The sequence below is a fragment of the Cupressus sempervirens genome, chromosome 2 (genome assembly GCF_028749045.1).
Source record: "Cupressus sempervirens isolate cs-2001-9-10 chromosome 2, ASM2874904v1, whole genome shotgun sequence".
Taxonomy (NCBI): Eukaryota; Viridiplantae; Streptophyta; class Pinopsida; order Cupressales; family Cupressaceae; genus Cupressus; species Cupressus sempervirens.
Window position 1 is genome coordinate 348,477,714 of NC_143119.1, and position 142,576 is coordinate 348,620,289.

General features: G+C 34.9%; 1 protein-coding gene across 1 annotated transcript; it reads right to left on the reverse strand.

The window, feature by feature from the left end:
- Positions 1 to 52,101: 52,101 nt before the first annotated feature.
- On the reverse strand, positions 52,102 to 121,374 carry LOC149572567 (lipoamide acyltransferase component of branched-chain alpha-keto acid dehydrogenase complex, mitochondrial-like). Its single transcript, XM_089813668.1, has 8 exons — positions 120,943 to 121,374; positions 117,083 to 117,235; positions 115,818 to 115,943; positions 93,410 to 93,828; positions 70,744 to 70,991; positions 69,749 to 69,837; positions 53,904 to 54,131; positions 52,102 to 52,725 (listed from the first exon to the last, which is right to left on the reverse strand). Exons 1-8 carry the CDS (start codon positions 121,138 to 121,140, stop codon positions 52,612 to 52,614), a joined length of 1,575 nt encoding a protein of 524 aa, XP_089669794.1. The 5' UTR covers positions 121,141 to 121,374; the 3' UTR covers positions 52,102 to 52,611.
- Between the last annotated feature and the right edge of the window lie 21,202 nt (positions 121,375 to 142,576).

Sequence of the window (142,576 nt, forward strand, 5' to 3'; positions counted from 1 at the left end):
ACCTAGAGATGCAAATCTGCTAAGAAGCCTGAGAACTAGGATGACAAGGAGGCTAAGAGTATCTTGACTAGATAGGAAGGAGTCCAAGGCGATAAGAGTGGTATTTTCCCTTCCCACCCTATTTGAGAGTCTCGAGTTAGTCTCAATGTTAATGCTCCTAATGAGCCTTTGAAGGATGGAGCAATTTTTGTGGCCATATATGTGGCAGAAGATAATGTGATACTTGAGAAGGAGAAGATTGCTAGAAGGCAGGAGATCCCCTATATGGAGAATTCAAGGACCTCTGAACTAGATCCCCTAAAGGAAGCTATCAGTAAAGAGCCTAATCAGGTAAGAAGTATTAGGACTTTGATGAATAGGGTTGTATCTAAAGACCTAGGGACTAAGATCATAGAGTTTATAAAGTGGATTGACAATTTTTCTCAAGATAGCAACAACGAATGGCATTTGGTTAAGAGAAAGAAGAAAAAATATGAACAACATCCTTTGTCACCAATGACAACTAGAAGAAGGGTTAAGGCTGATGTTGGGAGTTCAATCAAATCTCCAGGAAGGAAAAAAATGAACCAGTTACTGGAGGAAGAGGCTAGAAGGAACTTGGCAGATGGGAGCCAGAGAACCATCAAGGAATACTCTGGTAAGAAATGAAGATCATTTCTTGGAATATAAGGGGCCTAATTGGGGCTCACAAATAGGAGCTAGTTAGGAATATGATCAGAGACCAAAGACCTAACTTTTTATTGATTCAAGAAACTAAAATGAGAAAAGAAGTGGTAGGCAAGATTTCTTTCAACAAAAACATGAGTTACAAGGCCACAGACACAGAGGGAGCTGCAGGTGGGGTGTTGATCTTCTACAATAGCAAGGCTTATCAGGTTTCCATTATCTATAATGGCAGTAATGCCCTCCTATGTAAGATGTCTCACATACATAGTAATGAATCTTGGTTTTTTTAAAACCTGTACACTCTCAATTCCAAAAGGGAGAGAAAGGCTTTCTAGGATAAGCTCATAGAGGTTATCAACTCAAACAACATAAATGAAGGAATTATAATTGGGGATTTCAACTCCCCCCTAACTGATGATGACAAAAGAGGAGGGATTACCCTGAATTAGGAGAGTAAGTTAGACTTTTCAAACTTCGTTAACAATTTGGCCTTAATGGATGTTGATCTAATAGGGGTAAAATTCACTTGGTCCAATAGGAGAGTTGGGAGGGATTGTATCCAAGTCTATCTTGATAGAGCCCTTATTTACCCTGTTTGGCTACAAACTCACTCTTGCAGGATTTCTCTTCTCCCTAGATTGGGATCAGGACACTCCCCCATCTCTCTCTTAATTTGTCCCCTTTCTTTCAAATGGTCCTTTCCTTTCCATTTTTAGAAAATGTGGATTTCTCATCCGACACTAGAAGCCAAGATTTCTTCATGGTGGAACATTGAGGTGGAGGGTACTACAATGTTTAGGGTGGCCCAAAAATTGAAGAATGTGAAAAGAAACATTAAGATATGGAACAAAATGGACTTTGGCCACACTTTCCAAGAAAAATATGAGAGAACTGATCAACTTCGCACAATCCAGGAAGTGATATAGCAAGATGGATATAATGATCAAAACTAGTTGGAGAAAAGGACTATTCTCTTTGACCTTCATAACATCATTACCAGGGAAGAACACTTCTGGAAGCAAAGATCAAGAGTTAATTGGCTTAAAGAAGGAGATTAGAACACTAGGTTTTTCCACTTAACCACTTTAAAACATAGGGTTGTTAATAGCATTTCCAGTATTAGGAAAGGGTAAGCTTTGTTATCTAAACACAATGAGATAGCAAATGAAGAAGTGCATTTTTTCTCATCCCTCATTTCTAAGGATCACACTCTCTCGAGGCCCAATCAAGAGGATATTCTATCTACCATTCCTACTATTCTGTGATCCCACCATAACTCTATGCTAAAAGCTATTCCTACCCCTAAGGAAATTTTCCAAGTTGTCACTTCTCTACCGAGTGACAAGGTCCTTGGCCCAGATGGTTTCCCAACTTTTTTCTTTCAAGTTTACTAGGAAGTGGTCAAAGGGAACATTGTGAAGGTTGTGCAAAAAAATTTCAGGGCCAAAAACCTTTTGAAAGAACTCAATGTTGTGTTTTGGGTCCTCATTCTAAAATCCCCAGGGGAAAATTTGATGGACAAGTTTAGGCCCATCAGACTTTGTAACTCCTTCTACAAAGTCATTTCCAAGGTTCTAATTAATAGGCTCCTCAGAGTTCTTCACCTAATCATCTCTCCTCAAAAAATTGGTTTTGTTCCAGAGAATCAAATTTTAGATTCCATTATCACGGTGCACGAGGTGATTCACTCTCTTGAAGCTAGAAAGAGGGAAGGTTTCCTACTTAAGCTTGATATGTCTAAAGCTTATGACAAGGTGGATTGAAATTTCCTATTGGTGGTCCTTCAAGCTTTTGGTTTTGACTCCCAGGCTTGTAAACTCATCTCTTAGCTCATTACTTCCCCTTCCTTATCTGTTTTGGTTAATGGCTCCCCTTCAAAAAAAAATTTCCCTTCAAGAGGGTTGAGACAGGGTAATCATCTTTCCCCTATTCTCTTCATCATTTTGGCTAATTGTCTAGGAAGACTTATTTTAAGAAAAAGACAAGACCAAAGCTTGCAAGGTCTCAAGCCTTCGTCTGGTCATCTTTCTTTCACCCACCAAAAAATTTTGGATGATACTATTCTAGGGGACAAGGCCACTATCCAACAGGTTAGAGAGTTCAAGGGCTTGCTCAATACTTATACTAGGGGATCTAGCTAGGCTATTAACTGGGACAATAGTTTTGTTTACTTCATCAACACTTCGCTAGAGAGACAAAGGAAAATAGCTCATATATTAGAAAGTGGTATTGGCACCCTTCCTAAAAGTTATCTTGGCATGCCTCTAGATTCCAAACCCTTGGAATCTTTTTGGAATAGCATCATAGATAGATTCAATAAGAAACTTGCAAGTTGGAAAGGTGCATCTCTCAACTAGGTAGGAAAATGCACTTTGGTGAAATCTATTTTCCAAAACCTCCCCACTTATGCCTTAAGTCTCTTTGGGATCCTGACTAAGCATGCTGACAGAATGGAGAAGATTCAAAGGGACTTTCTCTAGACATGGGCCGAAGAGCATAAAAGATATCATTTAGTTATCTGGGACCATGTTTTCCTTCCCAAATGTTTTGGAGGCCTTGGTATTAGAAAAATCATACATCTCAACAATGCCCTTCTAGCCAAACAAATCTAGCACATTTTTTAGAGTATATGAGAATGGAAAGAAATCATGACTAAAAAGTATTTGAGTAGGAAATTGCTAAGCCTTTTGCTTCATGAGGTTGATATCCCTCACGGATCTTACATATGGAATGGGTTCCTAAAGGCTATGACTTTGGCTAAGTCCAAGGTGAAATGGAAAGTTGGAAAAGGTGAGACAATATTTTTTTGGCAAGACAACTGGACTAGCCAAGGACCTCTCATTGATCACCCTAATTATGGTAGATGGGCAGAGAAATGCTTAAGAAGATATGGTCTGAAAGTCAGTGATTACAGAATAGGTAATGGATGGTAGGACTTGTCTTTGATTTCCCTGAGTCTTAATTCCCTAATGATTACTCTAATGTTATTCCAATAAATAATAAGGAGGATGAAGTCATTTTGGGAGGTAACTCAAATGGCCATTACTCTGTCAGTTCTGGATACTTCTCTTTGTGGGATAGAGTGGAGAAACCCATCTGGGAAAACTCTTGGATCCCTGGTCTTACCCCTAAAATAAATATATTTTTTTGGCTTCTGCTCCAAGACAAGATCCTTACTCTAGAAAATCTTGCTAAGTGTGGTGAGATTATCCCCAATAGATGTAGTTTATGCAAGCAGGCTCTGGAAACGGTCAATCATTTATTTATCCATTGTTTCTATTCCTCTAAAGTTTGTAACCTCCTCGCGAGGAACTTTGGGATTAGCTGGTGTCCTCAGGCCAATATTCAATATTTCTTCAGCCAATGGAGGAGCTCACATAATGGTTTAATCTCTCATTTAATTGGCTCTTGGTCCCTTTCACATTTTTTGTTTGAGCATTTGGAAAGAGAGGAATAACTAAATCTTCAAAGACAAGGAAGCCTCTAAGTTTGTCATTGCCATGAAAATTGAAGTCTAATGGAGGAGAAATTCACCACCACCAAGGATGGTAACATTAAGGAAGGAGTGAATAGAAGATAGAGGAAAACGGATAGGGATAGGAAAATATAGGAGGCCACGTGGTCTTTTCCCCCTGAAAATTGGTTCACGGCCAATTTCAATGGGGCTGCTAAAGGGAACCTAGGACCTGTGGGCAGTAGAGGCATCATCAAGAATAGTCATGGGGGAGGAGTTGGGGCCATTTCCTACCCATTGGATGTCAGACAAATCATTTCACTGAAGCTAGTTCTGTTAGTCACATTGTCAAGTTGGCCCTGGCTTTTGGGATTGAGAACCTATGGCTAGAAGGGGACCCATTAAACATCATCAATTGTCTCAATGGTCATGCTAAGCCCTTGTGGACCATTGTGAATATAATTGAGAAATTAAAGTTTGACCTAAGCAAGTTCAATAAGACATATATCACTCATGTGTACATGGAGGCTAATTTGGCTTCTAACTGGTTTGCCAATTAAATGGTCACCAAAAATACGAAGAGGATGTGGCACATCCGCGACATCTTTCTGACGAAAATAAATAATTTCCTTTTGCAAGATCGCATCTAGGGAAGCACCAAAAATATTCAAAACAAATGATGGAAAGATTTACAAGATTGCACGTAGGAGGGGGAGTTATTAAAAATCATGCAAAACTCTTTTATCATAATACCATGTATGTATGGCACATTTTATGGGCAGTGTTGAATACTACCATTAATACTGGTATTTTCAAAAACATTTTAGAGTTTCACAATCTGAAGAAGGCTAAGGTCTGGAAGAAATCTGTGAGCAGGTGGGGGTTTTTAGTTGCAAACAAAACCATGGTGGGAGAGAGAAATAGAAGGGAGCCATCGAGAGAGGCAAGGAACTGCAAGGAGAAACTGAAAGTTTGGTGCAAACTGGAAAAGGGTGGGTTTTCTTGATTCTTGGAGAAGCTCCATGGTTTTGATGTAGGGATAACCAAGGTTATGGTCAATTCCTAGAAAAATGGGAGAGTCAAAATTGATGGGGTCTCCCATCAAGTCAATGTGGAGTTGATAGCCCAGGTTGTTGAAATTCCTCTGGAAGGGACCAATTTTTTCAGAGACAAGAATATGTCAACAAACACTATCAAATTTTTTGCAAAGGATGAAAAGGAGTTGAATAAGCTCATCAAGGTGGAGATGTACTATGATATGGAGTCAATAAAAAGGCTATGGAGGCATGTTCTCAGAATCATCATTGAGTATATTTTCGTGGACCCCAAATTTGATAGGATAAGAATGCATCATTTTGTCTTGCTTAATGACTTTAGGTATAAAATCAAAATTTATTTTCCCTTCTATCTTCTTAACTCCATGAGTAAGGGTATCGAGGGTTTTAAGAGTAAACCCACTGTTAATCCAGCCCTTCACGAGGGGATACTCCTCCTAGTTTATGAGCATCTGAAGGCTCAAACCAGGGGAAAATCCCTCTAGGACCTTGGACTTTGAGGAAGTGCAAAGCATAAAATCAGAGGAAGAGGAGTCCAAATCCAAAGAAGATAGGAAACACTCTGCCTGCATCCCCTGTAGAAAGAGCCCAAGAGGTTTACCCCTCATTCCCCCTAAGCTTGAGCCTTAAGAGGTGGAGGAGGATAGTGAGGAAGAAGAGGACATTGATTCAGAGGAAGAGGAGAAGGAAGAGGGTGATGAGGAGGAGGATTCTACCAACGTGTCGGGGGATCCTAAGAAAAGGAAAACTGAAGAGGCCTTTGACACTAAAGACCAGATTCTTGAGATTCTTGCAGGTCCTGGCCCCATTTCTTCCCTAACTGTAGACATTCTGGGAAAAGAGAGTGGGGAGGTGGTTATGAAAAATAGGAGGAGGTCTTGGAGGAATTTTAATTCAAATAAAGCCAAATTGGGGATTTTTAGGGAGCCTTTGAACATTTAAGTGATGGAGGATATTGATGGCAAAACCAATTATGAGGACCTCATTGATCCTAGTCTAGTTGTGATTTTAGACAACACTAGGGAAATTGGGCTTAAACTTTTGAACAACGCTAGGAACAACATGATAGACAATTTTTGGTCCATCAAGTGGTTGTTCCATGAAATTAAAGAACTCAAGGGGAGAAAAAGCCAAGAAGATGATCGAAATAGAGGCAGCAACTAGGGGAACACTGAATAGGATAGAAGCCAGGATGAAACTCAAATACATATCTACGTCTAGGATCATAGGGTTGACCAGGAGGACAAAATCACAAAGGTTGAAAAAAGAGTCCATAGGATGGAATTCTTCCACCACAACCTTGTGAATAAGGTGATTACCACCTTGACTACCTTGAATGAAAATATTAATAGCCTAGGTGAATCACTGATTAGTGATGGTTTTGGTGGGGAAATTCTAGAGAAGGACAACTAGGACAATGGGCAGGTTAAGGATTATCTGAAAGAGACCAGGGATCAGGTGGATGCTTAGAACCAAGATCAGGAGGACACAAACAATAGGAAGACTATTGAAGCTGCAGAATCCCTACACGTTGTTGACAAATAGAATTGATAGTTAGGTTGTTGTTCTTTCCTAGTGTTGATGGCTCTTTTTTTATCTAGTTTTTCTAGTTTTTTTTTACTGGCTATGAGCCAGTTTTATGGTTGTCTTTTGTTAAGTTGTTTCATTTTAGCTAGACTTTACTAAAAACTTTTATTTTTAATATGCTATAATACTTTCAGGTTTCAAGATCCCTGTGAAACTTGTTTTATTTAATCAAAAACATTGGATGATTCCAAAATCTCCAAATTCATCTCAAACTCATTTTTCTAGCTTCTAAAGTCATCTTTCACAATGAATCTATCTATCCAATCATATTGTCTTGTGATGTGACATGCAAGAAGTCAGTAAGAGCTAAAAAAGATTCTTGAATCTTCCTTGGGATAATGAGATGAAAACTTTTGTTGAATTTCTAAAATATCTAAACCATCCCTAATTTAGATGGAGTCCCTATATTTATGTCTAACCTTCTTATATACATATATTAGCTAATTCATTCACTCTTTAATTTCCCTCTAGATTTATGTGATTGATTGTAATCTTGTTAAAGGTCTGAGATAGTGAGAGGACTTTAGATAAAATTTAGTCCACTCTTCAATTAATGAGGTATCCTTTCCTCATAGAATTACTTATGATTGTAGAATCTCCATCAATCTCTACATCTTTTCAAACAAGAGTTTTACACAATTCTAGTCCTTCAACTAAAGCCATTAGTTATGCCCAATTATTAGTTTCTATTCCTATATATCTTGCTAAATTTTTTATCTCCATTCCTTTTGATTTATTGATACTACAACTAATCCTTGTTCTTCACAAATTCCCTCTTGAAACTTTGTTAAAATTGAGTTTAAAACATCCCTCCTTGGGTGGTTTCCATTGGCACATCTCTCATTTTATTTTTGAAGTTTTCCCTCCCTATTCCTATAAAGGGAGGCAATTTTAGACCTATCTATTTGTCTCTCATTTTCTCATCCCAATGGACATTATGGCCTCATTCTTTTTTTATTCAAAACCTAACTATTGGTAAGTTCAATGACATAAATCTCATTTTTAATTAGAATTTTTTTACACTCATCTTCTTTTCCTAAAAAATTCTTTGTTTATGTTCCTCTCATAATTCCCATAAAACTATGGAAGGTGTAGATATCCATAAAGATCTATAAATACTATCCTTTCAAAGGAGGGGCCAAGCATGTAGCATATCTATTATAGTTCTTGGAAATTTTAATGTCCACCCCAATTGTGAACAAAATCATTTCCATCATTGACTTGAATAAGGACAATGCAAAAAAAGGTAGTAAATAGATTCTTCCTCATTTTTACATAAAGGATGTATACTTGGACCTTGGTATACCATTTTCTTAAATCTTTCTGAGGCAAGGACCTTCCTATTTAAAATAAACCATGTGAAAAATAGTTCATTAGGAAGACAAGCTTTATTCCAACATAAAGTTGTAGGGAGGGAGTCTTTTGTGCTCATCTAGAGAAACTTGAGGAAGGTATACCCCTCCTTCGAGCTATATTCCCCACTCCTTCAATTCCATATCGATTTTTTCTTGCCAAAATTGAAAGTTACTTTTGTGACTCATAAGTTTATTTTATAGGTCTTTTTCTTCCTTAGGTGGGAGGTTTATATCCTTAAAATCTTTCTATTTCCAACCTTTTTCATTCATCCTTAAAGGTCACATAATCTATAACTCTTTTCCCCCATCTAGCTTCAAGTGTCAACCTTAATTTGGCTACTTTACCATCCTTTTTAAAGCAAGATATCCTCCCCAAGAGTCTTTCCATAAGAGATATTTTTCCCTCATCCCCAGCTTCCAAGTTAGTTTATCATTTATAGAGGATCTACAATCCATTATGAAGTTCCAAATTCTTGATCATCTAGGCATTGGTTTCTCCTTAAATATGTTGATCCTATCAGTATTACTCAAATATTTATTTATTAGGATCTTTTCATACTTGCGGTGGGGATTCATGTACATTCTCCATAATAGTTTAGCTCTTAAATATTTACCTTGGATTTTGATATACCTAATCCCTACACCTCCCTCTTCTTTTGGTCTACATACCTTGTCCCAAGCTAACATGATTTTTTTTTTCCTTTTCCCCTGTTCCCTGCCAAAAGAAATTCCTAGGGATTCTATTGATTTCATCCCTATTTTTTCTAAGGATATCAATACAAGTTAATTACTAAATAGACTGTGCTAAAAAGACAAATTGTATCCTCATTTATCTACCCCTAGAAGAGGGTCATTTTACTTTCCAAGAATCCATTTTTCTTTTGATATTTTATGTTATTTGATACCATAATTTTGTCAAATAGGTCCCTTTGTCTAAAGGGAGACCCAAGTATTTACAAGGTAAACTTGCTCTTTGAAATTCAAATTTGGCAAATTTTTCACTCTAGTTTAGGATGGGTATTAAAGAACAATATTTTTGACTTCTTTGGGTTAATCCCTTGACCTGATGTAGTGGTATATTGACTTAATATTATTTTATTTTATTATTTCTCCTCTATGGTACTTTTTCCATAAAGCATAGTGTCATGAAAAAAATATTAGTGGATTGTTGGATTCAGTTCACTAGTCATCATTATTCCTTTAGTAGTTTTCTCATAACCAGTGTTATTTATTAATCTTCCTAATGTTTTTTTCCATTAAGATGAAAAATATTGAATCCCCCTATATAAGTCCCTTGCTAATTCCAAAAAATCCTTTAGGTGATTCATTTATCAATATCGATAACTTAGGAAAGGATATGCATTCAAAGATCAAATTCACCTATTATTTTGTGAACCCAAAGGCTTTGAGGCATTTCCTCAAAAATCTCCAATCCACTCTATCAAATGCCATTTTAATATCTATCTTAATTAACATACTAGGATATTTGTTGTTTTGAACATATGTATAGCCTCTTGGGAAATAATTACTCTATTGAAGATAGATTTGCCATGTACAAATCCTATTTGTTCCTTATGAATCAAGTTTGGAGAAGTTTTTGGATTCTCATTACCATAGTCCTAGTAAATAATTTATAGAGAGTATTGCAAAGAGTTATGTGATGATAGTCATTAATGGTCTTTGATTTCTCTTATTTTAGGATAAGGTTGAAAAATGTATTATTCACCTCCCAGGGAAGTTTTCTTGAATTGTGTACTCCTTCTAAAGCCTTGGTTACCTCCATCCCTATGAAGTTTCAATATTTTTTAAATAATCATTCTAGAAGCCCATCCAGCCCTATAGATTTGTCAGGATTCATTTTCTTGAGGGTTGCACTTATTTCTTCAAAGGTAAATTTTCCCAGTAATATTTTATTTATTCTTTTGATATAAGCTTTAGGATATTTTTAATGATGCTTCCTTGTGCCAATAAGTTATGGTTACCATTATTATTGAATATTTATTCAAAGTACTTTATTTCCTCTTTTGCAATATCATATGGGTCTTCTAGTTTTTCCTAATGCTTATTTTTAATGGAAGTAATTATGTTAGGTATTTTATGTTGTTTTGTACAGTTGTGAAAGAATTTTGTGTTTTATCCCTTGCATGTAGTCATGTTTCTCTTGATTTTTTGTCTCTAAAATAGTTCCTCTTTGGTTAAGATGTCTTCATAATCTTTCTTTAGGAACTTCTCTATCTTTCATATAAGGCTAAATTCATCCCTTTCTCTATAACCTCCCTATTTAGATTGTCCAATTCTTCTTCCAAATCTTCCTTGTTTTCAAAGATATTTCCTAGGTGTTCAAAATTGCATACCATAAGCCTTTGCTTGATAATTTTTACTTTTTTAACAACTTGGTAAAGTTCAAACCTAGATAACACAACTTCATTCCACCATTTTCCTATCATCTTTAGAAAGTCCTCATCCTTAAACCATATTTACTCAAATTTGAAAGGATAGTTGTCTAATTTTTTATCCTTTATGATTCATAATTTAACTATGTGGTGATCTAAACCTAAGATGGGTTTCATTTTTGATCCTAGAGTAAAGGGTAGTTCTTCCATATCCTTACTTTAAAAGAAATTGGTCTAGTTTCTCCACAATAAATTTGAATCATTTTATCCTAGTATTCCAAGTGTAGCAATCTCTAGAAGTGGCTATATATAATAGTCCATTTTTGTTAATGCATTTATTAAAATACTTTGCTTCTTTAGAAATTTTCTAAGTTCCTCCCCATTTTTTGAATGCCTTAGTTATAGTATTGATATCCCATCCTATGATTGAAATGTAGGGCCCCTTCCCCAATACCCTATTATGAATCTTAATAGCCCAAGTATGTCATTAATGGCACTTCCCTTATCAAAGATGAACTAGAAATCTTATTAATACTGATATAGTTATTGTTGTGCTAGGTACCCTACTTGGAATTACACTAGGTTGATAAGCTGAGACCCTATGGAATAAAGGATCAAGAAGTCATAACTTAGAAACTACATCGATGGGTTCGTGATATTTTATGGCCTATTAGGATAATTAAATCAAATGGCTAGTATGGAGAGATGAATCAACACCCACTCTTGTGAATAATATTATTAGTTATAAGATGAAAATTGTTATCAAATTTGGATAAAGGTCTACATGGTAGAACTCGATATGATGTAATGTGATAAGTCAATTAGGTGGATATCTTGGTATTTACAAGGAAAGATTTTTTTGAGCCAATAAAATATAATCAATTTATTATATGTTGGATTCTGAAACTATGTGACATGGCTATGCAAACATCCTATTTACCTGACATAATTAAAAAACTTTATAAGTATCTCATAATGATAATGGGATATTGTTAGAAACCAAATTATTTTTAACTGAATCAAGGGATATTAGTTAAGGTGTTTACATCTTGATGATTTTGAACTAAAATATGTATTCGGAACTAATGCTCATGTGGGTTGATTTAATAATATAGGTTCAACATTTCATCAACATTATCATAAATGGATTATGATGTGGTTCAGAATGTTAGTTGGATCATATGACTAGATAGTAATATTGATATGTAGATTCTGATATTTTAATGTTTTAGATACTTTATATGAAAATGATTAGAAAATTAAGTTGATTATGATAATTGAGTATGTTAATGTGAATTATTCAATATGAAATTTGTCATGCACCTATATACATGCATTTTATTTGATTTTTCATTGGGCTACTGATGTTCGAGTTTAGTGTGCAGGCAATTGAACCATGGAATTTTATTGGGGAGATAAGGCCCAAACCTACATGGATATAGTATAGCCAAGGAAAATCTTTGGAAGATTCAAAGCCTCATTGTGACGTGTTTATTTTTGTAAATGTAAGTTGCATGTGTGTTGTAAATATATAATCATGAATGAATTAGGGACATGTCATTGTGATGTATAATGTGTTTTAATGTGTCACTTGATACTTTTAAATTGTCTATGTTTTGATGACATGTCACTTGGGGTTTGGTTATGGCAAAACTTAACCTTAAACTAAATGCTCTTCAAAAATATTTAATCAAACCCACTGGGAGAGAGAATAGGATGGGTCACCATCAAGGGGAATTTCGAATTCAAACTTGAGAAGGATTTTTGAGGGTCAATAGGTGGTCCCAAAGTTTTTTTTGTGAAAATAAGCTACCCATATGTTAGCATAACATGTTAGGGGCCTAAATTTGACCATTTTAGTGCTTAGCTAACCTAGGGGGCCCTTTAACCAATTCATTCTCCCACAAATTCGAAATTTGAGTTGTCACATGACTTTAACCTTTCCTCCGCATTTGGTCAAGGTCATATGTTTAGAAGAGACAATAGTGTAAGAGAAAGTGGGCTTCATGTTTTTCCAAAATGGAGATAGTGGGGTTGGAGGTCTTCTTAAGGGAGTTTGGGCAAACCAGTGGGTGTTCACCTACTCTCTAAGTTTAGAGACAATTAAGGTTTGGGGAGGAAGCTAAGGAAATAGGGAGCTCTTCAACAACTTCCATTGTCATTAGCTTGGACAAAGGTTGGTGCCCATTCCGTGATCCTAATTGCACTTGTTCATTGTTGTTCATATTGTGAATGGAAATATGTAATGTGTGTGGTGTTGTAATTGTTGTTATGTGTAAACATTGTGATGAATTTCTCCTACATTTTCTCTTGCTTTTGTGTATGAAATGGTTATGGGTGTGAAGGCTTCACTCACCTTGGGGAGGGAAGAGATGCCTTGGGTGAAGGGGTTAGTTGGGCTTAACATTGAAGTTGAGAGATTCTCCTCTTGGAGAGGGGTTTTTGTTCATGGAGTATGGGCTCCATTGAATCCATATGCCTTGTTTGATAGCCTTGAAGAGGAATTTGTATCATGGGAGGTATAAGTGTGATTATGTGATGAGGAGGATGCATTTTGATAGCCTAAAAGAGGCATTGTACAATTACAAATGTGTGTGTGTGTGTGTGTGTGGATATGGATTCTCCTCTTTGTAGGAGAGCCCACCTTCACCCAATATTTCATGATTCCAATGGTGAATCATTGTGTTAAATCTTGGATGGTTTGTAAATGTATGGTAAGATTGAGTTTTATATGCATTGTGAAATCTTTGAGTGTAACCTATTTGAGTCTTGTTTCCCCTACTTAGTGGGTGTCTTCTGAGAAGCCTAGGATGGGAGGTGAGCCTCCATGGTTCTTGTTGTTTTCTTTGGGATGTACTTGCAAGTTTTAAGCTCAAAGGAGTAATGGATAAGAAGAGCTTGGAATGGTCATTTTGTAGGTGTTGTTGAAGGAGAAGACTTGCCTTTATGCATGTTACATATATTAGAGAATCACTCTCCATTTTATCCATGTTATAGAAATTAATGATTGCATGGTAGCAAGGGAGGGACATGTCATTTTTTAATGTATTGGAAGGATGAAATCTTTCTTGATGTTAGTGTATATTGTATTGTTAAAGTCAATCCCTTATGTCCATTGAGCATTGTATTGTAAAGATGTTTTATTTTTACTTTTGAACATTTTTTGGTATGAATGATCCATGAAAGAAATGAAGAATTTTCATATCATCCTATGTGTTTTATTACAAAATGGATTGGAAACACTTAACCTTAAACTAAACATCTATTAGTTTTTTTAAGCTTGATCCAATATATTTAATATGTTAAGTATTTGTCAAGTAAAATAAAATACATCCATTAAATTGGATGTTTGCATTGTAGTAGTATAGTAATATTAAATCCCTACCAACCAATGTTCATAACTCCATCAATGAGTAGTGAAGAGAAAACTAATAGAAAATAGACTTGTGGATGCACATTTACCTCTCTGGATTTGTATGGAAGGGACCATTAAATATTCTCCCCATTACAATTCAATAAAATATTGTGTAGAGAATATTTCATAAGATCCTAACCCCTAAATAAGCTTATACCACTCATCATAAGTACCTAAAATAAGCAACATAATAACAACAATATTATAAGATAAGATATAAAACCTACACCTTTAGAGTCATGTGACCTTGTATGATGACTTTCGAAGGATAGTGAAAAAATAAATATATAAATATATTATTGTGTAGATAAAGTACTCAACCATCTCCCTAAAAGAATCGCACCCCACCCCCCTTACTTATCTCAAACCATGCACCTATGTGCATGGGAAAAGACCTTAACAAACAAATATAGATATATATAATAAACAAGCCAAATAAATGGAATAGAAACAAACTTTATGTGGGTACGAATCTCATGTCCTATTGGATGTTCAAGGAGATAGGAATCACACCCTACTTGAGGTAGAGTGGTCCCCACTAAAACCACCTTCTCACCTCCTTTGATCATGTGTAAGTATTGGGAGGTACTCAAGACATACACATTGGGAAGCATTTTGGTAAGTGACCAATAAAGGCCTCATTTCAAAGTCTTGTACACCCTCTTTTGTTGGGCTTATGTTATAGTTCGTTTGCTCACATTAAGTCATGGGTGGCCAATGAATGCAGGCTCAACTCCCTCATGCATCACACTTTTGTCACATCCAAACCCAAATGCATACACATGTGTCCCATCAAGACTGTTGTCTCCATTCTAATCGCACTACTCGGAGGAGTAGGTGAGGGTTTAGGGGCCACGTGAGCAACATAGGGGGAAACTCTTAGTAAGGGCATAGGGGATGTTGGGAGTAGCAGTAAAGGAGATTAGGAACATGTGGAAAAGGATGTAGGAAGGGGTCAGGGAAAGAGGTATGTGGATAGGAAGTGTTAAAAAAATTTAGAGATTTAATTTTATTAGGATGATATATGGATATCCCTTGTTTAAATTAAGGTCATGATGTATAGTCATAACTAGTATGTTGCTAGTTAGTAGATGAGTTATTTATTAAGCGAATAATAGTAATAGTGCAATATTGGGTGTTAGTGAGCAAATAAACAAATTAAGAAGTTAATAAGGGTTAGTAAATAGTTGGTGAAAAATCATTAAAAATTAATTAAACGATGCCTTGTAAAGGTATATGTCGTAACAAATTTGCTAGTATGGAATCAAGTGTTGAAAATGAACACCATGTAGTTAGTTATTAGATAAATGGTTAGTAAGTATCAATGGAGTAAGAATTTATTATTTAATATGGTGGAATAGTTAGGGGTTCATAGTAGTATAGTTTATCTAAGTGGTATAGTTATTAATAAAGGTGACCGCAAGAAGTTGGGTCGCAATTTCGTGGAAGTCAAATTCGTGGAATTGTACTTCTCAGAAATGGGTACCTGATTTTTAAAAAATCGGGTACCCATTTCTAAAATTAAGCCTTTGGGCACCCAAGCTGAAATTCAAGAATTGGGTACGCGATATTCAAAAGCAGATCGGGTGCCTGAGGCACTCAAATATCATGCGCCCGATTACTTTTAAATATTAGGTACTCGATTTCTTATAAATCAGGTACCCAATTTGAAAGACTTTATTTAACTCCTTTTTTTGGCATTTTTGAAGTCATTTTCATGACCTCAAAAATGAGAGCCCGATTTTCAGCCCTACCAACCACCCCCTTGCTGCTAGTTTTCAATATACCAGGTATTTTAATATGTTTTGTACTATTTTACTTTTTTTTTCAATTTTCAATTTTATATGTATATTAATTTATTGTTTTTTTCAGTTTTAATACACATAAAATTGTAAATTTACATTGTTAATGAGTAGATGTTTAAATTTTTGTATCTATTAATTAAAATATAGTTTCATAAATTTTTATTTAAAAAATTATTATTTTAGATGTTTTGATATGTATTTAATTTATGTATTTATTACAATTTTGAATTATTAGATTAGATGTAAATTCATTGTTTAAACATGTAATTTTACAAATAAATATAACCTCGACCTTGTTTAAACTATAACCTCGACCTAAATTCATTGTTTAAACTATAATCTCAACCTAACCATATAGTTATGTAAAATAAAATCCTAAACATATATAACTAAGTACTTAATCACATAAAAGCCTGCCAAGGAATCCAAACAAAAAAACTTAGTATTTAAAATGATTTTACTTAAATTGTATTGTACTTTGTTTCATGGATCGAAAATGGATGATGTAAACTATTTTATAAATGTATATTCTTTTAGCCTTTCATACCTTGTGACATGTATAGTGGATGATTGTGCATTCCAAATTAATTTGCCAAGTGGCATTCGGAACAAATGTATATATTATTTAAATGGATTGAACTGAAGTAGTTAATATTCTTTCATGTGGATGTGTTATTTATTTTACTTTTAGTACTTATAATTATTTAAAAATGAAATGTAAATATGCTCATTAAGGAATGCAATCTCTTTTTTTTTTTTATAAATGTAAATTATTGTATGTATGTTATTGTTTTCTTAGTAAAACTTTTGATTAGTTCTTTGGATCCCTTGGCTGGGCATCATTTAGGATTAACTATAATTTCAATTTGTCTTGAATTTAACTCTAATCATAACCCTTACTATCATCTTAACCTTAATCTTAATTTGCTAAAACCTACACTAGGTAACATATAAATAATTAAATAACTTTCCTATCTTACCTTGAGTACTAATTTTATAAATGTCAAACCCTAAAATTGTAACCTTATTTATGATAAACTAAATTATCCTAGAGGAGCATCATATCTACATCTACATGTCATGTACATGTGAATCTAAAAACATTTGTACATATCTAATTACATCATTTATTGCATGGGAAGGATTTAAAAGTTTCATTATATATATTATCCATGCATATCATATCAAAAGAATCATATAGAGATATGTCATTTACGACATGTCCATCATAGATAATCAAGAAGGGTACTTAGGTAAATTTATATATATAACACTATATATTATAAGAAAAGAAAAGCATCATATATAGGAGCATCTCATGTACATAAACTAAAAAAAATTACCATGACACATGTAATGAGATAAAATAATATTTGTAAGATTCATCGCATATAAGTTATCAATATATAGGGGTGATATAATCAAAAAATCAAAAAATGAGTGATATCAAAGCATTATATCTTAATATTTAACACTAAAATATACTAACCCTTGGGTAACCCTAAACCAAATTGAATATATCAAACTAGATTGAAAGGTAACCCTAGCCCTTAACTAATTAATATTATACTTATAAACCAAATTGAATTAAACCATGATCATAAACCTAATTATATATCTCAACTTAACAGTAGAAACCTTGAATTTAACCTTGAATCCTTTCCCCAACCATTAATCAAATTGAACCATTACCCTAAGATTGAACTAAGTTAAATGTTGACCTTAAGACTAAACCAAATCACCCTAAACACTTTAAAACAAAATTCAATAATATATTCAACACTTTAAAACAAAATTCAAAACTAACCTTTTTGAATTAATGTTGTTTTTTAATCTAAAAGCTCTAACTATAATTCCATATCTAAAACCAAATTTAGCACTTTAAAACTTAATTCAATTTATTAACGCTTGTCCAAATTGAAACCTAAGCATGTAAACCTAATCAAATAGTATAAACCAAATTGAACCCTAATCCTAAAACTAATTAAACATTGATATCAAGGTCTCAAAATGATACATCATAAAAAAAATTAAAAGAGACTTGAACAAATTAGGCATTTAATTAACCCTTCATCACCATCAAGAGGTGGAGGTGTCCACATTAGTGCGAGTAGGAGCCCGAACTACACCCTTGGATGCCTAAGAATATATCTAAAGAAGTGAATAACTTGTCTTTCCACTGGATGCCTAAACCTTTATATCCTAAGTGAGTATTCATCACGTAATATCTAATTAGGAGGGTATTGAAGCACTCTAACACCCCAATCCCTAACTAGATAATTATGTTAGGGTGGACTAATTTCTATTTATCTTGGGTTGGAAGTGCCTAAAAGTTATTTTTTGGAGACTGGAGATTCCCCTATTTGTTTCCTATTTTCCTGTATGGGTAGCCTAAATGTTTATTGCCTTTGCAAAATGGAAGGCCACATAAAAAAATATTGCCTTATTCTATAAAAACAAATACCCACCCCCTAGTGATATATCTAGTAAGATCTTTTTCCTAATTTTACTATCATTTTTTTTGGTTAGAAGAAGATGATAGTTCAAAATGGTTTAGAAGATAGGGATAAAATGAGAACCATCATTCCTAGAATTAAGATGCATTATTCCTTGATAAACCCATTTCTATCATAAATCAGCTCCTCCATCCAAAAAATTAGTAATGAGAAATCCCTATGTCAAGTACTCAATGGAGGGCTCATAAAATTGATCAAGTGATCAATGGAGGGCTCATAAAATCCCTAGGTCAAGTAATCAATGGAGGGCTCATAAATTTGATCCCCAAGGGGAGATAAGAATCTCATTAAAAATTTCAGACAGGACACTCCTAAATACATATCATACAAAATTCTTGCCAAGGTCTTAGCCTCTAGACTAGAAGACATCCTACCCAAGATCATTAACCCTACACAAAAGTGTTTTGTTCAGGATATTTATACATATTGGAGAACTTGATAACCTATTGGAATACTTTGGATTGGGAAACATTTCCAGGATAGAGTGTAGGCATGCTTAAGTTATTGATTATGAAAATGTCTACAAAAGGGTGGAATGGAGTTTCACTATGATGATGTTGCAAACCTACGATTCCATCCAATATTATGTCAAATGGTGTCCTCTCTTATGATTGGTGTCAGGGTTTTAGTAAAGAAATTAATGGGGTTAGATCATAATTTTTAGGACTCTCTAGATCAATTATGAAAGGGTGTCCTCTTGCATCCTCTTTATTTTTTATTGTTGTTGACTCGTTACATTATCTCCTTAGAGATAACCAGTTGTCTCTAAAAGTTAGAGGATCTACTCTTCAAATAATTAATAAGTATCTAACATATAGTTTGTTGATAATATTTGTATTCTTTTTAAGTTAGAAGAGTGCAACACGAGTCATTTAATGATCAAATTGGACCTCTTTTGTTTGTATCGGGTAGTAAGATTTATGTCTCTACATTTATCTTATTGGGCCTAAATATTGAGTCCCCTACCTTGTGTACTAAATATGGTATTGGATGGAGATGTCATAATTAAGTGGTTAGGTACCTAGGGATTCCATTTGTAGTAAACCCTAACATATAAATGAAATGTGTCTTTATATCAACAAGAAAATCTTTGGAAAACTCAACAACTGGAACTCCAATTATCTCACTATGGTTGGTAGAATTCAAGTATGTTAAAAGACTCTCTCCTCATATTGGGTTTACTTCTCTTCTTCCTACTTATTTTATTTAAATTAGTTTGGTCTTCTATATAAATCTATTAGGAACATTTTGTGGTCACATGGAAAAGGAAATATGAAGAATCGTGCTACCAGGAGTAGTTCACATAAAGAAAGGAGATTAGTAAGTTGGAATGAAAAATTTAAGAAAGTTCAAGGGATTACTCTGGAAATAAAATGGATAGCCAAAGCTTCATAAGGTAATGAATTATGGATTATGATTAGAATTAGGATTATTATATGGTTAGGGATAGGGTTCACATGTATTAGTTCATTACCTGACATGATCTACACTTATAGTTTGCATTAAAAAGCGGATAATATTTAGGATTCAAACTACAATCATAAATAATTTTTAATCAAATAATAATTCTATCTCTAAGCTTTCATTCTAATTGTAACCTTAACTCTCATCCTAACGCCATCTATTAAATATCCTATAAACAATAGGACCATAATAAATATCCGAAACCTAAATATAATTCTAACTAAAACCATAATCCTAGGTAAGTTCCCTAACATTAAAGGACCATAATCATTATAATAATCTTAAGCTTAGCCATCATGAAAACCATTAACATAACAAAATTTTAAACCATAACCTTGTCATAATCTTAACTTTGTTTCATCCTGAGATGAACATATAATCCATAATGTGTTCATACAATCCCTCAATGTCACAAAATAAGTGTACATGAAAGAAAAAATAGCTTGGTGGCTCCTATTTTAAGAAAAGAAACCTTGAACTAACCTAGATACAGTTTTTTGGAGTATTATTTTATGATTAGACTTAAAAATTTGGTATTTAATGTTTAATTAGACTTAAAAATTTGGTATTTAATGTTTAATTTGACTTAAGTGTTTAACTTTATTTATTTAATTGATATGATTTTAATAAAGATATGTGCATTTATATAGATCTAGTTGATGAATTTTAGATTTAAATTTTATTAAATAGTAATTTTGTCATGTTTTATGTTGTGATGTATTTTTTTCATGTTTTATGTTTTATGTTGTTTAAACATATATGCAGATTATATTTGATGGACCCACCGCCACACCCTCCCCCTCCCATACCCCCACCTCTACCCCCTCCATCTCCACCTCCACCTCCACCTCCACCTCCACCTCTACCTCCACCCACACCTCCACCACCCATCGCAAATGAGCTCTGCGAGACCATGAGGCGTAACCTCAACAACCTCATGCGTGATCTAGAGGTTATCCGACGTGAGAGGCACCCCCCCCCCCCCCCCCCCCCCCTTGCCTACTACATCTTGTAGATAGCATGCAAGGCGTGATTGACTCCATCCATCATTTTGATTTAGACATTGATTCATTTAGATTGTGGAGGGAAAGCATGCATGCCTTCTACTATGACGGTTTATCATACAGATAGGTTTATAACCTGCATATAGGTAAAGGAAATTTTAAACATTATTTTGTAAACCCTAAGACGGGTAAAGAAATTAATGATAAGAAGCCTCAAATTTCCATTAGGTGGTGTACACATCCACGTATAGCAGCACATTTTTGGGAGTGGTGGTGGATGGTATTTGACCATCCACCACACGCTAACCATGAGGTGCCCATGTACTTCCTTAGGAATTTATGGGCTGAGTTTGAGTTGGGTTTGAAACCCAACTATTTTGATATGAAAGCATTTCATGGGGTTGGTAGAGGGATGCCTTAGGATGGGCCTGGGGTAAAGTTGAGCGATAGAACAAGAAACTACAAGCGAGCTGAGCCCCTTGTACCTCTTCCTGCACCTATTATGCCTACTCCTCACCATCATCGAGCAATTTCATCTGCTTTTACCCATTTGAGTACCCTTTCAAGAAATTTAGTATAGTAGTGGATGCAGGTAGTACATGCTCCTCCACTTGGACATGTTTGTACTAGCTGTGGAGGCATATGCACAAGCCCCTAGAGTGATCTTGATGTAGCACACGATGGCCATTATGCTGAGGGTTCAAATTTTGATGATGATGTATATGCTACCCGTGGTGATGGTAGTGATGAGATAGACGTGTCATCATTTGTTAACCTCATGCAGTAGGGAGAGCTTGGAGAGAGTCAAGAGCAGTAGGTAAAATTTTAATTTTAATATAAATATAAAGTACACATAATTATTTACTTTCTACATACATGTGTAATTGTATTAACTATATTAATTTGTACTTTTGAAATAACAGAGGATGGATGATACTGTTCCTCCTAGGAGGTAGTATAGTCTTTTTTCGAGACCTACAAACGTTGGCATCCCTTATACGGTATGCACTTTGAATTACACAATAAAAATGTACATTCAAACTCAAATTTAATAACATGTGCTCATATGTTCTTTTAATATAATTTTGTAGGGATTGTCCGCATCTACATAGATTGATGTTAGTACAAGTCCTACTCCAGTTACTACTGAGGCACAGCCTCAAATACATGCGGTATGAACTTTTGACTAAAGACAAATAATTTGTATTATTTTTATGTATGTACATTATTATTAACTTATAATCTGAACAATTTTGACTCACATGTATATATTTTATGTGTTTTGATTTTACGAACAAGAGCCATATCATACTGATCCATACAAGCCTCGATATATTCTATTTTCGACTCCATCTTATAATTATCATGCTAACATACCTGTAGACACATCTGTGACATTGGCTACCACTCAGGTATGATATATATATATATATATATATATACATGTTAAATTTATAGTGTATAAAAAATGTAGTGTACAAATTATGTACTTTGTAATTATTCATGTATATTTAATTTTGACTAAATGTTTATGTATCCATAATTTTAGGACTACGTCACCACGAGTTTTGCTAAGAGCATAGGACTTAGCCAGATGGAGGTACCTACATCGTCATTTGAGGTCAGTATTGTGATTTATGTACATAATGTATAGTTCATTATGTTCTAAAATCAAATTTAAAAAATGTATGTATTGTAAATTACAGGACCTCACCACTGCTGCATTTGGTAGTTTTGACAATGCGCCTCCTCCCATTACTAAGGGACACCCATCTCATGTGGTATTTATTTTATTATGTAGTGAATATTTAATTTATTTTCAAGCTTGATTTTGAGACCCATTTTAATTAAGCATGTACATGATGAGACGTGCCTCATGTTACACAAGGTGATCCATCTACCTCACAGGGTGTTCGACATGATGAGACAGCTCATATTACACATGATGATCCATCTGAGTCCTCTGCGTGTGGAGTAAAGAGGACATTCGATCAGATAGATTAGGTCTTGTTGGCACCTATAGATTGTGTTTTTATGATGTATATTATTTATGATGTATACACTTTGTGTTAGGATAGTTAAAACTGTATGTTAGACCATGTATTTTTTCACTTCATAGATCATGTTATGATGTATGTTAGACCATGTACTATTTTTTTATGAGTTCTTATAATGCTTGTGTATGTAGTATATATTATTATGTTTCACCATGTTTTAAGTATATTCAAACTATTTTCTTTATTCTGACATATTTTATTCATGAACATATGACACATTTTGTAAGTATATATGCAAGATGAACAATAATTTTAACTATCTATAGAGCATTATTGGATAAATATCACATCAAATTTATGCATTGATATTCATACAAATAAAATTGACCTACTAGATTAAAAAAATGTATTGATAACGTACCTAACAATGTATCATAAGTGATCTTAATGTGTAGTTTGGTAATGTAAGACTCATTATCACCTAATAAGACCTATTATGTGCTAGTAAACATATTAAGACTTATTAAAATGTATAAAATTTATTATGGCCTATTAGGACTCCCATGTCCCCTTAAGACACACATGTATGGATAACGTACCTAAAAATGTATCATAAGTGATATTAATGTGTTGTTTGGTAATGTAAGAGTCATTATTACCTAATAAGACCTATTATGTGGTAGTAAACATATGAATACCTATCATAACCTATAATAGACATAATGACCTATTAGGACTCCTATGCCCCCTTAAGACACACATGTATGGATAATGTACCTAACAATGTATCATAAGTGATCTTAATGTGTTGTTTGGTAATGTAAGACTCATTATCACCTAATATACCTATTATGTGCTAGTAAACATATTAAAACTTATTAAAATGTATAGAAATTATTATGACCTATTAGGACTCCCATGTCCCCTTAAGACACACATGTATGGATAATGTACCTAACAATGTATCATAAGTGATCTTAATGTGTTGTTTGGTAATGTAAGACTCATTATCACCTAATAATACCTATTATGTGTTAGTAAACATATTAAGACTTATTAAAATGTATAGAAATTATTATGACCTATTAGGACTCCCATGTCCCCTTAAGACACACATGTATGGATAACCTACCTAAAAATGTATCATAAGTGATCTTAATGTGTTGTTTGGTAATGTAAGATATAATCAATACAATGAATACAATGAGTAATGATCTAACATATAATAAATACAATGAGTAATGATCTTTAAATTATCATGTACAAGTGACTTGTACTTAATATTACAATCAATAGTAATTTGAAACTTCAAACAAACATTAATTTAAACATGCTTGAATGTAAAAGTAATGGAACAAAATAGGAGGTCATTACTTAAATTGACAATTAATTTATAATTTATCAAATGCATACCTTTAACTTTCAAATAGAAGTAAACTCTCATTTTTTAATTAGTTTGTACAACATATTTCACAATATATGTAAGACAATGTCAATGATATATTTATAGTTCAGTGAACTCAAAATATAAAATTGGTTCAACACATCTCTTCAAATGAGGTCCTGTAAAATAAATTTTTAAAACAAAAACTCATGTTAATAAACACATAAATTAATATTCAAGGTATCTAAACTATGTAAATATATGTGTAATTTGTATGTACTTACTATGTGAAATTGCACAAGATGTTGATGTTTGATCCACTTTAACATTTAAATTTGCATAAATTGTAATTGGGACCTAAATAAGAGGTATATAAGTTCTCTAAATTGGTATTGACAACACAAACATACATGTAATTAAATTTTATATATATATATATATATATATATATATATATATATATATATATATATATATATATATATATATATATATATATATAAAATACAATAATGAAAAAACGTGCATGTGTTTGATTTAAATGTAGTCATCCCACTGTACTATCTGCATCCTCTCTCTTTTGCAATGCATCTATGATTGTTTTGTACTTGTCCATTGAAATTGTCCATAATACCTTATTGGCGAGTCTCCCTTTGTATCTTTCTAATTTGATATTTGTTGCCACAACCAAATGAGAATAGTGTAAAATCTTATTTTCAGTTTGGTAGTCTTCAAATGTTGGCAAACTATTTCTTCTTGTTAGGTATCTAAGTAGATAGGTGCCAGCTACAACGACAAACCCAATTGGATACTCAAAACCATCATCGTCTACTTGAGGACATGTCAATTTTTTCTTAGGTTCCACACATCTAGCTAGCCAATACTCAGTCTGTTCGTCATTATCACTAGGTGCAATAACAACATAAACATGTCCTGCAAGATAAGATAAAGTATAGAAACACTTTAATCACATGAGTATAAATATGAAAATTATATAAATTGAAGAATGAGATCACAAAAAAGTCTAATTAAATTGTGCATACCAAGTTCTATGAGGTCTGAAATATGATCATAGTCTTCTGATGCAAAAGTAACATTCAAGCCTTCATTTACTATATCATCTTCAAAATGTGTGTCAGTAGGTGCTAATAATCTTTGTTTCCAATCTTCAACCCATTCTATATTCTCACATTCTTCCCATTCACTTGCAAGACAAAATTGACAAAAACAAGCAAGCTCCCTAGTCCATATAGTCCAAGTGTTAGAATCTAAACTCCTAAATGAATGCCATTTAGCTTACCCTCTAATTGTATCACAGTCATATCTTGAAGGGATATTATTTTCTTCAACTAGGTAGAAGAAACGTTTGATTGTAGAGTTCTAACTTGATCCCATGTATAAATATTTGTCACACCATTCGACAATCTCATGTGCATTTTTGAATTTAGCTTTTTCTTCAAATTTTAATTACTCTCTACTAAGGGCTCTCTTCATGCATGCACCAGCACCATCGTGTTCTCCTTTCCCATGTCAAGCATCAAAAAAACTCCACACATGTTGGATGTTAGTTTTCCTATGTGTCCTACTCAACCAATAGAACATTCTAGCATTCTTGAATTGTCCTGTACAATTATCTAACCATATCCAATGTTGTGTCATTTGAATTTGTCTCTCTTTTAAATTATCATAAAAGACCTTGAAACAATATTGGACAAACTTAGATGAATGGATTTTATTTTCACTTATATAAAAATGGTACTCTCTCAATATTTGTCGATCCTCCTCTATACCATCAGGTGCATGCCTATAAATTATATGAACACAAATTGTTACTTGCATTGAATTGTAATATTGTGGTTGTACCTCTTCTTGCGGTGCAAGCGTGTAGTTCTCTGCAAAGTCAACAACTAAAATTATAGTACCAATTGGAAATGTATTCTTATATATGCGAAATTGTCCATCAAGCCATCTAGAATATTGAGAGTGTTTAACATATTTTGGTATGATGACACTCTTAAACTCATCCATAAATGCATGACAACTAACTTTATTTGTAACTAGGTCACGCCTTCTTCCAATCTTCCCATCCTTCAATGAATATTCAATAATTTTGAATCTTTTTACCTCAACTAATTGTTGTCCAAAAGTAGTCAAAGCATTTTCATGCAAACATTCATTTAACAAAGAAAGATTACCGCACATATCACATGTACTAGAAAGACATGCATTGAAAAGAAAGTATTGATTATTAGGTGGCTTACAAAATAAACCTTATATGAAATCTTTTATAGTTTGAGGTGGTATTTTTATACCACATTCTTGCAACATTTCTTTACTATGCATGGTACCACGTATAGATCGAAATACATCATAATGGTAATGAAATTGAATATGAGTTTTACAACAACATGTGATTCTTTCCTTGTTAATCCTTACATACCATGGTTTACACTTTTCAAAAGATATTTGACTAATGGTAATATTTAATACCTTATCATCTACAAATTTTTTAAACAATTCAGTTTGAGTCATGTTCAAAAGGTGTTTAAGATGTGAATCACGTATTTTTGACTCAATTCTCAATTTAAGAACATCTCTTGAATTAGGTGATACTCTTGTATTATCATTCCAAAAAATTTCAATCAAACTTTTGACTTCACTAGTAAGTTTCATATCACATCTTAGGAGTCTACCACTAGAAGTCCATAAAATATTTGTTGGATCATATTCAAAGTTAACCCTTCTCTTTACAGCTCTTTCTAAAGTCTTACGATTCACATTAAGATGTCCACTTATGTTGCTAATCAATCTTTTGTCAGATGTTGATTTGTTAACTAAAGTTGTTTTTATTGCTTGTCGTGCCGCATTCTTATCTTTAGACCGACTTCTCTTTCTGATAACATCAAAGGCACTAGCAATAGTGGATACAACTTGTTTTAAAGACTCATTTTTATTCTTGGTTTTTGCATACATTCCCAACCTTCTCATTACTTTTTGCATTTTAGACATTTTAATTAGTTGCAACATTAGCTGACATTGAAAAAAAAATGCCTATCCAATCTATTAGCATGTGTCATAATTTGTCTCCATGAAACCAATCCCTCAAGATTATCTAACACATCATTAGGAATATGAAAATTATGTTCAGACACTTTACTATCATCCTGACATGTTTGTTCAGTAGTTAGTGTTTCTATGTCTACATTCATGCAATTTTTATTTTCAGACACTTTACTATTTTCACTATTATTTGGGATTTGAATATCATTTTCAAATTTTCTTGGTATTTCTTTCGAGGCATGCATTTCAATTGGAGTGTTTTGTGCATGATCATTTGACAATTGCTTCTCATGAAGAAAATCTAAATTGTTTAAATCGTAACCTACTTCTAAAAAATCACCAATTTCATCACAAGAGAAAATTCGAGGGTTTGGAGACACACCTGTATTGAATGCATGATTAGAATGTGCACCTGAATTTTCTTGTATTGGGTTCTCTTCTTTGACCTCTTCATCCATCGTGGTATCCTCAATGTCTTTCTCCTTTGAAACATTGTTCTAGTCTCTAATTCTCTATCTTCTCTCTCGTTGACATCGTGCTTCATTCTCTTTATTTGTTGCAATCTCCTCATCTATCAGAACTTTTGCTTTCTTCTTTCTTCGTTGTTTTGATCCCATGTTTGCACCAATTTTGAATTTGAATCAATAGCTTGCAAATTGTATAAGAGGACAAAAAAACAGAATAAGCATGACAAAATTTGTTTTTGCAGATCAAAACTGTTATTCAATCATTTCAATCATTGAAACTCAATCTGTGGGATAGCTTTTGGGGCCCAACAGGTACATTAAAAATGGGTACCCAATTTCTTAAAAATCAAGCACCCAATTCTTTAAAAATCAAGTACCCGTTTATAAATTAGGTACTCGATTTCAAAAAGAATCGAGTACTTGATTTTTAAATAGTCGAGTACAATGGTTGAAAGCAATCTGGCACCCAATTTTTGAATTACAAATTGAGTGCTCAATTATTGAGACATGAGCGGGAATTTGGTATGGCTCCCAAATTTTGCATGGGATTTTTCCTTGGGGAAAGCCATGGCATAGGCTTGGTCCCACCAAGCCATGCCTTTATGATCCTTTTTTTTTCAAAGGCATTTAATCGACAATTTCTGGTAATGTCGTAATTTGTTTATAGTTGTTCCCATTGAATTTTTTGATGAGACAAAAATCCATTATAGGTCTTATTGCTTTGATTCCAAAAATGTAAATTTTATAGTGTTATTAGTTTATTTGCTATTTTTCCATTATTTATTAATCAAAACTATCTCCTAAATGTTAAAAAGTGACATTCACTAAAACTTTAATAACTTTTTTATTTTATAATTTTTCTTAAATTAATTTATATGTCATCAATCTACATACAATTCTTTTGATGTTTTAAAAAAAAAATTGAAAAAAGTGAGATTTTGATCAAATTATGTGGTCCGTACACAAGAGGTTTTAAAATTTACCTTTATAGCCAATTAATAATTAATAATAATAAATTAAGAAAAAATATTGTCATCAATCTTAGGTGTATTAGGTAACTTCCTTTAAAAGGATTTGTGAAAAATAATTTATTTGTGTCAAATTATGGTGTCCGTACATGAGCGTGGTATGGTCCTGAAAGAGCCATTTTGAAAAATTGGTTTTTAAAGATCCATACCAAAAAAAAAATCTATCATATGTGTACACAAATAAATTACATATTCAAAAACTTGATTATGAACACTAAAAATTTTATTTCTGAAGTTTTTTTATATTCAATCTCTAAATACCTCAAATTTTGACATCAATTGACAAAAAAATTCAAAAACAAGAAAAACACTTCCACTTTTTAGCCAAAAGTGAGACCCAACTTCTTGCACTGACCCATAATTACAAAAAGAAAAAAGGAACACATGAAATAAATAATTCTTAGTGTTAACATTGGATTATATAATATTATGTAATGTATGAAGTAATATCCTAGATGTGAATAAATAGATATACTATTAAAACTAGTGTACAATGAAAAAGTGATATAGAAATAAATGGTACTAAGATTTTCATGCATTACATGATATGCATCATAGTCTATGTATATTATCAATTTCATACAAGATTTTGATAGCTATGGGCTATGGTATTAAATGTTAATATGAGTCCCATTATATTTCATAGTTAAATAGTGAGTAGATGTAACTATTCTACATATATAGGTTGTGAACCCTACTATTGTTTATAGCTTAATCATTTTGGATGAACCTACTTCTTATCATTTCATAACCAATGAATAAGGAAGTGTGTCTTATAATTTGGATATAAATTGATTCAAGGAAGGGTACATTATTTTTGCAAATTTTCTATCAATATATTGTCCAAGTGAATCCTAAGGCTAGTAATTTCATCAATGCAAGCCTTGATGACATGTATCTCAAAAATTTTGAGATCAATCATGACTAGGACACATAAATATTCTTGTAGTAAGAAGTAGAATTGTGTTTTGGATTATAGCATATTAATTACTTAAGAAGTAATGCTACACATTCTAACTCAACCACTAGGCAGTTGCCCATGAGTTACATAATAACATTCAGGATGCATAGGAATCATAATAGTTCCTCGAGAACCTAGGGTAGGTGTGTCTTGAAACACATAACTAGTTGTTTCTGAAATGTAACTTGTTAATTTTCAGAGTGTCAGTAAGCTTAGTTTATTAAAAAAAGTTTTGTTTTTTCCCTTAAAATTTTGGGCATGACATGAAATCTCTCCTTTATAAACCATTAATTTTTACTCAATCACTTTCTAAACTTTGATTTTCTTCATATTTTGAATAGGGTCGTACACATTAAAAATCGTGAAGCTCAACTTCATTTGGGAGCTTCTTAGTAAGTTACAACCCCAATTTTGATGATCTTCTAAGGATGTTATAGTTACAAACCTCGGGTTTCATATGAAAGCTAAACCTTCTAAAGCTCCTCTAGCTAGAGATCCCAATATCTCCCTAAATCCTAACTTCTTTTTTTAAAACCTCCAGATCATTCTTATCCAGCTTCATTTCTTAAAATAAGATGATGTAGGAGCATCATGGGTTTTCTCAGTGACTACTTTGGGGGTCTTGGAGAAATGCTCGATAGTTTCTTTGGAGAGTACTTGGAGTGTCACTCAGTCAAAGAAGAGGTGCTCAATTTTTTAAGGCACTCGACATGCACTAGGGGCTCAATGATGCTTGGTTGTAGTGTTGACCTAGTAGATTGGTCAATGAAGGGACTCGATCACCAAGGGAGTAGAACTCATCATACATTGGGGAGCTCATCTTATACTACGTAGTTCAGTTATTGTGTTGATTGAGTAGCTCGATCAATGAAGGGGCTCGGTTATGCTTGGTGGAGTTGTTGATACTTAACAGTTATTTTCAATGCTTAGTCATGTCTTAGTTTTGGATTTTCTCAATTTGTCTATGGTTAGTCAACTTGGAATTTAATTTGATTATATGTAGTTAATTTATGCTGTAAGACAACTTGTGGCTTAAATGTGCACTTAATGCAAGGGTTTATTTAATTTGTAACATACTAGGATGACATGTGGCTTAGTTAGGTATAATTAGGGGGTCTTGTAGAGTCTTGAGTCATTATTGTGGGATCTAGCATAGAGAAGATGGAGTAGTTGAGTGAGTGAAGTTCTTTTAAGTGTGTGGACAAAGCATCAAATGTGAGGTAGTTTACACCTGGATCTTGGGTAAAGTTTGAGAAGGGCTAGTAGTTAAGGCTTGGGAAACAAGGAGATTTCTTGATGGGCTTGCAAGCACAAGTTTAGATCTTCCTTGGAGGTTTCTACTAGAGTGTGGATCTAGAATAGCTAGTGTATGGGTTGAAACTTGAGGGATCTTGCAAAACTCTATTCTAATTGCCATTGTATTTGGCAGTAATTGGAAAACCATTACAACCTAGCACATTGCATGTAATCAGTTATTTTATGAATAAAGATTTATTTTTGGTATCAAATCTTGTGTCTTTTATTGTGTTTCCATTGTGTGGTCTTTTTCTGGGGATAGGACATCTCCATTGGAGATTCTCCTACCTTGTACTACGTCAGATGGTATCAGAGCATACCTTCATTAGTGGTATTAGAGCATACCTTCATCAAGTGGTATTAGAGCATACCTTCATCAATGGTGTTAGAGCACATTTGTTCCTGAGTTTGTAGATAGATCATCAAAGTTGAGGTAGTTTGCACTAGGACCTTGGGTTGGGGAAAGTTTATTTGAGAAGATCTTAATCTGGTTAATATTTTGGTGGATTGTTCTTTCTGGATTCCTAGATATATTGGTTGTGAGGTGACAGATCATGGTTCTGACTTACAATTATAGAGGACTTATAGATGGATCAATGGATGCAAAGATGGAAAGTTGATCTTGTTGGAGAGTGATCATAGAGAGTTTTATAGATCTGTGTTCCTAGACTTGTCATTTATTTGTGGTTTTTCATGCAAGGTGGCAGGTTGTGGTATAACTTGCAAACAACTCAGGTTTTTCACAAGGTGCATGCGTTGGATTTGTTGTAGAGGGTTTGCAAAGATCTTGGAAGATGTCTCCAAGAATATTGGACCCTGGGATGATTGTGAATCTCCATAATGTGGTGGAGAAAAGGCTCAATTGAGTTAAGGAAGGAATGGTTGATTTTTGCAAACATTTATTGAGCTGGAGTCTACCAATCCAAAAGATATTTTTCTGGCTAGTTAGGAGACTTTCCCAAGAGAGAAGATGTCATGGAAAGGTCGAGGAAGAGTTTAGTTTTGTTGATCAGTTTGTGGAGTTTGATGTGAAACCTATAGAGCAACTTGTGGTTGTTTCTAAAAAGGTACCTAACCTTGTTGATGTTGGGTTGGAGATTCATTTTCATGATCAATTGGATGGATCTGATATGGAAATTGTAGAGCACTTGGTCATGGATGATCAAATTTTTGTGGGTGATGATTTACATTTTGCAAAGCATCTTGTTGTGAGAAATGAGATTGCCAGTGTTGGGAGTTTGACATTTGTTGGTGATGTTGTTGATGTGGATTTAGTTTTTGATCTACATGGTACTACGTATCTATATTTTCTTGATTTGATGATCATTGACATGGATGAGGCTTTACCTGTAAAGCACTATGTTCAGTTTGTTCCTAGGAGTGAGCATGCTGATTGGGTTGTTGAGATTCAAGAGATTCTGGTGTTTGAAAAAATGATGTAGATGTAGGTGATTTACAGATTGGTTTTCTTGTCCCTAGTGGAGTGGAAACCTTTAGTGAAGATGAAGATGGTTGTGGAACTTTCTTTGAGCATAAAAGTGTGGGACACACTTTTCTATTTGCTTGGGGAGTCTAATGTAGGAGCATCATGGGTTTGCTCCGTGACTACTTTGGAGGTCTTGGAGGAATGCTTGATAGTTTCTTTGTAGAGTACTAGGAGAGTCACTCGATCAAAGAAGAGGTTCTTGATGATCTTGAGGTTCTCAATTTTCGAAGGCACTTAGCATGCACTAGGAGCTCAATTATGCTTAGTTGTAATGTTGACCTAGTAGCTTGGTCAATGAAAGGACTCGATCACCAAAGGAGTAGAACTCAACATACATTGGGGAGCTCATCTTATACTATGTAGTTTAGTTGTTGTGTTGACTGAGCAGCTCGGTCAATAAAGGGACTCGATTATTCTTGGTGGAGTTTTTGATACTCAGCAATGGTTTCTGATGCTTAGTCATATCTTAGTTTTGTCTTTTCTTGAGTTATCTGTAGTCAGTTGACTTGGCATTTAATTTGGTTATATGTATTTAATTTCTTTTGTAAGCTGACTTGTGGCTTAAATGTGCATTTAATGAAAGGGTTTATTTAATTTGTAACATACTAGGATGACATATGGATTAGTTGGGTATAAGTAGGGGGTCTTGTAGAGTCTTGAGTCATTATTGAGTGCGGGATCCAACATAGAGAAGATGGAGTATTTGAGTGAGCAAATTTATCCTAAGTGTGTGGACAGAGCATTGAATGTGAGGTAGTTTACACCTAGATCTTGGATAAATTTTAAGAAGGGCTAGTAGCTAAGGCTTGGCAAACAAGGAGATTTCTTGGTTGGCTTATGAGCAAAAGTTTAGATCTTCCTTGGAGGTTTTCTACTAGAGTGTGGATCTAGACTAGCTAGTGTTTGGGTTGGATCTTGAGGGATCTTGCAGAATTGTTATTCTAATTGCCATTGTATTTGGTCATAACTAGGAAGGCCTTACATCGTGAAACATTGCATATAATCAGTTATTTTATGAATAAAGAGTTATTTTTGGTATTAGATCTTATGTCTCGTGTTGTATTTCTACTGTGTGGTTATTTGTTGGGGACTAGGAAATCTCCATTGGGGATTATCCTGCCTTGCAGTGCATCATAAAATGAATTTTGCTTCTTCTTTTTATATGCATCATTTTAAGATCCTCTATTTTTTAGGGGAGTTTAAACCCCTAACATTCCAAGTTAAGACATTCACGGTGACATGGGAAGGATCTTTCCCTTCCATACATTAAAGATATTGGTTAATTTGGATTGACCATAAGCACATCCATCCTTCATTCTTAGTTCTTGTAGGGATCTTCTTCCCCTCTTTTTATTTGGTTTTACACAATCAAGGTTATTCTTACTTCGTTGAGTCATGGCTATCCCCAATTGTTCCTGATCATTTAGTTCCCAATCTCCAAGTTCTACTAGTAGCTATTCCACTTCCACTTTCTCTATCGAATCATCACATTTCTTATTAAAATATAAAATATAAAATATATTTTTAACTTTTTAATTTTATATATATATATATCTTTTAATCAAATCAAGGACTATTTTTTTGTGTATATAAAAGTGTATCATTTTGTGTGTGTGTATTAAAGATAGTAGTCTCCATGCTACTCAACATGAATAGAAAACAAAATAGTTTTAAAATGGCATTCTTCTATATTTTTGAGATGTATATAAGATGTATATACTAAAATGTAATCGGTTACATGAGTGTCTTATTTTTAGCTTTTTGTGTTATTTTTATCTTCTTTTACATATTTTATTTTGTTAAAAAATATTAGAAAACCAAGAAAGATCTAATGTTTTATTTGGTTGTGAAAGGGATCCATTTTATTTTCCTCCAAGATGAGCTAATTTTTCTCCTCGCGATTGCACCTCTCATAAAATGGACATAAATATAGGAGATCCTAATGCTCTAAAACCATGTTAAAGCTAATTATTTTATACTCCAAAAGCTCATGAATCACTTGCAAGAAAATAATATATCGCATCTAAAGAGAAGAAGTCATGATTAATATTACACAATCTTGAGAGAGAATGGTCCAAAAAGGAATATGGTATTAGAATTAACCTATAAATATATTGCATAATTTATAATAAATTGTTGACTTTCTTTAATTGGGAAACTAAAATTAGGTGAAAGACAAAAGAGTACTCAACTAGGTGAATTGAAGCACCTCACAAAAGCCATGAGAGTTCGTCAAATTATGAAAATCTCTACATGCCTTATTGCATAATGGTTGGGATTGAAGGTGATTCAAACAGCATCTTGTATCCTTCTTGTAGCATAGTTGTGTAATAATTGTGGTGATGACACTCCACATGGGTATTCAGAACAAGCATCTCACATAAGCCATGGGAGTTTTCCAAACTTTGGATTGCTAGGCACCTTAATTGCAGAAAGGTTTGGTGAAGGTGATTTGAACAATATCATCAAATGATGTCTAAAGGGGCGAGAGTAGAGCTTCATGGACCATTGGAAATATCATAAAATCATCAACTCATATTAATCAAACTTTTCATAAATGTTTCATAACTCATGCTTATCATGAAGTTAACACTGTGCCAAATTATCTTAATAACCAAGGGGATACGTGCATAAAAGTTATGTTATATGAAATAAATCTATGTCTATCTCATTTTAAAAAATCCATAGAAATTAAGATTTGCACCAAAACTTTGTTGCAAGTATATTAACACTAGTAATATCTAGCTTACAAGGAATAAATATTTGTCTGTCTCATTTCTAAAAATTAATAAAGAATAAAAAATGAACCAAAACTTATGAAAAAAAAATTTAAGATTATTGTCAACATACTTTTAAGAATTTATAAATGTATCCTTCTTGAAATAAAGTTGTGTAATAATTGTGGCTTCAACACTCCCCATGGGTAGCTAGATGAAGCACCTCATATAAGTCATAAGAGTTTGCTGAATTTTGGAAATTGCTATGCACCTTAATTATAGAATGGCTTGGATTGAATGTGATTTGAACAACATCTCATATCCTTCCTATAATTTTTCTTTGTAATAATTGCAGCAAAAATACTCCATGTGCACAACTAGACAAAGCACCTCATTGAAGCCATAGGAGTTTGCCAAATTTTGGAAATTGCTAGGTGCCTCAATTACACAATGGTTTGTATTAAATTTTATTTGAATATCATCATAAAATGCCTCAAGGAGAAGAATAGAGATTTCTTGGACCAATAATAATATCATAAAACCCCCAAATCATATTATTCAAACTTTTGAGAAATGCTTCATATCTCATGCCTATCTGCAAGTTAACATTGATTGTCTTAATAACCTAGGGGATACATAAATAAAATCTATATAATATGGAATAAATCTTTGTCTATCTCATTATCTTACTTGGGACATTGGCCAAGGTCAGGATGCTCTATTTTGGGAAGATTCATGGGATGGGCTCCCTCCACTTGATAGCCTTAACCTACTAGCTAATATTAAAAATACTTTAATAAATCTATGGAGAAAACATGTAAGAGAATACAACCATATTATTAATGATGACCAGCATGGAGTTTGGAAGTGGAAATCCATTGAAGTGACAAATATTTCAACTTAGGAAAAATAAATTTATGATCATTTTCTAGAAAATAGACAAGTTAATCACAATAATAGGAGAGATGAATTAATTTGGGGTGCCTCAAAGAATGGGAATTGTAGTGTCAAAAGAGGATATGAAATGATAATTAACTCTCATCAATGAGAAGAGATAGATATTCTCCCCAACCTCTCTTGGGATGCGACAAGTCTTCCCATGACATAAATCTTTATTTGGCAAGCTTTGCTAAAGAGAATCCTAATGGCTAATAGGATTAATATAATGGACTTTGAAGAGCCTTCAAGATGTTCTTTATGTGAAAAAGAATCTAAGTCAATTGAGCACTTATTTTTCTAGTACCCCTTTACTAGAAAATGTGGGCAATGGTTATGTCACAAGCTTAATTGGTTAACAACATTTCCTAACAACTTGAGGAATTTTCTAAATAGTTGGCCAAAACATGGGTATTCTATGGTCTAAAGTAATTTATGGAAACTTTCTCCATCCATACTTCTATGGAAAATATGGAAAGAGAGAAAAAGAAGAATATTTGCTAACAAAAATTTGGATTCAACCTTGTTTCTCATTAAAGTGGAAGCATGCATTATAGAGGTGGAAAATAATAACCTCAAAAAAAATCATAAGGAAGAAGGTTCTTTCTCTAAGTGGGATGAAAAAATGCACAAAAACTAGTTTAATCTTAGTAACCCACCTTTGATCTTCTCAAAAGAAAATAAACAAGCTAGGGCGGATTGTTAATGGGAACCCCCTCCCATAGGATAGGCAAAACTTAATATTGTTGGGGCCTCAAGAGACAATCCAAGTCCTGTTGGATTAGGATGTATTATACATTTGAAAAAAGGTTCTTATATAATTAAATGAGCCAACCCTAGGGGTGCTCTCTGATAATCTAGCAGAATTAAAGGCCTTGATCGAAGATCTAAACCCTAGCTTAGAAATCGATATTAGAAAGTTAGTCATTAAAGGGGATTCACAAATTATTCTAAATGCCTTAAGGAAAAGAAGTACTCATAATTGGATATTAAATTCCAAACTTGAAAATTTGTTAAATATATTAGATAATTTTGAAGAAAGTACTATTAAACATATATATCAAGAAGGAAATAAAGAAGCAGATACATTATCCAACAAAGGAGAAGATGGTGTTTATCTCTCCTAAAGAATAATTAAATCATCCAACCCTAAACTTTTAACCTTAAAATAATACTCAAAGATCAATAATCTTATTACAATACAGTAATACAAAACAATGGGTCATATAAACATATGGGTTGGCATTCAATAGGATTATTCAAATTATCATTTTTAAGAGGATAGGAACTTGAAGGTCAATATTGTCCAATGTACGAATAATACATCAATAGCCAAAATGATGTTAAACATTAAATCAGTTCAATTCATCATAATGATAAAGGTGTAATTAATAATACCATGGGAATCAGGCATGATATAGTTGATAGTGAGATTGTCATGTATGATTGATTAAGCTATCAATAGGACAAACAATGCTAAGTATATTACATTTCAAATTAAATCTAAAATATATTAGCGTGAATGAAATACTTGAGTATAGAAATTCAATAAGAGTAATCATGAGAATCTCCAATTAATAGAACTAACTGGTGATTATATGTTATGTACTATACATGTATACAATGGGTTTATTCAATATAATGTAAATAATACAACTTGAATATGAGTGAAAGGTCAAGATCAAAATACTTAGTCATCATAATAGAAATATATAGGAAGAAAAGAGAACAAAAAACATGAATTCAAAGCAAGAAAAGTGCAGCTACTGAAAAGGAAATTATAGAGAGAAACATATAAAGGAAAAGCTCAAACTGCGTGAACTGAGGAATAATCCTTATAAACTTCATAAATTTTGTAAATATGGAAATGTCCCTATATTAATTTTTGTATCTTTAATGGACATAAGTCCTTGAGAAAGATTAGAGGTTTTCTTGACTTCTTTCTTTCCTACCAATGCTCGTTTGAATGAAGGAGCCATGTATAAACTTTATAGATTAATAATAAATAGTTTTGGCTTCAACATTTTACCGATAAAAAAAAAATTGTCAATCACATTTTTAAAAAATCAATAAAAAATATTAGATGCACCATAACTTTGGTACAAGTAGGTTGCAACAGTAATATCTAGCTTGTGGAAAATCTTCATAAGTTTTTGGATACATCAATAAAAGTTATATTATATGGAATAAATTTGTCTCTCATTTTTAAAAATAATTAAAACTAATAGATGCGCCAAAACTTATGAAAAATTTCTATAAGCTAGATATTTATGTTGTCAACCTACTTTTAAGAATTTATAATTATATCCTTCTTGAAACAAAATTGCGTAATAATTACGGTGGTGACCTCCCCATGGGTAGCCAAACGAAGCACCTCATAGAAGCCATGGGAGTTTTATGAATTTTGGAAATTTCTAGGCACCTTAAATGGCTTGAATTCAAGGTGATTTGAACATCTTGTATCCTTCCTATAAAAAAGTTGTGTAATAATTGCAGCAACACTCCCCATGGGTAGCTAGACAAAGTACCTCACCTAAGTCACAGAAGTTTGCCAATTTTTGGAAATTGTTAGGTACCCCAATTACAAAATGGTTTGGATTGAAGGTGATGTGAGCATCATCATCAAATGCCTCAAGAAAGAGAAAAGAGCTTCATGGAGCAAACAATATCATAAAAACCTCAACTCATATCATTCAAACTTTTGAGAAATGTTTCATATCTCACACCTACCTGCAAGTTAACATTGTGATGGATTGTCTATAACCTAGGGGTTAAATAAATAAAAGTTATATTATATTGAATAAATATATGTTTATCTCATTTTTAAAAATCAATAAAAATACTAGATGCACAAAACTTATGGAAATTTTCTATAAGCTAGATATTAGTATTGCTAATCTACTTTTAAGAATTTATAATTTTATCGTTCTTATAACAAAGTTATGTAAAGATTGCAATGGAAACACTCCTCATGGGTAGCCAAACAAAGCACCTCACTACTGAAGCCATGGGACTTTGTTGAATTTTAGAAATTGCAAGGCACATTAATTGCATAATGGTTTGGATTGAAGGTGATTTGAACAACATCATCTAATCACCTTCAAGCCAAACTCTTTCTTAAAAAAATATCATTTTGAATGAAACTTTAATTTCATTAATATATCTAGTTTTTAGTTAGCGTGGATTTTTTCACCTAACATCAATGTCTTTATAGAACATGTAAGAAAATGGTAAAATAGATTTAATGTTTTTAAAGACATGCACACTAGGTATTGATGTTGTTTCAACAACTATACCAAAATTGGATACATAACTAAAAGTTGTATTATTTGGAAAAAAAAATATGCATGTCTCATTTTAAAAAAATAATAAAAATAATAGATGCACCAAAAGTTATGAAAGAAATCTATAAGTTATATATTATAATTGTTAATCTACTTTTAAGAATTATAATTGTGTCCTTATAACAAAGTTGTGTAATAATTGTGGTGGCAACACTCCCCATGGGTAGCCAAACGAAGCACCTCACAAAAGCCATGGGAGTTTGTCAAATTTTGGAAATTGCTAGGCACCTTAAATATTGAGTGGTTTTGATTGAAGGTGATTCAAATAACATCATAGATACCTCAAGCGAGAGAATAGAGTGTTATGGACCATTGACAATATCATAGAATCCTCAACTCATATTATTCAAACTTTTGTTAAATGCTTCACATCTCATGGCTATTGAAAAGTCAACATTGTGGCATATTGTCTTAAAAACCTAGGGTAAGATCTATGAAAAAAATTGGTATATGGAGGATCAAAATGAAAAAAAAAATTAATTGACAAAATATTAAGAACCAAAGTAGAAAACCATAATGGGCTTTCATTCAAAGGTTCCTATGGATAATAATATCTAGAAATATTCATTCAAAAACACTTTTGTAAATTGAAATCTCTTGAAAAAAAATATGGCACAAGGCATTATTAGAATAGCTTTAATTCCAATCCCCTATCATCACCCTTGCTAAATCATCATTACTTACCTATTAGTGTTAATGGTTGTCACTATAATCTTGTGATCAATTTGCTCAACTACTTCTTTGTAAAGACTTGTCAATAAATTACAATTATTCACCTTTCATATAGGATCATGGCTTACTAATTGTTATTATTTTAAAGAGTTTATCATAATGGTAGTAAGAAATCTTTGCATAACACTAATTCAAAATTTAGAAATAATACAAGCCACTAAGAACCTCCAACCTCTTCAAATATCTTATAGGGACACATCCATCCAAAGCTGCTCCAAACTTAGAAGAACAATACCAAATTTCTCTTAGGCATGTCACGCCCTTTGTCCTGTCAAATGTAAATCTATAATATTATTTTTATTGATGAAAGGATGAAGCTAAAAAAATAATCTCATACACACATGCACACGAGATTAATGACTGGTGTTTGGTCACAATGGCGGTCTACATCCCCATACTGATGTCTCATCTTGAAGCATTAAGACCTCCTATAAAAAAGTCTCATGCAATTATCTCATAATATTTTTGGCTTCTTTATCACTTCATAGACTCCTATTCTCTCAAAACACCTCATCTCTCCATCTCCTTAGCTATGACTCCTTATACACTATAATTGCATATCTCTTGATGTTTCTTATACTACATCCTTATCTCTCTGAAGAAATTATCATACCCCCTACCATCATCCATTTTCTATTTTATCACTCCATCATAACCCTAATTTCTTGTCATGTCTCTCCAATTTTTTTATACCTCCATACCAACCTATTTCTCATATCAAATTCCCTTCTCTCTCTCTCTCTCTCTCTCTCTCTCTCTCTCTCTCTCTCTCTCTCTCTCTCTCTCTCTCTCTTCTTAATAGCCCCCTTCCTTGAGACTCCAAAGCCTTATTGCTCCATATTCCCCTTTGCATCTCCCCATCTTATCACTCCATACAACTCCTTATTTCTCTAAACAATTTCTTATATCTTTCTCCTTATCTCTCCAAGCATCTCCCTAATGTCTCCCATCCTCCATTTTCTATTTACCTTTTTATACTATCACAACCTCTTAACCTTCCCATCTAACTCATAATGACATTCAACCCCGTTTCCCAACAATTTCAATAAAGAGTAGTTCAAAACCAAACTCAAGGTCTTCACAAATCTAGGGCCAAAATCTAGCTCCATGGGATTCCTTGTCATCTTAACAAGACATAAGACTAAGGGAAACAAAGGAAGAGAACCAAACAATTATAGAAACAAAAAGACATCCAGCCTCAATAGAGGTAGGTTCCACCTTAGTAGGAGCCTTGTAGGGGAGAATCTATCAAAGAATAATACCAAACCACTAAAGAAAAGATAGTTCAAGCTCCTAATCACCAAACTACTACCTCCCCAATCATCACCTTTTCCACCCTTCCAATCACCATCCCTACTACCACTGCCTTTGTCTCCAATCATATTGTCATCCCTACCTCCACCTCCTCTAACGCTGCTACCAACAACTTCCACCCCAACCACCATCTAAACTCTCCAACCATTAGTGTCAACTACCTTCACCCCAATCACCACCTCTTCCTCTCTCCAATCACTATCTCTAGTTCTCTTATCTCATCATCCAACCACACCCACATCCATACCCTACACCTTCTCTAATACCACCTTGACCCCTACCACCATCCAAGCTATCATCTTTAGTTCCACAACCACCATCCATGCCCTCACTATGAGTAGCAATCTAAACCCAATAACCTGCATAGCCATAACCACCATCCCAACCATCCCCAAACACATAGTCCCCTCCTCTATTATCTCTTCCCCAACCATTGTCCCTATATCCACTATATCCTCTATCCCAAAACCTACTCTATCTCAACCACCATCCATGCTTCCACCACATCTTCCTCCACCTCACAGCCCAACCCTGCATACTTCACCTTTCATACAACTACCACATCAACCACCTCCCTTATCTTTGCTCCATCTAGTACACTAACCTTCCTAACTATCACCACCTTCATCTCCACCTCAGATGACAAGCACACATGACAAGTTCATAAATTATCACCAAGACTAACAAACAACTCAATAAATCTATAGAATTCTCATAAATAACATACCCCATTAACGCCTCAAAGCCAAAGGCACCAAAGAACTACCAGTCCATTATACCAATCTCATAACACAGGATGCTCCAAGCAACATAAGCTCCAAAAACCCACAAAAAAGAGAGGAAGACAATTTTTTTAGGGACAAAGACAACCACCAAAATGGTAAAAACCTTTGTAACTCAAAGTTGACAAATAAAGGAGGGAAGCCCCAATATAGCCAAACATCTTCAAACCACATCCTCACACAAACTGTTAAAAAACTAGGCATTGATGCCTTCATAACATAACCCTAACAAAAAAAGCCCAAAAAAGGGGCCACAAGGAGTCACCAATGAACAATTCAAAGCAAGCACCACAACTTCCTTCAAGTCATATGCTAGAGCATCAATGACCAACATTTGGGTGAGGAAATCCCCTATGCATACAAAACATGACTACAAACCATTCAAGGATTGTTCCCAATATGAAAATGGTAGCACTTTCCATTAGGGAAGAGAGTATAGCAAAATAAAAACATGCTTGTTGAAATGTCAATACCGATATCTTCCAAAAATGACCAACTAGAATAACAACATTTTTGCAATCACATTAACCCCTTGAGTTCTCCAATATCTACGACATCTTCCAAAGATGGGTGGCTAAAATGACAAAAGAATTGCAAACACATGGGTGCCCTAATACTCCTTAATAACTACAAAAAGAAGATACTCAACATGTTTGTTCACTAGATTGTGGCCAAGGAAACACCAGACCAACATATCTTTATTGACCACTGCCACATTTCAAATAGGAACACCCTTAACATCTACATGTTTAGCTTCTCCACAACACCAACAAACTCCCATCTCCCTCTTCTTCATTTTCTCCCCCTCCATCATAGGCATGCAACCTCTCACAATAGATATAGTGGGCATCCACAAAAAGCATCCCCAAAACTTTGCTTGAGGCACCATTGCCCACAACAATTGTTCTCCAAAGTCTCAACAAATGCCTAGCACAATGAACTAACAAACAAGAATTAATCTTATAGGGAAAAAAGTGGGTATTGAGAGAATGGGAGTTGAAGCCCACAACTCCATCTTTCCCACTAAAACCTTTATCTTCACCCTAAACTTTAGTATTTCCTACCTCCCACATGTTTCCTTGTTCGATAAGATGAGAGATAAAAAAGTCCAATCATAGTAGCTTCAAAAACTCATTGTGAGTCCTAATACAACCATCTATACCACGTCATTGTCATTGTCATTGTCTTCAACAAATTCTTCTCCTTCCTCAATCCTCAACCAATTTTCCATAGTACAATGTCCTAAAGCTGCCTACTAACTCAATCAAAGGGCCAAAACCATACCATTACCATTACCATCTTCCTCACTCTCATAATTAGAGGCTTCCTCTATACCTCCCCCTCTTCCTAAACCCCTCATCCAAGCATGCCCACTCCTATTCCAACCTCTCCTCATTTCAACTTTCTTTTTTATTAAATAAACATCTTGTTGATTTAGAAAGATTTTAATTTCAATATGTAGTTTTGAACTATTGAAACAATGACATTTCACATTTGTACATTTTGACTTCTTCTTTTTTTGAAATTAGCCATATGAAGTCCAAGGGGATTAGCATGATTAAAGCAATGAGTTCTCATTTTGGAGATACTGATTCAAATCCAAAGAGGGACATCTTTGTGGAATCCTATGTTGTCACTCTTGATCTTCCAATTGTTGTTTCTAGTGTGGTTCATAAGGAGCTTGAATAAGTTTATAAGTCTCGCGTCATTGCTTGAATGAGCACAAGGTTTATAAACAATCTTCAAGCTCCCTAGTGACTTTGGTAATGATAGAGATGCTATTGTTTGAGCAGAACAATGGAAATGATTAATTTAAATGCAACTCGAGTATCATGACATGAATGCATCTTTACTCAAGGTATAAATGAAGATTCATAAACTTAAAACTTAGCCATAAAATAAATAATCAAAATTTAAAAATTATTAATCAATAGGCTATTATAGGTGGAGATTTCAAATAAAACATGTTCGTTCATACCAATATCAACAATTATTTTAATCTTTATTCAAAACTGCCCAACCAATAATAAATGAATATCGGCCCAACCAATAATAAATGAATATCTTTTTGCAATCTCTTTTTGAGATTTGTGCAATCTTATTAATATCTCAACCAATCTTTTTAAGATTGATGAAATATGCACTTCGATTGTATTTGAGCAGCAATTTCCAATGAATTGAGTCAATGTCAGCTACAGGATATTGCCCCTACCCTCTATAAATGACCTCTGCCATATGAACTAATTTTTGAGAAGGCAGTGGTCCAATTTCATGGTTGGTTGCCTTGATATTTCTGTCTCTTTATGTTTGCAAGTCTTTGTTTACCTTAGATTGGAAGGCTGGTAAAGTTCGTAACCTGGGGGCTCACATCTAGTGTAGTGGTGGAAGAGAGCTTCAGCCCTGGCCGTCTCAACAAAAATGTCTTCTCTGACACATCTGTTAAGGTATTGACTGTGTATTTAATTGATTTTTATGTAATCTTTCTAAAGTTTTGTGTTTCTTTTTTCTAATTTGTGTTTTTCTTTTTCAGACTTGTACTATTTTTTCTCAAATTTGTGTTTGATGTTATGGTATTTTGGTAGACGATTGTCGAGCGAAGTGAAGATTTATGTGTACAATCTTCCCACAAAATATAATGAAAATTGGGTTGTGAATAGCCGCTACAGTAGCAATCTATTTTCCCTTGAAGTCGTTGTACATCGTACTTTGTCAGAGAGCTCTGTTTGGGTTTTCGATGCCAAAGAAGTTGATTTTTTATATGTCCTAGCCTATGTTTTGTTCAATTTAAATAGAAATAAATTAAACAATCAAAGACTGAGATAACAGAAGATACTTTAAAGAAGCAAAGAACAATTGTAAATGGGTCATACTAGGGCCATGGTATCAACTTAGTAGGCTCGGTGACCTCTATTACCAGGAACTAAATCTGACATTTGACAAAATTGAAGATGACACATTTGCATTAGGGATGCATTGCTTTGAACAGATGTACTTAATTGATAACTTCACTTATTTATGTAATGTGTCTCCAAGATTCAGTTATTGTTCATGCTCCCGAGTGTCGCAACAATAACTAGTGAATAATTTATATTTTCTAATTCAATTTGCAGTATTGTTCATTATAAATAACATGGGATTTGGTTTTTGTATCAACCATAGGTTGGACTGATTTTAAAGATAGGAAGAGAACATTTTTTCTGTCCTCCCCACCCCCATGTTTGATTACTCTTTTATTGAAACTTTCTTATATATTTCCTCGCTTCTCCCAAACAATTGAGTGCTTGAGTATATTTTAATTTTATAATAGAACAGTAAGAAACAGGGGAATTTCAATTTATTGACGGGAAGTATAGTGAAGACATATCACAGAAATCAGAGAATGGAGAATGAGAAAGGTAAACTCAAAATTGTCCACCATTTTAATGGCAGTCGGGCTAAGTTCAATGTTCAAATTAGTAGTCGTGGCATAAGATTTTTTCAGCTTGGGTTGTGTTGTCACAGAGGTTTGCACCCTTGTCCAAAGTTTTTACCTAAGGACAACCTTGTGAAACATGAAAACAACCTCCAAGCTGTGGGACTTGAACTATGAGGTTGAGTCTCCGGAGAAGGCCGGCTTTCTTTACTATCAGGGTGCACCTAACTACTCTTGGAGAGGAAAAGGGAGAAGAAATGCATGAAAAGCAAATCTACCTATTCTAATCTAAGCGGGTGATACACCAAAATACAGTGTTCAACCAATCCTTGCCCATATATGCACTATTGAACCATCATGACACTAAAGGATATACACATTCAGACTTGTTTTAACCTAGCAACCACATGCAGATCAGAAAACCTAGATGAATGACACAAGGAAGAGAAGACTCACTTATATATCATTCACAGGCCAAAAGAGATACAGTCATGCAGATTATAGATCTCTACAAAACACCAATGAGAGGCAAATAGTTCTTGCACTTTCACGTTAGTGGCTGAAAGAGATAAGGTAGAATTTCATACAGTTCAGAGGCAAAGGGAATTTACAGTGAAATTGCAGAGCAATAACAGAGAAGTTAGAGAAGAGTCGACCTTTACAAAATTTACAAAAATTGCCTTTATAGTTCAGGCATAACTGAGATATTTCTCAACTGAAATTACTCTACAACCACTGCTATTAAGTCCTATAGAGAATAATCATGGAGATCCAGATGCAAATCTGATCTGAGCACAAATCCAGATGTAATGATATCTAATCTCTTGTGGAAACAGGGCCCTGAGAAGACAAAAACGGTGCCATTAAACAGTCCTGGTCGGGTAGATGGATCGGATCAGAGGTGATAGAGTGTTCTCCTGGAATTAGCATTCATTCGAGGGTGGTTGGAATTCATCACAGGGATCAGATTGCTCGGGAAAACCTGATCTCTTGTGTTTTTGGCTTGTGAATCAACATGATTAGCAGGTCAACCTAACTCTAGCACTAGGATGAGTCACATGGGCCAATGATTTCTTTTCATTTCACCAACCCACAAAGTCTCCACGCGGTTGACCACGTCTTTTCAACTAACTGTGCCACCTCCTCAAACCCTGACTGTGGTGTTACATAACAGCCAGCCTCTAACTATACATGTCTAGCCGCAACGTATCCCCCCAGGCCCGCGAGGACATGTGGCGTTTAGGCGCTTCCCTACAATGTTTAATCTTCATGCACTTCCATATTGTGGGCAAGCACTGATCATCGATCTGCAGAAGATCAACGATCGGGAAAGATTCTCCGTATACTACGCCTGTCCATGAAAACCTGGGCCCACAAAAACACTCGGCATCCGACCTGGTCTAACTCGGCATTACCCTAGCATACAATTGATGCCACCTGGAATAAAATCGACCCCACAAGGACACGCGGCAGCAAGGCGCATGCCTGTATTCCTTAACATCCTTGCATCTTTATATTGCGGACAGGTGCCAGCCACTGATCAGATCGCATCGGATGGTGGAAGGTGGAACTGGGAACATGAGAGGTTGTGGGATAGGTGTCACTAGGGTGCATGCCCGCATTCCTTAATCTTCTTGCATCTTTATCTTGCGGGCATGCGCCAGTCGTTGATCTCGAGAAATCTAACAGTGCTCGTAACACGTGCGTTCTAAACCTCTGCGAATACCCACCGTGATGTCATCCAGACACATGTCATCAAAGCACTTCCCCACACTGTCAAAAGGTCTGACAAAGCTCAGAATGCTGGAAAGCGGACACCAATTGAATTGCCAGCTCAGCCAGCCACCTTGTATCCTGCGGCCCACAAGAAGAACAGGGACCCACAATCCACGCGTCGCCAAGGGGCTTCCCCGCAATGTTTAAAGATCGCTTGTTTTGATAATGCGAGAAAGTGCCCACCATAGATCTAGGCAAGATCTGACGGCACAAAAAATTGCGGGCCGACCGAAACAAACAAGGAAATACACTAAAATTTTAATCATTTAATTTTGTATTTCCTGGGTAATTAAATAATATTAAACATGGAAGTGACCGTTGGATGGGTCGATATTCAAAGTTCAAATTTTGGCGGGAAGCAAAATGGGTAACAGGTTGTGCCATTGGATACATTCAGGATTGAGTACTACTCCAAGATGGCATGGCATTTTATAGCTCTCTAACTGTGCAACCCAACACATGTCCACACCCCCTTTCTAAAGGGTTGTATCCACTTCAAATTCACCAAATCTCTTGCGCTTCTTTCTCTTTCACAGAGAAAAATTAGGGCTATGAAATTTGGGTTCATTTATAGCAAAATTGTTATTCCAAAACATTTACAGAATTTCAACTTAGTATAAAATTTCACTGCTTTATGATCAGGGATATGTCATCTCTCCAACAATGTTTTGAAGTATCTGTACTCTATGCGATAGATTTTCCTGCCTGCAATGATCCATCTCTTAAATAATGAATAAATGATTATATTTATATGATCATAATTTCCTGATCAAGTCTATTTCAAAAATGAAACATTTTTTGGTGAAACATTCTAACATCATATTTTGAGATATTGCAAGATTAAGAAATATGACATTTGCATTAAAAAAATTTGAAGGTTTTCTTTTTTAAAGACGACTATTCTCGGATTTAAAAAAAAAATAGGACTACCAAACAACCAAATTAATATAAACATCCAAAATCCATTATTGAAATCAAGATTCAAACGCTAAGAGGACTAGATTTTGCAAACCATACCGCAACCTACACTGATTTTCTAGAATAATCTTCCACCATTTGCAATAACTTGTTAGATCACAAAAAAAAGTTCAATGATAAGAATATATTTATTACACTGTCAGAAACTTTTTACTCTCACATCATTTTTTTCTCTGGAATGATTTTTCTTTCGATTCCAGAGATGCAAAATAAAATGTCATTCTAAAAGTTCGCATTCATAATCTAACTAAATAGTTGTGGTAGATTAATATTATTTCTTCTATAGCTATGAAGAATTTATAAAAGTAAATTGTTTATGACTCAAAGTTTTCAAAATAATTTTGATTAGTACTTTAATAAAAAAAAATTAAAAATCAATAATAATGTACACTATATTATAAACAAATATGAATTAGATTTTAAAATTAAAATTAAGATTTTCTAATGTGTGAAAAAAAAAACTTTTATAAACTACATTTTAAACGTAAATAATTGTTATATTCATAAAATTAATTTAGAGAACACTTAAATAATTTTTTGTATTTATAGATTTTTTTTTAATATTACATTTATTATTGTAAAAATAATGATAATTATGTTGTTTGAGGGAAAAAAAATAAATTAAATAGAATATTTAAAAGTGATCTAGAATATTCCTTTATTTTTATTATGGTTTGTATTTTACAAATTTAGCTCCAAACATTTTATGAATTATATTATATTAATTATATTTTCTATCCTATTACTTTTTTGATATTTTGGTATTCTAAGTTTGTAAAGATTCCATTCCTAAACAAGAGTAAAATACTTTAGCTTCTATTGTAAACATTTTGCTTTTCAAGAAAATCTAAATTCATTGTGAATTGGGATCTTGATGGTCTTTTCACTATATAATTTTTGCATTCCACTAAGTATCACTTCTACCTCTTGAACTCTAGAGAGTTCAATCTACCTTCTACTTCTTATAATATAGGCAAGGACTAAAGCTCTATCAAAGCTCTTGTTTTAAAAAAAAAAAATTAATATAAATGAAAAAAAATGGATTCCCATCCATATTATCTATGTACCCCCATCTTCAGACTCTTTGTGATTCTTGTCATGTTGTTGGATGGGATAAAGTGGCTCATTACAAGACTCCTTATCAATTGGGACCTGTTGTTGGTTACAGATGGAAGCACTCTTCTGATTGGCCTCCTGGAGGCACAGAGATGGATCGCCAGGAGCTTTCTTAAATTTTGGCCTCTATGGAGTGTTCCTCTTTGCTAGGACCAGATGTTTTGGCTTGGGGAGGTACCTTGTCTCGTAAATATCATGTCTTTATTGGGTATTAGGAGATAACTAGACAATTATTCGAGGATGTTGAGGTCCCTTGGTGGAAGCACGTTTGGAATAAAGTTTCTTGGCCTAAGTGCAATTTTTCATGTGGCTAGTGGCTCACAACCGTTGTCTTATGTGGGCTAATCTTTGTAAACATGGATTTCAAGGCCCCACTTATTATGTTTTGTGTGGTAATGAGGAGTAGTTTGTCTCCCATCTATTCTTCCACTACTCCTTTTCTACTCAATTATGGCACCTTTGGTGGAGTGCTTGGGGTTGCTCTTGTAGGCATGCTTCCTCTTTGCCTGCGTTCTGGGCCCGCTTGGGCAGTGCTCCCTCCAAGTGGTCTCCTCTCCATGCTACTTGGATTGCTAGCCCATTGTTCATTCTTTGGCATATCTAGCTGGAGAGGAATCATCGAATCTTCCAAGATGTTCGGATTGGTGTTATGCATCTTTGGTGGAAGATCTCACATTCTCTTCAGAAAACTATTCAAGTGGAGTGTGTGCTTGATGGGGTTATGGATCCAACTAATCTTGTTTTATGCAATCACCTCAATTTTCATCTTCGGGATGGGGTTGCAACTTAATGGTATCAAAGAGTGCCCAAAAAGCCTTGGCAATAGAGGAAAGGACGGGTCAATCGGGAGGGGCATTGGACTCCTCATGGAGTTCTAAAAATTTATACTAATGGTTCTTCCTAAGGGAATCCAAGCCTTGTTGGTATTGGGGGAGTGGCTCATTGTAGTTTTGGTGAAGTTAAATTCTTTCTTTCAATGCATAAGGGTGACTACACAAACAATCTCATGTAGGCTCAAGCCATTTTATATGCTACGGAACAGTGTTGTTTGTAGGGATGGCACAAGATTATCTGAGTCTGACTCCCAAGTGGTGGTGAACTTGCTTTCCTCACAGGAGTTTGAGGATGTTAGTTGGCAGCTGGCCACTGTTGTTAATCATACTCTTCTCTTTTGTACCTCTCTCGAGTTCATTAGGTTTACTTACATTCCTCGTGAATGGAACAAAATTGTTGATTGTTTGGCCAAATGGGCTTCTAGTCATGCTCTAGGCTGGAATATTATGGATAGGGGACAACGTCCCTTTGAATTGGTGCAAGAATTTAATGAACTTGTTGCTTGGAATAGAGCTCCTTATTAAGCTCTCATTGTTGTAATCATTTCTGTCTTAATAAATTTTTACCCCTCTTTTTCCTTATAGTAAAGAAATATTAAAAGAAGAATTGCACCAATATGATTTACACTTTCTTTTAATATTGTAATATGATACTAAGAAATATCAAACATCAAACTTGTAAAAAATGAGTTGAGCTTTTACAATAAACATTATAAAAAACATCTAACAAACTATATACTCTATTAGAGAAGGAAATGACAGAAAAAAAGATAAACATATTTATAATTTTCAGTTTTGGACCTGTTTATGAATCTTTATAAATATCTAAATAATAAACAATAGAATCTCTACATAGAAAGCACAGCTGGAAGAAAGATCACAAAAAAGATCTTTTCAAGAGGTGAATGCTTCGAAATAAGAGTCCTATTTTTTTTAATGTGAAACTCTTCAACATCATATTCACAACCTCTATCTATGAGATTTTGTGTATAAGTTTTCGAATCTCTCCCTTAGTACAAAATCATTATTCAAATTAGTAGAAGAAAATTGGATTGGTGTCAATGAGGTTTTATTCATTGACATAAGACATGACATTTTTGTTGCAATTATTACTTTTCAATAGTTTAGGCTAGTAGAAACTAAATATGCTATGTCAAAATAACATGAAAATTTACAAAGACAAACTAATGGTATAGGTACGAAAGAAAAATGAATTTAAGAATAAATCATGTATGCTACCCAACCATTTACTATTTAATTATATCAATTTAACTATGTTTATTTTGTTTTCTTCTTTTACATTTCCTTTCATATTATATCAAAACTAATATATGTGGACAACCGTCTTATATAGGTATGCACTTCTGTCACTATCGACGTACCCCTTGCTCCTCGAGGTTCAAGTGCTAGTGTATGATTCTTTCTTAAGGCTCATCTCTTGATCAAATCAGATCATATAGTGTAGGACATTTTATCACGGTGTGCAATTGTTCAATTTAGAAAAATAATCAAGCACATGAGAAACTAAACTAAATATGCAGCAAAATGTGCTCCGACAATATATTGAAATTATGTGTCGCAGCTACCTCGGACGGATACATATTAGATGTAACATGAAAATATATTGCAACCAGAGTCTACAGTCTTATGGAGTAACTAGAAATATCAATGATGCTGACTCCAGAAAGAGATGCCGATGACAGAACCGCATCACACTTGACACGTCATGATAAGTCTGTGCACAGGGCAATATAAGCTAAAAGGAAAATGGAGTTCTCAACTTAATGTCCATTTGAGACATCAACGACCATTTTATTTACGCTTCTAAAATGTTCCTTGAAAAACAAAATTATGGCTCTTACTGTTTAAAAGACCTCTATAAACATTTTTTGACACTACACCTTTCATTTGCTTAAAGCAATGCTGATTCCTTCTTGTTCTGCACAAAGATGCCTTTTTCGAACAAGTGCGTTATAATTTCTAATATATAGGAAATACAGTGTAAAAATATATCCTTTGCTGCCGATGACAAAATTGGGCAGACAAAGTGGCCCTGAAGATATAGAAGTAATCACAATAATCTAACATTGATATCCAAGGTTCTGAGGGGAAAACGTTTTCTAAACTGTCCAAAGAAAAAATACCTAGCTTCAATTATATGGTTTTAGAAAATTCATTCCGAATGCACAACTTATTTGGTCAAAAGAAAACAAATGACATTAAATAAACCACATATGTATAAACAAGAAGAAATCGTTAAAATCTTGGAGATAACCCCTCATCTCAAATGAAGCAGAAGATGATCTGGATTTTCAATCATAAGCTTCCACTTGTTACAAAATTTTGCCACGGCTGCACCATCTATGACTCTGTGATCAGCACCAACTATAACCTGCGGATGAAAAACACACGAGGCAAATATTCCTTTGAGAATTAGAAGAAGCTCATCATATACAAACGTGTATATAAAATACACCAATACGAGTGTGTATACGAAGTATCAAGTTCTAGAAAAGACTCATAAATTCACAATTAATCATATGACCTGTTGCATTTGCCATGTTCCAATACCTCCAAGGTCTTACTCGTATTTACGTATCTTTATTAGGCTTATTAAAAAACACATTAAATAATCATAATGAACACATATCGACTGAAAACACTTCAGTTGAAGTTTAGCATATTTTATATTCCTTTTCAAAGTTTTACTTTGACTAGTTTTATCAAATACTTTAGATGATAAATTGTAAGCCCTTTTCTTTTAACTCACAGCCTTAATAATGGCACAGGTAAGGCACAAAGAGCTGCCAATTACATGACAGATTGTCCTCCATGAGGGCACAGAGCAGCCTTTATTCTACATTAAGCTTCCTATGTAGAGAGTAAAATTCTTCTTTTTTTTAACTCTATTCATCTTTTGTTATGATTTATTTAATGTATCATTTCAATTTATTCTCTCTGCACAACATTTTACATGAAATAACAAAAGTACTGTTCTCTATTTTTAGGAATACTGCATTGATATTTTACTTCCTGAGTTTCTCCAGTTTGAACCCTAGTAACTGAATTACACTTAAGATGATAAATTGTAAGCCCTTTTCTTTTAAATCACACCCTTAATAAGGGTACAGGTAAGAAACACAGAGCTGCTGATTACATGGTAGCCTGTCCCCCATGAGAGCACAAGGCAGACTTTATTATACATTAAGATTCCTCTGCAAAAGTAAAATTCTTTTTAAACTCTATTCATCTTTTGTTATGATTTTTTAATATATCATTTCAAATTTTTCTCTCTGCACTGCATTTCACATGAAATAAGAAAACTAATGTTCTGCTTTTAAGACTACTGCATTGATATTTTACTTTCCGAATTTCTCCAATTCAAACCCTAGTGACTGAGTTACATAGTTCAGATTTTAATTATTACCACATCACAATGTCATGAATGGAAGAGTACTATATATATAGCTCATTTTCAGAAAATATCAACGCATTACAATGAGTAAATGGCTAAACATCAATAAATGAACAGACACACTTATGACAGATGGAGGGGAAAACAATACATACATTCATAAGTGAAGCGGGATAAACTGTCCCATCATTTGAAAACCGAGGAAGCTTTTGGATTCTGCCAATTGCTACTATAGAAACCTCAGGTAAGTTTAAAAGTGGAGACCCAAATTTACCACCAATGGCCCCAAAGTTGCTAACTGTTATTGTTCCACCAGAAACATCATCCGAAGACAGCCTGTTGTTTGAGGCTTTTTGAATAAGGCATTGAAGTTCCTTTGTAATCTATAGAGAAACAAACAGTGTCATTGCAAGCAATCCAAAGCAACCCCTTTTAGATTAATAATATAGATGAACATTACTCAACCATTAGTTCTTTAAAACAATAAAAGTAACTTCAGTTTGCACAAAAAGAAGACAAGCACACTTTCCAGATATCCTTTCATTCAAAATCTGCTCATCCTGCACATATTCATGGAGGTGAATCAGCAATTTCCTTGTATGTATCAAGGATTGTGATAGCCCTCCATGGAAACTGATTCACTCAATAAGCACGTTTGCTTCAACAAATAAAGATTGGATACTCTAATTTACAATCACAAGGTAGAAACATGGAATTTTAACTAGATAAATGTCTCATAATCGTAGATTTTTTCTGTAATTTTGAAGATTTATAATTCTGGAAACTGGAATAGAAAATGGAAGTGTCAATTATTGCGACAGTGGAAATATTGTAAGGACTACAGCAAATGAATAGAAAATTATGGAAATTGTCACCGAACATGTCTCCACAGGGTTTGTTTAGTAACTTTCAATGCCAAATAGAACAAAAGAAAAGCCATTACAACACATGAATTTCTAATACCGAAGGTAAGAGATGAGAAGCCCGTCAAGTCAACAATTGGTGCAAGAGCACCAAGAACCCTCTAAGACAACCATGACCCTATGTCATCTTTTGGGTCAATTCATGTAATTAGGCCATGATAAGGCCATTTGGTTTCTTTTGTGTTGAATAATGTCATTACAATTTAATAAGTTCAATTTGTACAGTAATTTGTGTCATTGAGGTCATGTAGGTCTATAAGGTCATTATTGGTCGATGTTTGTCAACTCCTCCAGAGGTGTCCATATGGAGTGAATTCATGTTTTGAAGCCATGTTTTCATGTATGCTATGTTCTAGCTGAGGATGGAGTTTATTATAGTTGAAAAGCAAGAAATTGCAAAATTGCAAAAGTTGCATGAGCAACTTCTAATACAATTTGTTCAAGTTTGTAAAACCAATAGTTAACTGATCCAATTTATGGTTGGAACATTGGGGGATGATTTAAAAGGTATAAACATGACTCTTTGGTCGAGACACAAGTAATGGTTGTAAGTTTGGAAAAGAGATTGAAATTTAAAAGTTCTGATTTCCATTGACTCCTTTTTGTCTCTGATTTCCTTCATTGCACCATTAGATCACCTTCTGTTATACACGGATAGTCGGAGGGATGTGTGTACTATCCATTGGTGAAGATTTGGCATACGCCATTGAGTTTGGGATGAGAAAACGTGGTTTTACTGAAGACAGCCCATGAACCCTCATTATTCAGGGGTTTTTGATTGTTATTTAATTGGCTTGTCCTTGTATGCAAACTTTTGGTAGCACACCTTATATGAATGGAAAGTAGGAGGAATATACTATTATTTGCAACCAATCTAAGCCTCTTCTGTGATATATAGAAGGATTTTGAAGAGTTTTAGTAAAAACTGTCTGAAAACCCTCGTTTATTGGGGTTCTGAATCCTGATAAAGATCTGCAAGTATCTCTCAAGTTCACCATGGAAAATTCATTCAAATGGGCGGATAGATAGTTAAGAGTATCGCTTGCAAGATCATGGAGGTCTTCGAACAGCATTTGGTGTTTGGAGTGAATGAATTGACGCCCTAGGCCTGCAAATGTCAAATTTCTCTTGACTGTGATTGTGTTTTGGATTCCATATTAAATTTGGGAGGTTTAGTCACTGATTAGGCCACCTTTTTGAAGGAAACCAATTCTTGGAATACAATCAAAACCTCCAAACTAACTTGGTTTGGTTAGGAGGTTTTGATTGTGGGTACTTCCTTTGAAAAGGTGGCCTAATTGAAGGCCTAAAACTGAGTACAGTCCATAGTTTGGGTATTTGGAACAAAACAAAAATGATTAATCTTTTGGTATGATGTTTAGCTATTTTGAAGGAGTTCATAAGCGCCTATGTCAGTGCCCAAGGTTTATGATGGAAGGGTTTTCTCCTCTAGTTAGGCTACTAGGCCTGGTTGGCATCAATAGAAAATTTTATGAATTGTTGTATTGGTTTGTGCAAGTGGTTTATGTTTTGATTAAGTAAAGTTAGGTTTTAAAGGACCCGAAACCTTCTACATAAGAACAAGATAACAAAAGCTGAAAAACCCAGAAGAACTGTGCATCAACACCTAAGAGCAGAACTAGCTAAAACAAGTAGCCAAAAAACAACCAGCAAGAAAAGATAGCAAAAAGACAGCACAAAACCAGCTACAGGGTCTTTAGTAAATCTGCTGCTTGGTCTGCAAGGATGATCATGTTTTCTATAAAGGCCTTCAGATCATCCATTTTTTTGGCTTTGACAACCTCTATCTTTTTTGAGTTGGCCCTGGTGCACTTGCTAGGTCCATGGTCATCTTTCACTTCCTTGGAGCCTTGACCTTTCCCTTGTTCGAATTTGTTCAGAAGAGTATTAATGTTGTCTGCACAATCTTCAAAATAGAACAATTCTGATCAGTTAGTTTCTTGACGTCTTCTCCATATTAACCACTTTGTTATCCAGACCATCCAACCTTTTCTGGAAATCTTTAATCATCTGATCCAAACCTCTGTTCTTGGCTTCCAGGGGTGGAACACATTTCATAAGATTCTTAACCCCTTCAGCATTACCAATCACCTTAGAAAGTCTATCAATATACTGTCCCAGAGTTCTCTCCCCTCTAGTAGTTTTCTTGAGCTGGTCAATTATCTCAAAATGTCCTGCATCTGCTGCTGCAGACTACTGATGTCCTTCTTCATAAGCCCCAGATTACCAAAGATCCTTTTCAAAAACCCCTGGTCATCATTAACCTTGTTATAAGTAAGGTCATCCTCATCCCTGCCCAAATTGTCTCTTTCATAATCAATCTCCTCAAGCCCTTTAACATCAACCTTCCCTTGAGAAAGCACCTTCTTCCCTTTTCGCTCCATCCTCTTAATCAAAGGTTCACCATCAAAAGGTATGCTTAAAACCCTGTCCACATTCTTCCCCTTGTTTCTAGAAACCCTACCAACAATGCCACTTTTGTGCAAGTGGTTTATGTTATTCGAAGCCTCCCATAAACAATATTTCTTCCCTTAGGAAGTAGATACACCAAATACAAGTGCAAGAATGCTTCCCACTGTGGATAGGAAGAAGGAAGGGAAAATGAAATATGATTTCTTTAAAGTATGCGCATGTGTTTCCATGTCCTGGGTTGATGAAGAAGCTACTAACCAATCAGGAACATACCCAATAGAAGGTGACAAGAAAGGAGTGAACGGTAATTGCTTGTGAACAAACCCCTAACACAAAGATGTCTCCTCAAAATATGAAGTAGGGGACCATGTTGAAAAACTAATGTATACTATGCTAAGTATGCTCACTGCTACAAGTTTGAAGAGGTATTAAAAAATGTAGTTGGGAATTCCAACATCAACTAGGACATAGAAGAAAAAAGATTTACTGAACTAGATTCCTCTGAACCAAGAGGCTTGGAATTTTTATAAATTGAGGGGATGATGTATTCTTTCCTCACAAATGAGATTCTGACAGTTGTTGGATGTTTGTGACAAACAGAATAAATAAGGAAAGTGTCCTTGTGAGCTGCAAGAATCTTGTCCTACTAGAAATAAGAGGTGAGTTGAAGACTATTTCGTATAGAAAATAGAAATAAGAGACTTGAAGTGGACTTCAATTTCCATTGTATAAAGAAATTATTATTTTGTTCTCCCGAGATTAAAAAAGACAGGAGGAATTCTACTCAACAATTTGTGTTTTGCGGATTTAGGTATATTGTTATCCATTTTCTCCTCTCCACCTTGTCCTATCTACCTTATTTTCTTTGTGCAGGTATTACAACAAAATAATTGTGGGAGTGGAGCAGAACAAAAATGTTCATTTTCTAAGGATTGATTGCAGATATAGTAGCACTGGCATGTATGTAGTATGTGTGTTCCAAATGCAAGATCCTCTTAGATTTATATATAGAAAGAATAGGCCATGAATAGACATGTCCTTTCATGGGACATGTCTATTCATTAATCAAATAATTAATAATAATATCAAATTTAGTTTCATATATATATATATATATATATTCTCATATAACAATGACCTCGTATCTATATATCTAAATTATATCTCATATAATTATATATAGGTTTATCCGATTGAAGCTATCAAACATCAACACTCCCTCTTGGCTTAGAAGGATAAACACATGAGAATGAAAATTACTTCATTGTAATATTACAAAAAACAATTTTAAGGATATCTCATTTGATATCGCATTCAATATCATGAGTATGGTCTCTCAAAATATCAATACATGATATTCACCAAATACCCAAATAAGGTTTGATATCACATCTACTATCAAAAGTATTGGCCTCCTAGAATATCAATGATATTCACCAAGTACCCAAATAAGGTTTGATATCACATCTGATATCAAGAGTATTAGCCTCCCAAAATATCAAAAATATTCACCAAGTACTCAAAAGGTTTTGATATCACATCTGATATCAAGAGTATTGGCCTCCCAAATAATCAATGATATTCACCAAGCACTCTTTGACTAATAGCCTTCTAGAATGTTGAGATGCAAGGCATTCACCATATACTCAATTTATTTGATCTCATAATACAAGTTATTGTAAGTGTTAATTGTATAGGATCATTTTTTGCAAATGTAATCAAATGTATATAAATATGTGTAGAGGAGACATGTCTCTATGGTTTATTAGTTAATAACCATTTAGACAATATTAACATTAATATAAATAACCATGTATATATATATATATATTACAAATATAATATAATTATATATATAATATAATATAATATAATTATATATATAATATAATATAATATATTATATATAAGAATATTTGTCTAAATAATGATTTACCATCAACAATGCATCTCATGATCAAATAAATTGAACTGAAGCTACAAACTTAACAATCCCTCTTAGCTAGGAAGGATTGTTATAGAACACATTATACTCTCAAGTATATGAAGAGATATCACCTCAGTATGATATTCTCAGAATGGCATATTTAAGGATATCAACATATATCCATTAACTTAGATGTTATCTTTCAATGTAATTCGAGGTATGATTCAACAAGAAATATCAATCATATGATATTCATCATACTTATATTCTTTTGGTATGTGCACTCGCATCAAAAACTCCTTGATGCCTACCAAAAGAATATGTTATATGCTAGCAGGATATGAGTTATCTGATTTCTGGCACTATGGGAAAACAACTTAATAAGAAATCACAATGTCATGGTCTCTATCATGACAAGTATCATGATCTTTGGCACGCCGGGACAACTTAATGAAGTCTGATCATTATACGTTCATTGTCATGTCTTCCAACACTCTAGGACAACAACTTAATGAAGATTGTCATGATAACATGTCTACCATTTATAAGATCGTCACCTTACAATGGTTACCTTCTGTTTATCTATGTCAATGAAAGATTCACCTTTCAATACATATCATATGCGAAATAGTAACCCCCATGAACCAAGTCAGAGGGTGGTATGGGCTTTCACCTCAATTCTCTCTCCCAGAGACAAATACATTACAATGAATTTCACTTAGAACTTCTCCCTCATAGAGAAAATATCATTCACAAAGGATTGTACCTCAAAAATTCTCCCTCTGAACAATGATCTTGGGAAATCAAGTCATGTAGTTACTCCCCTTGAGACTCTCTTCACCCAAGGATGCCTGTCGGACTCTCTCTAAATCTGATATTAATCTTTCAACCTTCAGGTGACAAGTTATTGCTTCCTCGTGATGTACACGAGTAGGTGCATCATAATCGCGTAGTCATACACATGTATGTTAGACTTCGTCTAAGTATCAATCTTCTAAGCTCCTTGTATAAGGTTGTCTCTGATGAAGTATTGAACTCCCTCTTGATATGAAAAGATACTCATAATCTCAATCATCAAAGATATTCACTTCTTGAGCCTCACTTTAACCAGCAAGATCATCAAATGAGTAATAAATTCAAGATCACAACTTCTTTCAAGTTACTACCATAAGATTGAGTCTGCAAAATATTTGGTATGATGTGTAAGGTGTTGGTGTTTTTTAGACTACCAAGCAAAAAAGGCCTGATACCAATATTCAAAGAATTTACCTCAGTCTAAGGGTTTAGCTACTTCCTATGTTTAACTAAGAAAACTTCAGATATGGTTCCAACTTAAATAGAATCACTAGGATTCTCTACTCTTCAAGCTCTGCAAAACTTAGGCGGTTGCACCTTAGGGATACATGGCTATATAAATGATTATTGGCAATTTTTCACAACTCATTCAACTGATACTTCTCTTCTCTAGATCTATCCCCTTAAAGCAAACAGTGGTCATATATCTTCTATGTTTTGTAATTAATCCTTGATAATAGTAGCTAACAATGACAATCAAGAGATTATTGAAATAAGTGTTTGAACAGCAATTTAATGATCTATACAATAAAAGTAAAAATGAATTTATTTTATATTTATGCCTAATGCAACCCTATGATTTCTTAAAACTATAATTGAATATATGATTAGTGCCCTATCCATTGGGATTCAGAGTCTACCCAACAAAACATTTTGAACTAATTAATTGCATTACAATTAATTTTATCAGCAATTGTCCCCAAACCCATCCTTACGAATATCCCTGTTGTATAACCAGAAACCCTATCAATTTATTGGAGCATTTACTTAATTCCTTGAATTAAAAGCAACAACAAATTGATATACAACCTATCCTAGTTGCATTAAATTGCATAAAACTTGTTTATAAAATCCCAAGATAACCATTACACAACAATGGAGATAGAATTCAAAGACAAAAATATAGCATAACTTGCTCTTTCGCATTAATTTTCATTGAAAATTGCAAGAATTCTAGTAAGATTGCAGAAACCTTCAAAACAAACAATAGATCTCTCAACATTCACTTGCATTCTCAGAATTAAAAGAGAATACATCATAAAACTTACAATAGACTCAATGGATCGATAACAATAGCATAATTCTCAAAATTACCAGAAAATCGGACTTCTACTCCACATCTTAGGAATCCTTTTATAGAAAGGATTGCAACAAGCTTCAGATGGGAGGACACTTGTCAAAATCTTAATCAAAAACATATACAAAGATATTCCCATTTTGTTATATGCAAAACATTCTTTGTACTTGGTCCCAAAACTAAGATGCAGTTACAAAACTGGCAGGTGGCATTTGTCAACAAATATCTTTTCAGCAAATCAAATTTGTCTTTCAGCTCCTGTCACCATCCATGCCTTTTCTTTACCTTTTCCTTCCCTGAACTACATCTCAACTGCATTTAATCACTATCACCGGCTGGCAGTGCCTTGCTATTTGCAATCAACTCCCAAATGGTGATGTTTGTATCAATATCAAGCCATGTGATATCTCTAATTGTGTCCAGCTCCTCTAGGCATTCGATCCACTTGGCATCAGTTATAGCTTTGATCTCAGAAGCGAGCTTAGACATCTCTGCTTCTAACTTATAAAGTATGTCTATCATATCATAGACAGCAATGGCACTTGTTTCATTGTTACAAAAAAACAAAAACCTAGGATGATCAAGGATATTATCAAAAGATGATGACCATTCAGTCCAGTCCCTTATTTTGCCTTCGCTATCCAAAATTGTAGGCACAAAATTTGGTGTCCCATCGGCAATTACTTTCATTTTATTTTGTACTAGTTGCATCTTCCCCCCAAAGAAACCATTCAAATCTCTTACCTTAAGAATTGCTTTTCTCATACTCACAATGGTTGCCTTTGGTAGGTCCTTTTGGGGAAGTATAATGATTATGCTGCCAAAAAATTGAATGTAAGGGCCCCATGTGCTGAACAATGGAGATAACAGAGCAATTGCTTCTGCACATTTGTATTCCACTCCTAAGGCAATATAACTGCCATGCACATTTTGTGAGACTGTCTTCAATGCAGTGATCTTATGGACTAATAAAATTTTCAAAGTTCTAATCTCCGCATCCTTATTGGCATCTAATTTTTCTTCATCAATGTCCATAGCCTAACCTGATATTTCCCCTATTTCGAATATCTGGCCCTCTGTCTGCACTTCTTTGTCATGAACCTCTGTAACAGTTCATGACATTTTGTTGTAAGACATAAGTCTTCTTCATTTCCTCTTCTGTCCCAATAAATTTCTCATAGGTTTTTTCAAGTTGAGCTTGAAGAGTGTCCATCTTATGCTTACCCATTAATGCTACCGAAGTATGCATTCCCAAAATCTGGTCACTAGATGTAGATTGCACATGCCATTATATAACATTTCCCTTGGGGACTCCTTTATTTCCATGAGAGTGGGCTTATCATCCTCTGGAGCTAAACTCCATATAGCCATTGTTTGGGCATCCACATTGAACCCTGATCCCATCATCTCCCCATATTGATTTTCATCTTCAAAGGAAACTGATCTCTCTTGTCTTCTTATTTGATCTAGTAAAAACGAAGAGCTCAGATCCCATCCTGGAAAGATAATCATTCCACTTCTCCTGACTAGATCTCTAGCCTCTTTAGCAGTGAGGGTATCACTGGCAAGGTCATACTCTTGCAACTTTTGTATCAACCCAACAACCTCTTCATCTGAATCTCCAAGCTTCATTTGCAATTTCAATTCATTTCTCTTTATTAAAGGAATTTTTTGAATTCATTTGACTTAATAAAATTGTCATCATCCATAAACTCCTTAGCCTCAATGATTCTATCATCAATCATTTGTGCCTCTAATTGCAATTTCTTTGTTCTTTGCTCATTCTTAGATGCCTAGGACATTAGGAATCTTCTTCTAACATCATCAAAGTATTCACTTCCCCTTGGTAGAACTGAAGAGCTTTTTGATGAGCCTTGTCTAGTATTTCTACAATCTTTTTCTCCTTATGCCTTTGTTTTGCCCATGTAGAACTCTCAGGAACATCTTGAACATCTTGTCCAGGCTAGTCATCTTCAGATTGATCCTCTTCATCAGATACCTCCACTGTATATTCATCATCAACATACTCTAGATCAATCTTCTTCCTGTTTGCCTCAGGGACTTTACCAACTCATCAAAATTGTCAACACACTTATCCACTCTAACCCAATATTCCTCATTTGGATAGAACCCTTTAAAATATGGGTCTTCCTTTCCCATTTCTCACTCATAGCTAACAATGTCTCTGCATTTGATCATTCTTTCCCTGCAAACATCATCACTCAACACATTAGCAATAATATCCTCTTCCCACATAGGCTTTGTAGGGGGGAGATTATATCCTCTCATGCTTTTCAAAGCATGCCTTACTACATTGCAGGGGTCATAGGTTCTAGCTGGCCCAATTGGCATCTTATAATTTTGCAGAAAGGAATTGGTTTGTTCAATAGCATTCTTGACAATCTCAAAATCCCCTACATTAGTACATCTGCATAAAAATGTTCCCTTCTTGACACCCTTTCCCAAATACTCCCTATTCAAAGAAATTAGCTGCCAAAAAATATCTACAAATCCTAACCTCTCAAGAACATACTTAGGCAAAATGTGGGGTGGCTAAGGACACCCAAAAACTCTTATAACAATATACTCTTCAAACAAGAAAACACTACCCCAATCATGAGTCAATTGTTTTCCAACATCAAAGAACCATTTAGGTCTAACAATTTTCCTAACATTTCTAGGAACTCTTTCAATTATACAAACTATCATTTTCAAAACTGGATAAACAAAGTCATTATAGAAAGAGATAACATTTGCATGTAGATAACACATTTTCCATACCCATGTCCACCTTTGCACTAGCAGCCTATCTCCCCATTCTTGTGTTGACTCAAAAAAGCTTTGATCAAATATGTCAACATTCTTTGACAAAATAAGGGGCATGAGCAGGGAGTAATGAGGGAACTTGAAATCCTTCCGTTCTCCTTGTTGTGCAGTAGAAATTTCTTAGTGAATACTCTCAATGATGTATTCTACAAAATCATAACCTATATAGTGATTTGGGTCTTGAATATTTAAAGCCATGACATAATATGCCCCTGAAGCATTCATGGTTCCATCTGTACCTAGGGCTTTATCAATCCCAAACACAGTATTCTGAAAATACCTCTGAAAGAAATCCAAGGGCATGACTTCGTCAATATATCTCCTCTTTGGAATTTCTCATACCTCCTTCTTCACCTTGGGAATGTGTCGGGTCATGTTTTTACCCATATAAAAGCTCTTATATTTCTTGAAATTCTCGTTCAAATCTTTAATATCAATGAGCAATGACATATATCCACCCAAATTAAATGCTTCTATGAACGTATCTTTATCCAATGTTAGAAAAACACTTCTATCCCTCCCATGAAATGACTTATTTACAGGATTATAACATTTGATTAATGTTTTGACCAAATCCACGTCCACAATTACTTCCAACATTATGAATTTTCCCAAATTTCTTATCCAAGGGTTACAAATTGGAACTTCTTTCACTCTATTCCTATAGAAAAACTAAAACAATTCATACCCGTTTCTGCCAGGGACAATTGCGTCTCTGCACATTACATATGGATCTTTGAAAATGAGGTCATTTGCATTTTGAGCATTTGTGGAACCAGGCAAGATGTGCATCCATTCTTCTACAAATGTGTTGGGAGCCCTCGAGGGAGTATCTAGTACTTCAATTATTCCCTGTGTGATCAATTCTCCTTCTCTTTGGGTCATTTATGCAAATGTTTTCACTGAGTTTGTATGCTATATTTGATGAAAATCACTCAGAGATCACTTTTGCACTTGAAATCACTCAAAAATTCAAACAATTTGAGAAAACAGTAATAACAACCTATTTCTTTCCAAGTTTTATCAACTTCTGTGATGAGAGCGTAGCTTTAATTGGCATTTAAGGGTGGCACACTTAAAAACCTATCAATCTTCATAAAACAAATTAAATCTATGCTTTTTTCAAATTTTTGTACATCTAGCTCGAATTTTGCCGTTGAAAAAGTCATTTTATGCTTTAAAACTTATAAGTGTGACCGCTACGAACAAGACCATTTCACCACTTCGCACCAAAATCTTTCTCTGTTACAGCATGACTTGTGACATTGCGAACCCTTTGTTTCTTATTCAATCGCAACTTCGTAGCTATATTTAATCACACCTCTATGACCATTGCGACCATGCGACAAGCCCATAACTTCTAACACTTCGCAACCTCGCCACAGCCTAGCCCTCAGAATACTTTATGCTTGCGACCTTGCAATGCTTCAAATTCCACTTTATCACTCCTTTGCAACTCCAAAACCAAGTATCCAACATAACCATGCGATAGTGTGCTCAACTAGCTTAACTTAACATTCCTCTTAGCTCACAACTTAGCAACTTCGAATACTGACATTCAACTAAACTCAGCAATGATGCGGCAACAATTTATATTGACTATTTTCCTTCATTTACACAATCACAACTACAAACGCCTTAAGCTGAAATAAGCATGTGAACATGCGCTCTCCTTTGCTTCACACAGTTGCAACTTAGCATATTTGAAACGTTCATGAAATATAATAGCAAAACTATTTCAAAACTTAGGATAAGGAATGTATGCATGGAAAATACATACACTTTTAAAAATCAAAATTATATTTCAAGAACTTCGAAATGATCAAACAAAAGAACTTGCCTGGGGTTTTTCTCAAGGGCTAACAAAAGCTTACAAACCCTAGCTTATTCTCAACACAATTCTTCCTGATTTTTTCAAGAATTTTACACAAACTAGGTGAGCGAAAAATCAGGCCATCATAAGGTACCAGCCTTCTTTTCTTGCAAGAACATCCTTACACATAAAGGAAAAGATCAAGGCAAATAACTCTTATAGAACGAATACAATTAAGAGAGAATATAGTAAGTAGATAAATGTAATACTCAAAGCTATTGAATACTTATCTATGCATCCTTGATACAAATTACTTTGATGAAGGTCCATATCCGTCAAGTTAGAAAATGTCTCCATATAAGCATTTGTCAAACAATGGGAATGGAAAATTGACATGGTTACGGGGAGACTCATCTCCCCCCTAAAAGACATGTCTCGAAGACGGAGACGTATCTCGGAGACTATTTGCATCTCCTAAGACTTCAAAAAAGGTTGGAGAATTCATGACGAAGTCTCCCAATCTCCTACTCCAAAAAGTGAAGTCTCCTGATTAAAAATAAATGTAAAATATAATACTAAAACATTTTATGTATTTTGGCCCTAATTTTAATGTTTTTTAATGCAAAAATTAAGACCAATGACAATTTCAATGATTTTTTGAAGAGCATGATATCTGAGATCTTGAAATAGATGATCAAAACCTTGTGGAGTATATGATAGTACCATCAACATACTAGTCCTAGATAGATTTCTGGTTTTCTTTTACTGTACTAAGTTTGTTCGTTTTGGTTTAAAATTTAAATATCGGCAATTTAGCATCAAACTATACTTTTTTGAATTTGAAATTTCAATATGTAGTGATAATCTCAGCAGTTATCAATCTGATACGATGATGTTCATATGCAATATTCGGAAAACAAGTATGACTATGACATATAGTATTGTGATTATGTGAATTTTGATATATTTGACTCTATAGTAATGTGACATTACTATTATTATTTACTTTACTCTTTTAGATTTACAGTATTACTATTTTGTATTTAGTATTATACTCTTTAAACTATTTTAAAAAATTGCCGTCTCCAAGTACCCCCGTCTCCTATTTTTGAAAACTTGGCGTACGAGTACCAGTACCAATATCGGAGATCTCCAAGTCTCCCTATCTCCCAATGACCTTGAAAATTGATTATTATTCCCCCCCACAATGTAAAAATCCCTCTTATATTGTTTGAACAATTTCGCATCACATCAATTATGACAAACTTCTTTCTATTTAATAGATCCCAGAACCTTGGTCTATTTGTACTATGGGAGGATGCAATAGAATGATCAAGCCCAACTTTCAACTCTGGTCAACAAACACATCAGTTTTATAATCGGAGTCAGCTATTACATCATTACAAGCTTTTACAGAAATTTGTCCCACTCTAAATCCAGTATTCTATTGTATTTGACATACACATGTCTTAGAACATCTTATTGTAATCCATTTCTGATGATCTTGCATCAAATTCATGCCAAGATGCTCTTGAGATGGTCATAATGTTGTTGTCGTGCTTGGTGTGGAGAACATGAGTGTCATTTTCTTATTTCTTCCTCTTTGGTAGATGATTCATCTGAGTGCCACTACAAGTTGTTCTCCACAAAATTTATCAGCATGCGTGACTTCCTCACATGATTAAAAAAACATCTTCTCCCTAAAATCCTTATACAATATATCATCATCCAATTAGTCGGCTCAATGCACCTCTCACACATTTCCGATTTTAATCAACCACTACGTATTTATATAGTGCAACCGGTCATGCCTTTTGACAAAGAGACATGTCCAAATATAATCGCGACAAAGAGACATGTCCAAATATAATCGTGACAAAGAGACATGTCCAAATATAATCGCACCTTTAAATTATTATTTTTTTTTTAATGTAATCACAACTTTTTATTTGAAATGACTTTAATTGATTTCATTCAATATGTCATGTTTTCCTCACCACTTTTATTGTGTTCAACTTTTTTCATAAGAATCCTCCCGTCATTTAAATATAAATATTTTCACAGGTGGTAGTCTCAAATATAGCTGCTTCTCTAATATATGCTAACATGGCTATGTAGTTTCTTATTTTCTTCATAACTAGACAAATACATTTGTTTTTTCACCTCACTACTGTTGATTTATATCACTTCTTGGTAAACACATCTCCCATATTTGGCCATGGACCTCTGTAGGTAGATTTGCATTGTTCTTCTTCGATCTATATATAACGGTGTGGTCTAGCTATTATACAATCTTTGTGCAATGAGCATCTCCACTTTCAATTGCCGACCAAACCAAACACTTCCCTATAGCCTTGTGTTCATTGTATGAATGAACCGAAATAAGATATCAAAACAGAATGAAGGGCATAATAAACAAATGTCTTATCTGCTTTCCATATGCCAAGTTAGTTTGGTCTCCTTTGATTTGTTTGCAGATCATTGTTTCAAATGATATGTTCGTTGTGTTATCCACTTATATTGGGGCAGATAAGCTTTCAGAATAAAACAACAAACGAACACTACTTACTTAATTGCTTCGTCTCCATTTCAATTTAAGACTTTGAATACATGATGGTACAAGAAATTAGAGTTCTTTTCCTCATAATATGTTGAATGTCACGACTCAAAGCTCACCCACTCCGTGTTGTTAAGTTGTTCAACTGCAGAAGCCACAAAAATTCCATTGAATCAAACCAGAAGCAGACACGCCCTCTGGTTCTCTTATAATATTGAAGGTGTCGCTAAAGAGCTTCAAGGTGAGGACATCGACTGAAATCCAATGTTGCTTTTTATTCAATGTGTTAGCAGCCAGGAATGCATTCGCAGATTTTATTTTTTATTGACATGGGCACATGCTTCAAGTGCACTTATTTCATTATGAAAGTATTGAACCGTAGCTCCAATACCATGTTGGTTTTCTAAGGATCGATTGCAGATATAGTAGCACTGCCATGTATGTGGTATGTATGTTCCAAATTCAACATCCTCCTAGATTTATATATATAGAGAATAGGCCATGAATACATTGATCAGATAATTAATAATAATAACAAATTTAGTCTCATCTATATATTTATTTATTTATTTATTCTCATATAACAATGACCTCATATCTCTATATATCTAAATTATATCTCATATATTATTATATATAGGTTTATCCAACTGAAGCTATCAAACATCAACAAAAAAATTATTCTGCATCAATATCAGATTCAACATCTGAAATTTGGTCATTTACAAGAGAAGAAAAGAAAAAAAGAAATGGTAGTTCCTGGAGAAGTTGGTTATCATAACCATCAGATAACATCATGTCAATCTCAGAAGAGGAAAGCACTTTAAAAAATCAGGAAACATCTCTCTGATTCAGGCTCAGAGGAACCTGACCTCCTTTAATGTCCTGTTATGCTAATACATTCCTGGAACTCAAAGTCAAGTGACCTGAGAGCTGCAATGTAGCAGGATTTTTAATTTAAGATTGTCTTGTTTGCAGTAAATAAGTTAAAGGCACTTACAGATTCATATGAATGGAAAAACTAGTGTCCAAAATTTTGGTTCCCTCTACATATCCCATCCAAAAATCAATTCTATAATTTAGGTTGATATTGGCATTAAATAAATCTATGTTTAGTGTAATCTCTCTAAGAATTATCTTTAAAATGTTTAATAAGGTATGCACAGTTAGTGATTTCTAGTGAAGGTGTTTCCAAACAAAAGAAAGCTTAACCTAATCTTAGGATTTCATTAGCTAGACTTAGAAACAATAATTCAGTTTGTCTTAAAATCTTTTGAGACATTTAAAAAAGTTAAAACCAATATATGCAGTCAATTATTAAAATGTGCAATGTTAAAATTTCACAAAGAGCATTGGCAAGGATACAAACCTCTAATATGGAAAGTGATTGAACATTCTTGATGTTAGGAACAACCAAACCATAAGGCGTAGCCATGGCAACTCCTATATTATGTGAGCCTGCATGAAAACATTGTTAAGAAGCCATAGAGGAACCAAAACCAACAAATGTGAACCATAGAGATATGCAATAAATGTTAGAGGTCCAAATTCAGTAATAAATAAATTAACATTTTAAAAATATTGTTGATCACAAGTTACAACAGGTTTGTCTTTCTAATACATGCTCAACTCACATTTTAATGATATCTGCATAGTTAAAGGATATTCATTGTCAGGGACTTCCAGAGAATATTTCTCACCTCACACATAAAGGAAACTGATTATGTTGTCAATAAGCTGTGCCCCATTGATATAAGCAGTACTAACAATGGCTTCAGAATAATATTGAATAATGAAGACTAACAAACATTACAACCTGAAACCTGATGTACAGCATTTTGAAACAAGTATGATATACTTTCAGACATGTCACTATTTGAAATCCCTAAGATGTCGCCATATAGTTCCGAGTTTGCTTTCAGTCAATATTCCAATTACATTTGATAAGAAAAGATTTTGAATTGGACTGCTTCTATTGTTCTCACCATATGCTCCATAATCTTGCAAGTTTGTGCCTCTACAATTTTTGGTCAGCATGAAAGAGTTGCCAAAAGAAACAATTAGCAGTGACACAAAGTTCAAACACTAAAATGGATTATCTCTAAGAAGTGGGAACGCTCCTTGTATTGGCACTTGTAAACAAATAACAGAAACAAATTATTTGAAAATATTTTAAATCAAATAAGAAAGGCCTAGGCCTAGTGCTATGTTCAAAGTAATCAACCTCGGTTTAAGTACCTGTAGGAAGCTTAGCTGTAAATATGTCAATAAATCCTAGCTTGAACTATATAATAAATATCTAGCAAACATACATATTTGAGTTTAAATCCAATGTCTTACAATTTCAACTTTTGGTGAACATACCTTTATTAATGAGTTCACATGCTTCTTCATTGAAAATACTGTTCATTGATGGGTGATCGATCAGAGAAAATGATAAAGACTTAATCAGAAATGGCATGTATGTATGCTTCACACCTTGGTCAGCTGTTACTCTTTGAAAAGAATCCTTCAACTTAACAAGGGAGTCCACATTAATCTCTTCCAGATAATGGAAGTGCGGCACTTTGGCAGCCATGTTCATAGTTTTGACCATGGCACGCTGAAATCCCCTGAAATACAGCATCAACCATTAGTCCTCACAGATGCATGCCCTTAGCCTTTAATTCATAGAACATTTCTATGTAAGGACATGTGGATATATTCAACAAGATCCCTTCTCATTAATACGATTCTCACTGCATAATTTTCAAAACAGTTAATATACATCAAGGAATTTAAAATGGAATGACATACTTCGCCATGTTTGTTGCCTTATCCAGTACGTATTTTCTCTGAAATTTTTTAAAAAGATTAAAAAACTATGTTACACCAAGTTTGCAGGACATGGATGCTAGAGGAAAAGGGAAAGCATTTTTACAAAAGATTTTTGGAGGAGAGTGGATAGCAAAGAATGACTGTTAAAAAAATTAGGAAAAGATTAAAAAAAAAGTAAATTTCAAATATTCATATCAGAACATTGATAAGGAATTCATCATATCTATTATATACCATAGAACCTTAATACATTACATTAGAGATGAATTGAGATCTCATATGAGAGTCAACATGCAAAATGCCCAAAGCTGCAAATTTCAGCTATAAAATGAAAAAAACATAGAATATCTGCTACTACCACTAATCAGCTTTTGCTAATGTTGCATCAAAATTGAACTCTTGAACCATTGCCACTATGAGGAACTATCTTTGTCTTATGGAACCTCAAAAAATCCCTCACATGCCTCCTCATTAGCCTATTGTCATTTATAGGATCAACATCCCAACATGCCACTAAAGTCTACTAATACCCAGGAATCCCATCGTGCTACATACTTTAATCAGCTATGTCCATAATGTTTTTCTACAGTTCATTAAACAGCTTAGGTAGGTTATTGTTGATGTACATCTCCACCACAATTAAGGATCATGAGATACAATAGAAAAGTTGCACTTGAACTGAGTTTTCTTTTAAATAACTTTAAAGATCTTATTTACATAAATTCCCCACGATGAATTTGAAATATAATTGTTTCTCTTAATAATACGACTTAATTAATTTTAGATACTTTAGTTTAATGATATAGTTATGCCAACCATAGAGAAACTCCTTGTTATTTTCTTGAATCTTCTTTACTAGTTTTGTACAATAAATAAACAAGCACGGAATCTTACAACACTATGCACTAATGTATGTTTCCATTACAAATCCAAACCAATCCTTCATTCATAAAATCAACGTATAAATCAAATTGAGACAATTCCTAAGAAAGTCCCTACCTCTCAACTTTTTTCTAATTCATGATTTTCTTGGCAATCAGCAATATAGTAGTTACTACTGCAAAGAAAATTATCAGCAATTTTATCTTCCTTAATCTTGGAGATGAACATTAAGATCCCCTCCAAAACAAATAAGTTCAACCTTGATACATCCAACCAACAAATCTAGAAATGAATCCTCAACTGATCACACACAAAAGAGGTCAAAAAATCTGAGTGAATGTATGGCAATTAAAGAAATCTATAAGAATGAAGAGAAGTTCCCAAAGGAGGGGAAAGTCTCCATGGGTAAAAGAGAAGAAGCTGAAAAATCAGACCTGTGAGGAACGGAGGCAGGTACAGAGATGCAAGTGAACTCAACAATTACATAGGGAGGTGTCTCAAAGTTTGTAGGAAAGGATAAGGTGGGAGAAAAGAAGTTAATAAGGAGAAAGAGGGGAACAAGACTTCATTGAAAGGAAAAGATGTAGAGACAGGAAGTGTTGATGTGAGTTTTGTTCCACTACAACATGCAGAATCAAACACTCAAATGTTTTGAAGTGAAACATCAAATACTCAACTCTCTCTTGATATAAGGTCAATTCTTATGCGAAAACTGCAAAGTAAGATCATAAATTGACTTCAAGATTCTTCCAACTATTGATACTCTCTCAATGAAATAATGTGATTTGTTGGTAATCACTTAGGAAACTTGCACTATTCATTCAATGGGTATCAACTACTTGCACTTCTAAACATTTAGATTCACAATGTGCAATGAAAATATGGTTTGATTTTCCAACGTTTATGCTTCTGCTTAAACTAAAACATAACTTTTACATATACTTTTACTTCTAAGTATGAATGGAATGAAACATTGATGACTTGGACTCTACCTGATGTAGCTTTATCAACGACTCCACCCACCTATTGCAAGCTTCTAAGGATATACTCAAATGGTTTTGAAATCAATATCTACCCTCCTTAATCCTATGAATAAATGCAAACTAAAGATTGGATATCAATTGAAGTTAAGTACTTTCACTCGCTCACCAGCGAGGCACTCCGACCAAGCAAGAGGCTACTGGCCTATTTTATATTTGAGTCAAGCAAGTAAACATCCACAATTTTTTTACCCAACTAAACTACTTCCAAACAACATGAAATGAAATCTAAGCTAAGTGAGGAAACATCATCGTGCAATAATGCAAACTTGATCACAACAATTCACCATGCAAAACACAACAATGAATAGTAGAGCAAATTTGTCATTACATCAGGGCCCATTCGCCAACAAGTCCTTTACAAATGAGAGGGGTGGGGTTTATATAGGAGCCCCAGTTACAATGAATGGTCAAGTTTAATTTGAAATCAATGGCCCAAATTAAGGCAACCAAAAGTAGCCAATAGAAAATGGAGCACAACAAAATAAGATAATGAGAAAATTCAAAGGCTTGAGGGCTAATAAGAAACAAGGAAAGCCACCTAGTCATCATAGAAATCATCATCCGAGATATATACTTCCTTTCTTCCTCTCCTTTTTAGCAAAACCAATGAACTAAATAAAAATTTCACTAAGTTCCTTCATGTCAATACTAGGAAGGTTGTTATGTTGCAAGTCTACGAGCTCTAACTTCTCCATGCAATCCTTATCTTAATTCCACCTCTTTATGCTTAGGAATTATTTATCATTCTTGGACTTCTTTCTTTTGGGAGGTCCAACTTTACAATGCTTCAACCCTTGGTATTTCCACCTTCATCATTTGGAATTCATTTTTGTCTTCTTTATCTTGGGATTTGATCCTTGGAGCAATCTTCTTGATCACAATAACTTCTTCCTTAGCATAGAAAATCTTCCTCAATCGATTTCCTTATATGACACAATCATCATTAGGATCACTCCCTTGACAGGAATCTTGTCCTTGAATTCTTTCTCGCCTTGTTCCTATTCTAACCTTGGTGTTTGAATCATCTTCGAACATTCTGTGGTGTACTTGTGTTTGAATCATCTTCAAATAATGAAATTAAAATATAATACGTACCTCAAAGGATTTTAAATGATCTTTCACCATATTATTATAATATATATGTACGTACATATAGATATAAAAATTAAGCGTCACCATTATATTATAATAAAATAATAAAATGATGTCACCTCACTAATATATTTACATGTACATATATTGATATAAATTATAACAATAATTGAATTATAACTTTCCAACTCTTCTTCCATCCTTTTTATTTTTCTTCTTGTTGAAACCAATTGGACACTTGGCGACTTTAATTGACAAATAATCTTTAAGTTCCAAAAGCCAAAGAGTCTTTTTAGGACCTTTTTATATCTTGAGTCAGGTGAGACAAAAGACACAAGAAATCTCATTCCCAAATTCCTTTTTAATCACAATCTTTCCTTGCTTATTGCAGCTCCATTCCTAATTGATACTCTACAACACATCTGTCGAATATCTGCGAGATCATTGAAACCCTTTTCGCATTTCATAGCAGCACCATTCCAATACTCTATCGTATATGTTTTGTTCATGCTGAGGATATAAGTTTTTATGCACTTTGGTTACGTCTACAACAGCGGAAGAAGAGCATTTTACCATTCGATTTGCAAGACTTCAGACAGTTCCAAATTTATATCAGGTCAATATGATAATCATTCCAATTATTGTTATTCCAATGTTGTTGCAGCTGTAGTTTATCCTCATTTATAACTAAGGAGTTGCTTACCAATAGGCATAGTGAAGTGTCTACAGTATGGAATCATAAATTATTCTCGCCAATAGACCTTGAAATCGAATGATAATTGTTTCTACAAATTTCTTTTCTTTAAAATATAATCATGTAATTCCACATTGTGAAATGCTGAAAGTTTATAATATTCATGAATCCTTTTAGAATTTATGCATAGAGCAGATTGCTCATAATTTCCAAACACCTGGGATTCACCGACTGCATAGCCATGTAAAGGTGAAGAGGTGGAATGAATTTGCAAAAACGCAAAAGTGGAATTAGATATGATTAAATAAATTAATTAACCATACTTAATAGTTCATGCTCATCCCTATAAATATTTCCTGTTGTCAAGTCAAGCAGTGGTGATCAGGTCGTTGAACCCATCAAAAATCCTTAGCCAAAGTAGTTTAAAGACATGTTTTCCATCTAATGATCACTTGATGTCAATGGTGCCAGTTATTCAGACATGTCGGTTTCATAACTGTGCAGACATTCTAAACACCAAGATGCTCAGGTGGTTGGACTAAGAACATCTCAAGCCCAATCCCAAAGTAGGGAGGGTCTTTCTAATTCAATAGATTGTGTGGGGATAAGTAAGGTTCGAGGTTGGGAGGTTAAGCCTATGTCAATGCTTCTCCTCTTACCAAAAGCCGCGGCTTGCACAACTAGCTAAAGACCCTCCGAATAATTCTTGTATGTTTCTTATCTTCTTTTCTTGATAAGCATTTACTTGTATATAGAAAAGATAGTTAATCAATAAATTAGTTATTTCAGTTAATTTTAGTTGATCATTAATACAGTTATTTTCAGTTAGTCATTAATCTAGTTATTTTAGTTGATCATTAATTTTCAGTTAATCGTTAATCTAGTTATTTCAGTTGATCATAAATACAGTTACGTTCAATTAATCATAAATCTAGTTATTTCAGATGATCATGGATATAGATATTTTCAGGTAATCGTCAAACTAGTTATTTTCAGATGATCATTGATATCGTTATGGTTATTTTAGTTAAATGTTAAAACAGTTAATGTCATATGAAAAAGATTTCAGTTATCTATTTCAATGAATGTTGGAAAATCTTTATATAAATTGTCTTTGTTTTTTATATGAAAAACCGTTTGTTACATTTTCCTTCATGAGACATGTCTATTCGATAATCAGATAATTAATATTAATTATAGTTATATTATATATATATATATATATGGTTATATTACAATGAACTTAATACCTCATATAAGATCAACAAACAAATATAAAAGATAAATACATCCGAATTGACTAAAACTTTAACACTCCCTCTTAGTCAAGAAGGATAAATACATTTTGATAATCAAAGGTGAAGGACGATCAGTATTTTGAATAGCCCAAAGATAATCAACATTTGTCATCTAAGCTCTTAGTTATTAAAATACCTAGTACGCATTCATACAAAAAACCCAAAGATAATCAACATGATGACATCTAAGCTCTTAGTTGTTAGACTCACAAAATGCATACTTGCCTCATACCCAATATGCATCTATAAAGACAACTCAAAGATAGTCAATTTGATGACATCTAGGCACTCAGTAATAAGTGTCACAAGATGCATATTCTCATGATTTAAGTACAACACTTACTATATTAAGATCGTTTACATATCGGGTGCTCCTTAAGAGCAACAATTACAACTTATTCAAGCTCCTTTCGAGTAATCACACTAGAAACAACAATTGGAAGACCAAGAGTCACAACTTAGAATCCACTTTTTACAAATGAGACATATACAACAAATAGAAGACCAAGAGTCACAATTTAGAACTCCACAAAGATGTCCCTCTTGGGATTTGAACCAAGGTGTCCATAATGAGAACTCATTTCTTCAACCAACTAAGCTAAACCCTTTGGACTTAAGTACAACACTTACTCAAAATGTATAGCATAGAATTTAGTCAATTGAGGCTACCACACATCAACACTCCCTCTTAGCTAGGAAGGCTAAACACAAGACATGTATTACGCCAATGGTAATATTAGGAATGACAAGTTTTAAGGACCCCTTTGATCAGAAGATATCCATCATTTTGATATCACATGTGATATCAGAAGTAGTGGTCTTCTAGAATATCAGCATATGATATTCACCAATTACTCAAATAGGATTTTGATATCACATCTGATATCAAGAGTATTGGTCTCTCGAAATATCGACATCTAATATTCACCAAGTACTCAACTAAGGTGTGATATCACATAATACAAGTTATGTAAGATCATCAACTTATTGTAACTTCCGCGAATACAAGTGACATCATTTCAAAGTCGTCATTTCCTTATGATGTACACAAGGGATAGGCCCATTAAATCACACCGTCACTAGATATATTCATGAATTACAGTCCTCTTGACTGCTCCAATTTATTGATCACTGGGAGAATCCATCTCATGATGCTTTACTCCCTCTGAATCAATATGATCAAAGATCACAGAAGGTTGATTGAATCATATCCTCTATCTGCTCCTTTAGGCAATTGTGTCAGCCTCCCTCTCAGATCAATCTTCTGAGCTCCTTTACCTTGCCTCTAAAGAAGTGGAAGACTTCCTCTAAATCCGATATCAATTTCCTTTTCTTGCAAGAACATTCTCGGACAAAAAGATCAAGACACAACTCTTATAAAACATAAAAATAAGAGAGATAATACAATAACACTCAATATAAGATCTTTCCAATAATACAGATAAAAATATAATTTAAATATATATATCGAACATATATATATTCAATCTACTAGATATATATCTTTAATCTATGTTTTCACTTTATATATATAATATATATATTAAATGTAAATCAATATATATAGTGAGTATATATATATAATCACTATATGTGTGTACATTTATATTTAATATTATTCTATTAAATATCAAAGGAAATAATTCTTAACATAAACATACCTTATAATTACCTTTAATGTGGGTCTCACTTTGTTGTTCACTCAAGAGAGTTCGATATTTATTTAATTTATGTAAACCTCACAAATAAGCAAACAATTTGTTGATCATACTCTTGATGATGCAAATTGATATCAAGGAGTGATTCAAGCTTATGTCCAAGATATGAAATATGTTGGATACCCACTTCTTAGGACAACTTTACCTATAGAAATTATTACCAACATAGGTTATTAAATTCAATTCTAATGATTAATGTCTAGGAATGTAACTATGTCTACACATCCTTAAGGTGTTCTTCAAGTGGACTTCCTAACCCTCTGGGAGGATCCTCTGTGTCCTTAGGAACGGTCCTCGATTATTCAACCTTTCTCCTTGAAACTACCTTTCAAGTTGGGCTTCATAATTCCCTTTGTTCCTCAGAGCGATCCTTGAGCAATTAATCATCTTATTGAAGATACTCTTAAGGCCTACAAGATTTGATAAACAAATCTACTACATTTCTTTTCAATAAATTCATATAAAATATTAAATGTAAATCAATACTCTTCTTACATTTAGAAAGATTTACATTTATTATTATGTTTATTCATCTCTATTATGAGTCCTAATCATAGACTTAAATGTTCTTATATTTATATTAAATAAAATAAACTAAACAATAATACTATTCCTTCCCAATGCATATAACAACCCTTGTTCCTATTATTTTCTATAAACTAGACATTCCTATATTACTCCAACCATGTGCAAATACCTCTTTACCTCTATGTGACGTGGCTCCTAATTTGGTGGGCTCAATGAAGTTGATATTCTCCCTTTACCAATTTCTTTCACAGAATACATTGTGATCCTTCTTTGTCCTCGGTCCTACCACCATGCATGGAGACGTGTGCGAATGAGGTGCAATCTACATGGCTTCTTGTGGGATCGATCCCTTCGAAAATTTGGTACTCAACTTGATTTTCCTTTCCTATTTGCTCAACCTTATGAGAGATTCCCTTTGATCTCTCCTCGAATATTGTGCAGAGCTTGAAATTTATATCCTCTTCAATCTTTCTTCCTCCATATTATATAGCTAGTTATAATTAAGATCCTCATTGTGTGTCTTCCACCAAAAATATTACCTTTGATATTTCGTCCTTTGTCGCATTTAATAAATAAAAGTTTTAATATTTTAATTTGTTACAATAGTTTCGGCTCCCGAGAAGTGGCTACAATGGCATCCACCAAATCTTATGCTATGGCGCTTATGCAAGGTACGTTGCTCCATTATTCCTCCTGCATTAATGAGTCCATCCAATGATTGTTCACCATTTTAATTTCTTCTCCTTAAAGCTCCACCGTCAATGTTAAAGCTTCATCGCAATGTTGTTTGTTAATATGTTGTTCGCTACAAAGTCAATATCATTCTATATTCTTTACTACCGATGTCCTTTCAACTAAAAGGCACATAAGGGCTGGAGATAATAACTCTCCCCTAGAACAAATACATATGTGGACTTCGATCAATGGAGGAAATGGCAAAAAAAGGTCCATCTGCAAGAAGTATCCAGTATGATAGAAAGTCCTTCCACATAGGACAAGGCGGTATTGCCTAACGAGAGAGTACCACCCAACCAAGACAAGACCAACAAAGGTGACATGGGCGTCAAAATAGGGCATTGGTATAGTTCTTCAACTGACAGTCATGTACCTTTGAACAAAGTCATCCCAACCCAAAGCTAGGAACGAGCAAGAAAGTTTCAAATTTGTTTTTGTCCAATGTGCTTAGTCCTTTCTACCCATGTCACTTGGATGTCAGATGTACTTTTCTATACACCATGCAACTTTAGATCTTATCTTCGTATTCCTTTGGCTGAGACAAGATCTTCCTATGGTCACTATATGTAACGTTATGTGACCATGCGATAGGCTCCTTAATCTGGTGTTGATCTCCCTCCAAAGGTTCTTTGTCTGTGCTTGGTGTGAATGATAGCTTCTCAAAATTGAATTGCAATCTCTCCTTAAGAATGACGATAGGAGTAAGGTTGCTTCAGCCTTCGATGGATTTGTTGTTGGTGTTGACTTAGACCCACAGAAAAGGCAATACCTTTTCTATGTCTGTTTCTTAGGCCAATGATTGTATCCTATTTGTTGTATAAATAAGCGCTCTCCAAAGGCGCTCCAATCTACAGTTGTTGTTCTTTGCACTTAAACTCCACGCAACCTCCCCAATACTTCCAAACGCAAGCCGCAAAAATCTAGTCTTGTCCAACAAGGGTCCAATCTTTGCCATTTAACATGTGGACCATAAGACTTCAAGAAATTATTATATATATTTCTCCTGCATCTTTTATTTCTTACATTTGCAACACGGCTCTGATAACATATTGGTTTTTTCGAGGACCGTTGTAAATGTACTAAGCACTACCATATATTTGGTATGTGTATTTCAAATGTAACATCCTCTCACATTTATATTGAGCATAGAAAAAGAATAGAAATGTTCCTTCATGGGACATGTCTATTCGATAATTAGACAATTAATATTAATTATAGTTATATTATGTACATATACATAGTTTTATATATATATAATTATATATGTTACAAGGAACTTAATATCTCATATAAGATCAATATACAAATATAAAAGATAAATACATCCGAATTGACTAAAACTTTAACAATGTCCCTTCATGGGACATGTCTATTCAATATTATTTAATTAATACAACAATTGATTATTCAACTATATATATACATATATATATATATATGGTTGGAGAAGTTGGATCACTACTTCCAAATACTAACCTATTTTGGGCTCTCCAACTGTATAGCTAGGGTGAGGCATCCATCACCGACAGTCGTACCCTATGCAAAACCTTGTGGCTCCTTTCTAGTCCTTTACGTGGCCTTAAATCTTTTTTTCTTGATGTTTGTGTGACTTTTGTGGTGTCCTTAACATCATTTCTTTTTCATCCTTGTGTGTGTTCAAATCTTTTCGGTGCCCTAAGTGCTAGGTAGGGTTTCTGATAACATGCCTACAGAGCCAAGTCTTCTCGGCTTCTAGTCTAGTTCACCCATATGCAACTCGGGAGGTTTTAAGGATAATGATCACTCTGAATCGAGGATGGAGATTGATAAAGGTAGTCTAAAAAATTGTTGCAATGACAGGCATGTTAAGGCAATATCAGTTAATGATAAAGGAGATACTAGGCCCTCGTATAAGGGAGAGTTGTCTGAACAATCTAGGCCTGAATGTGCACCATTGGCATCTTTTAATGGAGTTTTTTTGCAAGAAAGAAGGTGTTTTGAGAGGACCCACAACTGATGGAGGTAGATTGGGTGGGGGAGTATCCAAAGGAGCAACGGTCGAAAATAGTCGATATGGTAAGCCCTCTCCCCGTGACTTTAAAACTCTCTCCCTCTCTCTTAACAAAGATATGGTTTTGGCCATTAGGAAAGAGCAGTTGAGGTTCAAAGACATTGCTATCTTCTTTATTTGTTTAGATAAAGATTCCTTAACTTCTTGAAAGTTTTTTGATGACTAGATTGCTAACAATTGGGGAAGAAAATTAGGAATTCAAATAAGTTTTTGTAAAATGATCCAAAAGGGTTATTTGTGGTTTTCCTCAAACTCATGGTATAGAGTTTTGAAAAGGAATTATTGGAATGTGGGTAGATCTTTGTTTAGAGGCTTTCAATGGTCGGCCAACGGTAAAGCTGAATAGGTTGTGGCTCGCTCCACCTCACATTGGATTGAAATTAAAAATCTCGAACTAGAGTGTTCTTGTGAGGTTTTCATACCATCGCCCCAAAAATTTTGGGGACCCCCTTTTTTCTGGATTGCCTTGGCAAAACTTCTTGAACTTGTCCAAAAATTGCCGATCTTAGAAAATTTTACGTCTTGGACACCTTCAAGCCAGGAGGGAGGAGGTTAGATTTGTTTTTCACCCGATTTTCGCTTGATTTTTTGGAGCTTGTAATTTTATCCTTAGGCTGAACATAATTTCAAAGAACAACACTTGGCAAGATAAAATAGTGAATTTTGTACTTAGACGATTTTTTTTTTAAATTAGATATAATTGTATAAACTTGAGTTATTTTCAAAAAATGAATTTTGTTAGATATGGGTTTTTTGGAAAATCTTGAATTTTTTTTCAATGAAAAAAATAATTTTGTGATGGTGAAATTAAATGGGAAAATCAATTTTAGACTCTAGAGAAATGATTTTGTTTTTGTTAAAAAACTAAAATTGCATAGCAAAATCGATTTAGATTAATTTGCAAAAATTGGCACTAAATGGATTAAATTTGCCTTGAAGATTCTAAAGTCTTTAAAGAAATTAGTAATTTAAAATTGAAAAAAATCAATTTTGGCTTGCCAAATCAAATTTTTAATGATATATTAATTATTAAATGGTCATTAAATGAAAAAATGTTTAGCATCTCCAAGGCTTTATTTATTTTATTTTTGCAATTTTAGTCTAATAGGGAAATTAAAAAATGCAAATTTCATTGTGGCAAAATTAAATTTTGGCTTGTTATTTAATTGGGACCTGATTTGTGCACTAATTAATGTTTTTTTTTCCCTCCTAGGTGCAAGTTGGCCAGCTAGGGAAGGAGTGTGGAGTTGAGTATAAAGGGGTTTCCCCTTTCTTTCTTCTCTCATTCCATCAAGCAGCTTCTTCCACTCTTGGCGATTTTGGCAAAGGGCAGTCTTCTCTTGTCCTTGGCAAATTATATCTTGGAGCAGTTCTTTCCTTGCTTGCCAATTTTTGGGAGCTACCTCCTATCTAGCGATTTTGGGGCAGATTTGTGTGTTTGAATTCTGATTTTTCTATGCTTGGGTGAATTTTGAGGAAGGCAGTGATTTTTCTTTTGGCGATTTTTTCCAAATTTTGGCATTCTTGCAAAGGTGGATTTCCATTGTTGGCAATCTGATTTTCTTCCATGAAGGCTGCAATTCTGCCCTAGGCGACTTCTTGTGCCAAATCAAAAAAATTTGTCCTAGGCCGATTCTTGTTGAGGTCTGATTTTCTCGAGGAGTTGCGATTTTGCATCAGATTTGGACAGTATTATTTGGCAAAGAAAATAGGTGATTAAAGTCTGATTTTTTGGCACATACATGGGCAATTTCAAGTGGACAGAATTCTGATTTCTTCAGCTAGGGCATCAATATTTGCAAGGGGTTTGAAATTCTTAGGTTTGATCCGAAATTCAAAAGAAAACCTGGCCATTGGTAAAGGTAAATTCAATTCATTTAGAGTTGAAAGTGGTCCTTAAGCGGATTTCGCTCTTTTGTTCTTATCTAGTTTTGCTTCTCTTGGTTCTTCTTACATTCATCATCCACCACTTCATCATCCCATCCTAGGTTGAAGATTGGAGATTGATAAGTGTGAAATCCATGATAGGACATTTGAAGAGGCAGAAATAAGCTAGACCACCCTAGTAATGAAGTTGAGAGATATAAGTGTAGTCCATCCTAAAGCAACGACAAGGCAAAAATAAGTAGTAGTCCCACCCCTAGGTTGAAGATTGGAGAGTGATAAGTGTAGTGATAAGACTTGGCAAGGCAAAAATAAGTGTAAAATCCATCGATAGAAAGAAGGTTGGAGATCGACAAGGGTAGTCCATATCACTTAGAACGAAGAGGCAGAAATAAGTGTTTAGGATGGTAGATGTTAGTACAAGCAAGAACCCTAAGGGAACAAATACTAAAAAAGACAAAGGATATGATGCCCAAAACAACTTTTAGGGAACAAATACTAAAAAAGACAGAGGATATGATGCCCAAAACAACTTTCTTCTTGAAAATGAGCCAAATAACCGATACCAATGTCGATACAGTAAATATGATACAAGTAAAAGACAAACTAAAGGAAGGACAATTCACCATGGCAAAGATCTACAAAAGCAAAATTGGCTGCACGAAGGAAAGAAAGGAGTCACTAGATCATCGAGGCTCATAGTGGCACACTTCAAATCATAATATGGAGACCTCATTGTGCTCCTCAGCCGAATCATGGGCCCGGCTCAAGGTATGCAATTCGAAAACTAGATGTACTTCTATATTGATGAAATTACAAATGGAAAGGGCAAATTTGATTAGGCTAGAATTATAAGTGAAAATCTAGAATTACAACTTAGGGCAGTGCAAAACTAGAAGCAATTCCACATGAAGTCCTAGCCCTTCTATTTGATTGCAAGCCGACAAAGGTTGAAGTGCGAGCTTTGGTGAAGAATGAATTCGGGTGAAGGGCGAATTTGATTGAAGATTGAGATTCAAGAAGCCCCGCAATTTCAAGAAAGAGTGGATTAGTAGAAGAGATTTGAAAATATTTGACACTGGGCAAGGCTTGGCCATTCGTGCAAGCTAACTTGGTTGGATTCGAATGGGAAGGTTAAGGAACGCAAGGATAATGAGTGAGGTTAAGTTCGATTTCAAGGTAATGGCCAAGAGCAAGGCTCTCAAGTTGCAAAGAAGTTCACATCCAGGGAAGCCATCGAGGCCAAGGCAAGATTGCCCCAAGTGCATGAAGACCTCATCCTTTCAGGGTCAGGACATCAAGTACAAGCAAGTTCAAGTGGTGATGAGAAAGTTTCTAAGGACAAGCTCAAACATCCAAGGCTTCACCTTATCTCAAGGATTGAATAAACTTATAAGATAGGTTGATGAGGTGGCACTTTCATGTGCATGCAATCAAATCATGCCGAGTGTCCTATGTTCTCATTGGTTGACAAATTATTGTAATTTTCTCATTGGCCCACAAAGTTGGTGCCCTCATGTAATTGGTTGAATAATGGTAACCCTAATTAGGGTTTGTAAGATATAATCTCGGCCCTTGATTTTGCCTCTTAATCTCAGCCATTCATTGTAATTTGGAACCTCTATATAAGGCCATTTTGCTCTCATTTGTGAGGGAGTTATGTCGGAGGAGGGTTTTGCACCATTACTAGCAAGGTGATTTATCATTAGCGAGAGAGAGAATTGCAGCTACAATTTCTTCAAGTGTTATATGCATTTCAAGTTTCCAAGCTTTATGATTTGAGATCTTCTTTGGGATAAGCTTGAAGTATTACTCTAAAATAGGTTTATTATTCTCATTGAATTCTAAGGTAAAGAGATCCTTAGAGAATCTGAAGAAGGCATCCTTAATACAATTAGGGTCATTAGGAACATCACCACTAATCTATATATTCTCAATCATTTCTCTTTTATGTTTGGCTTTAATGATATTAAATAAATACTTGGTCCCTCTACCACCATCCTTCACCCAGATCATCGTAGTTCTAGTCTTCTGACCTTTTATTTTGTATTGCTGATACTTCCTTAATTGACATTTAATCTCTATTACCTTCTCTTCTAACTGAGAGTCACAACCCTTAAATTGCAGTTCTTTTTCAGTGGAGTTCAGGATACTTTGTAGCAATTGTTCCTTCTTTTTCTATCAATAGCTTGTTTCTTGCCAATGATTCGATATAGCTTCCTCCGAGATTCCACTAAAACATTCCACATGGATTGCAAAGTTCACAAAGACTAGTCATCATTTTAATGACCTCGTCATTATGCTCATCTTTGAGCAAGGAAGTATTGAGTTTGAAATTTGTATTTTATTCTTCTTACTATCAGAAAAATTGTCCATAAAGACCCTAGCATAGATTGGGTGGTGATCAGACATAGTAGAGGGAGAGTCACACACAAGGGCATGTCCATCTTGCTTCTCAACATAAATTATATGTTCTATATAAATTCTATCCAATCTACAGTAAACTCTTTGATGTCCAGATTGGTTACTACACAATGTAAACCAGATATCAGAAAAATGCTTTTTCTTAAGAGCCAAAGGGTCAACAATTCTAAACTTCCTCTTGAAATTAGACCAAAAAAAATGCTCATTTCCTTTCCAACAGTGTGTATTTCTCCCACTTTTATCCTCTTTTTTTTCCACCATAATGAAATCTTCAACAAAGATCTAATGTGCTTTGGGTACATTATTAGATAACCATTCCCACAATGCAGGATGGTCCCTATAATCATTAGGGGCATATATATTACAGACCCCAATTGAGACTTCATTATGTAGAAAGGTGACCCACAAGGCTTTGTTACAAGGGGAGGAACTATTTGACGTGATCTTGTCAACCCATTGTGGTCCAACCATAATAGCAGTTCCACCTTTGCCTCTAAGATGGTTAGAATAAAAACCAATAGATTGGTCCCAAATTTTTTTTTAAAATGGTATAAGCTTGGAAACCCACAATCTTAATTACTTGCAAGCAAATAATGTCTTTAAGATTTTTACACCATTTTCTAATCATATGTTTCCTATCCAACATCTCGAAACCTATCACATTCCAATTGTGTATATGCATCATTTAGATTGTAGAGATTTGTTGTTATTATATAATCTATTAAAACAATTTGGAATATCTTTACTAGATTTCCTATTATCATTAGAGGAAGAGAGTGTCTTTCTACCATTTCCTTCTTTCTCTTAGCATTTTTATTGGTAACTTCAGTAAATGGTTCCCCATTCATGGATTCACTTGTATTATCATTGTTCTTATGAACCACTATAGATTTTAGTGCTTCTCTTAGAATCTTATCTCTATTTAGAGGTTCAATGGTAGCTTTCCTAATACTCTCAGCTCTTTCATTAATGATATTAAGAGCAAGTTGCTCAACATTAAGCTTGGGTGGGAGTGAACAGGGGATACCAATGCTTGGGGCTGGCATCACTTCAAAATCATCTTCAAAGAAAGGATTATTCAATCTAATATACTTGCCACTATCAATAGTCTCCTCAACTGTATTGTTAGACAAGCCTCCATTATGATTCTCAAAAGAATCCTTATTCACATCTAGAACCTCATTCGAAGATGGGTTATCCAACTTAGATTCACTAACCCTAGATTTGTGCACATTAGAATCGTTCGTATTAGACTGGCCCAATTTTTTACCTTTTTAGGGTTAGCTTTAATATTACTGTCAAATTTAGGGTTTTGCAGGCTACTAAGAGCCAAACACTCCTTTTTGGCGTGCCCATTCTTTTTACAATGGAAACATGACCCTAAATTCCCCATTAGAGAATCTTCCCAAACAATTTTTTCTTCTTCCAAGTCCATCAAAACGAACTTGGGAAAATCAATATTGGGTGCTAGGGCAAGTAGAATCCTAGCATTAAGTGCGGTAATGTATATCTAGCATCTTCAACTTGTAACACAGAACCAAAAGGGTAGACAATTTGGACAATGAAAGGCCAACACTTGTTGATGTTAGTTTTGTACCACTACATAACATATTAGCAATTGAATATCTAATATGGAGAATCAAACACACAATTCCCCTCTTGAAAAGTTAATACTCATGGGACATGAGAATAACTCCAATGTTCCTTACACCTGTGGATACTAACTCGGTATATCGATGTGATTTGTTGGTAATCACGTAGGCGGCTTTACTCTATTTGTTTGAGGACGATTTGGACTTCAGTGGAATGATGATGGTGGTGATTCAGTGAGAATGCTAGATGATGTTGATAGAGAAGGTGATGGTGATGGAGGGTGAATGGTCTTATGACTTGTGTCTTTGTAACTCTCTTCTTCGAAATTCCGACTCCTAAACTACTTGCTATTCTACTCCTACTCCTATGGATGGAAAGATTAGGAAATGGACGGGGATCGAATCTAATGAAAGTTTACCGGCTGCTCCACCTCCATAGATGCAATGATTAAAAGGAAAATGAACTAGTTTACCACACAAGGCTTCCCAACAAGCCACTAGGATGCTAGTGGTCTAGTTATTAATCCCTATCAAACATCCACTAATGCTACCATGCAACTATCCATCTACTTTACTCTTACTTAGCAACTTGAAATGAAATCTTTTCTAACAACTTCAAAATGAAATCTAGCTCTAACTATTTGGAAGTAGAAACCATGCAACAATACCAAAGGCTCTTAATCACCATGCAAGTCACAGCAATGAGAAAGAAAAGCAATTTTTTGGCATTATCTTTGCAACCTTTCTACATAATGAAGTCTCAATTGGTGTCTATAATATATATGCCCCTAATGATTATAGGGACCATCCTGCATTGTGGGAATGGTTATCTAATAATGTACCCAAAGCACATTAGATCTTTGTTGAAGATTTCATTATGGTGGAAAAAAAAGAGGATAAAAGTGGGAGAAATACACACTGTTGGAAAGGAAATGAGCAGTTTTTTTGGTCTAATTTCAACAGGAAGTTTAGAATTGTTGACCCTTTGGCTCTTAAGAAAAAGTATTTTTCTGATATCTGGTTTACATGGTGTAGTAACCAATTTGGACATCAAAGAGTTTACTGTAGATTGGATAGAGTTTATATAGAACATATAATTTATGTTGAGAAGCAAGATGGACATGCCCTTGTGTGTGACTCTCCCTCTACTATGTCTGATCACCACCCAATCTATGCTAGGGTCTTTATGGACAATTTTTCTGATAGTAAGAAGAATAAAATACAAATTTCAAACTCAATACTTCCTTGCTCAAAGATGAGCATAATGACGAAGTCATTAAAATGATGACTAGTCTTTGTGAACTTTGCAATCCATGTGGAATGTTTTAGTGGAATCTCGGAGGAAGCTATATCAAATCATTGGCAAGAAACAAGCTATTGATAGAAAAAGGAGGAACAATTGCTACAAAGTATCCTGAACTCCACTGAAAAAGAACTGCAATTTAAGGGTTGTGACTCTCAATTAGAAGAGAAGGTAGTAGAGATTAAATGTCAATTAAGGAAGTATCAGCAATACAAAATAAAAGGTCAGAAGACTAGAACTACAATGAACTGGGTGAAGGATGGTGGTAGAGGGACCAAGTATTTATTTAATATCATTAAAGCCAAACATAAAAGAGAAATGATTGAGAATATACAGATTAGTGGTGATGTTCCTAATGACCCTAATTGTATTAAGGATGCCTTCTTCAGATTCTCTAAGGATCTCTTTACCTTAGAATTCAATGAGAATAATAAACCTATTTTAGAGCAATACTTCAAGCTTATCCCAAAGAAGATCTCAAATCATAAAGCTCGAAACTTGAAATGCATATAACACTTGAAGAAATTGTAGCTCCAATTCTCTCTCTCGCTAATGATAAATCACCTTGCCATTAATGGTGCAAAACCCTCCTCCATAGCCTGCCTCTCCAAATCATATATGTCATCCTTTGTAAACAATGGAGGTTGCTACGATATTGTCCAATCACCATAAGGATCTATGCCATCCAGATCAAGTGGCTCAACTAGTGATGACTCTACCTTTCTTATGTGCAATTTAGGGTTATATTGCACAAAGACAAGGTCATCTACGTGTTTCTGCACCAACTTGTTCATCTTCTTTGTGTAAATGGCTTCGAATAAGCTCCAATTATGCTCACAACTAGATGAGCTACATGGCTGAGATAAGATGCGAAGGGAAGGTACTGATTTCTTACAGCCTCTTTGCCCCTATCCATGGCCTCATAAAGGAACCCCATTGGGGTTCGTTCCACATCTACCAAGTGGAGAACTTTAACCGAGGGCTTTGCCACCTACAATTAAAACGTAGAAAATGATTATTAATGAAAGACTAGGATTATAAATTAATAATGAAATGCTTGATTACTAAATACAAAAAAAATTAAATTTTCAACTTTTAAAGTTGTCTTCCTTGCATCCTCTACAACCAGTTTCACCCAATCCATTTTCCCTTATCCTCCAAAAGAAGGTCAATAACATGCATTGCACATGGAGACCAAAAGAGTGTGATATTCTTTTCTTGTAAGTGTTGGAATCACTACTGCCATTACACCAAGAGCTCGAGCTATCAATGAATGTCACAATAGCCAGAGACAAGGATCCACGAGAGATGGTTAAGCACATGTCACAAATCAATCAATCTATGTTGAATGGTACCTTCACCTAGAGGGGATGGAGGCACCAACCTTCCACTAGTAAGATCCTATCCGCTGCCACATTTTCTGCCCCAACCTCCACTACAACGTTCTCTAGCATTAGAGCCAAAGTTTCAGCCATCTTTACCTTGTCTGAGGCATCCAAGGATTTAAGAAAGACAATTTGGTCCTTGCAAGAAACCAAAAAGTTGATAATGGTATGGCTTCTTCCATTTGTCCTTCCATCTAAAAGTATGGTGCAGCCATTCTATTTCAATTGTAATTTTTGTTCATCAACCACATCTTTAGATCTAGAAACAACATCTTTGAGCAATCTACAAGCACAAAATAAAAAATGACATTAAGTACACAACTTTGATTTTTTTTTTTAAAAATTCAACAAAAATAAGTAAATTGTAAAACTGTAAAAGTATTAAAAATTGAAACAAGTTAACTAACCTCCCACTCAATTCTACAGGACTAAGTGGCATTTAGCCCTTTCCTATTACCATACAACCAGTTACAAAATTCAAAAAATATGGACTTGCTGCAACATTGAAGGCGATGTTTAAAAACCAAAAATTGGCACATTGAATGTCAACTTGCCGATGCACATCATTGTTCCATCTAGTGCCCTCCAGTGATGGTTGTGCTCTAGGTGTGTTTCTATAAACAAAATAACCATCAAGAGAAGATTTTTGTCATCTACTAGAACCAATGGAAGCAAAAGATGAGTGGATGGTAGCTGTGCAGATCCATGCACCACGAAGAGAGTCCACTATGCTCTCAATTGTTGCTTCTTCTTCATCAAGGTTGCCTAGGATACTTAGTCACAACCCACATCATTTCATTATGATCATTGGTTTAGCTCAAACCGAAGTCCAAACTAATAAAGATGATTAGAAAATAATAAATACTTCTTAATGGAGACATACCTTGCAATTTGAGAATGGTTGACCTCGTGGCCAATTTAGCCCTTTCCCTTATCAACTTTTTCCCTTCTTGGGCACCAAGCGAAAGGCAAGCATCTCTCTTTTTATTTCCTTAGTGGTCATATCAAAAACCCTTGTGTCACAGTTTTTTACCAGCAAGGTGGTACTTCAAACAAGATGTGCCTCCACAAATTTGTCTTTCGCATTTTGTGCATATCACACTAATAACTCGCTCCCTTCGAAGTCATATTTGCATGCCTCGTTTCCAGCCCCTTTAGGGTGAGTCCCTAGAAATCCAAATGGACATGCACCTATGGGGCCACTGGCAGATGCTACAGCTGAGCCAGTTATAGAAGAATCCATATTTGTCATTTAATGTAAAATCAAACTATACATAAAAAACACAAATTAAAGCAGCAAATTTAAAAATTTAATAAACATATTTAGGAACAAACTAAATTAGATTAAAATTTTAAATAAGTTTTAACACAAGCTGAAACTTGGACGAAAAAGACCAAAAATGTGTTAGGTTATGAAATTATTGAGAAAACTATGAATTTTTTCAGAAAAACGCAAAAATATGGCATTAGATCTGAGTCATTACACTCTAAAACGTGTTAGAGAACATTGAAAATGGTATTCAAGAGATTCAATAAAATTACATGCAACTAAAGAAAGACAAAATGATTATTAACTCAAAAGAAAATGAATTTAGAAAACTTACTTGTGAATTAGGATTCATTTAATAAGAGCTTTGAATCCGCTTTAAATCCACTTGCAATTGATCTACAAGCTTCCAAACACTATTTCTCTCCTCCACAACCCTTCTCTTTTCCAAGCACTCTAGAATGAAAAAAAAAAAATGAAATGAACAACGTTGTTGGGTGTCCCATTTTGATAGTTGCCACATACGAGAAAACAGTTAGTTATCGCACAAAGTTGGTGACTTCTCGGCAAGAAGTTTGAAACTTCTCAACCGAGATTTTGGCATGAAAACTACGAGTTTTCTCGCCAAGCGGTACTTCTTGTGAGAAGTTGGTATATCTACTACTTCTCAGCGAGAATTTGAACTACGAGTGAAACTATTAGGAATAATACAGGAGAGATTACTAGATTCAGATCTAACACTGCCAGCTCTAACTCTAATGATGTGGTTGAAGTGGAAGATTCTGTCATGGGTTGTCAAAATAGCATATAAGCCAGCACATCTTAGCTAAAGGATATTCTGAAATTGCAAAGGAAGATATGGAGATTGTAATGTTTACTGATACGGAGATTGTAATGTTTACTGATTGGAAGTAGCAAACACTTCTAGACAATGCACTCTCCTTCATGTCAAAGACGAAGTGGGAATAAGCCAGGCAGATTGTCTTGCAAACCTCAGTTTAAAACCTTACTCTTGGTAAAATTTTGGGTGACATCAATATTATCATAATATTTCCTTACCTTTCACCAAATTGTGGAGGGTAAGATTCTTGTTTGAGCAGGTTTGTTGCTTTCCTTGGTTGCAAGGAAACTCCCTCAATTTTTCCCTGGAATATTGATTGCAATAAGGCATCTTTTTCTCCTTCGATTTGATTTGTGAGCAAGCATGCTGATTTTCTTGTCACCAGAATAGGAAGAATGTGTGCCCCACCTTGATTTCTAAAAACACTCAACAGCTCTTGCCTAAGAAACTAGTGAAAAGGGCTTAGGTCAACCTTATTGTTTATCCATGGAACATTTGCGTATCACTTTAAAGAATGATAGGGAAAAATCTAGATGTTTACATGTTGAGAGAGAATTTCAGATTTCTGTGACTTCAACTCAGGTTTCTAATATTCTTGTCTGCTTTTTAGAGTTGTCCTCTCTCCCATAAATACAGCCCTGCAAAGATTCCTCCTTTATTCTCAAACCATCAGTTGTGATTCTACATCACTCCATTCTGGCCTCTGGGCAATCTACATGGATGTCAAAATTAATGTCTCGGAAATAGGCTAGTTTTCAGATTACACCTTGCATCTCATAATCTAGGCTTCCTAACATAAATATAAAAATTTAACTGTATCAAAAAATGATATTAAAATATTAAACCAATCTAATAAATGACTACATATATATTAATTAAGTACATCTAATCATTAATTTACCATATATTGTATATAATATATTCAAAATATTTAAATAAGTTTATTTATTGAATGTTTATTTGCGTATATTTAAAAATCCATATTTTTTAATTTATTTACAACTAATTTATATTGTTAGTATGGGTATTTTTATAAATTTTAATGTTATAAATACATATATCATAGCCAAACCCATCTGTACTAAACCTGTGGTGGAAACGGCAATCCACCATACCTAAACCAGCAACATGGGATATATAAGTTGAAAAGGAAAATAGCTGTAGGAGCTTAGATTCTTTAATTGATCAAAATACAAATTTGCATCACCCATGAAATCAAGTGATCCCACTACCTCAAGGATCTTAGGGGAAAAGGCTCAAAAGTTCATTTTATGTAGTCAACCTATATTCAAATTAAGATGGCAAATCAATTCCTGAACACGAACATAAGGTTACTCATCTTCCAAAAAATCAAGCTATTGACTACGCTCAGAGCAACCATTGCCAACTTTTTTATAATAGTTTCATAATAATATCAGCTCTTAGCTCATGAAATACATAGAATGAATTGGAAAAAAAAGCGTAAGAATTAGTGTACCTGAGGGGAATAGTCTTGTCTTCATGAACTTGATGAATTGTTACATCCTGATTAGATGACTCTTTTTCTGGTGTTAAATTCATAACTTTGACCTCTACATTTTGACTAGGATGAAAAATATGAGGAAGATTGTTCAAAACACTCTCCTGCTTCGTTACGTATTTTAAGACATCCTCTTTCAATACCCTGCCATCTTTACCAGTACCAGGAATATCCTCTAAATTAATGCCATACTCCTTTGCCATATGACGAACTGCAGGAGTAGACAATACCTTTTCCCTATTTTCTATGCTATTTGGAGAATCTCTAGATTGCAAATCAGCTTCCTGGAACTCTGTGGAGGATGTCTGTATTTGTTCTGAACTTGCCATAGTTTCATGTTTCTCATCTACAACTAAATCCACCAATGTTTCTCCAACCTGATATATAAAGCAAGCACATTTATAAAGCAGTTCCTTATGAAACAATCCTTTCTGAATTTTACGAGGCCCACAAAATATAAAGGAACAAGAAAATAATAAAAATTGTAATTTACAGAGCAACATTACAAAAGTTAATTTTGTAAGAACAAAATACACTTCATTTCATTAAAACATCTTTGAGATTCTTGCATTGACAAGAAAATTTGTCAATTTTGCAAGTGCTGGTTATGCAAAAGCATCCATTAATAAATAGAATCATTACGAAGTGAACTGCATATGGTCTACAGGGCAAATTATTAACCGCATTGACATCAAAAGGATATTGCACCTAAATTTACATAAGAAAGCGTCCTTTCTTCTTTGACAATATTTTACAACTTTAAAAAATCATCATCTGGATCAGTTTTAAATGCAGGCTCATTTTTGTTACACAGAGAGTTGTAGGATTCAGTATATTTAAGATGAGCCTTTAACATGCAAGTTGATATGAGAAACAAATTTTAAGTTAATGAATAATTTGGCGCGCCTTGTAATTATCATGTTATGTAAATACAAGAACTACTTTATGTAAATGTTATTGGTAAGATTTCCCCAGCAATCCAAGAAATGGTAGTTGAACACTTAATGTTTGAGATCTTGATAGCTTGGTAAAAGGGATTAAAATTTGTAATTTGAACTTTTCAGTATTGTATAGTAATGGATAAACAAAAACAATACAAATTGTCCAGCAGGATTGTTCCTCAAAACTGATTTAGAAATCATCGTAACTCAAAAAAACCAAAAAACAGAGCTTTAACAAATATACAGGGACATAAAGCAGAGATGTTTTTGGTCTATCTTATACTTCCAGAATGAACTGTTAGCATAAACACAGCTTGTGTAATAATTTTATTTCGATAATTTTTTCTAATTTGTATTCAGGACATGTGCACATTGAATAGGCATGTGCATCTATCATTTACAAAGTTAAATCAACATCTTATACCAATTGGTAGATGAACTGCCTACCTTTGCATCTCCACAACCACCTGCATTCGATAAAGCGCATATCTTCAAGTTCTTTATAAACAAGATGATCATAGCCATCTGTTGAAAGCTACATTACTCGGGGATGCATCCCCACCCAAAAACACAGTTTCAGATTGTCAGACTCCAGAATATAGACAGACTCCAGCTTTATGGGGGGATGTTCATCCCGAGGATGTGGCCCAAATAGATGATGATGAGACAGCACCAGTAATGGATGGGGTTCCATTATCCCATTGACTGAGACTACGCTTCCTGTAGAGCTAGAGCATGATAGTGAGGATGACGACTCTGAATTTGATGCCATGGTGGCAGAAGCAAAATAGGAGCAGCAGTCTGCTTCATTTTTCTATATTTTATTTTTTTATGTTGAACATGATGATGAAACTTTATGGCAGCCCTCTAGCCTTTGGGCATATTTAGATTTTCAGTTTCTATGATATTGTTCACTGCTAAACTTATATTTTTGTTCACATATTGATATGCATATTTGCAATTGAAACTGTTTTATGAATGCATAATAGACTAGAGTTAAGTTTTAAATTTTAATACATATTGAGTACTGAATCAGTTATTATTTCCTTAATGGCATTCAAATGGTGTATGTTAAGGTTCTATAATATTTAACTGACATGCTTTGTCCTTAGTTTCAATTGAATGACATGTATATTTGCAAATTTCAGTGTATATTTTAATTTTTTTCCTATATTTATATAGTCGTCCCCATTTTCCGCCCCCCCCCCCCCCCCCCCCCACCCTCCGGTCCCCAAAATCAGTAAATCTGTTTTCCGTCCCAGAAACCCATCTTGCTGTCCTCTGCCGTCCCCATCCTGGAAACCCATCCCGCTGTCCCCTGTCGTCACCGTCCCAAAAGCTCGGGGTAACAAGGGTTGAAAGAGAAAGACAAGGTAGAAAGGATGTAGTCTTCAAAGGAAGCTTGTATTTCCCATACAGCGTCTCTACTTCTATTTTGTTTGTAGAATACATTCTTTCATAAATGAATATTTGTAGTACTTTTGTTGGAGCTGATTCTCAAAGTTGTCAAGCATTGCATGTGTAAATAGCCTTTTAAACTCTAATGTGGTATCAAATCATTAACAAGCTATCTCTCCAGTGTTCTACAATATTTTGTTGTTGTTGTAGAGGTGATCGCTTAGACCTACAGTCATATAAGCTTTATGGATCAAATTCACGTCCAGTATTGCATCCAAATGGATCCAAAACCTCAAAAGTCTCTACAATTTCACTAGATCTTAAGGAGTTATAGCAACTCAAAAGAAGCACCGAAGGTTAATTCTGGATCTTAAGGGCTTTTTGTAACTAATATCTTTAAATTATTATTTCTACAAAGAATATCAGGAATAAAAAGTTCAAATATTTCAGATGATGCTTTTAAAAACTTGTTTTTATGGCAGGAGGGTGGGAGGATTTACTACTTTCTTTTTTTGAAGAGATATTGTAAAAAAATTGCTCAAGGGTAGTTCTTTGAAAAATTGGGGGACAAGTCAGGGTGGGGGGTTGTTTATTAAATTTATGCAAACAAATATTAAAAATTGAACAACCAAACACAAGCAATATTCTGCTTGGTCATAGCCCAGTCTTCCTCCTGCTTTCCTAGACCCCTTCCATTTATGATGCACTACTTTCTCAATAATATAACAAACTCTAGTGCCTTATTTCTCACTTTTTTCATCTTTGCACAAATACCAAGAGTAGCTGTCCTTTTGGGCTCATTGTAATAAACTCCACTTCTCCTAAACTGAAAGATCATGTGCATGATTGGTATTTTGCACAATGATGACATTAACTGGTAGTTCTAAAGTTTAGCTATCTTTTTTTGACAATAATTAAGACTTGCTAGTCCAAGGTTGGTTATACCTTTGTGTAACATGGATGGATGTGCCCAAGATCGGTTGGTTATACCTTTCTGTAACATGGATGGATGTGCCCAAGATCAATGCGCCATGGCAGTTAGTTATGCTCGTCATGAGCATCATTCAAGATTCCTATCACCAATTCTATGTTGGATCTTTGAAAGATGATTGCCCAAATATTGACTCTAGTAGTCTCCAGCAAGCTTTTTGCACAAGTTGTTATGAGTCACATTTGTGCAATCAAAATTGATTGATAGGTTGGCATTTCATCTTCTTCACCATATTGCTAACACCTCTGGCAATAAAATACAATGTTATTCCAGCTTTGACATTGGAAATAAATAATAATCCACTTTCCCTGCCTTAGCATCACTGATCATCAAATCTCATCTGTTTCTCATATAGAGACTTTTATTCAATCAAATCTACAATAAACCAACTACACTTCCTTTCAACAGAAATGTTACTTTTTGAAAGTGTTATGGTAACATTATTATGGTTGCTGACTAGGGTTGCTAATTCACAAAGCCTTTGATCTAGATTATCAACATAAATTTCAGGTTTCTTATCACTTCTCATAATTTTGGATATTTGAGAGTTTTATTCGTCTCCCCCCTTTTCAGTTTTCTTTGGATGCCCCTGCTCATCTTCTCCCTTCTCGGCAGGAGTTGAATGAGCATGTTCGTCTTGATATTTATAGACGTTACATTACTGCTACCTGGTTAACCCTCCTAGTGGGTTACACCCACGGATGTCGTTTTATGCGACACACTTTTTGGAGATCTCAAATGGGATTATTGCCCGGCCTAGCTATCTCTCATGGCATTGGTCTCATGTTCTGCGGATCTCTTTAGGTTCTTTCAGAGTCGGTTCCCACCGTATTCGGGCTCAGACGGATCATCATATTGATAGGGAGGAGTGGACCTGTTTGTTCTATTCTTTAGGGGAGGTGGAGGATGAGGCTCACTTTCTTTTTCAATGCCCTATTTATTATGAGATCAGAGGGAGGTTCTTTTGTTTGTTCAGAGAGTGCTTCTCTCTCTATGATTTCTTCAGCTATTATGATCAGAGATGCCTTGCACTGTATCTACGTGAGGCCACTATGCTCCGTGATAGCATGATTCAGACTCTACTTCCACACCAGCACTCATCTACTCAGCTCATTACTGCCTTTTTTACACCTTTATCCCCCTTGCGTGGTGTGAAAAGGCCCTCTAGCTCTATTCGTCATAGTGAGCTTTCTAGATGCGTCAGATCCCATTCTGCTTATAGGCACTAGCAACACTCTTCTGGGACAAGTCGAAGACAGTGTAGTACCTTTACGCATCGACACGTGTATCATTCTATAACTGATTTCTTTTCGCCAAAGAAAGCCTCCTAGTGCTTTCTATTGCTTGTATTTGATTGTTGTTGTTGCTTTTCTTTGAACACCTTTGTGTGCTCCTGCTGGCTTCACCCCTGCTTTGTTGTAATCTTTCGGTCCCATAGACCTCTTTTTGGTCTTTTGTTGGACATTAATATCTTTATCTTATCTTATCTTATCTTATATGTGCTAGTTCTCTAGTCCTGCATGAACGTTCTTTGTCTGAATAGTGATTCCAAATCAGTCACACAGTTCATTGAGCTCACCGGTTTTACTGGTGCTCCTCAACTTTGTGGCATCATCAGCTTCAACAACTATGAACCATTCCAATGGGATATTATTCGTGTTCTCTTATTTCAAAATGCCTTAATTTGGTTTAGCTAACATCATTTCTACTTGAAGCACTTTATGATGCCTTCCCAATTTTGCACAATTGTTATTAGGCTCAACGCTGTCATTTTCTTAATATTCTGATTTCTTCCTAACTAAGCAGATCTTTTCAAATCCTTGTTCTGATGTCCCCTTCCTAATTTACCCTCAAATCACTATTGCAACAAATTAGGGTTAACACCTCGCCAATTAAATATATGTGTGATAATGCACCCTAAGACTTGAATCCTGCAATAAAAAACAATAAATACAAAGATTCACATATACATACATACATGTATATACACATACATACATACATACATAAGTATATATCTATATATACAAACATTTTAGGGTTTGCAAGGAGAGACATGATAAGTCTGTCCAAAGCCATTTCTACACCAAGTCCAAGAGGAGTGTCTACCACAGCCCCTTCACTTGGTGTTTTTTACCTACTTTCCCCATCCTACCTCATCTCCCAAAAGACGCATACCATCCTGTGGAGTCAAACGAAGGTTGTAAGTGGTTTCTTGGCTCTCTTACGTAAAGGCCCTCCAGTCCATTCTAGGATGGCCTACTTATGTAACCTTCGCAATCCCATTCGTTACACCTCAAGCCCATCCTTTCAAGGTGGGATACAAACAGTCAAAACACTTCACATAGTTATCATGATAAGCAATTTAGTCATTAACAATGACAATCAACAATTTTTTTAGCATTATTCATTATGTGTGTGTTTATGTCTGTGTATACACACACACACACAGGCAACACATTTAGCATATGTTTATCTAACAGTCATGATAGTGGTTGAAAATAGATATACCGATAAATATAAGTTAGAAGATGTATTGAGTTCTATGATTTTCTATTGTATGGCCTCCTTGCTAAACACAATGGATCTGCTGTAAACTCAATCTACAGATGGTCTCTTGTCTATCGATATGCAATGGTAGTTCTGTATCAATTAAACAGCCGGATGATAAAAGAATATCAATTGACTTCTATTCTCCTTGATACTACTGTATACTCCCAGATCACTGTAAATATAACTATTATTTGTATTTTCGTTTCTTGCCTTATTCAATGCTTTTCACTACAGATTTAAAAATTGCTGGCTGTGTGGAACTTGTTGGTCTTAGCATTATTCTCCTATTCCAAACTCTACAGATTCTGCTGGCCGCTCCTCACTGGTTTATTTGTATTTCCTATTCTCAGTTCATGGGGCTACTATTCCTCAGAGATTACAACAAGAACATCAATCTTTTATTTATATAAAATTTAATGACATTCAGTGCCAGGCTCCCCCATCATTATTTGTTAATAATTTAATTATTACTTATTTTACCCATAACCACCAATTGGCATTGCTTAACTACCATTAGTAATATTTAATTGCTTCTCTTGTTAATCATTGTCTTTGATATAAATTGCTATGAATTAATTAATTGCTGCTTAATGTAGTAGTTGATTAATGTCTTTTCCTTATCCCTGCCGCTGTTTATCATTAGTCCTGTTGCTGCTATTATCAATCCATCCATTGTCTAATTATAATATTTTCAGGTCGTTCTTCCTGGAAAAAGGTTGCATGCAATCTAAGGCTTCAATCTCCTATTTTGGCAGGAGAGGCCCTAGCTCCAACCTCAAGCTCAATCGCATGATCCACATATCTCCTTGGGAACAGCTCTTCGATCACATCTTGAACTACACTCGGATCTGAGAGTGCAGAGACATCCTCTTCATCCCATCCTCCATGAATAAAAGCCAAGAAGAGATCACAACCTGCTTTCCTTGCAATCTTCTTTAAGCTTATACTGCTCAAAACCTGACTTGCATCCTTTGAGCTCAACATAGGAATCATGCATGGCCTTATAGGGTCTAAAACCAAAATACATCCTAAATAGGGTGCAATCACCACAAAAGCCTTTCTTACAAAATCTTGACCGTGTATCATTTTAATTTCACTCATCTTGATGGCAACAAGATTGGTTGGCCCTGGCAGCCTTCATGAACCTGATGAATAGTATTTTCCAAGACTGTTTGGATAAGTTTGTATTGATCTTTATGGATGATATTCTGATCTACTCAAAAAGACAAGAAAGAACATCAAGAACATCTAGAAAAAGTTATACAGAGGTTGAGAGATCATAAGCTATATGGGAAGTTGTCTAAGTGTGCCTTTTATCAAAAGGAGATCCAGTATCTAGGACATATTATATCAGCTAAAGGGATAGCTGTAGATCCTTCAAAAATCAAAGCAATCAAGGAATGGCCCATACATAAGAATGTGATAGAAGTCAAACGCTTCATGGGGTTAGCAGGATTCTATAGAAAGTTTGTTAGAGATTTTTCCAAGATGGTTTACTCGATCACTTCACTGCAGAAGAAGGGGAAGAAGTTTATTTGGACCGAGAAATGTCAGACAACCTTTGAGTACCTAAAGGTGAAGTTAACTGCTACACCTATACTAAGAGTACCAGACCTCCAAAAGGAGTTTGTGGTTATGACCGATGCATCCGAGGAGGGATTAGGAGGTGTACTGATGCAAGAAGAACAAGTTGTTGCATATGAGTCGAGGAAGTTAAAGAACTACGAACAAAACTGTGCTCCTCATGATCTAGAACTAGCCACCATTGTGCATGCCCTCTAGATATGGAGGCACTACTTGATAGGGAAGCCTTTTGAACTTTGATCAAATCACCACGGCCTAAAGTACATCTTTACTCAACCCAATCTTAATGCAAGGCAAAGGAGATGGTTAGAATTTCTAGCAAATTACGACTTTGACATTAGTTACATTAAATATAAAGAGAATAAGGTAGTAGATGCCTTGAGCTGATGGAGACATATTTCCACTATGGCAGTCATAAATATTAGATTAAGGGATCAAGTATTACAGCATTTAAAGCCATATGAATTCTATGTAGAGATCAGTCACGCACTTCTCAGGGATCCACAGGGCCCTAGATACAAGGACTTCAGAATGGAAGATGGATTATTAAGGTATGGTGGTAGTATGTACATTCCCAAAGCACCAAAAATCCGAAGAATGATTTTAGAAGAATTCTACACAGCTCCCTATTCAGGACACCCCAGAGTGACCAAAATGATGGCAAATATAAAACCAATATATTTTTGGAAAGGGATGAAAAGAGAAATAACGGATTATGTGGCAGGATGTCTAGAATGCTAGAGAGTCAAGGCAGAACACCGCTACCCAACTGGCCTCCTATACCCAAACGAAGTACCAAAGTGGAAGTGGCAGATAATTACCATGGATTTCATACAAGAACTACCCATGACTTGAAGCAAACACAACACCATTCTAGTAGTGATAGACAAACTAACCAAGGTGGCTCACTTCATACCTAGTAACTTAACCAATAGAGCACCAGAAATTGCTCACAAATTCATTAGAGAGATTTTCAGACATCATGGAGTCCCGGAGAAGATTATCTCGAACAAGGATGCCAGAATAACCTCCAAATTTTGGCAAACACTATTCTTGGCTTTAGGGACTAAGTTCAATATTAGCTCGGCTTATCATCTCGAGACTGATGGCCAAACAAAGAGGGTAAACCAAGATTTGGAAGATCTTCTAAGAGTTTATTGTATGGATCGGCAATACCAGCGGGAAGTGTATCTACCCTTGATGGAATTTGCTTATAATAATTCCTATCAATCCACCATTAAGATGGCACCCTTTGAGGTCCTATATGGTCGCAAATGTAGAACCCCTGTAAGTGGGAACCGTGTCGAGGACAAGAATTTCATTGGACCAAAAACGCTGAAAGAAATGGAAGAACAAGTGACTCAAATCCGTCAAAGATTGAAAGAAGCAAATGATAGACAGAAAAGTTATGCAGATGCAAAAAGGATGCCTAGGGAATTCTCAGCAAGAGAAAAGGTGTTGTTAAAAGTAAAACCCCAAAAGAGTACCATCAAGTTAGGTAAGAATGCCAAGTTGGCCCCAAGATATGTGGGACCCTTTGAGGTGTTGGAAGTCGTGAACCCAGTAGCTTACAAAATTGCACTACCTCCAACACTTTCCAGGATGCATGACGTCTTTCATGTGTTATATCTTAAGAAATGCATCATTCATCATTAGCATACAATTAATTGGAACCTATTACAGGTACGAGACCCAAGGGTGGTGGAAATAGAACCACTCAGAATACTCGAGGGGCGTAAGCTTTGCTTACGAAATCGAGACATAACACAATGCAAGATCCAATGGAACCAATGTGCAGAAGACAATGCTACTTGGGAGGATTATGATGACATCTTTTGGAAACACCCTCATCTTTTCTCTAGGACCAGAGCCTGATCCTTTTCTTTTGCTTTTCTCTCTTTTAACGATGATAAAAACATTCTGTATTTCCATAAATGTTGCTTTTAAATTTTTTTTGTGAATTTCATCGAGGACGATGAAAAAATAAGCGGAGGGTATGTTACATCCCAAAATTTTGACTTAATTAGAATAAGTTATAGTCGTTGAGATGATTAGTTAAAACTATCACTTTCTTGATCATGTGAAAAGGGAAGTTATAATTAACCGTTTATTTCATGTGGAAGTGGTTGTTATAATGGAATTGGTTATTAGTTATCATGCTTACTTGTTTATGGAAAATGGTAGTTAACCATTGCTACAATTATTTTGTGAAATGTTCTAATATTGATTTAAATGGGAGAACTTGTTATTATTGTGGAAATGTTGCACTGGTGGTTGCAAGAGCAGACGAAGGGGAAAAAGCATTGCTAAACGGAATTTAAGGAATGGGGCACTATTCTAGTCCATTTGTTCGATCGCCAAGTATGACCTCTAATTACCCTGGTAAGGATCTAGCGACTTCACAATACTTCACAATAGGGTACACACATGAGCTACTTGGACAAACATATAAAATATATATATATATATAGATATATATATATATATATATATATATCTTAATCATAATCAAAATTCATGTTCAAAACCATTACCTTTGTTGTTTTGTGATGTCATTTCCATTTTTCTTTTATCATCACCTATATATATGTGCATACATATATATATCTATAGATATATAGATATATATATATTTGATACCTCCAGGATATTAAAGTAATATCTATAGTTCGTACTTATTAATATGTGTATATATATATATATACACATGCATACTAAAGAGGATATGATGTTATAGTAAACCATATTCTCCAAACTACGCATGTATATAGTTACACGTATTTTAATGAGTACAACTTTAGATACAATAATAGCATGATGGAATCATTTTAAAATTTTATATATATATATATATATATGTTTTTCAATGGAGCTCTTTAATAAATCAATTTTAAAATCGATGGCCTTGTAACTGATGGTCTTGGTTGAAACTGCCACCTTGAGCCGCAAGTCGCTTGAGCCCAAGGGAGATTATATACATCTCACATCTTACTGCAGATGACATTCTATTCTCTCTCTTCTCCTTTTATTTCTCTGCTCTGTACACAACACCTCTTGATACAAGCGCAGGTCTTTCCACAACAGATTTCGCATTTCATTCACAGTCAAGTCAGCTTCAGCCGTATGGTGGAGGCATCATTTGAATCCCACAAAGGGTTTTGTTCAGGTTATGTTCAGTAATTACACACTCCATTCTTTATAAACTTGAAACAATGCAACAGATTTAGGTACCCATGCATTCGAATCATTATGTTTCTAAATCGATGCAACAATTTTTAGATGGATTATCTATGCATCTGATCTTTATAATGTATGCATCAGTTGTAGGATCAATGTCTATATACTCGGCCTATGTTCTGTCGACCTTTCTATTTAAGATCACCGAAAACTGTTTATATCAAAAGGGGGGCCATTGAAAACTGTTTATATCAAAAAGGGGCCAATATACAATATGAGAAGATTATCACCGAGATCAAGTTCTTTCCTCATTGTGTTTTACGTTTATGATCCTATCTTTTACTTTGCCATGTGTAGTAGTAAAATACAATAGCAGCATGTTGGCAAAATTGAATTACATCTTGCACAAGTTTGTTAATTGTGGTGTACCTACCAATGGATAGGAATCCATGAGTAATCATGATGATCCCTACCAAAATAAGAAATCACTCTCTCCAAGGACTCACCCTGGATGGAATAGCCAATGAAAGGGGGTGAAGAGGAAAAGAACTCCATACAAGGGAAGGAAAAGAAATCAAAACTTCCATATATGAATTCATGATAAATTTTATACTAAATTCCAACAGAATATCCAAGTAAGCTCTTGTTTGTCCAAAATGTACCCTACTGTCAAGTCGAGCAGTGGTAATCGGGTATAGAAACCCATTTAAATCCTTGACCAAGGTCATTTATAGGCATGCTTGCCTTTTATTTGATCAAATGATGTCAGCGGTGCTAGTTAATCAAGCATGCCCGCCTATTACTGGGTGGACATTCTAAACACCGATATGCTCAAGTGGTTGGACTATGGTGCCCCAAGCCTAACCCCGAGGTAGGGAGGGTCTTTTTTGTTAAAAGATTGTGTGGGGATTGATAAGGTCCGTGGTTCGGAGGTTAAGCCCATGTCAATACTTCTCCTCTTACCAGAAAGCCAAGGCTTGTACAATGTCTTCAGATACCTCAGCTCTAGATTTTGTATGTTTCTTTCTGGATTCTATCTTGCAAGTTTATTTCTTGTAATTATTATATAATTCACTGAATATATGGAAATGATTTAGTTTCTCTTGAATTGTTATAGAAATCAATTAGTTAGTTATTTAGTTAGTTATTTCAGTTTGAAAGATTAATTTAGCTATTTTCACATGAAATGGATTGTAAGGTGAAATGGTTCTGTGTTTTACTTTTCCTAACTGTTTTACATTCTTTTTGTTATATGGTTCTAGTTACAAATTTCAGAATTAAGCATCCATTTTTCAGTCTAAAAAATTTGATATGTTACACTAAGCACCTCCAAATCCTTTAGTAGAACCCCCTTATAGTCAAGCAACCCATTGGCAGCAGCAACAGCATTGGCAAGTGTTTGAACTCTTTGACGACAAAACTCTTCAACGGCATAGATATGAAGGTTTTCCATGAAGAGATAATGCTTTTCAAAATCATTTAGCTTCGTGCACTATAAGTCCAAGACCTGGAAAGCACAAATGTAATCTCTAATCTTACTCAAGTGTTTAAGCTCATCAAATCAAGCCTATATTACCCAATCTGAATTGCTAGGTCAAAACTGATCCTACAAGGAAACTTTCAATTCAATCCACGATTTGATAGATTTAACTGACTTTCCAACTCGTTTATCCACAAGATACGTGCGCCAAAAAAGTTTTGCACTCCACGTAAAGCATTCAACAAGTTTCTTTACTTGGGATTCATCGAACTACTCGAGTGCATTAGACAAGAAATCCTTGACATCCCAAAAGAAATTGTCAAGTACCTTGTCGTCACGATCGCCATTGTATAACCCAATTTGAACTAAAGACATAAGACCTTGTGAGCCACCTTGTAGAAGAGAATGGTGCAGAGACTACTGATCTCACAATAACTTTGTTTCCTCATGCGAAGCCTTGAGAGCTTCTTGGATCTTTCCAAGATCCTCTTGAATATTGATGTAACCTACTTCCAAATTTATGTCTTCATCATCTGGCTTAGGAGCCTCCAAGAAGGGCATATTTTGTGATTTCAATGTGTTTTCTCATGGAAGATCCAAAAGGGCATATCAAATAACATGCTATCAACAATACTAGTGAGTAAACTGGTCATGCCTCTACAACGAATCAGCCCTATACACAAGATTAGCTCCAATATCATAAAAGAAGATTGAATGTGTTAGAGGCTCCTAAGCTAGACAACAGAGTCGTACATTTGGAAGTAGGTTACAGTGATATTCAAGAGGATCTTGGAAAGATCCACAAAGCTCTCAAGGCTCTTCGTGAGGAAACAAAATTCTAACAAGATGGTCAGTCCTTGCACCATTCTCTGGTGATTATACCCCATCTAGGATACATCTTGGTTCAAGACCCTGCAAGGCCATACCTTATTCTTGTGGTGAGCTCAAAGGATGCAAGTCATGTTTTGGGTGCTATAAGCTTAAAGAAGATTGCAGTAGAAGTAGGCAATGAACTCTTCTTGGCTACTATTCTTGGATGATGGAACATAGAGGATGTCTTTGCATTCTCAAATTGGAGTGTAGTTCAAGATGTGATCAAAGCTTTCAAGGATGCAAAGCCCAACTCATTGTCAAGTGAGCTTCCACCAAGGACATATGTGGTTCATGTGATCAAGCTCTAGGTTGGAGCTAGGGCCCTAGCACAGGCTCCCTACCAACTTTTTGAGCCAGATATAGCTGAGTCAAAGAAGTAGTTGGGAGAGCTCGTCAATGTGGGGTTCTTGCATCCATCTCACTCATCGTATATAGCTCCTATTCCTTTTTAGAGGAAGAAAGATGGGATTCTAAGACTGTGTGTGGACTACCGTGCTTTCAATAAGCACACTATCAAAAACAAGTAATAGTTGCCCCTAACTGTGGATAGTTTTAATTGTCTAGTAAAGGCAAGATACTTCACCAAGTTAGGTCTATGACAAGGTAACTGTCAAATCCACATTGCTCATGGAGATGTGTTGAACACTGCAATCACTACAAGGTATTGATCTTTTGAGTTCTTGGTTATGCCATTCAGCCTAACTTACACCCCTACTACCTTCAATATGCTTATGAATGTGTTAGTGAACAGATTGTCCTCTAAAGAAATAAATACAAAATAACCCCAAAAGCCCAAGTAAGAAGACTGAATATGCACTAACAATTGGGTCACTGTGCTATTGAAAAGCGTAAGCGCCCTCTGAATTTATCCAAGTACAGCTCCCTGTGTATGGTTTACAATAAATTCACAAAAATAGAAATGTGGATGCTTTTAACCAAAAAGCACAAAAGGTTTACAAACATCTATCCATAAACACGAAATAGATGCAAAAAAACTAATCTAATTAAAAGGAAATAAACAGTAAATGACACACAGTTCATCTACCCGAATGCCGCATTACCAAAAGAATGAAAACCTGAGAAAGAGAAGAATCAAAGCTTCAAAGACATCTTGAAATTAAACGTGTTCAAAAAACAGTGATGCTAAGATGCGTTTAGAGAAAACTGAAAGTTATACAAAGATAACAATCAGTGGAAACAAAACTGCCCAGACTCAAAGTTTTCGCATGCAATTATCTCCCAAATCTCCCTTCTCTAAAATGTAAAAGATAACACAGACCTCATTACGTGTTGCATTAGAATCACTATTTGGAAGAAACAAAAAGAAATTCCCTCCTTTACATTTCGTTTAAAAATCAAGACTTCACCCCCTTTTCCTAACACACAGTTTAGAAAAAAGACAAGAGCTTCGCTCTTCCTACAGTCCCAAAGTCTGCCTTTCCTCCCACAAAGAACTGGAAAATTTGAGAAAAACTGGAACCATTAAAAATTGGAAACCCCTGTTTCATTTGCTAAGGCATATTTAATATCTATCGTGCTCTTGACATTTTGGTTATTAGCATAACCGTTTCTTGATAAGGTCTTATATCTCCTTTTAACTTTTCACTCCTTTCGGGCGATTATGTTCCTCAGACCTAATTACTTTCCAAATGTTAAAATGGAAAGGAATTAAAACATGTTCCCTTGGTCAAGTTCATCACATATCATTTTGTGAACTTACGCCTCTAAAGTATAAGTTATTGCAAACTGTATTTTTTTGAGATTCGGATTTCATTTAATCACAATTACAAACTACCAGGTCATTTTGTCAAATTGACCCTAAGAGTTAATTCGCAGAACTTGGACTACTCTTGACACCTGTCTTTATACACCTCTTGATAACTTTTAAATGGTGATGGTGCACACGGGCATTTGTCAAACATTTAATTAGGGTTCTACATGGTCATATGTGCGGCACAAACTCCTACAGAAAGGATTGGCAGAAACCCGATGCCTCTCCCTAAGTGACCTGAGCTCCATGAAGTGGAGACTTGAAACTCACCAAGACAATGATGTCACATAACAGGCATTATGTCAAATAGTTTGTGATTGATTTCTGCACTAAATGAAGATTCTTTGTCTTTGAAATCCAATGTCTTCCAGTAAATGCTATTTCTTTCAACTCTGCATCACGTGCTCATATGTGATAAAATCATCACTACCACCATTCACTTCTCTTCTAATCAATTCTGCAATACAATTGTGACAACATAATATGGGCTTGGAGATGTCGGGCCCCAGTGCATATGGACACCGTGTGGATTGGCTTTGGACTAAGGGACTTTGACATTTCCCAATGTCATCTTGATACAACATCACTATTGAAAATACATGAAGCCATTCTCAATCCGCGGTTGTCATGAAATATTGAGATTGTGATGGCAGCATCATCGTTGGATTTGTAACCTGATATCATTGAATAAAATTGTCATCATTCTATCACTTTTTTATCCAAATGCTATGGATTTCAAGTCTTATCCAAGATTATCATCACAAACTGGAATTGAATCACCGATTGTATTTGAGGTCTTGGACTGCATGAGAGCTACTCGGGTGGACAATCGGGATCATGGAAACATGTCTATGAAGCTTGTGCCTCACTTCCAATCTGCACTTTGTCCAAGAATCATGAGCATTCTCTGTGATTACTACATCCTCTATCAACTACATTACAAATATGGACCACAGGGCGCTTAACCATCTAGATCAAGCACGAGTCATTGTGGCTTGATGTGGTGCCATATGCTTAAAATACCTATCTTCATTCCTCATCGAAACTCAAGAGTCATCTTTTGTGGTCTCTTCAACTCCTTTCTAGAAAAACCCAAGTTCTTTCACTTGAGTCATTCTGTCAAACCATTCACGCATATGCAGTGTATATAAGTTCAAACCGCTAACTACGATATGAAATAGATTCAATAGGATGAATTTTAGATGTAATACCCCAAATCATCCCTGAGTGTCTAAATCAACATGTGATTTTGAACGAAACCTTGAACCTGAATGTGGAATGAAATCACTAGAAATTTTACAATATAAACTATTGCACTAAACTTGAATTATGAACCGAGATTTAATCCGAGTATTAAACTGAACATGGATTCTCAACTTTTCTGAATCGAAAAAACTGCATTTTGAACCACTTCAAACCATTGAACTGCTTTGAACTTTAGTTCAAAGAGGTTTGAAACCACAAATTAAAAATTAAAAATACTGAGTCCATATAGGGCACCAACAAGGGCTCTAACTGCGGGACTATTTTTGATGCAAAAATAGAGGACTCCAGCAATCTCTGGCAAAAGACAAGCGCCTTATCTATTGGGCAAAGAGAGTCACTAGGAAGAGAAAATCGGGAGCTTCTTGCAGAGAGGGCGGAGTGGAGCGGGGCAAAGCCAACAAACCAAAACACCTAAACTACCAACAAGCCTGAAGCTTGCACATTATTCAAACTAACACTACGCACACCAAAAACATATTTACAAGGTATATACAAAGGTAGGAGGAGAACCTACCACAAGAAATACAAGAAAGAAAAAGAATCACGTGAATTCATTTACCGGCTGGGAGAAGTAGGAACCTTTCCGTATCAGCAAACCACACCTCAATGGAGCAGCTCCACACCATTGCCGGCAAGCAACTTCTTCAATGCCAAACCTCAAACTAAAAGCACACATGCATATGTTGACCCAGCACTCCTTTCCAAACAGCCATAACTCATCATAACACTCTTTTTCATCCAAGAAATGATCCTCAACATGCATCTGGCCAGGTTTCACTTCAACCTGAAAATTTTGAAAAGAAGAAACCTTTTCAAAAAAGATGCACAATATCCGGAAATGTTGTCACAAAGACTCACCGTTTGTATATGGCATTGACATCATGATCAACTTGCAAACAAAGAGATGCTTCATCCAACATAGGGTCAATTCTAGGGTACATGTTCTCTTCATCCTTTTCAAGAATCAAACTGCCATCAAGCATGCAATGTATGTTGTCATTTCTCTTTCCCAAAGTGTCATTACTCCCACAATCCAAATCAGCAAAGCCACACATAGATGAATGAGAAGAAAAGTTATCAATGAACGCTTCATTGTCAATCTGATTTGAATGAATACCTAAGTCATCATGGAAGAGATAATCTGGCTTGAGTGATGATAGAAATTCATATATAATTTCTTCTTCTTCATTAAGAAGAGTGTCTTTGAGCATTCTGGCCGAATCACCAAGTTTTTCAATAAGAATTTCCTCATGAGAAGCTCCAGCCAAAGGCATCTTTACCTCATCACAAACATCGCTTTCATTTTCAGATTGACAAGACTTTTCAATGGGCTGACCACCGTTTTCACAATATCACATCATTGGCAGTTTTTGCACAAATAGGAACTTTCACAGCAAGATGATCATCATTAATTTCAAACACAAAGCTTTCTAAAACCAGAGAGGAAAAGAATCCAAGATCACCTTCATAAAAGTTTCCCCGAGTGTCATCATGAGCAGCAAGAACGGAATGGTTGTGAGAAGTGAAGTAAAATGATGTTACCAGAGATTCTTCCCCCTTAACGGACAACTCATCTTTACCTTCATTATCATTGCTGCCATGGTTTTCACTTTCAACTTGAGATTTTTCATCCACCCCTGTCTGATCTTCTTGTGTCTGTAATATTTCTTGAATTAAGAAGGCCACTTGCTCCGATTTTGTTTCTAGATTCAGCCCTTTGGCCAAATATTCAGTCACAACATAATCTCTTTCAAGACAAATTTCAGCATCATTTTTAAAATCAACATTAACAATAATATCTACTGCTGCATTATTTCCAAAGTGAAAGGATTCCAGAATGGGGCCTTTTTCAGCATTCACATACAAAGAGTCACTATTCTCACAATCTTTCGTGACTTTTAAAGATTCATCTTCTGATAGGGCATTGCTAGAAAGCATTCCAACAGAATTTTCAAGAAAAAGACGATCATCATGATCCTCAACTGTAAAACTTTCTACAAGAGTTGAAAAAGGAACTTGAGGCAAGATTTCATTATTAGTGCTTACCCTTACTCCAGTGTTGCCACAGATATTCTCATCTTTTAAAACTAGATCAGCATGAGACTGGAGTAAATTCGGCTAGACTTCTTGGTCATTCATGACAAGGTGATTGAAGTACATGGGTGAAACTGAGATAACCGGAGCTTCTTCTTCATCAACCTTCAACTCTTCACTTAACTGTGATACTCTTTTCTAGTATATCTACAGCATTTTGCTTTTTTCTTCTAATTCTTTCAACTTGTGGAATCTCGCACAGAGGCTTCCCCACAATAGCCAAGATGTGGCATCATCTTCCAAACTTATATTATTTCGGACAGCTCAGGAAATGCTTTCTTTGTAGCTATCCACAAATTCGTACAATACTTTATCATCCATTTGATAAAGTTCCGTGTTACATCCCAATTTTTGACTTAGCTTGAAATATAGCCGTTGAGGTTCACATGAAGTCAGTTGGTAGTTTAATTTGATATAATCTGGTGAAATGGTAAGATAGTTGGTTGTTATGATTTCAAGTGAAGATGACATGTTAGTTGATCGTTAATCACGAATTCATGGAATTAAGATGAAAGATTAACTATTATGATTATTTATGATTAAATAATTTAATTACTGAGAAATTCCTTGCAGGGAGAATGTCGAAGGGGTGGAACCATTGTCAGAAAAGAATTAGGCAAGGCATCACCATCACTGGGCAAACGGGTAAAGGACCTAGCGATTTGAAATCGAATACATCTGTGGGACTCGCATGAGTTATTTAATAATTGAATTAAACTAATTGAGTTTAAATATAAAATATATCTCAAAAGATTTTAATATATCTTTCATCATATTATTTTAATTAATATTTATAATTGTGCATATTATATAAAATGATTTGGCACCATTATAATTTAATAATTAATAAAGTAATGTTGCTTGTTCATTTAAGATTATAATAATATTCAAATTATAATATCTGAATTATTACCTTCCAACTCTCTTTCCATTCTTTTATTCTTTTCATATTAATAAATCTTTGTTTATAACCGATTAGACACTTGGCGTTCTTAATTGTCAATTAATCTTTTTAAGTTTCGGAAGCCAAAAGGGCCACCTTTTTATATATATGAAATCGAGTATGGGAGGGAAAGGTATTCATTATTTTAAGCATCTGTTCACCTTTTCTTCTTATGAACAATCTATATTTAATTTATGGAAATTGAGTTCGAATTGACTTCTTCATTATTCTTGGGCGGTTCCTCTCCAAAAATAATATTCTGCTTAAGCCTACCATAAGGGACTGTCTAGGCTGAAGTCGTGAAACAATCAAGATGGTCAGCTCACCCTTCCTTTACAGCAGCACGGCTGACTCAGACTTCCTTGTTTCCTTTCAAAGACTTCAATACTAGATTTGTATCTAGAAGGTACATCGCAATCCATGGACTATCTCAGATTTTGGCATCGGTAACTTGGGTTAGAGTTGCGTCCAAAACACTTGGATCTTCTTTACTACTTTGTTCTCAATTATAGATATCAAGGATTATTTTTGTAATCGTCACATAGAATTACAGATGTATTTTTATTATTGTTGCAAAGGATGATATTATCTAACTGCAGATGTTGCCAATGAAATGATTATGTATTTATTATGTCCCTAATCATGTTATACAAAGTGTTCATTGGTTCCTTTCCAAAATAGATTTGAAAAGCGTCTTACAAACACCAATTGATAAATTATAATCTACTAGTTTTCAATAATTAAAGTGGTGATCTATATCATTTCCGGAACACATATAGTATTCTTAAAGATAGCAGCAACAAAGATATTTCAATCGGTGGTTTTCAGTTGTATTCACCGTAGAGGTATGATTTGATGATGTTGTAAAGTCTTGTTATAGTGTGTCGATGTTGCAAGGCCTCTTCTCCATTAGATCAAACTCTGCTTTTGGCACCTCTAATTTTCCATTTTGGAAACCAAAGCCCTATTTGTTAATCCATGATTCAGCTTCCTTTCTCAACATTTATCAAGATGATATATAGATCGACATTTCCAGATTGTTCATCTTTAAATTTAACCCTGTTCCTGGCAAGTGGGAGTCAAGTAACCATGGTATAGTTCTATAAATTATTATGCCGGAAATTAGAAACAAATTTTGGAATTCTTTAAGAACATCAGACATTGTGAAATACTGGATGCATGTAATTTTCTTGTATATTTGACAGAGTCGTCAGCTCTAAGAATTCCAAACACCTGAGTCTCACCCGGCTGTGTAGCCAAGTAGATGGGTGATGAGGTGAGAGAAAGGAATCCTCAAGAATATGAATCAGTACCAGTCATGACTGAACAACAACTATTATTTTTTAATATGAATTAATTAATAACTCATGCATAAATTGTGATTTCCTGTTACCAAGTTGCATGTTAAATTACCAAGAAGCCCAGTGGATGGCAAGATGTTCCCTGTCAATTCCGGGTAGGGAGGGCCTTTCTCGTTAGAGATCGTGTGGGAATATATTGTGGTCCAAGGTTGGGTGGTTAAGCCCCTAACAATGTTTCACCTCTCTCAAGATGTCGGATATGCGTCAGACAGAGATAAGCCATGCAATCAATTGTTTATTGCAAACAGGTACTATCATTTTTATTTAGGACGAGATAAGATTAAATTGAAGTATTTCATTGTTATCATCATTTTACTTTTATATATATGAATAACAATTAGAAGTATATTTTCTAATCTTGAGATGCTGTCACAGTTAAGTAATCAGAGGAAAAGGAATCTAAAGACCTAGCTGATTTGAGGGATGACTGGAACCCTAAAGGATACAGTGGTATTGGAACCCTAATTGAATCTGTGGTATTGGAAGCCCTATTTGAATTCGTGGTATTGGAAGCCCTATTTGAATCAGTGGTATCACAAGCCCTAATTGAATCCATGGTATCGAAAGCCCTAGATGAATCTGTGGTAGCGGAAGCCCTAAGTGAGATGGCGGTATTAGAAGCCGTAAATGAACCGAAGGTAAACAATGCCCTAATTGATACAATGGTATGTGATGCCCTAATTTTAAATATAGTGGTATTTAATTACAAACATCATTTGAATTTAAGATAGCAGTTTTAGATGATAGTCATCATGTGAAATTGTTATCGTGTTATTGTGGACTAACTCGAGTGGTTGCAGAAGCATCCCTAGTTTGACTTCAATCTCAGTTTTCCCGAGGTAAGTAGTTTCAATTTCTATAGTAATTTCATTTGATGGTGTTTTAAGTTTCTAGTTAAGAAATTTTGTCTAACCGATTTTAATGGTAATACTTTTCACATGAACATGAATGATGTAACTGCCTTCTTATGAAATTGAAGTTATAACTGTATTCATTGAGTATGTTGAATGTTATTTTAGACCCAGGAAATTGGGATGTTATTCCACGAGAGAAAGGTTTGGCCTTGATCTTCTCATGCCTTTAATATCCAGCATGGCCTTTAATACTCAGTTGATTGATAAATTACCTTGTTTTCATAATCATAGGTCATGGTATGGGGAAGCAAGTATGTATTCTTATATGTAGTAATTAACGTGTACCAGTAGAGCATTGTGCTTCAAAATGTTTCGATTAATTAAGTATAGCCATTAATGTCTACATAAGTAGTTTTTTCTTATGTTATACACTTATTTAAGGGAATCATGGGTAGTAAGCTCACAACTCTCCTTGTTATCATCACCCATTGATGGACAAAGATAAACTGACCATGGATTAGAATCTATATGTGTTCTCTTTTGTTCCAATAATTAAACTAATACTAAAAGTACCATATCTAGGAAAGTGACTGGAAAAAAAGAATAAAAGATTATAATAGTGCACTCTTTTAATTATTATTAGTTTAGAACAGCTATTTTTTTGCGATTAACTCATTCTAGCAGCATGATACTCTTCATAAAGGGTAATTTCACAAAATCCCACTAAGAACTCTTCCATGTTTCTCTCTGAGATAAATAAAACTATTTTCATCCATCATCTAGAAAGGAACCTTAAATGGCTGCTTCAAAAGAAGGGCCTCCAAATTGTCTAATATTTCATAGATGACAAATGTTTCTATGGTAAATTTAGTTTCAAGTGCACACCAATATTTGGGCTTAAAATTTAAACTAGAAACTGATGCTAACATAAAATGTGAAGCAATCACTTAAAAAAAGATGTATGCATTAGAAAGGATCAGAAATGTCACTCATAATGTTTGTTTATATTGAAGACAAGAAAATAGTAACTAGCTGCCTCAACGAAATTCTCTTGGCATAACATAGTTGTAAGGATTGTACCTTTACAATATCTCCAGGAATGAATCTCACTCGTGACACTTTCCCCTGATAGCGACTTGTAATTTCAATAGTTGCTTTATCACTTTGGACTTCACAGAGTGGTTGAAACTCATCCACTCTGTCTCCCTGCAAAACCAAATCGTACAATCATAAGTTGCAAGCTCTAACAAAATTGGAGGTTGTGTGCATTAATCACAATTACTAACTGCTGATTAACAAGGTCTGAAAAAACATTGTACAATCTATTGACTTGACTTTTGCATGTTTTAGGTACAAGTTAAGCTAATTTTTCTTTGGTATGCAAGAAGATTAAAATAATGTATCTTAAACAAATGATGCTGCAGATCAAAAGTTTATCTATGTTGACTAAATAAATTAGGTGTACAAAGAGGATAAACTAATTACAGTTTTAATTTATCTTCCTACGTTCATAGATTGTATACAAGCAAATATCTGTAGTTATAAAACAAACTAAGAGCTTCATGATAGTCAATATGACAATTCTAATGGTTGTATTCAAACTGTTCCCTAGACGTAGGGAGACCTTCATAATCTTGTCTACTCCTCACTCAGATCTGAGAAGATTCACATTTGTAGCAATATTATTGAGGAGATCCAGTAAGTGTATTTGAAAATAACTTGGACTGAGCCCTTCATTTTACTTTCTATCTCTAGACAAAGATGGGTTGGTCACCATCCTGGGATACACCACAAAGATATCTAACATAACTTATAGATGTCCTTTACACTAAGATACAAGTTTGATCCCATTTCCATCAGACCAAGACTAACTGCTCATTTTCTGAAGATCGATATAATCACAAATCTGTATCAGGGAGGAAGGGATATGACACTGAAGAGTGAAGACCTTCAAAATTCATTTTTTAATTCCTTAATGCTATGAGATGTTAGTGAGAGTAAATTCTTCTGTTTGGGGAAAAGTAAGGCCTGGATGTGAGTGAAAAACAAGGTGCAAACCAATAGTAGAACCACCTTATTTTTTGGGTTCCTTCAATATGTGCTTCCAGCGCAATTAGTTAACCATTTCAGCAACTCTGACTTCTTGTAATTTGAATCAAGCAAACCTAATATTAAAAATGTATGCCAAATAGTATGATTTCAAAATTATTCGATATTTCATAGGTAATTTGGATCTTTTCGCAATAATGGACATCTCATAATTACCATCTCAAAAAAAAATGTCAAATTTAATGTAAAATATCTACAAATTTGAAATGTTTTAGAAATGCTCCTCCTATACTCACCTCTTGCACAAACCATTTGAGGAGCTCACATTCTGCAATCCCCTCCCCTGTTTGGGCCAATGGAACTCCAACTATTCCTCCCACAGGTTCCGTGCCATTACCATGAGCTTGACTTGAAAGGAAACACTTTTGAATTACGTAAGAACACTCAAACTGCAACAAACACATATTGATAAAAATAATCAAAACAATGAGGCCAACAAAAGAGAGCCAATTAAATATTTATCACCTTTTATTCAATTTATAATATGAAACCTTAATAAATATTAATGACAGAAAACAGTATGGCACTAATTGCAATTAATGACCATTTTAGTTGTGCACATAAAATGGTAAAATAAGATTTTGTATATTTTGGAAAAAAAATAATGATTTTTTTTGCAACCATCACAAAGATAAACATTATAACAAATATTGATAATAAATTTGTGCAACATAGCTCAAATTTACAGATGATAATATCAGAAGCGATGTGCTGTGGTAAAGTGAAAGGTAAGGGAAAATGCATAATTAAGTGATTATAATAAGCCAACTGATTGAGTTTGAAGAGGTAAAGAACACGTGAGGACTTGTTGATATACCCCATTTGGAGTGATTAATTACCTTTTATACAAGGAAGAGATTCAGATCATCCTTGGTTGCCAAATCGTGGCTTCAATTTTGACTAAGCATTAAATGCAACAAGAAGCTCTGGAATTGTTACCTTAAGCCTCCAATATACAGGTGGCACCTGATCTTTCTAAACTTTGTTCATCTATCTCCCTCTTAGAGTTCTAATTTTTATCTTGCATTTATTGTCGTGAGCTCCAGACTCAGAATGATGGCAAATGTTAAGAAAATTTAAGGTTAAATGCATATAGGCTGATGAGTCCAGGGTAGCAATCATCAAACAAATTCATTTGGATATATGCTATCTGATTCAGATATCAGAAATACTTTCATCTAAAGAAATCTAGACGAAAGATTGCAGAATTATTGGAAGGATTGGGAGGGGGACATCATTCAATCTGCTAAAAAGTTTAGGAGGACCTTTAAAATAAATTATGCAGTTGATGTCCATCATTTTAATGCTATGGAGTTCATCATATTTTTTTGTCGAAAAATAATTTAAAGAGAGGGAAGTGAGGACTTGTCTGGATGATCTGAATAAGTTGTTTATTGATAAATAAAACTTCTTGGAAGCAATGATAATCAGTAGGTGGTCTGACTTTCAAAGTGAGCAAACTTTCTAGTAGGAACCTCTGATGCCATTAGCTCCCCCTACATCTCCCATAAGATATTGAAGAGTAACACAAGGACAGTTCAGTGCTTTGGTCGGAAAGCTAAGAATGATGATGGAGCTGGTGACTGTTTTTAAATGGATTATGAAGTTATGGGACTGTTGGGATGTCTGGAGAAGATTCTGATGTTTGTTAGAAGTATTGATATTAGCTGGCAGTGGCCCCAGAGCTGGTTCACATGGTCTATGCTGAAAATTCTATGATGTGTTCAAAGAACAGTTCCCCTATGGCATCTCATTCTTGGCCAGCAAAGGTATTGAAGCTATCAATGAGTTTCTGGGTGAAGTGGGAATGGTAGCATCAATGAGGAGCTTAAGGAGCGCCAACTTACAGTTTTGTCTATGCCTGACAGTTTTGTCTATCTGATGGACAACAAAGTTGGTTTTTCAAGATCCTGCTTGGTACCAATCCAGTGATACTCAATGATGTGGAAGTGGCAGCTTAGATGATATGGTTGACTAAGCCTGACTGTGTGATACTCAATGGTTATGAAGTTTCAATGTTTGAAGTCAATCCTTCTTTGCCCTGAAAGCTTGGTTGAACATTGGCCTAGATGGCTCCAAAAGATTTTGAAATCTGAAACTCAAGTATGTAACTTGTAGATTTCACCCATGATGGTTTTAACTTTTTTATTATATTACAGAATCCAAAACAGACAAATATCTCTCTCAATGGCAGAAATGTATCTAATTCATAATTTTCAGATTTTCTGGTCTAAAGCAGCATTTTCTTAGAGCCTGACCAGGTTGTAAAATATTTATGTAGAACATTTTGACAAATATATGCTCTTTTCAAGCCAAATTTTAAAGGACCTTAATTTTAAGTGCGTGGAGTCCTGTTTAACTTCCTAATATCTGATCAAAACAAAAGAGCTGGCACCCCTTTATTAAATATGTCAGAGTAAACTAAAATTGATAGCTGTCTGTGCACTCAAAGTTAGGCCCGTATTAACCCATTCATCATATATTTATTTATAGAAACCTCTGTTACAAAGCTGTGAGTGAAAGATACACAAACTTGAAGTTGAAGCATATGCAAAGTTTAAGTTAGAAGCATTCTCCTTTTAAAAAGGTCAATTGGAGTCAGATGAAGGCATTATTAAAATTTCCTGCAGCGGGAAGAGGATCCAGATACAGAATTACATAGCGTTTATGATATCTCAAAGAACGGAATGCAAAGTTACAATCCCCTGAAGATCCTTTCAACATCCTATTCTACAATATTCCCTTTTAAGGTGTAAACTGGTCCTCTGACTCCCATTTCATACGGCAGATAACTGGAAAGCTAGTCATTGGATTGAAAGGTCAATTAGAGGGATGACAACCCCAGTCAAGGAGGACTTCATAAAATGACAAAGCCCTAGTTCTTCTAACGAAAATTATATAAGCCGTTGGAGTTAGGGAGCTATATTGAGCATTAATACTATCCTGATTGTCCAATTTTCTTATTGACTATAATCCATAGTAACACGGGGACGCGTCCCCCCCCTTTTTGCCCGACGTCTCGGAGACTTCAACGCACCGGAGACTTGGGGACTCCGTCTCCCCGTCCCCAGCGGTGCCACTAGATTCCACCACCTCCACCGAGGATGGGGGACATCCTGCTATTCACTATTTGCAAATTCAACTATTTATGTTTAATGTACGATGTTCCAATTCAATGCAATGTTTCAAGTATTCACTCTTTTACATCTTTACATCCTATATTGCAATACATATTTTCATAACTAACATTTTTAAATACCATATGCATAGATATATACACCCCTCTTGTCCCCTGCTGCTGTCCCCCCACCGTCCCCCCGCCGTCCCCAAATTAAGGCCCCTCTGTCCCCCCGTCCCGGAAACTTGTCCCCCCGTTTCGCCGTCCCCCCGTCCCCCAGGGTGGTGTAACTATGCTATAATCTTATGTTGCTAAAAATCAGTACAAAATCAACACTTATGACGTGCCCAAGGGAAATAGCTTGTAGAAGATCAAAATGATGACGGCTACCAAGCAACTGCAACATAACAATAACAATGGCGTCCGAAAATCCGCTTCAAATATGCCATCCATTAATTTAACCTCAAGTTATCATTCATATGCAATTATAATTTCACAGCAAAAGACCAAACAGGGCATATCTTTCCCATACAGAAGTTTTCAACTGTATTGGCAATGAAGGCACCATTCAAGAGGAACTGAAAGCGTAAATGCAACCCACACTATCAAAAAACATAAAACTTGAATGAATTAAATACATAATAAAGTCATATCTAGGTTTCCACTGTTTTTTATAATCGATACTTACAAATTGATAACATCACTAAATTCGTCATATTTAAACGCTTTCAGCAAATTAATTTATTCTAATTAGGGTAAACAATAGACTACGTTGAACCTGGCAATGGTAATAAAAAATATAAGCTACCATCCAGTGCATTGATTTTATTTTGCTATTAAACTCAGAGCGAACTCTCTCATTTTTGTTAAAGGAAAAGAAATCGTCCTCAATTAACGATATTTGCACCGGTTTTGAAAAAAATTGCTCCAGACTTTCAAACTAAAGTAAAACTAGACCAGCTTCAATCAGAAATTAACCTTTCCCCGGGCAAAAGACGGTTCCCGTTTCATCAGGGAATCTAAATTTTGTGACAATTCCCGCCATTTCGTATTAAATTTCGAGACCTGGAATTCCTTTGCATGATGCAACCGAAATGGTATTGAATTTAATAGCTTCGTGTTAAGCAGTATTCTTCTCATCGTTTTCAACTGAAAATCTCTGTTAATCTTAAACATCGAAAGGCTTGAACGTTGAAGCAGAAATGGTTACCGGGTGGATAAGACCATTGGACTGCGATTGGCGAGGTTTGTTGCGTAATTTAAATACCACAATGGTACGGAAGATTGCTCCGAATGCCTGGCATATCGGGCGAGACAACTTATTATACATTATCTTAAACTGAGCCCCGTCAGTGATGAAATGGTGAGAAGGGGAAGAACACTGACCCGCCAACCGAAAATATTCCGTTTCCACTTCTGTACCTACCCAGGGCAAATATTCATGCAACGTCATAAATCCCTAATTATTATTAGTCCCTCCTTATATAGAGGCAGGGTACTAATGTTTTTTTTGTTTAACCCACCTAATTTGTGCAACCCAAAAAAAATACTAAGTTCTAAAATTCAACAAATTTTATATTTTTAAATTAATTTATATTGATTTATTACTTTTTTTCTAATTGGTTCGTTGTATTTTTGGTAGATTTATTTTATTTTCCCACTTCAAAAAATACAATATTTTCTAACATGCATTAATGAATTTATTAATTACAACCTTATATTGTCCATATTTGTGACAAGTTCATTATTAATTACAACTTTATTATTTTTACATATTTGTCACAAGTTTATTAGATTTATAAAATAATTACAACTTTATCTTGTGCATATTTGTCACAAGTTCATTAGATTTCTAAAAAAGTCATGTTTTTATCTTCCACAACAAAAATAATGTCTTATCAATATTAATATCACAATTTTTAATTTTCAAAATAATTTTTAAAAATGTTAATATATTTTAAATTATTTTAAAAATTAGTTTTATATAAATCAATAATTATTAAATTTAATTTTTTATTAAAATATACTATTGTTATTAAGAATTGTATTGCTTTATATATAGACTTTAGTATATATTAATTTAAAAAATTAAAAACAATTAATTTCTAATTTTAACTTATGTAATAAAATTCTAGATTTTTAAAATTTCTTTGTTAAAAATCTATTAATTCAAATCGCATGATTTTACAATGCATTACATTAAGTTGTATATTTTTAGACAATGGCTAGTCACCACATTATTCTATAAAACTAAAATTAAAAATATTAATTAAAAATCTAAATTAAATTTGCTAAAATTTATAACTTCTCTTTTCAAAACTATAATTTTAAATATTACGTCCAATTTGTTTTCCTAGTGGCAGGGACTCCAGCTCTCAAAGAGCTCTTGTTTAGATTACTTACCAAGGGAATTTTTTTAAAAAAAATTAAATGAATAGACATTTTTCATTAAGTATAATTTAAATATATATATTCCCAAAAAAAGGGTTCGGGGATAGATCCCCCATGAGTTCAAAAGGCACAAGGTTGAATTAACAACTATTCATCAAAAAAACATATATAAGCAAAAAGTACAAAGCCCTCTGGCTGTAAGAACAGTGCCAACTAAATGTGGGTCTAACCCTAGAAGTCGTTAGGGTTGATGGTTGGCTCAGGGGGAGCCCAATCGTCATCAACAGCAGCATCAACTTCTTTATCTCCCTTCAGCTTGGGCAGAGAAATGGTTAAGTCCAACCGAGGGAAAGCCCATTTGGGGTCTCATTTTGCAGACAGCCAACCCACATTGGCGGCAATAGGAGGAGCCACCAGGGACTAGCTCGAGCCTAACCTCTGTGGAGGCGACGGCACCAAAACCATCACTAGGAGAGCGGCGATGAGGCTATGATCAGGGAGTGCGTGAGCAGCGTGTAGATCTGCTTCAGCCTCGTCGACGACCACAAAGAGGAGTATAGTCACCAAATAAAGCATTCGGAGGCATGTGGGCAACCGTACAAGGTGCATTTCCCCAATGAGCTAATTACTCCTACAAGTGAGCCACCTCCAGTGCAATTTTATCAGTTTGTATTTGAATCTACATAATGACATTATTACATATACGTGTTTTAGAGTACATAGCAATATGTATATAAAGAAAGCTATGAGAGAATAAAATAGCATTGTGGTCCTTCCAAATAGTAAACAAAATCTCCATTCTGAAAGCATGTCAAATTTGGGCATATCTAAAAGGAAGCTTGGGCAGATCTCCCAGCACAACCATATGCCAAGTGAAATCCTCTGGATGAAAAGGCTTGAAAAAGTCATGGATCCAAAGCCAATAGTCTTGGGCTCTCCTATAGAACCAAAAAATGTGCAGGAAGCATCTGGGCTGACCACAAAAAGGGCATCTAGGATCCAAGACTCCTAGATGTCAAAGCCAAGGGCCCAAAGGCAAGCCCTAGAAGAGGAGGCATCAGGAGAAGTGAGCAATCTTTGGCTTTGTAATCAGACAGTAGCAAATCTAAGACTCCAAGTCTTATAAGCATAATGCAAATGCCAACGTTGATTGAGAGTACCAACCATCAGAAGATGTGGCACCAGCCACTAATACCCCAACCTGAGCTTGTACCCAGTCATAAGAGTGGCAGGATACCACTTACAATCTTTCCACCATGGGTGAGATGAGTAAATACCAAGCTTGTGTAACAAATTGGGAGGCATCGCAAAAACTAGAAGATCAACTTTGTTCCAATCTGTATAGATAAGCTTGAACTGCACTTGCAAATCCCCCCATGAGTGAAGGCTCATAGTAACCCTGGAAAATAAATCCTTGGGAATTTTGATACCCCTTCGAAATAAGCACAGAGCATTGGCTCCTTGAATCTTAGCTAAAGGAACACCTTGAGCAGCAAACAAGGGAGACCACCAAAAGTTTTTCTCGTTCATTGAAAGTCCATCTCTGAACCCATTACCAGTCCAGTGAAGCCATGGTTTGAGGGCTTCCTAGGCTATCCAAATGCTCTTAACAACAAAAGTGCCCTGAATCTAAACAGATTCAAGAGTCATAAGAAGGGTTTGTAAAGCCAATCCCCTTCCAGGCAGGTCGGTTAAGCAGAAGGCCTAAAGAAATGCAGTGTCAACACAAAAAAATTTAGGCCCCATCTCCAGTGAGAGCCCAAATGACCCACTTGGAACAAAGGGCAATCCCCTGCTTGCGAGTGACGAGCAGCGCAAGCCCACCAGAGTCTTTGGGCAAGCGACAATATTCCCATGCCACTCTATGAAAGTCACAATGTTGCATCAGAGGCCCAGAGAAAGTCCCAGAGGAGACGCTCGAACTTGAGGTATGAAGTTTTGGAAGGGCTCCAACGGGAAGAGTAGTACACATGCATAACAGCAAGCATTTTAGAACAAATTTGAAATTTTCCCGCAAGGGAGAGTGGCTTAGTGATCCAATATTCTAGCTAATCCACGCAAGAAAAACATTCCACAACTCCATAGGGGAGGCTTGAAAAGCAAAGGGAATGCCCAAAAACTTGAAAATTTCTCCATGTTGGACCCATTTCCACCCATACTGCTGCAACCACTAAGGGCCTAGCAAGAAAGATTTTCTGTGACAAAGGGTTTTGTGCCATTGAATAGTAGACCCAAAGGCAAGGCAAAAAGTATCCAAGCATTACAAGGCGTTGGCAATATTGTCTTCATCTTCCACCAAAGTAAGGAAGGAATCATCTGCAAAATGGCCATTAACAAGTCACCTAGAGGACTCTAGAAGAGAAATGCCACACACCAGACATTGAGAGATGGCGTTGGCAAGAAGATAGCCAAAACCTTTAGACGCTAGCACATAAAGTGAAGGTGCAAGAGGTCAACCTTGACGAATAGATCTAAAGAGCCCAAAAACTTCAAATTGCCTCCCACTGATGGCGATGCAAGCATAGGCATCACCAAAAAAGCATCCACACATACTACAGAAAGACTGGACCAAACCCCAAAGCTTGAAGCATGGCTAGGACGAAAGGCTACTCAATCCGGTCATAAGCTTTGGCAAAATCAATCTTGAGAATAAAGCATATTGCTTGGATTTTCGAGCCCATTCCATACCTTCCCAAACAACAATGATGTTATCCAAAATATATCAAGACTTGAGGAAAACTAGTTTGTTTAGGTCAAACAATCTGAGGGAGCAAGTGTTGAATTTTAAGAGAGAGGGATTTGGCAATGATCTTGTAGGAGACATTCAACAAAGTGATGGGCCTCCAATTGCAGATTTCCTTGGGATCACCAGCTTTAGGTATGAATTTAATATTACCCATGTTGATAATGTTTCCTAGGGAATTAGAATTGTAAGCTTTACGATACCCTTGAATCAAATCAAGCTCAATATCATCCCATAGGATTTTGTAGAATTCACAAGGAAAACCATCACAACTAGGGGCCTCGGCCATCAGCCATGGAAATGATAGCTTCCTTCAGGTGTGCAACTGTTAACTTTTTCTCAAAAAAGACATATTGCTCAGGAGCAAGTCTATTGGGAGTGACAACAAGGAAAGCTTGTAAAGCTTGGTCACGCATAGTAGAGGGCCCATGAGCCATGAAAACCTACTCATAGTGGTGCACAAATGCCTAGAGAATGTCTGGTAGGTCAGTAAGAACTTGTTGGTCTTCTTTGATGCGTTTGATGCCAACTGCAGAGTGATGAGCCCACACAACATTAAAAAAATCTTTAGAAGCTTGATCATCGACCTCCAACCAATGGAGATAGGCCTTGATCTAAGCTCCTCTAGCAACATAACTATCTACAACTTGCTTCTAGTGTCAAACATGGGCAAGCTAAACCTAGAGATTAGTATCAAACGGATTTATGGCTAGAGCTTCTGAGGTCATACGAGGATTTTTAGTTGTGGCTTCATAAGATCTTCAACAGTACTTCGCTAATTGTCTACCATAAATGCAAACAAATCTCGCAGTACAGAGGATGGCATAATTCCACCATTGAATCCACCCAAGCTAGTTGTGAGGTTGAGGCTCAAAATTCTAGACTCAAAGAATGTGGGCAATAGTCGGTGGATGGGGGAGCAAAGAAGTATTGAGATAAAACTAGGTTTTACAAGGATGAGGCTATGTTGTTTACCAAGTGATAGAAAAGATAATGGGGGAATGATCTGACAACGTCACATCTGGCAAAGGTGTGACAGCTAGGGCATACTTGTGAGAGAAGGGAAAAAAAGGACAATGCAGAAATCATAGCCCTGTCAAGTCTCTATAAGACTCTATCAGACCCAACTTGAAAATTGGACCATATATGCCAAACCCCATCTGGGTGGTGGCTAGCATTAGGATCAAAAAGACCTAGCTTGTTTCACATGTAAAATCAAACCTCTCTTTTGCCAACTACCCATCAAAAAGGCAGAAGTCCTTCCTTGTCAATGGCTAGCTCAACCATGTTGAATTCCCCACAAAAAACCAAGTCACAGGTGGCAAATGATTTGCTAACCATTGCCATAGGTGTGAATGCTCAACAACATCATTAGGGGCATAAATGTTAACAATACCAAAAGAATGATTCTAAAAAGATAGCAAAATCCAAACAACCCTATGCAAAGGGTCATATCCATGTGAAATAATAGAAGAAAGTAAAGGAGGGGAGAGAAGAGTATGAACTCCACCTCGGCCAGCCTCACGCTAGGAAGCAAAAATAATGATGTTTGGCCAAATAACCCTACAAGATGAGGTGAGAAGCAATCCAACAACTTTAACTTCTTGAAGACAAAGCACATCAAGATTACCAAGTTGACACCTAGTGTCACGAAAAGAATATTTTCTAGGGAGGTCTATCAGCGCCCACACATTCCATGAGAGGCAATTCATGGTAAACCATCTTGCATATCATCCTTGTCTCCAAGAGAGAAGAAGTTGTTGTGCAAAAATGTGGGAGCATCAAATGAGGAGTCATAAAGAGATGACCCTCTGAATCTTCTCCCCATTTTCAAGATACTCATTGTGGTCATTTGGGTTGTGAGACTGATGTATGGTTTGTTGTGCAATCATCGACGTCACTTGCAATGCTCAAATCCATAAAGGACAAGGATCAGGAGTATGAACACTCGTTGTCCCCTATACTCCAGGGCTTGAAAAAGGAGGTGGAGGAAGCAAAGGGACTGAAGGCTCTAGTTGAACCAGGCTTGAGCTAGGTCTACCATTATCCATAGGCAAAGAGCTTGCCTTAGCTACAACTGAACTCTCTCCTTTTTTCACCATCATAGTCCATTCATCTTTCTTGGTGACCATAGCTGGCTTGACTTCTAAAACGGGTAGACGGTTGTGGTCCAACAAAGGACAATCCCTAATCTTGCGCTTAGCGGACTAGCACTGATAACAGGTATTCAAAAGGCTTAGGTATTCAAAAGGTTTAGGTAAAGCACCTTCTGAGTGAAGGTGGTACCACCAATGTCCACAAAATCTTTGAGGTCCCTAGATAGGTCAACCTCAACACAAACCCTATGTTGGGGCCAAGTGTTGAAAAACTTGTTTGGTTCAAGGCAAACAACCTTGTTGATGGTTTATGCAATGGCTGACAAAAAGGACCAACATGGGATAGGCAATCTAAGGAACTCCACCTAAATAGGCAATTGATATAGCTGGTTTCCTCTAGTTTTCAAGCATTTCTATGTTAATTAGCTTGTAATGAAGTAGCTCAAGTATTCCATGCTTTGTAGCTCAAGAGACTAAAAATGGCATCTGTCTTTTGCATTTCAAGATGGGAGTAATAGGACTCAAGTATAACCATTACTAGCCTATTAGCTATTGCATTTCTTAATTATAATTCACATTAGTTTAAATTAAAAGAGCTTTTAGTACAGTAATTTACATTGAGTAAGAAAGGCTATAGACTATGGGCACATGGATACTCATAAATAGCAAAATTGTGCAACCAACATTGAAAAACCAAGAGGGAGGACCTAATAGTCCAGGGACCTTGAACAAACACATGTGCAACTTGCCCCAGGGTGCCAAAGCGAAAAAGGAAAAAGCCTTTGGTAAGGCTTTGAATGCCTTCAAGGTGAACACCCTGAGGTGTGCAAACCTTGGAAATCCATTCCCACAATATTCTTTTAGAAGGAGTGTGACCCACAAAATACCCAATGAGGGTTTTTTGTTCTAACCAAGTGTATGCACTATCAAACTCCTTGACATTCAAAATAATGTCAGGAGAGGAATTGACTCATGGAACACCTTGGGGACGAACTTGCCCAATCATTTTTTTGGCGGTGACATTCTCTCCAATAGTAGCATCAACTACTAAGTTGGAGAAGGTCGAGGCCATTATAAATGAATACTAATATCATAGTAAATGTGGTATGATAGGCAGCAAACCAGTGAGGGCTCAGACGGAAGCTATACCAAGGGGATATTTTGAAAAAAAATAAAAATTAGATAACTTATCAAGGGGACTTTTTTTTAAAAGACTAAGTATACTGGGTTCTTGGTAATTGTCTAAAAAACTAGTTGGGTAGGTTGTTGCTAGATCTGATGGAGGGTTTGTAGGGACAAGCACGTCAAATCCACCTTGTCAAATTATCATAGATCAAAATTTTATTATCAACAAATTTTAAACTTTTACACAACAAAATTTTTTTTGATCTAGAAAGTGGAAATTGTCTTAAACTTAGTAATATCAATGATTGTTTATTTTTAAACCATTTATGAGTTGAAATATTTTATGAAACATGTATAGTCTAGTTAGCAAAAATAAGTTTTGTATTTTAAAACAAAAACAACTAGAACCACTTCTATTCAAGGTATTTTTAATGTATTAAATATGAAAAAATAAACATAAATTGTATTATATTTGTTTTTGATAAGTAATGCAACAAATTAAGGGTGTTGGTCTTATAGAGCAAGCTACAGTGGCAAGAAAATACAGAGCCAAACTAATAATTGAGTGACATTTTCATTAGAGTGACAACCTCAACGAGGAACCAACAACATTAAACATTATTCTTCACTAAAGTATCACTGTCAAAAACTAAAACAACTAAACTATAATTGCAAAAAAGTTTTCTAGAGTTTGATTGTGTGCATATTTTTTATGATGATAAAAAAATGCTTACAATCAAACTCAAAATAAATATTTTTCACTTCTAATGGATTATGGAAATTTGATTACTTTAAACCATAAACGGTATAATTTTTGTAAACCAAAATAGCAATTATCATGTCATAAACTAACCAAACATTTAGAGAGTTTATCATAATATCATAATCTAACCAAAAAATGAGAGAGTTTGTCTTAGTGTCAACAATACCAAAGTAAACCAACAAAACATTAGTTTTAAACATAGTGATCTTAAGGACAACACAAGTAACCAAATAAGTCTAGTAGTTCAAAATAACGTAATTAAACTATGGCAAGGCCATGGGAACCCTAAACACCCAAAAACCATTGACTCAAAAAAAGAAAAGGCCCTAAACTTTTTTTCTTCCATTTAGAAGTCAGCATGAGAGTGGTCCAGTCCTCCGTAAGGATATCAAATATTCTTCTCCTTCGCATCCTTAGAGTTCTTCTCACTGAAAACCTACATCAAACAAAGAGAGGTGCCCAAATTGTGCATTACTTTAATGGAAAACTTGCACATATTTTACAATTTAATGTCAAGTTCTTCAATCTTTTGTCAAAAAACCCCAATCTTAGCCTCCAATGCCTCAAGGTGTTCCTTTAGGACCTCCAAATCATCTAAGGGTGGGGTCTCATTCATTAGTTTCTATGTGATAGGGGATTTGACTTTTTTGTCAGTGAGTGGAGCTACCTCTAAGACCACCATATCCTGGTTGGGTTCCCTAGGGTTAGAATTAATATTAATCAAGATATGGGTGGAACCATTGTCATAGGTTATGTTGGACACATACTCCTCCCCAAGCTCTTCTAAACCATCATTATCAGTGTCAATGGCTTCTTTTTCAATTCTTATATATGGGTTTCCCTTAAGACATTTAGAGTGGCAAGGAGATTTTGTTTCTTCAGTAATTTCAACCTTTGAGTTCACCATTTTTACTCTTTTAAGGCTTTTGAGTTTAGTAGGAGTCCAGTTAGACTCTTCTTGTTTTTACTAATATAACCTTTAGGGTTTCCTCAGGGGATTCAAACTTAGTTTTAGGATTTGGGTGTTTGTTAATATGACTAGTTCTAGGATTGTCAGTCATATTATGATTGGGGCCAGGGGTACCGACATCACTTCTAGAGGTCAAGGGGAGGAGTGTGGCACTTATTCCATAATAATTTGGTAGGGAGGACACAAGGTGTGATGAAAATGGTAGATATGGAACATTAAACCCTATGGTAAAATGGGGAAACTTTTTGCCCCATTTTCACCTTAGCTGCCTCCTTAACATTACTCTCAAGAGATTGCAAAAGATAAAATAGAAAGGAGAAAATCTTGGGGAGAAAAATGGTGAAAGTAGTAGGAGCAGAATGAGGGAAATGATGAATGGAGGTAGATCATAGGTGATAAAGGAAGAATGGATGTCGATATGGGCAATCCAAAGCTAGACAAGGAAGTTCCAACCAGGGATACAATAGGGAAAGATCTAGCAAAGGAAGGCATCTTCCATGGGAGCCTCTGCACCATAGACAATTTGACAAGGTTAGGGATGGTAAAAAACATCCATTCAACATCCAATAAAGTTTGATTCGATATCACATAGGGTATTAAAAAATTATCGATGGGGCAAAAGAAAGTTTCAAATAGGTGGAGAAATTTTTTTGGTACTCGCGCGTCAAGGATCAACCTTCGCTTATAGAAAAAGAAAAATCGAAGACAAATGAAAACAACACCATTGATATCATAATTGAATCAGATTCTTGGAAGGCTTCTATCCAAAACCTAAAGGATAGATCCTTTTTTATGAAGTGGGGCGATGGCTAGCATGTTTTCCAAAAGATCCAAATAGGTGGATTTAGAATGGGGGACACATGTGTCCATTAAAACATTGACCAATGGTTTCTTCTTGATTATCATGGGATCAACACAAGAGAAATATTGCATCCTATATAATAGCCCTTTCTTGATGAATGGATTTGGATTCTATATCAAATATTGTCTCCCAAATTTTTTCTGTAAGGCAACAATTGTAAAAGAAGTCCCAATTTGCATATTCTTGTACAATCTTCCACATGAATATTGGACAAAGGAAACTTTGGAAGAGATTGGGAACAAATTGGGCAAGTTCATCAAGTCAGCTAAGGCCATTTCAAAAGAATATTTTAGTGGGCACTCTAAGATCCACATTATGAGGAAACCCCATCCAATTCTACCAAGGCTATTGAGATCCATTCATCTAAGGGCATTTAGTGGAACAAAGTACATGTAGAAGAGGTTTTGGAGAAATGCAAATCCTTCAATGGCTAGGGTCATTTGAAGGTTGAGTGCATAGTGGAAAAAAAGGGAAAGGTAAGGAACTGGTAGTGTTGGAGGAAAGATTGAAAAATCTTCAGGATCAAAATGTGTCAAAGGTTAGGAAGCAACCTTTGTTAACTTTGTCATGAATGGGGAACCAAAGAGCTAGGAGAAGGGCCAGGTAGAATTGTCTTGGATGTGGAGGCTCCCCTTGCCACTAGAGTTGATGAATTCACTTCTACCCCTGCTAATCTAGGGTATCAAGTTACAATTGCATCGGTCATTATTCAATCAGAGTCTCCTAGTTCAAAATAGTCAATATGCATGGACAATATTACAACAAAAAATCAGCTAGTTGAAAACATATGGGACCTAAATTTGATTCTACATGTCAATCTTGATTAGGATACACAAATTTTCTTGAATCAATCTAAGGGATTGGTAGAAAGGGCAGAAGTATCTAAGGAGGATCTTAGTTGTGGTGAAGATTTTTTGGGATATCAAAAGAAGTTGGAATTGAATAATTTTTCTCTATTAAGTAATCAGAGGTGAAATAATCCAAAGTAAATTTGGGCAGTCATAGGTCAAGAGGTAGGAGATCAATCCAAAAATTACTTGAAGTTGATGGAAACATGAAAGGTCAAATTAAACTACGATGAGGGAGAGACATAGTCTCTCCTAGTAGGCCATGGATTTCCTAACTTGGAATTTCAAGGGATACAATTCCCTAAAAACAATCACTTGATCAAATGAGGTTTAGATCAAATGAAACCAAATGTTGTTTTCATTTAGGAAACTAAGTTAGTAGAGGAAAATTTACTAAAGGTTACTCAAGGAATGTCATTAGGGTGATTTAGCAAATAATGTGTAGTTTCCTTTGGAATGACCTTGAAGATTACAATCAACCAACCCTCAACCATGTTTCCTAAATAATTATGTCAAATTATTTTATTCTTTTGGTAAAATGTGGAGTACATATATTACTAATAGGAGAGTTATATATTAAGGAAGATACTAACATGGTGAAGATCATAACAACTAAACAAGGAGTAAAGATTAACCTAATAAAGGATTCAAAAGCTTTAACAAAAAAATATAAGACTATGGGAGACTAGATCAACTATAACAAAATGGTATACAAGATCAAAATAGGGGATTCATGTTTAGTCTAGCTATGAATATAATAAGAATGAAATTATGGTAATATTTCTCAACCATACCATACTTTATACAATTACGAAAAATGGGGCACCATGTAGAATCCAACATTAAAAAAACACAAGGATAACTAGATGAGGATGACAATGACTTTTCATTTACCAAAGGTAGTAATGGTATATTGGTGGATTTTTTTCTCCTTTGTGGTTGTTTGATGGGCGAATGGAAATAATTCTTCTCTTTTCACGTGCATGTGGCTATAAAGGATAAGATGCACTTTGGTCTCCTCTTTTTATAGTCATGTAAAGTTTGAAGTTGGGGTTCATAGGGTGTCATTTGAGTGATCAATGAAATGTATTGATGGTGGTTCTACTAATTTTGTTGTAGTTTCATTTACCTCTTTGATTTTTTTTTAATAATGGCCTATAGGGCCTCTACTACAAGATTCAAGGGAAAGTTTCTAAAAATGTTAGAATCTCCTCTCCTCTTTGGACCGTTTACCTCAATTTGGTTTCGTTGAAGGTTCCATGCCATGTATTTCTCTATATTTTGTGTGTAGAGGGTTTAAAAGGTATATAGTGGAGATATTTTTGGTGTTGTATGTGTTATTTTTGTTAGTAGAACTCCTTTAGGAAAGATGAGGGGTTTTAATTATGCACCTTCTTGAGGTTTGTGGTGTTGGTATTTGGTAACTCTCTTTGGAAGATTATTTCCAATTTATTCATTAGTCATTGTTTGACGTAGAAGATATTAGAATGAAAGGAAAATTTAATGTCCCCTTATTGAGTTTAGTCTCATGTATTACCAAATTAACACATATTTGACATTTATGTTCCAAGATAAGGGATATATAGTATTCGAAGTTAAAAGAACTATTCATTTATCTAATCAAATTAAGTTATGTTTATGTTCATTAACACTCATATATGAATTTTTTACTATTCAAACTTATATAAGGAAGGAGTGGGTTTTATCCAAGTTGCGTAGATATAAATTGCAATGGGCTCCCTCAGAGTTTATTAACTAAAGCCCTTTAACCTTTCTTGGGATTGTACCTACAATGTGTTTGAGGTTATTGTTACTTACCCTATGTTGGGATCAATAGTCATTTCTTGGATTTATACAAGCCCCTCCTTAGAAACACTATAACCATCTCCCCTTTAAGTAATAAATAGTAGTAGATATAACATGTATATATACGATAATGACTCAATATTACTATTGAGTATATATTACAAATATAAATATTAGGTCTTTCTGAGAGTTATATATACATTATATATTTATGATTATGATTTTATCCTTATTAACATATAATGTGTATAATAGACTAGATAAGAATCTTTATTTCTTCTAAATATACATAAACACACCTTATGCATTAGATACACGGTATGTATGTATATTCACATAAGAAATATAACACCAATACATACATAGATACACACACACACACACATATAGACATACATATACATATGTACATACATACATATACATATACATATGTATATGTATATGTATATGTATATGTATGTATTTATGTATATTTCCGATGTGTTTTGTTGTCAAACTTTTTTCTAGAAATCAAATATATATTTATTAACTTGTCAACATACTTGTGTTTTTTTTTATATAATATTTTTTCCCTATATGATTGTGCATTTCTTGATTATTTGGGTTGTCTTTATATACATTGCACTTGGAATGACCAGGCTTGTAAAAGTTTTGAGTTATATCTCTTTGCTTATCGAAATCCTTCAGGTTATCTTAATTAATAATCGATGTTTTCTATTGATGAATAGTATTTTATCCATATTGGTCATTAATATATTTATATATTCAACATTTATTTAATAATGATGTCATCAATTATTATAATTATTTTATATTTTGTAATAAAATATTGATTTTATTGACAATTAAAAAAATATATTTATTATGAATGAATATTCACTACTTGTAATTGATATTTACTAATATTGTTTTAAATATTTTATGACTTAATACTAAATTTTATTGCTAGAGAGTGAGATTACACAAAACCACTCAGTTCTCTAACAATCATTCTTCACAATTCACTCTTAGATGCTCATGATTCCCTTGGCTTCCTTAAAAGGTCTATATACTTTTTCTTCCAACCTAGACAAATCTCCTTGAGTCGGTAAAACTCTTGACAAATCTCATTCCTCTTGGAGATACAATTTCTCACATAAAACTTTCCTCGTCATTCAAGGTCATCCTTGCATCAAACCCTAGCATCCAAGGATCATATCATCATCATATTGAAAAGAGGGATTTGGTTAGTAAGGATTCCCTTTGTATTTATAAGAACCCAAAAATAAACTTAGAGTTCCATAGAAATGACTTATTTCACAATTTTGGGGTATTTTGCCTTGTTGGAAACCTAATTGTAGTATCTCTCCAAATTAACCTTTTTGGCTTAAAGTCTTTAAAATCTTGAATAATACCCCCCAAAAAATTCACTTTCAAACACCATCTATCTAACTACAAAATATATTACAAAATATGATCTGGGTTCCTTTTATGACCATGTCAAATGCTCACTACTCAAACAAGCCTAGTGGGACTATTATACTTAGTTTGCAAAGGAACTAGTAACTAGAATGGTTCTCTGAAATGTCCCTTCCTCTAATTTTATATGATATTTCAAGCCTCTAATCAGATTTTTAAAATCAAACAACCAATATTTCAAAGATCCACCAATTTCTCAATAAACCCCAAATCGGGTATGCCCGAAATAGTGCCAAAAACTTCACAGCTTCACATATTATTAATAGATCTGAGAGTGGACATTTTTAAAAAAAAATTAGAAGCATAACAGCCTAAAAAATGACATTTCCAGATCTGTATAACATTTACACAACAGCTCCCAAATGGAGGGCAAAAGAAATGCTCATCGGGCTCTAGAAAATAACACAAAATAGCCCGAAAACATCACAAAACACTAATAATCTATCATAGAAGTTTAACCATGACCCAATACATATATTCAGATCTATTTTAACATCTAAAAGTCTAAAATGTAGCAGCAACCCAAACTGATATGAAATACTCAACCCGAAACACCAAACTCTTACAAAAAAAACACACCCGAAAACCCACAAATTTGCACTGTTCAGCACAAGGGAAAACTCTACATGAGCTTGCACATGGAATGGATTTAAACTCCCATCCTTAGCATTCTTGAAAACTTGCAACTCCCGTCCTTGGGTCTCCTTCTCCACAGGTTTGGCAGCCTTTGAAGAACAAAAAAGCAATAATCGAAAATCAAGTTCTGGAATAAGCCCAAAATGCCTCCAAATCCCTTAAAAGAGGGCATAACCCTAACTCACATCCAAGATGGGTTAATAAAACATATTTTAATAATAATTTTTATTTATTAGTCCATTGGTTTCTAAAGATTAGCCCCTTTTGCCAAAACTTCACCTTTTTGAGCCTGTCTACCTTAGCAAAGATTATTATTTTTAATTATTTGAAAAGGGGACATGACAAGTCCTCCCCTCCCAAATATTTCTTGTCCTCAAGCAATGAAGGTTGGAATTCTCAATAATATGTGCTCCTTCCCAAGTTGCATCCTCCAGTGGTAATCCTTTCCATTTGACCAAATGCTCTGTGATGCTCCTATTTCTCAATCTTTTCTCTCTTGTATCCAAAATCTCTTATGGTATCAAAACTAATTTCCCTTCATCATCAAGAGGTGGTAATTTTGTAGATACTATGGTTTGCTGGCCTAGAACCTTCTTCAAGAAAGATACATGGAAAATATTATGTATTTTGATGTTTGGTGGGAGCTCCAATTCATAAGCTACCTCTCCTACCTTCTTGATGATCTTATAAGGCCTATAGAACCTTGGCTTGAGTTTCTCTGCCCCACTCCTCTTCAAGGTGCTTTGCTTATATGGCTGCAACCTAACAAATACCAAATATCCCACCTCAAAAGATCTTTCAGTCTTTTTCCTATCAGCATACAACTTCTGTTGGTTCTGTGCATGTTGTAGATTATCCTTGAGGGACCTTTTTATGTCTTGGCTTTGCTTAACGAAATCAATTGTTGTAGGTACTCTGCTATCTAAAAGTACTAGATCAACAAAGAAAAGGGCATCATAACCATAAAGAGCATGAAAAGGAGGCATACCAATAGACATGTGATGAGATGTATTGTAACAATACTCCCCTAGGTGCAACCATTTCACCCAAGCATGTTGTTGATTTGAAACATAGTTCCTCAAATTTCCCTCTATCCATTTATTAACTATCTCTGTTTGTCCATCTGTTTGAGGGTGATAGCTAGTACTGGAAGTGAGTTCAGTTCCTGCCAAATGAAAGAGCTCCTTCCAAAAAGAGCTGAGGAATCTACTGTCCTGGTCACTGACAATGTTTCTAGGCAAGCCATGTAATCTAAAAATTTCCTTGAAGAACAATTCGACCACTTGTGATGCCTTGAAATCAGATGTGATAGAAAAGAAATGTGCATACTTAGTTAGTCTATCTACCACCACATATATGCAATCCTTACCTTGAACCTTGAGCAACCTAGTGATGAAGTCCATGGAAATACTTTTCCATTTTTGTTCAGGAATAGGAAGTGGCTGCAATAACCCTGCAAGAAAGTTTTGGTCACTCGTGCTTTGTTGACATACCATACATTCCTTAATGTGTTTAACGAAATCCTCCTTCATACCCTTCCATGAAAACTACTCTCAAATTTGCCTGTATGTCTTGAAGTATCCCTGATGACCAGCCAAAGGTGTGTCATGAAAGACCCTCAATATCCTCTCCTTAGTTTTTGATCTTGGCACTAAGAAGATCCTATTCTTGTAATAAATCAATTCATCAAAAACCTTGTACCTATTATCATCCATTAACTTATCCAAAATCTTGGTGGCAAAGGAATCTTTAGCATACTCTGAAATTATGGAGACTTTCCAATCGGCAGAGATAGATGTTAAGGAACACAAAGTGGGCTTTCTTGAGAGAGCATCAACAACCACATTATTCTTTCCTTTCATGTATTCAATATCAAAATCATAAGCTTGCAATTTGCTTACCCATTTTCGTTGATGATCATTCAAATCCCTTTGGTTCAAGAAGAACCTGAGGCTATTATGGTCTGCCTTTACAATGAATCTCCCACATACCAAATATTGTCTAAACTTATGAAGTGCATGCATGATTGCTAACACTGCATTATCATAGATGGAGTAACCTTTCTCTGATTGATTTAATTTTCTACTCTCAAATGCTATTGGATGTCCCCTTTGAGTTAGGACAACCCCTATACCTTCTCTAGAAGCATCACATTCAACAACAAAAGGTAAAGAGAAATCTGGAATTACAAGCATAGGGCATGAACTCATTACCTCCTTAAGCTTATCAAATGTTTTTTGTGCCTCTTCTATCCAAACAAAAGCTCCTTTCTTTGTCAAATCAGTCAAGGGGGTAGCAAGCTGAGAAAATCCCTTAGCAAATCTCCTATAGTAGCTACACAACCCGAAGAAACCTCTCAACTATGTAAGATTAGTGGGTGGAGGCCAATCCAAAATTACCTGGATTTTTTGTTGATCAACCTGTACTCCTTTAGAACTTATAATATGTCCCAAATATAGGATCTTTGTCAAACCAAACTCACATTTAGATAGCTTAGCATAGAACGATTGCTGCTCCAATATTCCCAAAACAGTGTCTATGTGCTTTAGATGCTCTTCCCATGTTTTACTGTAAATCAAGATATCATCAAAAAATACCAAAACAAATTTTCAAAGATGCTGGTTGAATATGTTATTCATACAAAATTGGAATGTTGTAGGTGCATTAGTGAGGCCAAATGGCATAACAAGAAATTCAAAGTGCCCATAGTAACATCTGAAAGCAGTCTTTTCCACATCTTCACTCATTCAAATTTGATGGTACCTTGATCTTAAGTCAATTTTTGAGAAATATACAACACCATGTAACTCATCAATGAGTTCATCTATGTGTGATATGGGATACCTATTTTTTATGGTCTTCTTGTTTAGAGCCCTGTAGTCTATACACATTATCATTGTACCATCCTTTTTCTTGACAAGTACCACAGATGATGCAAATGGACTAGAGCTAGGCCTTATGAATCCCATGTCCAGGAGTTCTTTAATAGTTTTTTCAATTTATTCCTTATAACCTCTTGGATGGTGGTATGGGGTTGTTATAACTGGTTTGGCACCCTGCTCTAACTCTATAACATGCTCAAAACCTCTATCTGGTGGTAATCCTGGAGGTAAGTCATTGAAAACTATACTATGCTTATCAAGAATATTTTGAATTTCAAAATGGAAATTACTTTGATTCTTTGGAGAGCTTGTTGGATGGATTATGACTCCTGCTGCCCATGCTACTTGTCCTCTTCGAAAAGTCCTCTCCATCCTCTTTGCAGAGACCGCCTTAGGTGCTCCATTCGATAAGCCTCTCAATAAGACTTCTTTCCCATTGGAATGAAATTTAAACTCCATAGTTTGATGGTTCATGTAATAGCCTCCAATAGAGTGCAACCATTGAATACCCAATACAAGATCTGCCTCCCCAATGCCAACCACATAGAAGTCATCACATAACTCATAATCTCCTAAGGTCATCTTGAGTTGTTTCACCACCCGTGTGCAAGGCATAGTGAATCCATCAGCTATAGTAACATTGAATCCCTCAAAATCTTCTACTTTAAGCCCTCTTTTCATGACAAATTCCTCATCAATAAAATTGTGAGTTGCCCCACTATTAAGAAGAACTGTCAACCTTTGCCCTGCTAGTACCCCTTGAATTTGAAAGGGATGGTATCTTGGGACTCTTGATAATGCTGCTAAAGTGCCATCCTTGCTGATTTCTTTTTCTTTCTCTTCTTCTTCCTCCTCCTTAGTGTCATGAAATTCCTCATGCTCATCTGAATCAGATTCTGAAGCAACTTCAATATAGTGCACTTGACCTTTCCCCAAACATTTGTGTCCTGGAACCCATGGTTATCTACAAGTGAAACAAAGCTTTTTCCTTCGTAATTCACTCCTAGTCTCTTCATCTACCTTCTTTTTTGCCACATTTATCACATCTTTTGGTTGTAGTGTTGGAAAAGTCTTTTTTTAAAAATTCCCCTTATGTTGCCTAAGATTTGGGGGTTTTTGATTAGTGACTAGTTTCATAGGCACGCAAGTTTCAAGTTGAAAGCTTCTTTTGATAGATTCCTGTAAGGTTGAGGGTGAGAAAGCCTTAACCAAACCCTTAATAGAATCTTCCAAACCATCAAGAAAAAGATAAACAATCCTCTTTTCACTCATATCAAGTACCATAATAGCCACTTTTTGAAACTCTTCTATATACTCATTAACTGATTTGGTTTGCTTCAACTTTGACAATTCTTTAAAGTACTCTTCATCATCCTTGAGGTCAAATCTATCTATCACTCTTTGACTGAAATCATCAAATGTAGTTACCTAATCATGACCTTGAGTAGTCATTCCATGATACCACCAATCATAGGCTGCATCTTCCAAGTGTAGACTTGCAAATTGAATAGCATCACTCTCCTTCATGGGGTTAAGTGTGAAGAAGGTCTGTAATTTTTGTAGCCATGCTCTAGCTGAAATTTTATTTTTTCCATCAAAAGTATGTGTTGTAAACTTGCTTATTTTATTTTTGAACTCTCTTCCACTTATGTCATGCTCCCTCCTATACTCTTTCTTGGGCATCAAAATGTTCATCATATCCACATATTCTCTAAAAGGAACTGAACTGTGAAAGTCATCATCTAAGCCATTGTAAGTAGCTCTTAATGCAATCAAGTTACCTGTAACCTTTTCCATGGGATTAAGGGCTGGATTTGGTACTGGTGGCTCATCTGTAGGTAGAAAAATAGTTTTTGTTGATTTAGAGGGTGTGGGTTTCAGATTTCTTGGCTCCTCTGAAGTGCTCCTTTTCTCATTAATAGATGCAACTCTTTGCAGTTTTTCTATCAATATCCACAAAGCCTCTCTAGTTTTTGCCAAACTATCCACTATTTGCTTCGGAGTATTTTGGATGTCTTGGAAAAATTTCTTTGCCATCTCATCTTGATCAGCCATACTTTTTCCTTCCTTGAATTTTGTACTTTTACTTTTAACTAGAGGTTTGATCAAAATTTCTTTATTCTTTTCTCGCTGCAAATATCTCTTTTCTCTTTCACTTGGTTGCATGCAAACTTCTACATAGCCTCAGGCTGGCAAGATCATAGCTTTGATACCACTGAAATTTCCCTTCCTCTAATTTTATATGATATTTCAAGTCTCTAATCAGATTTTTAAAATCAAACAACCAATATTTCAAAGATCCACCAATTTCTCAATAAACCCCAAATCGGGTATGCCCGAAATAGTGCCAAAAACTTCACAGCTTCACATATTATTAATAGATCTGAGAGTGAAAATTTTTACAAAAATTTTAGCACCTAATAGCCTATAGAATGACATTTCTAGATCTGTATAACATTTACACAACAACTCCCAAATGGAAGGCAAAAACAATGCTCATCGGGCTCTCGAAAATAACACAAAATAGCCTGAAAACACCACAAAACACTAATAATCTATCATAGAAGTTTAACCACAACCCAATACATATATTCAGATTTTTTTTAACATCTAAAAGTCTGAAATATAGCAGCAACGCAAACTGATATGAAATACTCAACCGGAAACACCAAACTCTTACACAAAACACACACCCGAAAACCCACAAATTTGCACTGTTCAACACAAGGGAAAACTCTGCATGAGCTTGCACATGGAATGGCTTTAAACTCCCATCCTTGTCCTTCCTAAAAACCTACAAACTCCCATCCTTGGGTCTCCTTCTCCACAGGTTTGGCAGCCTCTGAAGAACAACAAAGCAATAATCGAAAATCAAGTTCTGGAATAAGCCCAAAATGCCTCTAAATCCCTTAAAAGAGGGCATAACCCTAACTCATGTCAAAGAGGGGTTAATAAAACATATTTTAATAATAATTTTTATTTATTAGTCCATTGGTTTCCAAAAATTAGCCCCTTTTGCTGAAACTTCACCTTTTTGAGCCTGCCTGCCTTAGCAAAGATTATTATTTTTAATTATTTGAAAAAGGGACATGACATTCTCTTCCATAAAAAACAATTGGAACACTTTTGTGTAGTCATAAAAAAAAAAAAATAGTATTAGTTGGCACCCAAATCCCTATTTTGTATCTCTACAAATTACTTCTTTATATTCCTGGCTTGTTACATAAAGAATGTCAAGCCTAGGGAATCAACTAAAAAATTACAATTTTATGGGACCACTATATGAATTTTGGCATCGTAGAGTGCATATTACAACCTAACATTCCTAAGGATTTTATCCAATTTGGCTAGTGGAATATCATGTTTCCCTAAATGAATCTTTAAAATCTAGGATGATGAGGGTTTTAGACTAGTCTTCACAAAAAATCTTTAACTTTACAAATATCCACAAAAATAATTTGAACTAAGTAAAGTGTAAATTTAGCTCACTACGCTACCTAGACATGTGCATTGATTAATTCTCTCATCTATACAAGTTTGTACTTACATAGGAAAAGAAAGAATACTAAGGATTTCTCAAAACAACCTAATCAAATTCATTCCAAAATCATCATGTGTACATTCATAGGACCTTGTGAGGCATTTAACAACACTTTATGATAGTTACAACTAATCCCAACCAACTTTAAATATACACAACCATTAGAGGCAAACTTTCAAAAGTTTATGCGTAACTTTTTTATAAGTTTGCTCTTTTTGAATAATTTGAACCTCTAACTATGACATGTACATTGTTACAATATTTTTTTTCCAAACATGGCCAAATGGACTCAAAAAAAAAAAAAATCTTGCCTTACCTCCACTTGTTTGACCAATTTTACCCATATTGACCTATTAGGTCTTGATAGGGCTTACAAATTTAATTGGCTCCTTGGCCTTATAAAATGGTTTCAAAACCTTTCAAATTGTCATGAGATGATCTCAAGGAACTTATTACAATTCAAATGATACAAAACAAAAGATGAGCCT

What these genes read in the sequence shown, in the direction of transcription:
- LOC149572567 (XM_089813668.1), bottom strand. Translation starts at nt 121,140, where the DNA reads ATGTTTAAGATTAACAGAGATTTTCAGTTGAAAACGATGAGAAGAATA. An exon ending in ATGTGAACTCATTAATAAAG is followed by an intron (nt 69,838 to 70,743) that starts GTATGTTCACCA and finishes GTTTTCATGCAG; the next exon opens with GCTCACATAATATAGGAGTT. An exon ending in AATCACTTTCCATATTAGAG is followed by an intron (nt 54,132 to 69,748) that starts GTTTGTATCCTT and finishes GTTTCTCTATAG; the next exon opens with ATTACAAAGGAACTTCAATG.